Source organism: Notolepis coatsorum (genome assembly GCF_963971535.1).
Source record: "Notolepis coatsorum genome assembly, chromosome: 10".
Taxonomy (NCBI): Eukaryota; Metazoa; Chordata; class Actinopteri; order Aulopiformes; family Paralepididae; genus Notolepis; species Notolepis coatsorum.
The window spans coordinates 93,987,021-94,131,199 of NC_140174.1; the positions used below are offsets into that span (position 1 = coordinate 93,987,021).

The following is a 144,179-nucleotide window of genomic DNA, read 5'->3' on the forward strand; positions in this document are numbered from 1 at the left end:
CATAAAAGCAATGCATGAAGTGCAGACATAAACAAATATTATAAAATAGACAATAATAACATGGACAACATGTATTCCTATGTTATCACAAGTGAGCTGGATGAAATCCTACCTGGAGGGGAGAGAACAGATGGTGGAGGTGAACGGTACACTGTCCCCCCCCCCCCTCCCAGTGAGCTGTGGTGTTCCACAAGGAAGCATACTAGGACCTTTACTGTTCCTAATTTATGCAAATGACATGTCATCAGCTTGTGACTGCAACTTGTTCCTGTTCGCGGATGACTCTGCCCTGCTGGTCTCTGAGAGGGACAAGTTGCAGGTTGAAAAAGCCCTCAGCTCTAGGCGGCTGGGTGGCGTAGCGGAGATTGCGCTCGTCACCAATGCAAGAGACTCCGGTCTCGACTCCCAGAGTCAGCATTGCCTGCGGCTTGGGCCAGTCGTCATACTATCTCAATTGGCAGAGGTAGCGGGTAGAAAGTCGATGGGTGGGGATTGGACGTTGTGGACAGCGACTCCTACAGGTCGGTTGGGTGACGCCTGTACAGCAGAGACAGGAAGTATCGGGGGCAGCATGAGCCTCCCACGTGTTACTCCTCGACACAGAGTCCGCGCTGTCGGGTGAAAAGATGCGACAGGCTGCCTCCTCGTGTACCGGAGGGGACACGTGATGCAAGGCTTCTATCCTCACTACAGCCGACCAGTGGGAGGCATAGTCTAGCAACGTTCAAGACAGGGGAGGGGAAAATTGAAGGGGAGAATTGGCGATACGAAATTGGGATGGGAGAAAAATAGAAAATAAGGAGAAAAAGTGGATAAAAAAAAAAGCCCTCAGCTCTGAACTAGGCAGAATCTGCACCTGGCTCGCTGATAACAAACTATCATTACACCTGGGTAAAACGTAATCCATTCTCTTTGGATCAAATAGCAAACTCAGCAAGGCCAACGGCTTCTCAGTTGAAGTGGGTGACAATATTGTCACAAGGAAAGATGAAATGACCTGGGTTCCATCCTAGAGGCAAATCTTTCCTGTGACAAAATGGCAAACAATGTAATAAAAAAAGTCAACCATCGAACAAGATTTTTGTACAGGATCTCCTCTCTGGTAAATAAGAATACCTTGAAGACTCTAACAGGAGCACTCATTCAAGGGTACTACGACTATGATTGCACCTCATGGTACCAAAGCACCTCAAAGGCCCTAAAAACAAGGCTACAAACATCACAAAACAAACTGGTCAGACTACTGCTTGGCCTTACTCCCAAAACCCACCTTACCCCTGCCCATTTTGACAATCTAGGATGGCGACAGTACAGCAACTTGCAATGGGCCTGGTCTACAAGATACACTACACCACTAAGATACCCATGTACCTGTCGAAATACTTCCCAAAGGTAAGTGAATACCACGATCACAACACCAGAGGGAGCTCCACAAATCATGTAAAACCCAGATTCGGCTCAAACAAGGGACTAAACACGTTTCGCAATTATGCCACATCAATGTGGAACGCCCTACCCACAGCCGTAAAGGAATGTGAATCCCTACCCTCCTTCAAAACCGCTCTCAAAGAGCACCTACGGGTGGCTGCAATTAGAAACTGGCCCCGGTAAATGTCAAAAAAAAAATCAATCAAAACAGTACTGTATATTTGTATATCTTGTATGTCATAAATGTCTTGCTGAATAAAAAATGGAGGACCCTTATGTAATAATAAAATAATAAACTTTATTTGTATAGCACTTTTCATACAGAAGTTGCAGTTCAAAGTGCTTCACAACAGTAAAAAATACAGGCATAAGCGATCGTAAAAAAAGATAGAGAGGTAGCAAGGTAAGGTAAATCAAAGTGTTTCACATTAGGATCTAGCATCCCAATAGGCTTTTCTGTTTACAGTTTCATTCAGTAATACAAATAATAAAAATAGAATAGACAGAGTAAAAACAAAGTGCAGTTGGATTCAGTTTAAAAATAGGCTAAAAATTATAAAATAGAACGGACATACAACAGGGTATTTAACATACAACAGAGCAGTGCATCAGTAAGAAGTGAAAAAAAAAGAAAAAATTTAAACAAGACGAAAGTCTTTGTCTGGTCTTCATCATCTTAGCAGTTGTTAGTATTGAGCTGTACTGTATTGTACCCATTCTGCAATCTGTTAATAAAGTTTTCAATCAATCAATCACAATTGATCAATATCAATTGATCGATAACACGCTACAGAAACCCAAATAATTTTGCACATGAGGGAGAGAGAAAGAGAGAGCGAGAGAGCGATAGGGAGGGAGAGCGAGGGAGAGAGAGAGAGAGAGAGGGAGGGATCTTATGTTATGTTGGCAAACACATTGACACAAACCAGAGAGTGGTTCTTCTTCCAAAATCTACATTTTCATCGCCCCCGTTCAATGCCATTATGAAATACATTTGTTGTGATGGGATAAAGATCACATGGACCGGCAACATTACAAAGAGCGTCAGAAGAATCTTAAAAACATCTGGCAACTTGAAAGTGTCGTCTATCTGATCAAACACATCACAGATATCTAAAGAGCTCATATGGTCTTTGGTTTCACGGCAGCCCATGATGACTGATGACTGCTGACAACTGGGGTTACACATCTGACAATACGCTGTCACATGGACCCCAGCCTGCTAGGCTACGATTTCAGTTCAATGAACACCAAAGAAATAAAGATGATTTGTGATGGCCAGAATGTCAATCATATCCGCAAAACTATAGATTTAATACTTCCTGGAATATATCATAATGGATGATGAACCCGTTCACCTAGTTATATGAATCCAAGGCCAGATTAAGACTTCAGAGGCCCCTGGGCCAGATTCTTGTGGAGGCCCCCCCACACACACATGCATGCACGCACAGTGGCGTTTTTATATGTCACTTTAAAAAATATATAGAATACCGTAATTCCTCTAATAGTAACCCCGGCTTGTATTTGTTTCAACTGTAGTGGATACCAGGCTTGTATTAGGAGGAGGAACCAGCTCATTCGTGTTGGTGTTGGGGCTGGGCTGTGGAGATGCGGCGGGCGTATACGAACAGGTGGCACTGGCGTCAGCCACTGGTGGTGGTGGGCCGGCTGAAGTTGAACTAGAGGCTGCCGCTTCCTCTTCTCTGTCGCTAGCATCAATAATAATAACAACGTTAGCATTCTCGTCCTCTCTGCCCACGGCGCCTGGCTCAGCCTCTTTAACGTTGCTGCTACTAGTGCTAGCCAGGGGGCTATCCTCCTCCTTACCTGACGGGGTGAAAAAAGTAGCGATAGTTGGTATGCTTTGCCGAAGTAACGCGCTCTTTCTGTCCCTTTCCTGTTTAGACTTTAACTTAGCAGCTCCGCTTTCCCACCGTTTTACTTTTTTATCCATGTTTTTTGAGTGTCACAGTCTCAATTGATCATACAGTACTACTCGAGACGAGTCTTAGCCTACTTGATCAACTTGCAAGTGCAATTCTCGCGATCAGTGGTCACCTGACCTGACCTGACAGTGACCCCTGGACCTGGACGTCAGTGTCACGTAGACTCAACGTCTCTCACCCCTCATTATCAAACAATTTGCAATACAAAAATTTTTATAAAAATAGATAGAGAAGAGATGAGATGATACTAGTAGTCACTATAGATGCTGTGAAAGTAAACGCTGGATGAGGATCTGATTATATATATATATTTTTCGTATCTCTTTTATTTTTTTTACTAGTGTGTAGTGTGGAGGCCCCTAGTCGCGTTATTTCTAAACCTAGCCGCATTTCTGGCAAGACGCTCTCTGATTGGCCGACGCCTGTTTCTACATTGGTTAAGCTTGGCACTCTTTCGAAGTTGGTTAAGGTTAGAGTTTGTCTTAGAGCGTGGCGATAGAACGCCAGGTAGTTTGCAGGCTGTTTGACGAGGAAATGGGCAAAGACACAGCTCGTCACGCGATTGGGCAAACATGTCAGTGGCCAATCAGAGAGCGTCAGTCAGTGCCAATCAGAGAGCGTCTGCCAGAAATGCGGCTAGGTTTAGAAATAACGCCCCCTAGGGCCCTAGTCACTAGGGGGAGCTCGATGATATCCGCTATCAGCACCGACGGGTCCATGCTGTCTGTCATGAATAATGATCCCAATCTGCCTTATTCGTGTCGGGGCTGTGTCTATTCTTTTACCAATGGATTTCCATTTCCGTGTTCTGCGATCTGATTGGCCACTGACGTTTCTTAGGCGACTCTTTTGAAGTTGGTTAAGGTTAGAGTATGGAATCAGGGCTGGTGTTCTATCGCCCTGCTCTAAGACAAACTCTAACCTTAACCAACATCGAAAGAGTGCCTAAGCTTAACCAGTGAAAGAAAGAGGCGTCACACGATTGGCGCTACCAGAAACGTCAGTGGCCAATCAGAGCGCAGAACGCGAACGCGGAACTGGAAATCCGTTGGTAAAAGTATTCAGGCGTCAGGGCTGGGATGTGGAGATGCAAGTTTTGACTTTTTATTGCTGTTTTTACCTCAAACGGAAAACCTCAAACTCTTATGAAGAGGAGAAAAAATACTCAAGATTAGCCACTTGCAGACGGCAGGGTGTGACGTACTGTATATTTTAGTTGATGAAATATTTTTGTTGACTAAAATATTTTAGTTGATGAAATATGTTTTCATTCAGTGTCACAGTATGACATCGATCTCCAAAATAAGAAAAAAAATAAAAATAAAATGTGGGGCCTCTAGTGACGAGGGGCCTCCAAAAATGTTTAAAATAAAAGTTAAAAAAAAATAAACAAATATTTGGGGCCTCTAGTGACGAGGGGCCTCCAAAAGGCCTCTAGTGACGAGGGGCCTCCAAAAGGCCTCGAGTGACGAGCGGCCTCAAAAAATGTTTAAAATTAAAGTTAAAAAAAATTAAAAAAAAATGTGGGGCCTCTTGTGACGAGGGGCATCCAAAAGGCCTCTATGGTGACGAGGGGCCTCCAAAAAAATAAAGAATTTTTCTTTTTTTAAATATATATATATTTTTTTTGAGGTCCCTCATCACTAGAGGCCCACGGGCCGCGGCCCGGTCGGCCCGGTCGTTAATCCGGCCCTGCTGGCTGAGCGTCTCGCTCTTTGCCATAATGAGATATCTCTTATCTCCAGCACCTACTGTGCTCATGAACAAAACAAATGCACCCATGCACCTGACCAGGCCCCGCCCCAGCGTCCTCCTATAAGACGCCGGACATGGTCACACTCCCCCTTCATCGGGAAAAAAGTTTCCATCATAGAAAACCCAACCAAGGGACCTCAGGGCGCTAAGAGCGAGATGCTCAGCCAGTATTCATATAACTAGGTTATAGGATAACCTTTCGTTATATAGCATTACTGGCCTCGCCTCTCGCTCTTCGCCATAATGAGATATGGGGCAGAGCAGACGCGTGGCCCGACAAGTGTACCCCCTGAGGACCCGCAAGCCCTACTACCAGGGGGGAGGGGAGTCCCGTCCACCCGCCTGTCCTAGTGAAGGGGGGCGGCAGTCAACTCCACCAAAGTGCGAAAAAAGAGGGAACCAGAGACCCCTAAAAACGCACAGCACAGGCGGGACCACGTGTGACACATCACCCTGTGGCACACACCCACACACCCCTGCTAACCCACCGAAAGGCGGGACGCAGGGGAGGTCCCAGACCTCAGAACCGCCTGGGAGACAGAACCCCCAGTCATGTCCATGAGGTAAAACCTAACGAAGGGACCCGGGGAGGACCAGGAGGCCGCAGCACAGATGTCCTCCACCGAGGCCCCCCCTAACAAGGCGGCAGAGGCCGCCACTCCACGAGTGGAGTGCGCCCTGACACCCCCAGAGGGGGCCTGGCCAGCCAACGTGTAGCAAAGGGCAACGCCCTCGCCCAACCAATGTGACAGGCGCTGCTTGGACAGTGCCTTACCAGCGCGAGGGCCACCGTAACAAACAAAAAGTTGATCGGTAGCCCTGAGATCCCGAGTCCGACTGAGGTAAACCCCCAAGCACGGACAGGACACGACAGATGAAGGCTCGCCTCTAACCCACTAGCGTGAGGAGGCGGATGAAATGCCTGAATCACAATATCCCTGGAGCGAAAAGAGCTCCGGATATTCTTTGGCACGAAGACTGGATTAGGCCTCAGAGTCGCACGCTATTGGCACGAATAGACAAGTACTCAGGCCGCACAGAGAGAGCACACAGCTCACCCACGCGCTTAGCGGAGGTGAAGGCCAATAGGAGCGCAGTCTTGAAGACAGCCGCTCCAACGACGCCTGCTCAAGAGGCTCAAACGGGGCCTCAGACAACCGGCCGAGGACCAGTTGGAGGTCCCACTCGGAGACAGAGAACGTTCCACCGGCTTGAGACGCCGAGCGCCAAGCAGGAACGTCCCACGAGAGGGTGGCTGAACAACGTTCCGCCCCCACACTCGACCATACGCCACTCCCCAGCGTAAGCCGTGGTAGAGGACGGAGCGTGCACGTACCGGATAGCGTCCCCACCAGATTCACACTGTCAGCAGCCAAGCCTAGAGGCTGCCCCAGAACAGGAAGGCAGAACAGAGTTCCGCGTGCCTGAGAGAGGGCCCGCGGTGACCACGGAACAGGCCACGGCGGGGCCACACAGAGCTGAATCAGGGCCGGGGACCACACAGCTGAGCCCCGGCCCGGCACGGCACGACCAGGACCAAGTCCCGCGCTCCCGACGTACCCGCCCCAACAGCTGAACTATCAGGTGTAAGGGGGGGGAAGCGTACAGAATCCCGGACGGCCACGGAATCGGTCCCAGACCTGCCCGACTATGTCTGGACGTAATCCCCACTCGTCAGGGTGAGGCCCGCCCCGCGACATCACACCTGCACCCACATTCACCCTGTCGGGGATGTGGAGAGCCCTCAGGCTGCGCAGATGGAGAAACGCCCATAGCCAGAGCTCGACCGCCGCCCGGTGCAGACGGGGGGAGCGTACTCCTCCCTGTCTGTCGATATACGACGCTGACGTTGTGTTGTCCGTCATGATCAAAACATGCTTGCCCACCACAAGGTGGCCGAGCCTTTTGAGGACCAGAAGGACTGCCTTCAATTCCAACACATTGAATGTAACGCAGACCGGGCAGCGTGAATATTAAAGGCAACCAACTTGTGTTCAGCTTTTCTCTGATTGGCCACGACCCGCGAGCGCGGCAGAGGTCCCTGCAAGCGGCAGAGGTCCCAAATGAAATGAATGAATGAAGCGCGGAGCATAATGTATAATGTTATTTTGCGGAGCATAATGTATAATGTTATTTCGCGTTTGTAACGTCATAAACCAACTACCAGATTCACTCGTCACTGTACATCAGTGGAGGCTGCGTAACTGACTGATTAACTAGAAACTGCACATTGAGGGGGTTTGAATCACGCTACATCAGTGGAGGCTGCTGACCAGATTATTATTATATTATATTATATATTAAATTATATTTTTTAAACATCCCCAACGCTGCAACACGCCCCCATTCCTCCCAGGTGTCAGGCGTCAGGCGCCTCATTCGCTTCCATTCATTTTGGGGACCATGTTCAAATATCATACTTCTGAAGTATAAACAAACTATACTGCTGTGACGATTTTGAATATCTTAACATGGATTTTTCGCCCATACAATTTTTTTGATGAATGATTGTGGATATAATATATAAAACACATCATTATGATATTGTCAGATGGCGTTGTCAGATGTGTAGAATTCACCTACTTACAATTATTTTCATATAAAATACAATGGTGAGTGAGAAATGTATCTCCAGTGATAAAACCCAGTGATATGATACACAGCGTGGATGGGCTTTCAGGTGGAGGGAGAGGCATGCATGTACATAATTTCACCATAATCAATACAGACATAATTGTGGATTATTGTACAATGGTCTTCTTACTGGCAGCAGAAAAGCATGATTTGTTTCTATACATATTTTTACTTTCAACTTTTTAGAAAGGTGTTCCACATGGCCCATGGGTGTAAAAAGAGAGCTTATTATTTAACCAAAATCCCTAAATATTTATATAATTATTTAAATTTTAGAACCCCGAAGTATATTATGAATACTAATATTAGGAGTATTTCTCACACAAGACCTTGAAAATGAAATACACTTTGTTTTATCGGAATGTAAGATAAGCTTTTGTTTTAAGATAGGAGGTGTACTGTATGTCAAATGTCGGTCATGTGGTGGAAGGGTTTAGCACAGTCACACAACAGAACACCAGTGTTTCTAGTAGATACGTTTATTAATAGATAAATAAACACCTCTGTCTGAACTGGTTCGACCACCAAATGATCCCAGCAACGACTGCCCTGAAGACTAATAATAACATCATAATCTCGGCACGGGCGAATTGCTCTGTGCTGGCTTGCACGTTGGCACAAAAGCTTGCACGTTGGCGGCAGGGTCCATCGCGAATTAGTTAGTTAGTTAGTTAGTTAGTTAGTTAGTTAGTTAGTTAGTTAGTTAGTTAGTTAGTTAGTTAGTTAGTTAGTTAGTTAGTTATGGCGTTAAGTGATGCGGCGATATGGCATTAACCAACAACACAACGGGGCATTAACCAACAACGCAACAACAACACAACGAGGCATTAACCAACGAGCACCTCTCAGAGCACCTGGGGGAGCCTCATGCGCATGCGCAGCCGCGGTCACTCTCTGCCGCGTCACTCTCTGCCGCGTAACAACACACAGAGCGACGGCGCAGCGCGGATAAGGGCGTGTGCGCCGTAACCGTCCTAGGATGGAACCTCCCGAACGTGCCGAGAACACCCACTCGCCGCCGCTCTGAGAGGGATGCCCATATAGACCTTGAGCTTAGAATAAGCCCAAGTACTCCACCCGTTGACTGGGAAGAGGAGTACTCTACTTCCAGTCTACAGCAAAACCCAGGTTGGTGAGGAATTCCACACCTGCCTGGTATGAGACCTGGCGATCTACCCTGACCGGCCAAGGACCAGAACGTCGTCCAGGGCAGAATACACTTCGTAACCCCCGACGATGCAGAGGCCCCAGTGCGGTCTCCATGCACTTGGTGAAGATGCGTGGAGCCAGAGAATAGCCGAACGGCAGCCTCTGGTACTCATACGCTAAACCCTGCAAAGGAAGCGTAGGTAAGCCCTAGAATGGAAGATCGGGATGCGAATATGCATCCTACAGGTCTATGGAGGAGAACCAGGCCCCCACCTGACAGCGTTCAACAGGTGGGAGATGGTCAAAATGCTGAACCTTCCATGGGACAGGTCCAGCATGCGTCTGACCCCCCCCCCCCCCCGATTTCTCGGGCACCAGAGAATACCGGGAGGAAACGCCACGCATCGCGTCCACCTTTGGGACCACGGCGATGGCTTGCTTCGCCCACAGAGATTGGATCTCATCGGCCAGAGCTGTCACTGCTGGTGACCCTGACAATAGGGTCTGTACCAAACCTGAAAACGGGTGGGGTTGTGTAAACACAAGTCCCCGCCTCAGCGTTCTCTCCATCCACCTCGACATATGGCACTGCTGTAGCCATATGTGATGATAATCCCAAGCGCACCCGCCGCCATTTGGCACCGGTCCGCCAGAAACCGTAGATAGGCGGCCCAGTCCCACCCGCTGTGCGTTGCCAACCCTGGACTCGCCAACCGCGCGAGCAGGGCGTCTCGTGGAGCTGGGATACCGCACCCCGACACTACCAACGAGGCAATCGCACCCAAGGGGGGACCCCGACAGAAAGGGCCGGTTTGATACGGGGGAAGCTGACATCACACTGGGTGACAAAAGCTCCCCCACTGAACTCCTCGCCAGCATGGATTTCTGAGGAACTGTTCTACAGCTGGACATGCAAGGTGTGAGGCCCCCACACTGCCCGATAGGGTGGGTTCCTACACACCGTAGCCCTGCAGTGATATTACTACCACCCAAATCACGCGCGCCTGCCAGACCACCGCCGGTCTTCCGGCCATGGGAGGCACTAACGTGATACCCGGCCTGGCGAAGGCGAGGTCGGGGGAACCCGCGCTGTTTGCCTCGAGAGGTCTCGAGCCCCCCTGCTGACAACCTTTGTAGTTGACAGACGTAACACCAGGCTCACCAAACACAGACGCAGAACGTGTGCCGTGGGAGCCGCTTGACAGCACAACATTCTCACGGACAGACCCAGGCCTAGCCAGCAACTGGGTGTCAGCCCCTGTCCCCATGAGAAGCGAAACGTGGGGCCGCTTGTGCTTCATTGAAGGCACGCGGCCCGCAGCCAAAGGAAACAAATCAGAGCCCTTATCCCGCTGGTGTTGGGGGGAGGGAGTGACCGGAGAGCGAGCTAGACACAGCTAGACGGGGACGGTTTTTTAGGGCGTGCTCATCTAATGTAGCCGATCCCTCGGCCGCCAAGGCTGTCGGCCTTGCGGTTACCTGTTTTCGTTGTGTCCAGGGTACCTCAGGCAGGGGAAACATGGCCGCTGGTTGAAGGCCTCACCACAGCCGCTGGCGAGGCCGCACCCTCACCTCTGGCTGCGCGGTGTGAGGCGGTGTGGGGCCTAGGTCAAATACCGCCCTTGCTCCTGCGGAAAGACCAAAGTCCCTCTGCGGAGAGGGGAGCCCTGAGGAGGGAAAAAACGTCTCTCCTCCTCAAGGGGAGACTGATCCAACCAAGATGTCTGTAAACAAGCGTTGACAGCATCCTAGCCCTCCCTGCGGTTATAGTTTGCGGCTAGGTCAAAGCTAATAACGTCAAAACCTTGCGCGATGTTTCGACGTCGGCTGGCCCTAAGGCCCCGCCACCCGACACCATTTTTTACAGAAAAAACAGCAATTCGAACAATGTTACTAGTCGCTGCTAATTCTATACCGTGGCGGTATAGGCTTAACAGCCCACCAGCCACCTGCCGGGCCGACTCGCCTCATGGCGTCGGCCGGGCGGGACACCGTTCCAACATGTCAGAGGCAAAGGACTGATGCCACCTGCTTCACAAGCACAGAGGACCAGTGGTGGCTGCAACAAAAGACTACCACTAGTGAAGCACTGCCTCACTAGTAGGAATGCAGCAACCTCCACTGTGGTGTGCACCCATGAAGGGGTAAATGAATAAATGATCGAAAACTCCACCAACACACTGCAGAATGGGCTAGCCCATACACACAATGTTAAGGGGATGCAGACCAGAGAAACACCAGTCCTGCACACAATTCATAGATTCACAAAAAGCACACCAGCCCTAGGCCTCAGCCCATCCACCCATGAAATGGTAAACAAGCCCCTGTCAAAACTCCCAACAGTAGACACCGATTGACCATCAGCATGAATGGTTAAGAGGAGGGAAGACCTTTTAAAAGACAGCCCTCGGCGGGGAACAAGAAACGGAGACCCAGCATTGTAGCATTAGCATTAGCCGCGCGCACTAGGATAGCTGGGAAAACACCCAAAACAGAGTCATGACGACCATGTTTTCCCAAATATCCTGCCCCTCGCGCCAATACACAACTTGGCTGTCTCATGGGACAATGAGCAGTATCACAAATGCTAACATTAATGCCTGGCAGCGCAGGCCATACCTGTGCGCGACCTAGCCCGACAGCTAGCCACCGCGCGACGTCCCTCGGTCCGCTGTCAGGAGACGAGGAAACCCAGGACAGGCCCGATGCGCTGTTAGGATGTGCCGAGAAGATTCCATTGTTCAATTTCTCTCTGCATTTCATAACAACTAGTTCATGGAGTGCACTGCAGCGTCCATGATGGAAACAAAAAAAGAGGAAGGGGGAGTGTGACCATGTCCGGCGTCTTATAGGAGGACGCTGGGGCGGGGCCTGGTCAGGTGCACGGGTGCATTTATTTTGTTCATGAGCACAGTAGGTGCTGGAGATAAGAGATATCTCATTATGGCGAAGAGCGAGACGCGAGGCCAGTAATGCTATATAACCCTTTCACTACCACACTACAGAAGGTTAACCTTTCACTACCACACTATACAGAAGGTTAACCTTTCACTACCACACTACAGACGGTTAACCTTTCACTACCACACTATACAGAAGGTTAACCTTTCACTACCACACTTTATACAACGGCATGCAAATTTCTCGATTCTGATTGGCTGAAACAGTCATTTTACACGTCTTTATTGGCAACAATCCACGCTGCTGGCCCAGGACCCGCCCACAACCGACCCACATCACATCACTCCGCCGGATCACAAGAAGGTGGCCAAAAATCTTTACAAATGGATATGTTAATGGCGACTAAACGACTAAATATGAAGCGATTCTGTCAAGGGGAATGTGTTAGCCCTTTAAACAATGTTGGATGATGTAATTGATGGGTCTTCAGTCAATCTAGAACAAAAGAAAAATCGCGGATTGTTTGATTGATTAATTGATAGATTTAAATTTCTACTTCCTCCCCACTGACTGCACTGCAGCGTTCACTCTCACTGTCCGACGCTGGCGTACCCACAAACACACACACACACATACACACACACACACACACACACACATACACACACACACACACACACACACACACACACACACACACACACACACACTGTGACACACACACACGCACACGCACACACACACACACACACACACACACACACACTCCTGTCTGCAACAGCGGGGGAGTCAGACTGAGAGAGAAGCAGCGCTGTTTTAAGTGAGCATGGTCTATTGAATTGATTGATTGGTTGATTGCTAATTTTATTACTGTACCCCTGGTTTCCAACTGGTTAAGTTTAGGCTAAAAGAAATAAATAAAAAAATAGGGCGAAGAAAACGTTTTTTTCCTATAGGGCAAAGAAAACGTTTTAATTTGTTTTACCTACTTTATATTCTGCATCTGGTAATAAAATTTTCAATCAATCATTCCAATAATACACAGTTGGATGTGTTAGTTGGTTGGATGCACTTCAAGCTGCTTCCACATGAGGCAACTTCTCTCAATCATTCCAATAATACACAGTTGGATGTGTTAGTTTGGTTGGATGCACTTCAAGCTGCTTCCACATGGAGTTGTGGGAACTACTTTTTCTGGCGGATGGTTTTTTCAATAAATCTTCGATTAATGTGTGTTTATTGTATAGAAATAAGGTTGGATGAATCTGGCAGTTGTATAAAAGCTTTACACCACGTGCAGTCGTGATTTGTGACCAATAAACCATGCCTAGGGGGGTCTAACGACCCTCGGCTGCGCCTCGGGCCTAACAACCACCCCTAGGCATGGTTTATTGGTCACAAACCACTCCTGCGTGTGATGTAATGCTTAAATACAGAAGGTTAACCTTTCACTACCACACTACAGACGGTTAACCTTCTGCAGTGTGGTAGTGAAAGGGTTAACCTTCTGTAGTGTGGTAGTGAAAGGGTTAACCTTCTGTAGTGTGGTAGTGAAAGGGTTAACCGTCTGTAGTGTGGTAGTGAAAGGGTTAACCTTCTGTATTGTCTCAGTGAAAGGGTTAACCATTTGGTAGTGTGCCAGTGAAAGGGTTAACTCAGAACTAATGAATGTGTACAAGACGGTGTATAGTTTGGGGATATACATTTACATTTAGCTGACGCTTTCATCCAAAGTGACCTACAAGTTCTGTACAACAAGTCAGCAGGAAGGGTATTAACATAGTAGGTAGTAATATAGACAAGGAAGATTATTTTGTGACAAAGTGCATGATAGTAAAAGACAGTACCAAGGTTAGTGTGTATTTTCTTCTCCAGATATTGATTATAGAAGAGTCAATGGCAGAAAATTGGTCGGGTTTCAGCTGTCCTAACTGTGGTGGGAAGTTCGTTCCACCATTGTGGAGTGAGGACGAGAATAGCGTGCTTCTCTTTGATGACCCCCCCCGGAGCTCAGATAGGAGTGGGTCTGAGGCGTCCAGAAAATGCAGAGCGGAGGGGTCTTGAGGGTGTGTTGTTACTGGAGACCATTGGCCGGAAGTAGGAGGGAGCCGCTGCCCTTGCTGCATGGTATGCCAGGTCAAGGACCTTGAAGCGGATTTGTGCTGTAGCCCTGTTTTCAGAGATTTTGCCTAAAGGTACATGCCCAAGTAAATGGAAGGTTGCTCCACTTCTACAAGGTCAATTTGCATGTTCTTGGTATCTAGGAACATCTATGGACCTGGGGGAATGTATTGTGTCTGAATTATTGTGTCTGTTACTAAGCTTGAGTAAATTGTGATGAAACAAAGGAGAATATAAATTAAGATTTTTTTTGCATCTTTGCCGGTGAATAACACCATGTTACCATTGTGCAACCTCCGAGCTTGCCCACTGAGCTCATTCACCACCTTCTTGAAATCAATTGTACAGAAAATCTAAGCAAATGAATAAAGGGAAGATGATTAACCAGAAGAATTTGTAGATACAATAATAAATTATAATCTATTTGAATTATACATTCAAAATGTTATTATGAATAAATTACCTTATTATGGCCAAATCATGCATCTATGGATAGAGGAAAAGCTCCTCTTTCCAATGGCAGTGTTCAATCTGGATTTTACGATAAAAGAGAGATAGAATTAGCATTTTCTTCAATAAATTCTTATTTTCGGATAATCTTAAAAACATTGGTAAACAAACGTAGTGCTGTAAATATACAATTTGTCTGCTGTTTTGATTAAGGTCTTTACTCTTAGCTACATTTGAAAAAGAAACAGAACATTAATTAATATGGTCTGTATTGATCGATTTGTGATATAAAAAAAAACAGCAATTGGGGGACCTTACAGCTTAAGGCGTTAAATTAACTGAGTTGGAAAAGGGAGGGATTAGTGTAACTTTGACTGTAACTGCAATATAGAATGTTTTTTTTTTTTTAATCTTTTTTCCGATTTTTCTCCCATCCCACTGTTAGTCGTTATGCCAATTCCCAACCCCCTTCCTGGTTGTTGCGCACCCCCCCCTACTGTTGGTCCGGGAGGCCGGAGACTGTCACATGCTTTCCTCCGACACATGTGCAGCCAGCCGGCAGCCAGCCTGGCAGCGCAGATTCTCACCGGGAGAGTGTAACGTGTGGAAGGTCACACTACCTTTCTCCAGATCCTACCCTCGCTGTGCAGGCGCCCCGACCGAACTGTAGGGGTCGCTGTCCACAACGCCCAGGACCCACCCACGGCTTCCCTCCCCCTAACTCAGCCAAACGAGTTAGTATAGCGATCAGCCCAAGTCAAGGCAATGCTGACTCTCCGGGAGTCGAGACCGCAGCCTCTTGCATTGGTGACGAGCAATATAGAATGTTATTGCGTATGGATATTCACCACGATGAGGCGACTTTATTGTCTCGACACAAATGAGAACTAGCACTGAGCATCTTCACATTTGGGGAACAGCCCCTGACCATATCACTGCCCTCAAACAAAGGCATCAACAGGTGCTCTATTATTGTTACAAACATTATATTATATATCAGCTGTTGCATTAGTTCTACCTCTAGACGATTCCCTTTGTTGACAGAATCTGGCTATGGGGCAACAATAATGTGGTCAAGAAGCATGGTTTCTATCTTTAGTCTTTAAACAGCGTGGTTTATTCATTCACATGGTAATGTAGCAGCACATGAGTCCTCCTCTCCATGAGAGGTAGGTGGGGGAGAAGAGGTTGTTATGGTTTGTTACCAACCCCAACAGCACGGCACAGACAGGTAGTTCAGAGTTAGCCAAAAACCAGGGCGTATTTATTTCCAAATAACAGGGAATAGAAAAAACAACAAAAAGGACAAGTGGGGAATGTTCTTGGCAGAGTAGCCTGCGGCTCTGCAGCTCATCTCGGTGCAGAGACGGCACAGTGGCGTTGCGCCTCTGACTCTGCGGCTCTGCAGCTACTCGAAGATCCAACTCGGGGAGGAACGGAGAGAGAGAGAGTTGTCAACAAACAAGCCAACGGAATACAAGGCAGTCTAGTCCTCCTTAGCTGAGTCCAGTATAAACACAAGTGACTAATCTTCAGTGTTTACCAAACACACAAGTTTAGCTGAGTCCAGTACAAACAACAACGGCAAATCTTCAGTGTTACCCAAACACACAAAAAACGGAAAGGTCCCGAGTCAGGAAGATGCGAGGAAAACAGAGTATCCAACAAGTACGTTCCAAAACTCACCAAGGCGCAATTGCGCAAAGCGGGCAATGAGGCACAGATCCAACGGATGACAGAGAAAAGCAACAGCGGCGACTTCCATAGACGTCCTGGAGAAAAACAGACGAGGTACAACACGGGAGGGAACAAGCAGCAGCCAGTGGTAATCCAAAACGACCCGACACAGAACGTTAGGAACACCAGAGTATATAAAGGGCTCCACCGAGCTGATTAGAACTCACTTCAGGTGCGCAAAGGTAATTGGTACCTTGAAGCGTGCGGAATCGGACCAATCCTCACAGAGGTAGAGGGGGAGGAGACATCTCTATTTATACTCGCCACCTGGTGGTATCAGGAGTGGCTCCGCCTAGAGCGCCCTCTATTGGAAAACAGTTATATATGCAGTTAGACAGTTACTAACAATCCTACATAGAACCTCTAACTTCAACACCCTTGACTTCCCTTTAAACACTGGGGAGGATGTCAGCCTATTGTTACAGGTCCACTGACAGAAATCTACCTCGTCTTGGCTTCACAACATCGGCTCCTTCTAAAGTACTACAAGTATATTTTTTTGTATCCACTTTTTCTCCTCTTTTTCTATTTTTCTCCCAACCCAATTCCATTGTGCCAATTCTTCCCTCCCCTGTCTTGAACGTTGCTCGCATATGCCCCCCACTGGCCGGTTGTAGGGAGGATAGAAGCCTTGCATCACGCGTCCCCTCCGATACACGAGGAGGCAGCCTGTCACATCTTTTCACCTGCCAGTGCGGACTCTCATTGGCGAGGTGTTATGTGTGGGAGGATCACACTACTGCATTGCAGTAGTTGAGATGAGACATGACTGTTGATTGGACAAGGAGTTGGGTGGATTCTTTTGTCAGGAAGCGGCGGATCCTTCTGAATATACAGGTTCTGGTCTTTGCAGCGATGAGAGCGGAGAAGTTCAGCCAGTCATCAGGACTACACCAAGGTTCTTGGTGGTCGGGACGAGGCCACGGCTACATTTTCCACTGTGATGAAAAGGTCGGTCAGCGGGGAGGATTTGGCCGGCAGGTGAAGCAATTCTGTTTTGCTTAGGTTCAGTTTGAGGTGGTTGGTCATCATCCAGGCAAAGATGTCGGACAGACAGGCCGAGATCCGCTCAGAGACATGGATATCTGAGGGAGGAAAGGAGAGGAAGAGTTGAGTATCATCAGCATAGCAATAATATGAGAAGGCATGAGACGTGATAATGTTACCCAGAAATTTGGTGTAGAGGGAGAAGAGGAGGGATCCAAGAACCGAGCCCTGGGGGACACCCGTCCAAAGGGGGCGGGGGGCCAACAGGGTCCCTCTCCATGATACTCGGTAGGAGCGGTCGTCGAGGTAAAATGTCAGCTATGCCAGTGCAGAGCCAGCCACTCCAATTCCTGCAAGGGATGCGAGGAGGATCTGATGGTTGACTGTGTCGAAGGCTGCAGACAGGTCCAGGAGAATCAGGACAGAGGAGAGGCTCTTCGCTTTAGCTAAGTGAAGAGCCTCTGTGACAGCTATGAGGGCCGTCTCTGTGGAGTGACCAGTCATGAAGCCTGACTGATTAGGGTCTAGGAGGTCATTCTGTAAGAGATAATCAGTAAGTTGGTTGGATGCTGCACGTTCAAGTGATTTAGAGAGGAAGGAGAGGGGAGAGAAGAGAGACAGGACGATAGTTGTCTATGACGGTCTATGACTACTATGCACTCAACACTGCTCAGTCAAGTTTGACACTGTTTAATGAACAATGTTATTTACCCTTAGCTGTCAGAGTTGTACCCTTCCTGCTGACACAACAGAATTGTATAGAATTGTATCTGTGTTTTGTTCATAATTTGCATTCTTATTAGTTTATTAATTAGATTCTATTGTTTGTTTATTTTTTATCAGCTGCTCTCTTTTCCAGTTTTCTTTAGTGTCCATATTTCTTAAATTTTTTTTAATAGCCTATATTTTAAAGTTAGGAGAGAAATGTTACTAAAGTAGATGAACAGAAATTCTATTTGATAGCTTTACATCAGGGAGGAATTAATATGCACCCGTGCAACTGATTGTGAGCGTCAGACCCACATGTGATAGTCTAACTGTATAAAGCCGGCTCAGCGTGAAATCTACAGTAGAGCACTAGTGCAACTATGTTTTCAAACCAGATATCTTACAGATGCTCTTCTGTGTCATCGGTTTTGGTGTAATTGATGATGGGGTCCCTTGAGCTATGAAGTCACTAATGAAGAAAATAAATGCACAGGGACATGAAAAGACGCTGCAAAATCAAGACCATAAGGAGACAGTCATGTTCGATATTGATTCCTTACTCCAGTCTTCTCATAAGACGTGATTGATGGATCTAATCCAACTGAAAAATTGTGCGCTCGAGAAACACTGGAAACTTCCACTCCAGTGAGGAGATTGCCAGGCTGGTAACCTTTTTGCAAAACACACAGGACAGATAGATTATTGTACGTATTGTATTTGAATAAATGCCGGTCTTTGTCTGGATGCTTATATTTCGCCGTGGTATCGACATCAACTTGTGAGACACTAACTGGACAAGTTAAAGTGACTTGAACAAGCTGGTGGGGAAGGCTAGCTCCGTAGTGGGAGTCGAACGGGCCAATCTGGAGGTGGTTGTGGAGAGGAGAACGAGAAAGAAGCTGTGACCCCTGGAGCTAGCAAGGAGCATGTTCAGCCATAGACTCATCCCTCCCTCCCCCCCAGGTCAGTCCTTTGTGCCAGTAGCCATCATCAAGCTCCACAACCTAGGCAAGGACTGACTTGGTTAACTGCTGGAGAACTGACTTTTAACTACTGCACCCTGCACAGACTCTGGCACACTTTTTGTTTTAATCTATTTTTTCTCCCCCCTTTTTTCCGTATTTTTCTCCCATCCCAATTTATTCGTTATGCCAATTCCCTTCCTGGTCGTTGCTCGCATTTTTTCCCCCACTTGCCGGCCTAGGGAGGGTTGAAGACTATCACATGCCTCCTCCGATACATGTGGAGTCAGCCAGCTGCTCACTGGGGGAGTGTAACGTGTGGGAGGATCACACTATCTCCCCCAGATCCCTTCCTCGCTGAGCAGGCGCCCCGACCGACCAGTAGGAGTCGCTGTTTACAACGACCAGGATACATACCCCACCGGCTTCCCACCCGCTAACACTGCCAATTGTGTTAGTAGGGACGACTGACCAAGCCGGAGGTACCGCTGACAGCTGGATTCAAACCCAGTGTCTCTGCGGTGGTAGGCGAGCGCTTAGTCCGCTGCTCTACCCAGCCGCTCCAGACTCTGGCACACTTTGAACAAGGACATACACATCATGCATACATTTTTTCACACCTTCAATCGTATTTGTATACGCACACACCATGGTTGTGTGCGCCATGTTTGCAACTCTACGCACCATCAGACGTTCTCCTTTCAACAGTTTGTCCACAAGGGGACGAATGCAGTTAGTCATTTACATCGTTTCGAGAATGGCCTGAGCTTCAAAGTCTGTTAGAACGTCCGTTGAGACGCAGTAGACAAATAGTAGTATAGCCTGGAGACACACAAGTCTGTTTTGAGGCCAGGTGGGGCCACTTCAGTGTTAAGGAAATGTGTCCGGACGCTGTTGAAGCCGGGGCTACCTTATGCAAAAAGCAAACCGATGGTAAGCAAACCCTCACCCTCAGCATAGGAACCAACACGCTCAGCTTAAACAATATCTGGCCACAGGGGGGAAGAAGCTTTGCATGGTGATTTCCCTAGTAGCTTCTTCACAGCCAAAAGTGCTGTTTAATTGTCCTTCCTTCCCGTGTTTGCATTCCATTGTTACTGGGCAACTACAAATATCCTCCTACCTTTATACACAAAAAGAAAACCTCCCCAGCAGTCCTCATCCATCCATCCATCAGCGATGCCCCGTCCAGTACAAGCCCCCCCTGGCTCCCCTCCTCCAGCCCCCATCGCACTACCCCCACACCCACCCCGGGCTTTGACATAACACTGTCGTGGGTTTCCGGGCCTTTATGCTGGCTGTTGTCTGAGGCAGATTGAAGACCCTTTTGTGCGTCAGGCCCTGTCCTGAGTGCCCTGGAGGAACCTGCTGAGTTGCGAGTGGAGAGGCAGGAATGCGCATATGAATGAGCCAGTGTGTATGCAGGGCATCTGCTGACAGAGGACCGGTACGCCTCTCTCTCTCTTTCTCTGTGTGTGTGTGTGTGTGTCAGTTCATCAGTGCAATTATCTTGTTCAATTACACGTGTAGCGTGGCAATGCGTTCCCTTGTCATTTACACGGCCCGGGAGAGCGCTGTGTGTCCGCCCTTTGTGCGTTTGCACGGTTGGACGTTTTTGGAAGCGTTCGTCAATGGATTAGTGGACGTAGCGGCGATGACGGCCTGTCGGCTCCACTGTTTTAGTTTTGGATTAAATAACATAACTAGATGTGACTCTTGTTTTTTGTAGCCTATGATTCCAGCCACATTTCCCTTACCTCCTGATTGGCTGAGGAGTAAGAGCTGCAAGACAACTCTCCGAACCTGGGTTGAGGAAGAGGGGAGAGAGAGAGAGAGAGAGAGAGAGAGAGAGAGAGAGAGAGAGAGAGAGAGAGAGAGAGAGAGAGAGAGAGAGAGAGAGAGAGAGAAGAGAGCTAAACAAGTGCCTCCTGTCTACATATGAATGTAATCTATGGTTTCTGCACCGTTTTGCATGAATGGAGGCCAATCTGATATTCAGTTACTTTCCAAGGAGGTTAGAGTTCTCTTATATAGCATATTAAACTCCTCCTGACCACCCAATAGAGGAATTCATTCCCCGGAGACGTACAAAATATTTTGTGTTTTTACTTTACATGTGGCTCTTGAATTCCAATACTGCTTCCTTGTACTGGGGCCTCATATGATTCAACATTTGATTCAATATTTTTATTTTCCAGCATGGTGTCCTCAACATGACTGCATAAGCCATCACGTTCCCTGTGTTTTGGCCACCAGTGTTCAGTAGAGTGCTGGACAGTTCCTTTTATTGATTCATTTTGAGTCGATTCGTCTATATGAACCGAACCTTTTGAGTTTCTTTGTTTGTTTGTTTTTTCCTCAGATTGAGCTCCCTCCCTGAGACTACTCACAGAGACATGTGTGTGGCCTGTGAATGGCTTTTTAATACATGCTGTTCATGTGCGTCTTTAGCCTATAGGCTACTTTGATCATTTTGTGAAGCCTCTGCTTTAGTTTGTCTCACTGGCGTGGCAGTCGGCCATCACTGCTTCACTCTGAGCAGGCAGAGGAAGGGGGGGGGGGGGGGGGGGGTGGGGGATCAGAATGCGTAGCCTGGCTATTTCAGGGAACTCAAACTATTCTGAGGTTCTATTATATTTTACCAATATGTAACAAAGGTGACTCTGTACGTATGGAACTTAAATTGGATTAGTTCAAAACTATTTGTTCGTTCATGGACAAAAAATAACACGGGGGAGGGGAGTCACATGATCTTAGTTGGCCAGCTTTAGCTTTAATAAAATGAGGATTTTGAGACTGAAGGATGACAAGGGGAGTGAATGTCATTACTAGGTAACACACGCAACGGTTGGCTGACTGGTCATGAACCCATGGAAAAATGTCTGCGTGTTCTTCTTCATATATCTGTATCTGTTTAGTTGTTAGTGTGTTTTTGTTTGTGTAATTGTGTTGTATTGCAGCTGACAATGTGACAATTTTCATAATAATATGTATATACAGTATATATATATATTGTGACGAACATGGGGGTGATCAGGCTCGCCACGGTTAAAATACAAACAAATTTGAATGTCCACACAAGAGCAATAATCAATACAAGTATTTATTGAATTCAGGGCAGAACCCAGAGGGGAAAAGCAAAAGAATGGTTGTGATTCAGTCCAAGGGTCAAAAACACAAAACAGGCTCGCCGACAGAATAAGGGATTGTTCACAATTCGGGGTAGTCGTCCAGTCCAGGGTCAGTACACAAAGAACTCGCCTTTACCTCTCCTATTACTAACTCTCACCTTCACAACTCTGAATACACAATCTCTCTCTCTCAATACAACACTCCAACTCCAACTCCGCTCAACTTACTCCTCTCTAACCTAGTGGTTATGTAGTGTGTGGGACTGGATGTGTGCACGTGATATGTGGGTGGACTAATGATGTGCAGGTGTGTTCTATCAGTACTAATCAGCTACCTAATTGACTCTACTCCTCCGTGGCAGAAGTATCTCCTATCCTTCACATATCCATGGGAGGGGGAGATCTGTCACAATATATATACAAACAAACAAACAAGCAAAAAATAAATATGCAACATGCAAATAATAAATATTAGGACTGTGATATGGTATCGTGGATTTATTTTTATATTGACAATTGTGATACACAATTTCGCTGTCTAAATCAATGCTAAAAAGCAAATAGTAGGTCAGATTAGTCACACAATGATTTCTGAAAGGTTTGAGAAGGTCAGGCAAAGATTACAGTTTCAATTGATTATATCACACACCCCATTACCATGCACTTCCAATATGATGAATATCAATAACTAACACACATTTCTTTTCACATCGCCCAACCCTAAACATGTGTATATATGTGTACAAAAACGCAATATTATAGACACCAAATAAAACTATGTTCATGTGTAATACCGTGCAATACTGGTGTAGTCCAGACAGGTGGCATTTACTGTATGTATCTAGAGTACCTCATACATAGACATATATAAAGGCTAGATGACTCAACCACGCTGCTGGCCAATGGAGTGAATTAATGAATGAATGAAAACTTTATTTAACAGATTGCAGAATGGGTACAATACAGTACGGCTCAATACACACAATTGTTAAGGGGATGCAGACCAGAAAAAGACGTGTCTTGTTTACATCAGGGTCCCCCATTTTCAATTCATAGTGACATTTATGACATACACAACATACATGACATTTATGGCATACATGACATATATAGTACTGATACATTTGTGACATATACGATATGCAAATATACAGTACTGTTACCCATAGATCTTAACAGAGAATATATACATATGATGGGGAGGAGACTGTACATTAGGAGGTACATACGGTGGGGAGAAAATATATACATACGGTGGGTGGGGAGGAGACTGTCTATAGGAGTGGGGGGGGGGGGGGGGGGTTGGACATTTACGGTGGCCAGTTTCTAATTGCAGCCTCCCGTAGGTGCTCTTTAAGAGTGGTTTTGAATGTGGGTAGGGATTCACATTCCTTTATAGCTTTGGGTAGGGCGTTCCACATTGATGTGGCCAGGGCCGCCTGGGAGAAATGCGAGGCCCTGTGCGAGATTTAACGCGAGGCCCCCCCCCCCCCCCCCCCCCCAAAGGTAAATTTTTTTTTTTTTTTTTTTTTTTTTATACAGTCAACATATTCTTAAATAATAGCGCTGCCCGAGGCGGGGCATGATACAGTCAACATATAGCAAAAGAGAGAGCGAGAGAGAGCTCCCGTTCTACAGTCAATATACAGTGTACAGAGAGAGAGAGAGAGAGAGAGACACATTGGAAAGAAATTGAAATGCTATTTGGCCCTAAACAGAGAGTACACAGTGGCAGAATACCTGAGCACTGTGACTGAAGATCCTTGAGCACAGCCTAGCCATCGAGAAAGGCCGCCATAGGCAGACTGTGTGTGTTAGAAAGAGAGAGAGAGAGAGAGAGAACATGTGTGTTTGTCATGTGTGTGTGTGTTAGAGAGAGACTATAGCATGTATGAGAGATTCAAAAGGACAAAGATCAACACTTAAATCCAACAAGAAGAGGGTCTATACCAGAGAAACCAAAGCAGCAAGGAGCCAATGGCCGACATCAGCTAAATAGGCTAGCCAGGTACTGTGACACCAGGCCACGTGACACACAGCTTTGGCCAACGGCCCAACGCTACCCAAACGACCATTCACACACAGCACATGTCGTATCTCCAAATGTTGTGAAGTAGCATATGTTTTGCCTGGGAAAAAACATCGTTATTAACAAAACATTCGGGAGGGGAAGGAAGGAAGAGTGGGGTAATGTCATGACATCGTACCTGCACGAGGAACGCAGGGCGAAAGGCCGCAACACAGGTCTCCACGTTGACGAAAGGCCTCTCGCTGTCGGGACAAAGCTATGGCCAGAGCCTTGTCATGGTGCAGGCCCGACTACATCTTCTGTCAAAGATGATGTCGTAGTCAGAGTGCCAGGGCCTGCTATTCTCAAGGCTAACTGATAGCATCAAACGAACGTTCCCAGCTGACGCTAAACAGCTAACTGGCTAACAGTTAGCTCAATCAGGCACCTGGCTGTATGTAGTAGCCGCATAGCTTGCTTCTGCGTTAGCTAACAGCTAACAAGCTATGCGGCTACTGTCTACATACAGCCAGGTGCTCTCACCAGGCACACACAGTTAGCTACTAGTAGTACTATATATTAGCTAGTCGACCAGTTTGGCTCCAGAGAGAGAGAAAGATAGATAGGTCAGGTCCACGGCGGGTATATAATCATAGGTTGACTCACCATAACGCAGTATCAATGAATGCGGCGCGGCGGCGCCAATGGTAAAGTTGGAAGGAGACTTGGCCCACGGTGTAATTTCTTCTTCTTCTTCTTCTTCGAGTACTTTCCGGCAGACTGGACACCTTTCGGCGTATTGCTGCCTAACAGATTTATCTGCTCACAAGTTCTCTTCTCCTTCTTTTGAAAAGACATCCACTCGCCTCGCTCCTCTGAATAGCGCTGAATTAGATAATCCCTGTACCTCGTGTAGCCTTTAGCTAAGCTAGCTACTAGCCGACATCATCATGGCTATATCCCGACTGAACCACACGTTAGCACTCAATATTATAACGTAGCTAAAGCTAACTAGCTGTCCCTGTCTTTAGCTGGGATGGCTAGCCTGACTGAACTGTCTAACATGCAACAACTTTCATCTTCAGTCCATCTGCCGAACAATGTCCTCTTCATCTTGGCTGGCATAACCTCCAATGCTGCACGCGCGAAATAGTCAGACTCTACCTTACCTGTAACCCCTCCCCTCATTGAAACCAATTCTGCTGCAAGCCTCAGAGCTGCCTCCAATAGTGTATCTGCAGAGCCAATAGTGTATCTGCAGAGCCGCAGAGCCAGGAACAAGTCAGACACATTCTACAAACGTGTCTAATGTGAAATATATAAGCATATAAGCAAAACTAGATTTTAGGTCTGTGATGAAAAAGGGCCTCGCGGGAAGGGGGGCCTCGCAAAAAAAAAAAAAAAAAAAAAAATTAAATTTTTTTTTAATTTTAATTTTGCAAGGCCCCCCTTCCCGCGAGGCCCTGTGCGACCGCACTGCTCGCACACCCCCTGAGGCGGCCCTGGATGTGGCATAATTGCGAAATATGTTTAGTCCCTTGTTTGTGCCGAATCTGGGTTGCACATGATTTGTGGAACTCCCTCTGGTGTTGTGGGTCGTGGTATTCACTGACCTTTGGGAAGTATTTTGACATGTACATGGGTACCTGTGTGGTGTAGTGTATCTTGTAGACCAGGCCCATTGCAAGTTGCTGTACTCTGTCGTCTACTCTAAGCAGTAGTCAAAGTGGGCAGGGCTGAGGTGGGTTCTAGGACTAAGGTCAAGTAGTAGTATGACCAGTTTGTTTTGTGATGTTTGCAATCTTGTTTTTAGCGCCTTTGAGGTGCTTTGGTACCATGAGGTGCAAACATAGTCGTAGTACCCTTGAATGAGTGCTCCTGCCAGAGTCTTTAGGGTATTCTTGTTCTTTCTTGCCACATGACATCACGGCCATCTTGCCACAGGCAGCGCGAATGTCTATGGTGCATGTACTATTGAAATAACCATAGCTTGCTCAATTTCCAACCGATTTTCAAATGGTTTGGTTTGTTATAAACGTCAGAGATATAGTTATCATACTGCATACTTATAATGGACTTTCATATGAATTTTTCTTAACATGTCCAAGCATCCTGAATCATAGCCACGTTAATAACGTTTGTAATAAACCAAACCGTTTGTAAATCGGTTGAAAATTTAGCAAGCTATGGTTATTTCAATAGTACATGCACCAGACATTCATGTTATGAGTGGGCGTGCTGCCTGTGACAAGATGGCCACCGGTGAACTATGCTGGAGACTCCGCCTTGCACCATCTAGTTATATATCTATGACCTCATATGTATTGTGGACTTAGGATAAGCTGATTTAGGGGGCGGCTAGGTGGTGTAGTGGGCAAGGCACTCGCCACCAGTGTGGAGACGCTAGGATTCGCGTGTTCGAATCCAGCTCTCCACATTGTTTTCAGTTTAGCTGGTCGTCCGCAGTAATACACATTGGCCGTATTACGGGGAGGGAAACTGAAGGGTGGGGATCGAACGTTGTGAACAAGCGACTCCTACAAGTCGGTTGGTGCGCCTGCGCAGTAGAATCAGGAAGTGTCGGGGGCAGCGTGAGCCTCCCACGCGTTACTCCTCGACACTGAGAGATCGAGCTGCGCAGGTGAAAAGATGCGACTGCTGTTACCTCAAGTACCGGAGGGGACTTGTGCTATGTATGACTTAGTCCACATTGCAGCCGGCTTGTGGGAGGCAAGAAACAGCGTTCGTGACAGGGGAGGGTTGAATTGGATGATACGAAATTGGGATGGGAGAAAATATAGAAAAATGGGAGAAAAAGTGGATAAAAAAAAAAGGATAAGCTGATTTATTGCCACGCTCTTGCATGATGGAAACCATCTGTATGATTCCAACAGATTCATTAATTGTCCTCTGACTGATATAATAGAGGTTATGGGTTGTTTGTCTGGGCAATGCTTTTGAGAAGATTACATCTACATAATCAATACAGACAAACTTACGCATCACCCTCTGGAGTTTGAAAATCCAACTTAACGACCATCTGTGAAAATGAACCTTCAGCACCAGAAATCCACCGTATGTAGTGGATGTTCAGCGCCGGTGGGCTTCGTAAGCACACTGCCTGCTTTAAAAATACCCTGAAGTACGTGAGTGAGCCAGTGCACTCCACCATGTTACAAAATGAGAAGAGAGGGTGATTAAAAACAGCTGGTGATAGAGCTGAATGTTTCGAAAGCTTCAATCGCCACTGTTTTTGGTTGGTTTTATTTTATTATTATATATTTTTTTAACAATCCAAAAATGTACCTTTATCAGCATACAAAATAAATAAATAATAATCCAACATTCATTTAGAAAATCAATTCTTCTCAGACAAGGACATCATACGATCTTTCAGAAGACCTCTACCACCACATTAGTAGAATTTCTTTATTGAAACCTTCAATGAAGAGTGACGCTTCAATTATCCGATAATAATTACGACCGAAGCTTCGAAGCCAAAAGAATAATGTAATACCGGTAATCGGGACACAGCCCTAACGGGTGAACATGTTTCATATTCTCAAAAAGCAATCGCCGTTGTTGGAGACAACTTTTACATTCGTGGGGAAGAAATATGAGGGATAATGATTAACATGCCGGCCTGTATGATCCAGTTAAATCTCAGGGGGAGGTCTGCATGTCGTCCAGATACCAGGTGTTCCCGTTTTGTTCCAGGCGTTTTCGCGCCACAGAAGCATAATATATTCTATGAATCCCAGCAGAATTTTGTTCACCTCATGAGGGACTGAGAGACCAGCAGAATGTTGTCCTCAGTGGGACTGAGAGACCAGCAGGATGTTGTCCTCAGTGGGACTGAGAGACCAGCAGAATGTTGTCCTCAGTGGGACTGAGAGACCAGCAGAATGTTGTCCTCAGTGGGACTGAGAGACCAGTAGGATGTTGTCCTCAGTGGGACTGAGAGACCAGCAGGATGTTGTCCTCAGTGGGACTGAGAGACCAGCAGGATGTTGTCCTCAGTGGGACTGAGAGACCAGCAGGATGTTGTCCTCAGTGGGACTGAGAGACCAGCAGGATGTTGTCCTCAGTGGGACTGAGAGACCAGCAGGATGTTGTTCTCAGTGGGACTGAGAGACCAGCAGGATGTTGTCCTCAGTGGGACTGAGAGACCAGCAGGATGTTGTCCTCAGTGGGACTGAGAGACCAGCAGGATGTTGTCCTCAGTGGGACTGAGAGACCAGCAGAATGTTGTCCTCAGTGGGACTGAGAGACCAGCAGGATGTTGTCCTCAGTGGGACTGATAGACCAGCAGAATGTTGTCTAAATATCGGATTGGGTGCTGGGTGTAGTGCTAATGTATGTACAGAGTTGTAATATTAATATGTATGTATATAATAGGTATAAAGACAGTATGGTGGCAGTAATACTGGCCAGCAGTGTAACCAGTAAGAGTAGGTAAGGGATATGTACAGATATAGATGTAGTGTCTACAGATACGTATGTAAAATGATTATATGCAGGTATGTACAGACAGATGTGGATAGATATATATACGATAAGAATAAATATATATACTGAATATTATTGTAGTTATATGGGTTGTATGCAGGTGTTTAAGTATATAGAATGATTATATACAGGTATATTCAGACAGATGTGTGTGTATATATATATATATATATATATATATATATATATATATATATATGCGGTGAATATAAATATATACGTGTAAAAATGCGGTAAACAGATTGCAGAATGGGTACAATACAGTACGGCTCAATACACACAATTGTTAAAGGGATGCAGACCAGAGAAAGACTTTCGTCTTGTTTACATCAGGGTCCCCCATTTTCAATTCATAATGAAAGCAGTAGGTAGGTATAAATTGAGTATAAACACGGGTGACAGAAATAGTAAATTTTCTACGATGAAAATACGAGGCAGGTAAAAAAACGCCATTCATCTTGTTAATGTATGCCTGCCAAGCGGCTTTAAAGACTATTTATTACAAGGTCTTATTGTGTTTTTGGCCTCGTAGCGAGGTGAGCTTGACACCGCTGACAGCCACGGTGCTCATTGCCTTGGGGGGAGACGAGGTGCAGCTTCCAGAACCCACAGCTCCCGTCACCCGCTGACCTGGACAGTAGGAGCGTAAGATCTCCAACATCACTTCAATCATCAGACAACATGCCGCCTTGAAGTGGGAGTGGGCCTAAATTGGATTACGTAGGATCTCTGAGAAGCAGCTCCTGGAGATTTGATTACGGCAAACCCCCCAACCCCCACCGATGCAGATGAGAAGGAACATGGGGGCAAGGGGGGGGGGGTGGGTGGGGGGGGGGGGGGGGGGGGGGGGGGGCGGTATTTTGGGTATTGCTTTTCAAAAATAGCAAAAAATATTTTTTTTTATAAATGGACCTTCAACGTTACACAATGCATTTGTATTCGGAAACCTTCGAGATACATTTTCCGCCATCGACTAAAAACACACTTCTTTAATCAATATCCAAAATGAAAGACATTTAAAATACAAAATACAAAAATAAAAATCTTTCACTAGTATGCACTCTGCTACTAACTAATTTACCTTGCCTATATTATTACCTACTATGCTAATATGCACTCAACTACTCAAGTCTGTAGCACTCAAGTTCGACACTGATGAACAATCTTACTTACCCTTAGCTGCCAGAGTTGTACCTTCCTGCTGACTTGTTGTACAGAACTTTGGATAAAAGTGTCAGCTAAACGACTAAATATAAATGTAGAGTGGCACACAGCTCATTCTGTTAGTGAGCATAGTGAGTGATTTCTGATTAATTGAAAATGGAGGACCCTTATGTAAACAAAAGTCTTTTTCTGGTCTTCATCCTCTTAGCAGTTGTTGTATTGAGCTGTACTTAAGCATTACATCACGTGACAGAGTGTGTTATAGAAATTAGATCACGCCTATGGGTGGTTGTTAGGCCTGAGGCGCAGCCGAGGGTTGATAGACCCCCATAGGCGTGATCTAATTTCTATAACACACTCTGTCGCGTGATGTAATGCTTTTATACAATGGCCGAATTCATCCAACCTTATTGCTATACAATAAACACACATTAATTGAAGATTTATTGACAAAACCAACCGCAGAAAAAGTATAGTTAAAAAAAACTGTTTCAAGGCAAGAATGAAGTGAGCGTGTGTTATTGGTTTGATTGATTGATTGATTGAACATTTTATTAATGTCCGCCTTGTTTCGAACTGGTTATGCTTAGAGTTTATCTTTAGAGCAGGGCGATAGACCACCAGCCCTGATTCCAAACTCTAAGCATAACCGACTTCGAAAGAGAGCGACTTCGAAAGAGGGCCTAAGCATAACCAGTTCGAAACAAGGCGGACATTAATAAAATGTTCAATCAATCAATCAATCATTCCAATAACACACGCTCACTTCATTCTTAGATGCTTCTATAGAAAGTAGGTTCAAAAAAAAGAAAGAGAAGTTGCCTCCCTATAGGAGGCAAAAAATTATTTGAACCTACTTTCTATAGAAGCAGCTGGGAGGTGCACTGTTTTAAGTGAGCGTGTGTTATTGAATTGATTGATTAATTGATTGAACATTTTATTAATGTCCACCTTGTTTCGAACTGGTTATGCTTAGGCCCTCTTTCGAAGTCGCCCTCTTTCGAAGTCGGTTATGCTTAGAGTTTGGAATCAGGGCTGGTGTGTTATTGGATTGATTGATTGATTGCTTGAACATTTTATTAACAGTGAAATGAGTGTCCTTTTGACGAATGGCATCTAACAACAGACTTCCTGCGATTTATATTTTGTTCCACAATGAGTCATGACCAACCAATTACATAATCCAACATTGTGTAAGAAACTAACACATTCCACATGACAGAATCGTTTTTGAATGAGTCGTTATGACGCTATCAACACATCCATTCGTAAAGATTATTGTCCGCCATCTTGGTTATATTTCTAAAAACTCGAACTGGCGGAGTGATTGTAATTCGGTTGTGGGCGGGTTCTGGGATCACGAGCGTGTGTTATGAGATATAACCATGTCTAACTTGACTGTTTCAGCCAATCAGAATCAAGAAATTTGCATGCCATTGTATAATGTATTGTACTGTATTGTACCCATTCTGCAATCAGTTTTCAATCAATCAATCAATCAAGCATAGACCATGTCATGTAGGTTTGTGTCGGATTCGAGTTCATGTTCTGTACTTGCTTTTTGTAGTCCTGTACATAAGTATGTGATAAATACTTCTCCACACAATAAATGCATACAACCCTGGACCTAGACAGTAAGGACATTATATTGTTGTTTAAACACTGGCTTTTGTGCAGTCTTACTATGTGATAATTGTATTTATTAATTCACAACATGACATGTCAACACCGATTTGTGACTTGTAGACCTGTGTCCTGAACATTTACTAAGGGCTTTTAGACTTATATTGTAAAGACATATTGTTGTCTGTATTTAAGCTAGATATCTGAAAATGTGCTGGGGAATAAGATTTAACAAAATATTGTTTTGCTTATTAAAGGAACACTCCAACATTTTGGGAAATACACTCAATACACATTCACCATCTTCCCCAGAGTCAGACAAGAAGATTCATATCAGTTTCATCTCTGTGCATCCTGTAGCCCCATAGAGAAGTCCAGGTGCATGCTAGCCTAGCTTAGCACAATGACTGGAAGCAGTAGATAGCAGCTAGCCTAGCTCTATCAAAAATAAAGAAATTAAAAGTCAGACGCAGAGAGATTAAATCGATATCAATCTTCTCGTCTAACTCTGGAGAAGATGGCAAAGAAATGTATGCTCCTTTAACAATTTCTGCACTTCATGATTTATATTCACATTCACGCAATGTTTCAAAAATTATTTAAAATCGACACTGAAACCAATACATTATTTTTATGGCTCCATCTTCTCGTGGATAATGTATCATCGTGCTCTACTTGAAAGTGATATTTTCATTTTGGTAAATTGTTTTCATCCTGACCGCCAGAGCCATGTGCTGATGCTTTGGAAGGCCTGTTACCGCAGCGCCATCAGTCATCAGACACCACATTCATTAGGCTATAGAGCCTTTTCATGTTACTTGTGAGCATTCCTCCCTAATTGATGAAACACCCGTTCCAGCATTGGCACGTTGTGTTAAGTGAAAGTGCCATGTTCTGTCCTTCTGAGTATTTTCACCAAGGAAGACAATTAAGAAAAAGGTGCAAAATAGCCATGCTGTTCTAATATGGTCATAAACATAAAGATTCACCTTTATTCCCTCATAGAGAGCGATCCTTCGTCCCCGCCCGTGTTTTGGAGGACTTCACATGCAGGCTCGGTATATATCGCTTGTTCACTGGCCTGAGTAGGTAGCCTACTTGTGGCACCGTGGAGCAATATTTCATATGCCAGTGTTATAGTTTGGAATGGCAGAGTCTCAGCAACGGTCTTAATGAGAGAGAGAGAGAGAGAGAGAGAGAGAGAGAGAGAGAGAGAGAGAGAGAGAGAGAGAGAGAGAGAGAGAGAGAGAGAGAGAGAGAGAGAGAGAAAACAAGAAACTGTACTGGAATTTCATTATTGATATAAAAAATCTCTGCAGCACCCACAAAAAAACCCATACACAATTGTATGATAATTAACAATGTTTGTTAGGATCAGTTTGTGCAGAAAAATATAATGGCTGAGCAACACAGAAGGGAGTTTGAGGATCTGAAAAAGGAGTTTGATGAAGGGATAAAGGAGCTCGAGGAGGAGAGATCCAAGGTCAAGCTATAGACTAGATCTAGGGCCAAGTCAAAGCTGACATAGAAGGACAAAGAGGTCCTGGATGACAACAAAATCAACACAGTCCAGCTCACTGAGCAACGCTGCCGAAACAGCCAAGAATAAGGAAGAGACATCAGAACCTCTGCAGACACAGAGAGAGGAGATGCTAGAGTATTGCACACCAGCTGAGCAATCTGCCATCTCGTCTGATCTTAAGAGCGAGTCCAGCCAAACCACCATCAACACAACCAGCCAGGGAAAACAAGAAATACCCTCCATCCTTCCCAATCAAATGGCTACCAGAGCTCTTCTTTTCTGCCCGCTGTTTCCATGACTAAACGTTTAAGTGCAATAATGAAATCAAACTAATAAAATGTACTCGCGCACTGAAAGCGGCGTGGAGCCGCCATGTGTTCCGTCCGAGACGCTGGGTTCTCAGAGGCAGGTCAGAGGGAATGGGGTTATGGACGTAACAACAGGTCTTTCATTGAACAAGAGACGCCATTCACCGAGTTTAAATAGGGGCTTTAGTGGTATTTATGAAGGGAAAAAAAGAAGGAAGAAGAAGAAGAAGAGGAGGAAAAGTATAAATTTTTGCACCGTTTAGGAACCGGTATAGTTCTAAAATATCGGTTTTGGTGGAGAAAACCTTTAGAATTTCAACTCAAACAACATCCAACCCAATTTATAATCACGCATAGCGTAACCTGTGTTTCCACCTAAATTGCACGGACTACAACGTATGTATCACGCCAGTTAGGGTACCTTATGTATACTGCACCTGTGTATACTGTATACTTTACATACTCATAGTATATATTTAGATTCTAGTGTTATTGACCATTATTGTAATGTATACAATCATCTGCACCTTTGATCACACTGCCTACTTGCTCATATGCAGAGTTAATTATATTGTTTAGAATTGATATTTTAACTTTTCTACTGTACTATACTTTTATTGCCTGTATTTATGTCTTCTACTATTACCTGCCTATACCTGTACCACCCCTCCCCCCTCCCCCATGCTGCTATGATGCCTGAATTTCCCCAAGGCCAGGGGATCAATAAAGGAATATCTTATCTTATCTTAACCTCACTGATGGCTTTAGTACTATGTTCCGCTGCAACCTCTCAGTGGGCTTACAATGCTTTTCTCCCACTTATACAAGTATGGTCCATCTAACCAGCACCAGATGTAGCTCATATTATCCAGAAGCCATAGAACTCTTCGGCATAATTCATTGTCGTGATGAATGCTTGGCATTGTACTTTTTCCTGGACCCTGGAGTGTAACGCCGTTCTGTTCAGTACTGTACATGGGTAGGCTTGTAGGCTTGTTGCCTTTTGAAGTCGATTTTGTAATAATTACAATGTACAATAACTACTGTTCTTCATGATAATACATTGTAAACATTACACCATATTCTATCTATTTATTCTGACATATTCGCACTAACCTCATTTTAGCATTTTTTTCTTTTTTTGCATTTTGTACATTTTAGTTATGTTAGTATATTTTGTATAGTGTTTGGTCTTTACTCTTTTACTTTTTTTTTTACTGCATGAAGCACAATCTCGGGAGAGTCATACAGAACCAAGCATTTCACTATTATGTACCTTATATATGTGACAAATTAAACTAAACTTGAACTTGAAGCTGGAAATGTGTTGTGTAAAGATGAATCCAATGGGAATATATGACTTCCTGGTTGAGTGTAGGAGAGTAAAAAGAGTAGTGAGAGTAGAAGAAATGCATTGTGGGTTTTGGTCTTTTGGTAGACTATGTTGACACAATTTTTTTTTTTACACTGGCCATATCCTTTAGAAACAGTCTAATGGGGCAATAATTTAGGCCTTTAAAAACCACAACGAATCTACTTAAAAAAAAAAAAGAATGATATGTTCTACCAATCAAAATGGTCACAAATCATGCTTCCTATCAGGTTTTATTGACTTCATTTTGCATTTTTCCTGAAAGCAAGTCAAAATGCTCAACCAGAGTCATACGTTGTGTTTAGAATCCAGTCGTAAAAGTTCCTCATCCCGGCTCTATTTCAGGATGTCTCGGCTCAGCTAATGGGCTGACCTTGTTGTTAGGGATGATAAGGAGCATAGCTGCTGCCCTCCATATGCATCAGGACTTTTATGATCTCACTGGATGAATTGGAATAGATCTGGCGCACGAAGTTGGCCTATAATATAATACAGTATAGTACAAGATATATATATAATGACCCACTTTGACCAAAAGCTTCTTGTTTAAAATAAAGAGTTCAAAATCATCCACACCAGACTGATGCTCAGACGCTGCCTTCTATTTCGGAGGGAAATAACATCCAGTCCTGGTTTAGCTTGGGCTCATTACGGAGGAAGTGGGTTGCAGGGCCAGGAAGTTTCATTGCTTTCCAAATAAATCCCACTAAACAGAGCTGTAATCCAAATTCCTCTTCTTGTGGAGTCCTCCCTAAATCCTAGCATTACTTCTGCCGTGGCGTTTGAAACCCTGAGCGGGAGGGATCACGTGTTCCTCTCGAGAGGAGCCCGACATGAAACATCCCCTCTTTCACTCACAACATCAAGTATCAACAGTGAGCGCGATTCAAGTAGCCTGGTTAGTCGGGAAAACAAAGAGGCCTTTTCTTTTTTTTTGTAAGAAAGCAGCTCATTTTCACCTAAAGCGAATGTTTTCCACATAAAGGGGGGTAACAAGTCCTCAAATTCAAACCAGCCCATGAAAACATATCAAAAAAGAATGAAGCCTTTTAACATTCCTCCAGTTTTCCCCAGCGACACACACAGGGTTTTCATTAAGCTTCTCACTCACTGGCAAATTTAAGATATCATTTTTTTTTTTTTTCAACAGTCATTCTGTTTCATATAATCTGGCAGGGGAACCGTCGTCGGTTGCGATGATTGGCTATGATCGCCCATGTGCCAATCAAAAATAATCAGCCAATTAACAAAATAAAAGCAAGACACGCCGTCTTCCATCACCACGGCAACTTCTAAACGGACAGCGATATCTCCTGAGCCCCCCTACCCCTTCCCCAACTAATAAAGAGAAAGAGCGTTCGGTATTATCCCTCATATAAGAGGTGTTCACGTTTGGCTGATTTAACTGTAACTGCCAGTTCTCTAGCGGCGCGGAGGGAGGTATTTGTCACTGGAAGGTAAACAGCTCTCTTGGCCCGATTTTCTAAGCTGACATCCACCCCCCACATTTGCCCCCCCCCCAACATCACCCACCACCCACCCCATCTCTCCTTGTGCAGTGTGGCGTCAGCTGCAATGAGCTCCAGATGTGCCCTGGCACTCCTCCAGTCGCGGCACTGGATGTGGTTAGAAGGTTGCAAATGGAAACACAACCCACCAGCAGACCCAATGAAAGTTCCTCAGACGGCAGTGTGTGGTTTCTGGAGGGAGTCCGTCTGTCCGTCCGTCCGTCCGTCCGTCCGCCGCCGAACTCTGAAGGGCCAGGGCCCACGCGGCTGTCGAAGAAACCACATCCGTGTGTGCCTGAACGGCAGCAGAAAGGAGATAGGTGGTACATCTCTACCTCGTCTTTTGCATTTTGTTGGCATTTTGTCTTTATTCTTTTACTTTTCATTTTGAAAAGTATGAAGCACAATCTCAGGGGGCTCATACAGAACCAAGCATTTCACTGTAATGTACATGTGGGACAAATAAAACAAAACTTGTGTGTGTGTGTGTGTGTGCGTGTGTGTGTGTGTGTGTGTGTGTGTGTGTGTGTGTGTGTGTGTGTGTGTGTGTGGGGGGGGGGGGGGAGAAAACGTGTGAGAATGAGTAAATACATGATACGTGAGACAATAGTTGCAACACCTCCCACTTCTGTTTTTAGCAGAAACTGAAATGCAGTCATGCATACTTCCTGGCTTCTACACACAGATACGTATCCAGATTGTACCTGAGCGAAGCACGAATCAGAATAGTAAGAAGTTCACAACTTCAACAAAACTAGCGATTGTTCTTCCTGGGCGATGTGTTTTGAATGTAAAAGTCGGTCCCTGACTGCACAGACCCGCCACGTGATTCTGTTCAGAACGTTCTGTGGAAAATACTGTGGTATTGGAAAGCTCACCCTGCAGCCCAAATGGCATCCATACAAACAGGCAACTGAGACTGCGGTTGATGCATAATTCTGAGCCAGGAGTCTCCAGATAAATGAGCCAGGTGCATAAATATGTCAGTCAAGATTCCTGGTTCAATCCCAAAGTGCAAATGACTACACGTCGGTGTATTAGCTCTCGCCAGTTTGTGAATGCTGGGTGTGCATGTTGCCATGGTGCTACTTTTCTCACTGACCACAAGTTTAAAGGAACACACCGACATTGTGGAAAATGTATTTACGGTCTTCTCCAGAGTCAGACGAGAAGATGGATAGCAATTTGCTCCCTGTGCGTTCAGCGGAAAGCTATCCGGCTGTGAGGTAGCCTGGCTTGGCACAAAGGAATGGAAGCGGATACGGCCCAGCTAGCCTAGCTGTTGGCCAAAAACATCTCTCGCAGAGTTTTAAGCTAGGCTAGCTGGTCCGTATCCCAGGTGCGCCTCCCTCTGCTTGTACCCCTTATGTCCCTGGTGTTGTTATCTGTTTGTACCCCTTCTGTCCCTGGTGTTGTTATCTCTGCTTGTACCCATTCTGTCCCTGGTGTTGTTATCTCTGCTTGTACCCATTCTGTCCCTGGTGTTGTTATCTCTGCTTGTACCTTCTGTCCCTGATGTTATCTCTGCTTGTACCCCTTCTGTCCCTGGTGTTGTTATCTCTGCTTGTACCCCTTCTGTCCCTGGTGTTGTTATCTCTGCTTGTACCTTCTGTCCCTGATGTTGTTATCTGTTTGTACCCCTTCTGTCCCTGATGTTATCTCTGCTTGTACCCCTTCTGTCCCTGGTGTTGTTATCTCTACTTGTACCCCTTCTGTCCCTGGTGTTGTTATCTCTGATTGTACCCCTTCTGTCCCTGGTGTTGTTATCTCTACTTGTACCCCTTCTGTCCCTGGTGTTGTTATCTCTACTTGTACCCCTTCTGTCCCTGGTGTTGTTATCTCTGATTGTACCCCTTCTGTTCCTGGTGTTGTTATCTCTGCTTGTACCCCTTCTGTTCCTGATGGTGTTATCTCTGTGTAGCACTTGTGTCACTAACAGTAACAGCTGTTCGCCACGGACCAGTTCTAGGTTCGAATGAGGAGAGGAGTAATATACACAGTTAAAGGAGTAGTAGACCAAAGACAAGGTTATAACAGTGACCGGTAGTTTATTCACAACAGCGCTAGCTAGACAATTACAATACATACAAACGTAAAGTGAAGTATCCCTTTTTGGTTATTTTCTTAACCACTCCCTCTTTCAGGAAGGTTAATTCGATATCAAGTCCTAGGTTGATTGGATCAACACATTAGGTTTGGTTCAGACGTCTCTGAGGTTGTCACTATAGCTAAAAGCTAGGTTTAAAGTTGGACATTAGATGTATCCCTTTTTCATGAGTAACTCATTATCTTTCTTCTGCAATTGCAGATCAGTAAACTCTATAATAGTTTATCATTCAGTAAACTCTATATCAGTTTATCATTCCAATAGGTAAGTGTTTAAACATATTAATTTAAACCTTTAAGTGTGCAGGGAATGCAAGTACCTTATTAGGTGAAATGACCCTTTAAACTCTTCCTTTGCAGGTGTAATACGAACAAAGTACCAATAGAAATATTCAAGGTTATAGGAATGCAAATACCTTATCAGGTGGAATTACCCTTTAAACCATCTTTCTTTACAGGAGAACCAGCAGTGATTCAACTATAATCAATATGTTATCAGTGAGATTCAAGTATCTTACTGGGTACATTGACCCTTTAACTCGTCCTCTTTACAGGAGAACATCAGTAGTTCAGGTATCTTATTGGGTGCATTTACCCTTTAACTCTCCCTCTTATAGGAGAAATATCAGTGGTTCAAGTATCTTACTGGGTGCATTGACCCTTTAACTCGTTCTCTTTACAGGAGAACATCAGTAGTTCAGGTATCTTATTGGGTGCATTTACCCTTTAACTCTCCCTCTTATAGGAGAAATATCAGTGGTTCAAGTATCTTACTGGGTGCATTTACCCTTTAACTCTCCCTTCTTATAGGAGAAATATCAGTGGTTCAAGTATCAAAAGGTGCAACGGGGTCAAAGCCCTTGGAAGTCCTTGTGTTCTCGTTCAATCAGTTTGTGTCATAGAAAAGGATTTGATGGTCCTTGGAAGTTCTTGTCACTCAAGTTCAATTAGTTAGTTAATTCCTGATCCACCTCCTCACTGGGAATGAGGAAGGCAATTTCACAATCCTACCAGGCTGTTGAGGCAACAGTTGTTGAGGCAACAGGGGTAATCAGATCAGGCCGGCATAGCCTTGATCTAGATCTGAGGTTCAGTGGGTTGGCTCGCCATCTTGTGTCGGTCCGGCACACTGCCTCGTCCCGCGTGGGCACACGTGGTGAATGGTGGTCGGTCGGGACTCCTGGAAACGTCTTCCCGGGGGTGGAACGGGGTGCTAGAAAAACCTGGCCAAAACCGCTTCCGGAAATGGTATGCTCTTTAACTTCGGTTTTGTAACTGGGGGAATCTTTTATGACTGTTTGATAACTATTTCGTGGTGCTAGTTCATTTCAGTATCCAGCAGCATTCAGCTGTGTCAGTCTCGTTTCAATCTGTAATCTCATCTGCCGTATGGCAAGGCTCACCTGCCGTAAGGCAAGGTGTGGCTGTTGTGACACCTATCTCGCATCATGAGGTAATTTAAAGGGAAGTGAGGCAATTCAAGGTTTTGTCAAATGTTGCTAATCTCATATGAATATACATATGACCCGATAACATTAACTATTTATGTTCTTACACAATAGCATTAACTATTTATGTTCTTATTCAATGGCATTAACTATTTATGTTCCTATAACTAAATAGTTATGAATCTGAAACCTGGGTTACATCCTCCCCTTCTTTCCTAATGCACGTCCCTGTGCATGTTATCCCAGGACTACATTATCTCAGTCCTATGGGGTTCTTGGGAGTTGGGGTCATCTAAAGAGTCTGCGATTACTGAGTTCAGACTCTGGAATAATGACTGGATTATCGTTACTAGTGGGTTTCCTAATCGGGGATAAGTCAGAACTTTTGGAGGTTCTCTATGTCTTGTCGACCTTCTTGGGTGTTCATCTCTGACATCTCTTTCCTTTTCTTTTTCCACATCGTCTTGGACATTCTCCTGTCCATCTCTGACATCTCTTTCCTCTTCTCTTTCCTCATTGTCTTGGACATTCTCCTATCCATCTGGTTCGGTTTCCGGTTCATTCATGTTAGTATTGTTCTCCTCTGAACTCATAACTGGTAAGGTCTCTTCAGGTAGGTTGTTCTCATCTGCGTCTCTTCCTAGTAGAGTTTCCTCTTCCTGATCCATGTCAGGTAAGTCATTTTCCTGATCCGCTGTATCTGGGTCAGATTTGATGGGTTCAGGATTTGATTGTACTCCTGAGGTTTCCACCACTAGACCTCCATGGTCATAGTGATAAGTGAGATCAAGATAGTCATCATCTGGGTCTTCTCCCTCTGATTCATTCGAGCTTTCTTCTCTTGGGCTCTGTCAAGTTCTTGGTCACTTAGGTTTGTCTTTTACAGTAGGTCCATCTTCCACAGGGGTTGTAGGAAGGAATCCGCAAGGTAGCAGTAGGTCTCGGTGGAGCGTTCGTAGTGGACCATCTCTGGTTTCAGGTCTCACTACATAGACTGGGACATTTCCAGTTTGTTTCACTACAACGTAGATATCTGCTTCCCACCGGTCTGCTAGCTTGTGCTTGCCTCTGATGCGGACGTTTCTGACGAGAACCCTGTCACCTTCCTGCAGGGTAGACTCAACAACTCGTTTGTCGAATCTTGCTTTGTTACGGTCCGCCGTCTTCTTTGCATTTTCTGTAGCTACTCTGTAACTTGCTTCAAGGTGGGATCTCAGACTGCGGACGTACTGTGAGTGTGAGCCTGGCTGGTAGTTGACAGGTAAGTTGAAGGCTATGTCCACAGGCAATCTTGGCTGTAGCCCGAACATCAGCTCATACGGGGTGAATCCAGTAGTGCCGTTCTTAGTACAGTTGTAGGCGTGTACTAGAGGTTTGACGTAGTCTCGCCAATGGCTTTTCTTCTGATTCTCCAGGGCGCCCAGCATATTAAGCAGGGTCCTGTTGAAGCGTTCAACTGGGTTTCCCCTTGGATGGTACGGGGTGGTTCGTATCTTTTTGATGCCGGCTAGCTCACACAGCTCTTTAATTGTGCGGGACTGGAAATCCGCACCTTGTTCGCTGTGGAGCTTCTCCGGGATACCATAGTGGACAATGAAGTGGTCCCACAGGCATTTAGCGACCGTCCGCGCTTTTTGATTTGCGGTAGGGATCGCTATTGCGTATTTCATAAAGTGGTCCGTAATGACCAAGATGTCTTTTGTGTTGCTGGAGTCTGGTTCCAGGCTGAGGAAGTCCATGCACAGCAACTCGAGTGGTCGTGTGGCTGTGATGTTCACCAACTGGGCAGCTTTCTCTTGTGGAACTTTACGCCATACACATCGGTTGCAGGGCCTGATCTTTGTTTCTACTTCAGTTGACATTTTGGGCCAATAGAATCGCTTTCGGACGAGGTCTAGGGTTCGGTCCACACCCATGTGGCCCATGTCATCGTGAAGGCTCTTTAAGACCATAGGTCTCAGGTCTTCAGGCAGCACAAGTTGATGGTGGGTCTGTGCGCCTTCTTGTCTCTTCCGGTACAGGACTCCGTCCAATACTTCTAACCGAGTTCGGGGATTTCCTGTCGGTGGAGGTTTCTCCCCTGACTCCACAAGCTGTAGTACTTGACGGATACAGGTGTCGGCTCTTTGCTTTTCTCTCATTTCGGCTGGAGTTATCAGCGGAATGACGGGTAGGCCACCCAGCTGATCTTCTCCTTGGAAGCTGTCTGGGATTGCACTTGGGTGGAGGGCAAGTGATACCACCAATGCAATGCTGGATGGTGTCTCTTTAGAGCCGCTGTCGATCACTTCGCGAAATAAGTGTCTTTCGCAGATGGCTCTAATGATGTCTTCACTCATGTTCGCATGCTCTGGTTCAGAGAGGTGTCTTTTCGCAAACTGTTGTATTCTTTCCATCTCTTTTCTCGATATTGGGTCATCAGCTGGTCTGCTGTGTGGTCGTCTGGACAGCCCATCAGCATCTTGATTCTGTTTTCCAGCTCTGTATTGCAGCTGGAAATCGAAGGTTGATAGATCGGATAACCATCTGTAGCTTGCGGCATCAAGCTTAGCAGTGGTAAGGACATATGTCAGTGGGTTGCTATCAGTGACAGCGAGAAATGGTCTTCCATAGAGGTAATCCTGGAACTTCTCAGTTACCGACCATTTTAAGGCAAGGAACTCCAATTTATGGGCAGGATACCTGGTTTCACATCTTGACAATCCGCGGCTTGCATAAGCGATGACACGCTTCTGTCCTTGCTGCTCCTGGTAGAGGGCGGCGCCGAGACCTAGTGTGCTTGCATCTGTGTGCAATATGTAGGACTGTTTGGGGTCGGCGAAACCGAGAACAGGGGCAGTTGTCAGCCTTTCTATGATAGCGTCGAAAGCTGTCTGGCAAGCAGGGGTCCATCTGTCATCGAAGGGATCTTTAGGGTCGTGATACTTCTCGGTGTTCACTGTAGCTTTTCCGTGCTTCTTCGTTGGAGGGTATCCGGCAGTAAGTGCGTTGAGTGGTTTCACTATCTTTGAATAGTCTTTGACGAATCTACGGTAGTAACCGCAGAATCCTATAAATACTCTCAGTTCTTTCAGTTTGGTTGGCTTTGGCCAGGTTTTGAGTGCGGTTGTCTTTTCTGGGTCCGTTTCGACTCCTTTCTCAGACACTATGTGGCCTAGATACCTTACGGAGGTCTGGAAGAATTTGCACTTTTCGGGTGATAGTTTTAGCCCATACTCTTTCAGATGGCTCAGGACTCGCATGAGCCTCTCCTCGTGTTCCTCTAGTGTTGAAGAGAAAACAATCAGATCATCCAGGAAGACGAGGGCTTGCTTCAAGTTCAGTTCTCCCACGCACCGCTGCATAAGCCTCTGGAACGTGCTTGGGGCATTTGTTACTCCTTGAGGCATCCTATTGAACTCAAAGAATCCCAGCGGGCAGACGAATGCTGTCTTGTGCTTGTCCTTTTCTTCCATTTCGATCTGGTAAAAAACAGATTTGAGATCTAGCTGAGAACCATTTGGATCCAGTCAGTGCTGAAAAGGAATCCTCCAGGTTGGGCAGGGCGTATGAGTCCTTTACTGTTTGGAGGTTCAGTTTCCTATAGTCTATGCATAGTCTGACATCGCCGTTCTTCTTCCTGACGACTACAATTGGCGACGAGAAGGGTGATTCAGATTCTCGGATGACTTCAGCGTCGAAGAGCTGTTGAATGTGATTGTGCACAGCTTCTATATCTTGAGGGTGTATAGGTCTCGCCCGATGTTTGAATGGCGTCTTGTCATTGAGATTTATGTGATGCTTTATCTTGTCAGTGCATCCGAAGTCGAGATTGTGGTGTGTGAAAACTTCTTGCATGGAGTTCAGCCATTCAGTTATCCTCTCTTTCCACTCTTGGGGTACTGGAGAGTCTCCAAAGTCAAACTTGAGCTTTGATTTTTGGTTAGGGTCTGTCGATAGTTCTGCGTCAAGTGTCTTGAGGGGGCGGTCAGGTGGCGTAGCGGAGATTGTGCTCGTCACCAATGCAAGAGGCTGCGGTCTCGACTCCCGGAGAGTCAGCATTGCCTTGGCTCGGGCTGATCGCTATACTAACTCGTTTGGCTGAGTTAGGGGGAGTGGAGTCGTGGGTGGGTCCTGGGCGTTGTGGACAGCGACCCCTACAGTTCGGTCGGGGCGCCTGCTCAGCAAGGGTAGAATCTGGAGAGAGGTAGTGCGACCTTCCACACGTTATACTCTCCCAGTGAGAATCTGAGCTGCCAGGCTGGCTGCCGGCTGGCTGCACATGCGTCGGAGGAAAGCATGTGACAGTCTCCGGCCTCTCGGACCAACAGTAGGGGGAAGTACGCAACAACCAGGAAGGGGGTTGGGAATTGGCATAACGACTAACAGTGGGATGGGAGAAAAATCGGAAAAAAGGAGGGGGGAAAAGATAATAAAAAAAAAAAAAAAAACGTGTCTTGAGGGACTGGACACTCATGACTGCATGTATCTCGGCTATCACAACCTTCGGGGACAGGGTGATATCGTGGTCGGACTCGTTGTTGAGGATGACTGGTATACAATGTGGTAGTTTTTGTGGTAGCTCTGCTAAGCCATCTGATACCAGTATTCCACCTGGCAAGGCCCTCGAGGACTTTGGTCTGACCTGGAGCGATAGTTTCAGGGTCTTTGCTATGTAGTTTCACTTCGCCCATGCTGGAGTCCGCAGACTGTTTATGTCTGGGCTCCAAGGGTTTTCAAGACTACCTTGTAGCCGTATGGCAGGGATTGGTAGTTCTGAGATGTGGTATCTGCGTACTGCTTGTACAGGATATCAACGCTGATGACAGAGGGGAGCGCATATCAGGCACAATCAGCGCTAGGGTGGGCGCTTCAATGTCTACTCTGAACATGCTCTTGGGAAACTTGATTGTAGTTTCGACGTAGCCGAGGTAGGGAATTTCCTGACCGTTGGCCCCTTCCACTTCAAGCAGGTCGTATAAGGAGTGGATGGGTAGATGAGACATGTTCTCTTGATAGAAGGAATTCGGGATCGTTGTCACTTGGGAGCCTGTATCGAGTAAGCAGCTGCACTCCTTACCCTCTATGGTTACTTGTGCAGTGCACTTAGCTCCAACCAGTCCTTTTGGTAGGGCTACTTCTTTGGTATGAGAGGCCGAGCACATATTGGAGGTTCGCCACTTCCGTCTGGGACATCTCTCTCGTAACTCAGTTCCCGCCTGTCCCTCAGCAGAAACTGTCTTTAGTTTAAATCAGGCTTGGAGGCTCTATTTTCAGCGTCCCATGCATGCTGTTTCTCCTCTAGTAAATTCTTTTTTGAGACCACCAGAGAGGGGTTCGGTTCACTCTCGCAGTGAGGTCTTATGTGTCCATCTTCTCCACATCTGAAGCAATACCAGGGTCTTGGTCTATTGCTTGTGTTGCTCTTTGAGTTTGGAGTCTCTGACTTTTGGGACTTGGGGGTACCTCTGTCAGTCGTCGGCTTCGGTTTAACCGATGCCGGGGCTTCTTGCTTGGGAGCTGGCCTCGCTTGTCTTTTCCTGCTGTCGTTCGGTATCATTCTCGTGAGCTGTGTCAGTAAATCTGCAACTAGAGCCTTTAAACTTTGGACTTCGGAGCTGGTGTCCGGGATCGGCTGTGAAGTGCATTCCTCTTCACACTGGTTCCAGATGCCTTGGTAGTTACTCGATACCCTTGGTTTTGAAACATTGAGGTACTGTATCATGCGGCATTCTTTGGAAGAGTGCTTGTCTTCTGCTGTGTGGAGTAACAGGAGGAACTCTGCAAAGGTGGGTGGATTTCTCTTTCTCTGTTCTAGCTGCAGCTCGGTTATCATGGTGTTGTCCCAGCAGCCTCTGATGAATTGCCTTAGAAGTTGCTGATCAAGGTCGGTTGCTGCTACGCCTCCTCTTCTGTATGTGGTATTCAGCATCACCTGTAGTCGTGGAAGGTAAGCTGAAGGTTTCTCTCCATTGTTTTGCATTGTATGGAGGTACTTTGCAAAAAGGTCATCTCCATCTCCGACGGTTCCGAAGGCAGAGTCGAGGATCTCCAGGTACATTCCTGGAGGACATTCAAGTGTCAGGTGCTTTATGATGTCAATGGCGGGTGCCATGAGGCTATCTAGGAGTTTCCGGGACTTGTGTAGATCAGACAATTTTGTGTCTTTGAGAAGAAGCCCCACATTGGAACGCCATGTCTCGTAGTCTACTTCTCTGTCGCGCCGAGGTCTTCGCCCAGAGAAGAGTCTGAGTCTCAGTGATGCTTGGCTGTGCATGGCTGAGATGTGCTCCACAATCATCTTCTGCACCTCAGGTGGGTTGGCATCGGAGAGTTTCAGAGCAGGTTGTGCATTCTCTTGAGAGCGTGCTGGTGAAGGAGGCCGGCTGTGCTCTAGTCGGACTTGCTGCTCTGGGACTGTTCTGGGTGAAAGGCTAGCTTGTGTTGCAGCCTCCGGAAAATGTTGGTCTGCCATTTCGAATAATTCCCCACCTGGTTCTTCGTCACTTTGGGGTTCAGGTTCGCTCAGGGTGAGGACGTCGCCGATGGTGGAGAGTTCTCTCTTGAGGACTTCCGCAAGGTCTTCGCCACTCTGTTTCGCTATCTCCTTTAGGTCTGAGAGGTAAGTCTGTGTAGCCGTGTTGCTGACTACAGGTACGTAAACGCTGGCTAAGTCTCTAATGAGGTAACTAGCGTTGGTCGTGTCCAGTCGGTAATGGGAAAGTGCTTGCGTGGCTTCGCCACTTTCGTATTCTATAATAACACGTGGATCTGGCTCTAAGTCGGAAGGGTCTAAAGGGAGCTTTCTCCGAATTAAGCCGTGTTTCATCAGAAAATCATTCAGTTCATCATCAGTGGTAATATCGGTTATACCGCTGCCTATGACTGAATTAGGGATTTTCACACTGCTAGTTTGAACTACGTCCATCACTACACTCTATTTAAGTCAGAAGCCTTAAAGACTAGTCCAGTTAACTGAGATATACTCCTCCTGGCTGGCTTGCCAAATTTATGTAGCACCTGTGTCACTAACAGTAACAGCTGTTCACGGACCAGTTCTAGGTTCGAATGAGGAGAGGAGTAATATACACAGTTAAAGGAGTAGTAGACCAAAGACAAGGTTATAACAGTGACCGGTAGTTTATTCACAACAGCGCTAGCTAGACAATTACAATACATACAAACGTAAAGTGAAGTATCCCTTTTTGGTTCTTTTCTTAACCACTCCCTCTTTCAGGAAGGTTAATTCGATATCAAGTCCTAGGTTGATTGGATCAACACATTAGGTTTGGTTCAGACGTCTCTGAGGTTGTCACTAGCTAAAAGCTAGGTTTAAAGTTGGACATTAGATGTATCCCTTTTTCGTGAGTAACTCATTATCTTTCTTCTGCAATTGCAGATCAGTAAACTCTATAATAGTTTATCATTCAGTAAACTCTATATCAGTTTATCATTCCAATAGGTAAGTGTTAATTTAAACCTTTAAGTGTGCAGGGAATGCAAGTACCTTATTAGGTGAAATGACCCTTTAAACTCTTCCTTTGCAGGTGTAATACAAACAAAGTACCAATAGAAATATTCAAGGTTATAGGAATGCAAATACCTTATCAGGTGGAATGACCCTTTAAACCATCATTCTTTACAGGAGAACCAGCAGTGATTCAACTATAATCAATATGTTATCAGTGAGATTCAAGTATCTTACTGGGTACATTGACCCTTTAACTCGTCCTCTTTACAGGAGAACATCAGTAGTTCAGGTATCTTATTGGGTGCATTTACCCTTTAACTCTCCCTCTTATAGGAGAAATATCAGTGGTTCAAGTATCTTACTGGGTGCATTTACCCTTTAACTCTCCCTTCTTATAGGAGAAATATCAGTGGTTCAAGTATCTTACTGGGTGCATTTACCCTTTAACTCTCCCTTCTTATAGGAGAAATATCAGTGGTTCAAGTATCTTACTGGGTGCATTTACCCTTTAACTCTCCCTTCTTATAGGTGAAATATCAGTACCCATATATACAATGAATGTGCATCAATCAAATACAAAATACAATATCAAAATACAAAAGGTGCAACGGGGTCAAAGCCCTTGGAAGTCCTTGTGTTCTCGTTCAATCAGTTCGTGTCATAGAAAAGGATATGATGGTCCTTGGAACTTCTTGTGACTCAAGTTCAATTAGTTCGTTAATTCCTGATCCACCTCCTCACTGGGAATGAGGAAGGCAATTTCACAATCCTACCAGGCTGTTGAGGCAACAGTTGTTGAGGCAACAGGGGTAATCAGATCAGGCCGGCATAGCCTTGATCTAGATCTGAGGTTCAGTGGGTTGGCTCGCCATCTTGTGTCGGTCCGGCACACTGCCTCGTCCCGCGTGGGCACACGTGGTGAATGATGGCCGGCCGGGACTCCTGGGAACTTCTTCCCGGGGGTGAAACGGGGTGCTAGAAAAACCTGGCCAAAACCGCTTCCGGAAATGCTATGCTCTTTAACTTCGGTTTTGTAACTGGGGGAATCTTTTATGACTGTTTGATAACTATTTCGTGGTGCTAGTTCATTTCAGTATCCAGCAGCATTCAGCTGTGTCAGTCTCGTTTCAATCTGTAATCTCATCTGCCGTATGGCAAGGCTCACCTGCCGTAAGGCAAGGCGTGGCTGTCGTGACACCTATCTCACGTCATGAGGTCATTTGAAGGGCAGTGAGGCAATTCAAGGATTTGGTCAAACGTTGCTAATCTCATATGAATATACATATGACCCTATAACATTAACTATTTATGTTCTTACACAATAGCATTAACTATTTATGTTCTTATTCAATGGCATTACATCTGCTTGTACCCCTTCTGTTCCTGATGGTGTTAGCTCTGCTTGTACCCCTTCTGTTCCTGATGGTGTTATCTCTGCTTGTACCCCTTGTCCCTGATGTTGTTATCTCTGCTTGTACCCCTTCTGTCCCTGGTGTTATCTCCGCTTGTACCCCTTTGTCATGTACGAAGGTCTAAGGACCACACAGAATAACAACTGGAGATGGCTGCACATGAGCAAAAGCAGCCTCTCTCAGTAAATGCGTTCAAAACAATGTCCCAGGTAGGTAAAAAAGACACAACACAAGACGTTTTCCAAATAGTAAATTATATATTGAATGGAGGTAGGGATTTAAACCTCCTCCATGGTGCACAGGGAAAAAGGTAGGGGAGGACAAACAAGACATACATATAACACAAACAAACACTTAACAACTAACACAACCACGTGCCCATCCTAGGACACCACAGCTATGGGAATTAATCCACACTCATGCGATAAATAGCACCAGGCCACACAGTATTGCCGCATGCAACAGCTAGGCGAGAAGGCAGCCTCCTCACTCCACTCTGAGACGTGGCAGTGACTTCCAAATGAGGGCCCCGTGTGTGTGTCATCTTCCAGGTTATATCCACTCATCCAACTGACTGCCCACAGGTGTAATCAAGCAGGTGCAATCAGCTCAATCAGGAGGATGAGTGGTATCTGGGAAAAGAGAAAAGAAACAGAATTAAAAGATGACACATCACACAACCAAGAATAACATAACCCATACTCATGATACTAATCTGATGTTCACATGGTCTTCCAAATACAGTAATAATGATAATGACCAACCCACGTACGTCACACCCTTTTATCTCTGATGTTGTTGGTGTTATCTCTGATTGTACCCCTTCTGTTCCTGATGGTGTTATCTCTGCTTGTATCCCTTTTATCTCTGATGTTGTTGGTTTTATCTCTGCTTGTACCCCTTCTGTCCCTGATGTTGTTATCTCTGATTGTACCCCTTCTGTCCCTGATGTTGGTGTTATCTCTGCTTGTACCCCTTCTGTCCCTGATGTTGGTGTTATCTCAGCTTGTACCCCTTCTGTCTCTGATGTCCTTGGTGTTATCTCAGCTTGTACCCCTTCTGTCCCTGATGTTGGTGTTATCTCAGCTTGTACCCCTTCTGTCTCTGATGTCCTTGGTGTTATCTCAGCTTGTACCCCTTCTGTCTCTGATGTCCTTGGTGTTATCTCAGCTTGTACCCCTTCTGTTCCTGATGTTGGTGTTATCTCAACTTGTACCCCTTCTGTTCCTGATGTTGGTGTTATCTCAGCTTGTACCCCTTCTGTTCCTGATGTCCTTGGTGTTATCTCAGCTTGTACCCCTTCTGTCCTTGGTGTTATCTCGAGGCCCAGGCCAAGTCTCTCTTCTTAATCCAAAGCCACCGACTTGGCACCCCAGCACCCCCCCCCCCCCCCCGCCTACCCAACCCCCCCCCCCCACTCCACCTATACCCAACCTCCTCCAATGTACAGTTTCTTCCCCCTCAAATGTATATACTCTCTTTTCAGACTCCTTTTGTACACATAAACAGTACAAGTCAAGTCAAGTCAAGAGTTTTATTTGTCACGGCATACAAGTATACAATGAAATGCGGGTGGTCTTGCCCGCAACGATGTGCAATACAGTGGTACAACATATAATAGAATCCAATAAAAACAACATTGTGCAATAAACAGGTAACAGGTAACATGGTGTGACATCTCGGTATCTGTACATAAAAAATATTTACAGAGCATATAGGACATGCTAGGTAGCTTTGGTAGTGCAATACACTGTTACTGTTGTTATACTAATTTAAAGTGGCCTTTCCTGTACTGTATATTTGTAGATCTGGTATATCATAAATGTCTAGATGCAACAGTACTGTCTACCTGTATGTCATCATGTATGTCATATATGTTATGATGAATTGAAAATGGGGGACCCTGATGTAAACAAGACGAAAGTATTTCTCTGGTCTGCATCCCCTTAACAATTGTATGTATTGAGCCGTACTGTATTGTACCCATTCTGCAATCTGTTAATCAAATTTTCAATCAATCAATCAATCAATCAACTGGGAGAGGGCTCTGATGGCTTGACGTCCTGTGTCCTGGGTAGTTGGCTTGCCTTACGAATCCTTTGCAGCCGACTTCACCCGGGCAACATTTTTATTTGTAGTATTTGTGTTGCCTGGATAGTATGCGAGTTGCCTGGATCCGTTTTCTTACAACATGTATTTCTCTGCAGTGCGTTGACTCAACATTTTCAAATAATTTAAACCACCATGCCTTGTGATCAGCTGTTACCCTTTCTTTTTCTTGCAATTGCTCTCTTTAACTTTGTAACAATGGTGTTGGGTGAGGAGACGGAATGGTGTCAAACCACAGGACGTCACCATCTTCATGTCTGTGGTCCTTTAATAAAGAAGTACTCTGTGAACATTGCAGACAGGCCAGATGACAAAGCCAACTGGTGCTGCAATGGCTCCCCCTGCTGGTTAAAGCGACGTGGCTCAGGGTAAGGAAATCCCAGGCTTTCGAAGCATCAATACAAAATCTGAATGAATGTTTATTTAACAGATTGCAGAATGGGTACAATACAGTACGGCTCAATACACACAATTGTTAATGGGATGCAGACCAGAGAAAGACGTTTGTCTTGTTTACATCAGGGTCCCCCATTTTCAATTCATAGTGACATTTATGACATGTACAACATACATGACATCATGACATTTATGGCATAGGGACATACATGACATACAGGTATATAGTACTGTTACATTTGTGAAATATACGATATGCAAACACACAGTACTGTTACCCATAGATCCTAACAGAGAATATATACATATGATGGGGAGGAGACTGTCACTGTACATTAGGAGGGGGGGGGGGGGGGGTGGGTGGGTGGGAGAGAAATATACATACGGTGGGGAGAGAATATATACATACGGTGGGGAGGAGACTGTACATTAGGAGGGGGTGGGTGGTTGGGAGAGAAATATACATACGGTGGGGAGAGAATATATACATACGGTGGGGAGGAGACTGTCTATTAGGAGGGGGTGGGGGGGTTTGGACATTTACGGTGGCCAGTTTCGAATTGCAGCCTCCCGTAGGTGCTCTTTAAGAGCGGTTTTGAATGTGGGTAGGGATTCACATTCCTTTACAGCTTTGGGTAGGGCGTTCCACATTGATGTGGCATAATTGCTAAACGTGTTTAGTCCCTTGTTTGAGCCGAATCTGGGTTTAACATGATTTGTTGAGCTCCCTCTGGTGTTGTGGTCGTGGTATTCACTGACCTTTGGGAAGTATTTTGACATGTACATGGGTACCTTAGTCGTATAGTGTATCTTGGAGACCAGGCCCATTGCAAGTTGCTGTACTCTGCCGTCTACTCTAAGCCATCCTAGGTAGTCAAAGTGGGCAGGGGTGAGGTGGGTTCTAGGAGTAAGGTCAAGCAGTAGTCTGCCCAGTTTGTTTTGTGATGTTTGTAATCTTGTTTTTAGCGCCTTTGAGGTGCTTTGGTACCATGAGGTGCAAGCATAGTCGTAGTACCCTTGACTCCTGCCAGAGTCTTCAGGGTATTCTTGTTTACCAGAGAGGAGATCCGGTACAAGCATCTAGTTCGTTGGTTGACTTTTTTTATTACATTGGATGCCATTTTGTCACAGGAAAGATTAGCCTCTAGGATGGAACCTAGGTATGTAATTTCATCTTTCCTTGTGACAATATTGTCACCCACTGTAACTAAGAAGCCGTCGGTCTTGCTGAGTTTGTTATTTGAACCGAAGAGAATGGACTCTGTTTTGCCCATGTGTAATGATAGTTTGTTATCAGCGAGCCAGGTGCAGATTCTGCCTAGTTCCGAGCTGAGGGTTTTTTCAACCTGTAACTTGTTCTTGTCAGAGACCAGCAGGGCTGAGTCGTCCGCAAACAGGAACAAGTTGCAGTCACAAGCTGACGACATGTCATTTGCATAAATTAGGAACAGTAGCGGTCCTAGTATGCTTCCTTGTGGAACACCACAGCTCACTGTGAGGGGGGGGGATAGAGTACTGTTTACCTCCACCATCTGTTCTCTCGAAAGTCATGGAAAAAATAGTCTACGAACAGGTCGAAAAGTACCTAGCGGAAAAAAATCTAATCTACGAATTCCAATCTGGCTTCAGAACATCCCACTCCACTGACACATGCCTTCTCTATTTGAATGACCACATCAAACAAGAGGTGGACGCAGGCAAATACTGCGGCATGGTCATGCTGGACCTACAAAAGGCCTTTGACACGGTCAATCACTCCATTCTGATTGACAAGCTAAAAGCAATTGGTTTTGATAGCCTATCAGTGAGCTGGATGCAATCCTACCTTGAGGGGAGGGAACAGATGGTGGAGGTAAACGGTACCCTATCCCCCCCCCTCACAGTGAGCTGTGGTGTTCCACAAGGAAGCATACTAGGACCGCTACTGTTCCTAATTTATGCAAATGACATGTCGTCAGCTTGTGACTGCAACTTGTTCCTGTTTGCGGACGACTCAGCCCTGCTGGTCTCTGACAAGAACAAGTTACAGGTTGAAAAAACCCTCAGCTCGGAACTAGGCAGAATCTGCATATGGCTCGCTGATAACAAACTATCATTACACATGGGCAAAACAGAGTCCATTCTCTTCGGTTCAAATAACAAACTCAGCAAGACCGACGGCTTCTCAGTTACAGTGGGTGACAATATTGTCACAAGGAAAGATGAAATTACCTACCTGGGTTCCATCCTAGAGGCTAATCTCTCCTGTGACAAAATGGCATCCAATGTAATAAAAAAAGTCAACCAACGAACTCGATTCTTGTACCGGATCTCCTCTCTGGTAAACAAGAATACCCTGAAGACTCTGGCAGGAGCACTCATTCAGGGGTACTACGACTATGCTTGCACCTCATGGTACCAAAGCACCTCAAAGGCGCTAAAAACAAAATTACAAACATCTCAAAACAAACTGGTCAGACTACTGCTTGACCTTACTCCTAGAACCCACCTCACCCCTGCCCACTTTGACAACCTAGGATGGCTTAGAGTAGATGACAGAGTACAGCAACTTGCAATGGGCCTGGTCTACAAGATACACTACACGACCAAGGTACCCATGTACATGGCAAAATACTTCCCAAAGGTCAGTGAATACCACGATCACAACACCAGAGGGAGCTCCACAAATCATGTTAAACCCAGATTCGGCTCAAATAAGGGACTAAACACGTTTCGCAATTATGCCACATCAATGTGGAACGCCCTACCCAAAGCTGTAAAGGAATGTGGATCACTACCCACTTTCAAAACCTCTCTCAAGAGACACCTACGGGAGACTGCAATTCAACACTGGCCCCTGTAAATATCCTAACCCAACCCCCTCCAATGTACAGTCATTTACCTAGTATGGTCTTGTCAATAGTCCAATGTACAATTTTGTTTGTTTGTACAGAGTCTCCCCCCCCTCAATGTACAGTTTTGCTTGCTTATACAGTGTGCCCCCCCCCCCCCCCCCCCCCAACCACCTCCAATGTAAATTACCCAGTATGGTTGTCAATATCCCAGTGTACCCAACCCCCCCCACCCAACCTCCTCCAATGTACAGTTTCTACGTCAAATGTATATACTCCCTTTTCTTGACTCCTTCTGTATCACAAACAGTACTGTATTTGCAAATCTGGTATGTCATAAATGTATAGATGTAGCAGTACTGACTATCTGTATGTCATGTATGTCATATATGTCCTGATGAATTGAAAATGGGGGACCCTGGTGGAAACAAGACGAAAGTCTTTCTCTGGTCTGCATCCCCTTAACAATTGTGTGTATTGAGCTGTACTGTATTGTACCCATTCTGCAATCTGTTAATAAAGTTTTCAATCAATCAATCAATCCCCTCAAGGTAGGATTGCATCCAGCTCACTGATAAACTATCCATCTGACAACGGACCAGGTAGGTACATTTCGATAGTGGCCTCCTGATTTGAAAAAATACAAAATTAAAATGTCATTCCCCTTCTACAGAGTAAAGAGAACTAATGTTAATATCCACCCATGCCTTGCTCTGACAAAGTGGAAACACAATTACTCATTGATTTGAGAACATATGACGATGACTGAATTAGTTTTACCTTTCTTCTCGACAGAAGTCTGCCTTTCTGTCATCTTCTACAAGTTACCAAAGACATAATAACAAATAACTGGAGAAACGCGCCGTGGCTCCCTCCTCCCTCTCAACATGATGCAGAAACTACTGTTTGGGCTTGGAGGGCAGAGTGCACCGCAGTGAAGGAAGGGTGCGCTGCATTTACAACACAAGACAAAATGAGAGCAACACTGCATGCGGGACAATAATTCTTTATCTCAGCGATCTTGTTCTCAGGATCGTGGGAAGCCAAAATCGTAATTGAGATAGAAACTCGAATAATCGCCCAGCCCTACCAGAAGGACTACATGACATCTATCCAGGCGGCCACCCTCTTTATGCACCTGGCCCAATATGACAAGCAGCTCGTTAGACAACATGAAATCATCAGACGCTAGGGACGGGACGATATGCTCACACTATGATTTGATACACGATATGGGGTTCACATACTGGGAGACAAAGGAGATTATAATTGGTCAACCCCTTACCTCAGCACCCCATTCTCATCAGTAACCAAACTGTTGAAACGGTTCACAGTTAAAATACTTCAGAGTGACACTGAACAATAGACTCGGCTTCGACCAGCACACAAATCAGTCACCAGTCCACCAAGCTCCTGATGTTTGCGGACGACACCACCCTCATTGGACTCATCTCTGGTGGGGATGAGTCCGCCTACAGGTGGGGGATTGACCATCTGCTTACCTGGTGCAGCCAGAACAATCTGGAGCTCAACACTCTCAAGACACTGGAGATAGTTGTGGATTACAGAAGGAACCCAGCCTCACTCAACCCCATCACCCTGTGTGACTCCCCAGTGGACACTGTGGAGTCCTTCCGATTCTTGGGAACAATCATCTCCCATGACCTCAAGTGGGAGCTGAACATCAGCTCCCTCCTCAAGAAAGCACAGCAGAGGATGTACTTCCTGCGGCAGCTGAAGAAATTCAACCTGCCAAAGACGATGATGGTGCACTTTTACACAGCCATCATTGAGTCCATCCTCACCTCCTCCATCACAGTATGGTACGCTGCAGCCACGGCCAAGTACAAAGGCAGGCTGCAGCGTGTCATCCACTCTGCTGAGAAGGTGATCGGCTGCAATCTGCCATCTCTCCAGGACCTGTACGCCTCCAGAACTCGTGCAGAAGCGTGCAGGTAAGATTGTGGCCGACCCCTACCACCCCGGTCACAACCTGTTTGAATCACTCCCCTCTGGCAGGAGGCTGCGGTCCATCAGGGCCAAAACCTCACCCCACAAGAACAGTTTCTTCTCTTCTGCAGTGAGCCTCATCAATAAGGCTCAGGACCCTCACTGACACCCCCCACTGTGTTACATTAACACACCCTACTGGACTATATACTTGCCCACTGTATTGTTACTTCATTCTAATTAGTGTATATAATTGTATAATTGACCACATCTGCCCAGTTGCACAGCCCTGGCCTACTCCTATTTTATTTGTTACTTATAACTGTACTATATCTATCTATTGAGCTATATTTAATTTAGTTTATATCCCACATAATTGTATTCAACCTCTTATACAGTCGTACAGCCCTGACCTATATTTTATTTCATAAATATATTATTCTATTGTGCTTAACTTAGCTCATATTTAATTAAATTTTACTCCACCACTTTATTGTATTATCTGTCTGTTAATGTCTGTCCGCTAATGTCGCACCAGTCCAGTAACGTCCAAAGCAAATTCCTTGTATGTGAAAAGTATACTTGGCAATTTCTGATTTCTGAAATGACACCCAAAGAATTAGCCACCAAAGACTATCAGTCATCCGTAAGATTAAAGGACTCTATGTTGCTCCCCATCTCCTCCTACTGGTGTACCAGAGTATTATTAATCTCCTCCTACTGGTGTACCAGAGTATTATTCATCTCCACCTACTGTTGTACCAGAGTATTATTCATCTGCTCCTACTGTTGTACCAGAGCATTATTCATCTACTACTGTTGTACCCGAGCATTATTCATCTACTACTGTTGTACCCGAGCATTATTCATCTACTACTGGTGTACCCGAGCATTATTCATCTACTACTGTTGTACCAGAGTATTATTTATCTCCTACTGTTGTACCAGAGCATTATTTATCTCCTACTGTTGTACCAGAGCATTATTCATCTACTACTGTTGTACCAGAGCATTATTCATCTACTACTGTTGTACCAGAGCATTATTCATCTACTACTGTTGTACCAGAGCATTATTCATCTACTACTGTTGTACCAGAGCATTATTTATCTCCTACTGTTGTACCAGAGCATTATTCAGTCCATCCTACTGTACTGTTCCACCTGCTTCTTTAAAGGGGCTATGCGTTATAAATGTCATTTTTCAGTCTCTAGCATTGTATTATAGTAATAGGAGTTCGTATCAATGTGTTTTTGGGCCTAAATACTATATTGACGAATTCCTCAGCTACAGCCCATCCCCTATTTGCCTCTAGTAAATCAGGTCATGTTGATTTGACGAGCTGGGCAACGTCACGGGGCGCTGTTTATAGCGCAAGGTGATGTGATTGGCTGTGTGGTTTTACCTAATGCCCGCCTCCATTCTTGGTACCTGGAGCCGATACAACCTGGAAACAGAAATTGCCGTCACTCGCCTCAATTTCACGATGAGCAGCAAACCCCGCAGATGTAATGTTCCTGGTTGCAGAGCTACCGAGAAGTCTTTGCACAGTTTCCCCGTTGATGCCGAACTTCGCCAACAATGGAACAAGTTCCTTTTTGGTGACCCTCCAAGTTCCGTTGCAACGTCTAATACTCGGGTTTGTACTGCACATTTCTCCGCCGACGACGTCACCAATCAAGGTATTTTTGATGCTGGAGTGGTCTCCATGTTGGTGCTAACCAAAAGAGCTGTGCCTTCAATACGCGACCCGACACAAGAAATAGTAAGTAGATATGTCGTGTGAGATATGTTATCATAAATACCATCTAACGTTATAGTAACTGCTGCTCTTTATAAAGTAACGTTATAGAAAACTATTGAAGCAAGCTAGTCATAACTTCTAAATAAAAGAACACAACTAGTGAGAGGTAAACAAGGTAACGTTATATTTAGTGGCTTGTATTATATTGTAATTGATTTACGATTTGGTAACTCTTAGGCCACCACAAGTTCCAGCGGCAATGTACGCCTTTCTCCTGCTTCAAGGGACTTCAGTTGCCAGACAGACAACCCAAAGATTCGTTCTGTTGGTACACAGCTTTCTATGAAAACACTTCGTTCGCATGTCAAGAGTCAAGGTAGGTTTGTAACTCAGTGTGATGTAATGTAATAATGTGTAATAATGTGACCCAGAATTGTTTAGATTGGCCCCCTTCACCCACCGCTTTCACCCAAAGCTGTAAAGGAATGTGGATTGTTTGTATAGTGTCCCCCCCCCCCCCCACCTCCAATGTAAATTACCCAGTATGGTTGTCAATATACAGTATATATACAGTATATACAGTCAAATGTATATACTCCCTTTTCTTGACTCCTTCAGTATCACAAACAGTACTGTATTTGCAAATCAAATTTAGCTCTAGTGTGGTGACCCATGTTGGCGTTACACAGGTCACAATGCTAGCTCTAGTGGTGACCATGTTGTTGTTACACAGGTCACAATGCTAGCTCTAGTGTGGTGACCATGTTGGTGTTACACAGGTCACAATGCTAGCTCTAGTGTGGTGACCATGTTGCTGTTACACCAGGTCACAATGCTAGCTCTAGTGTGGTGACCATGTTGGTGTTACACCAGGTCACAATGCTAGCTCTAGTGTGGTGACCATGTTGGTGTTACACAGGTCACAATGCTAGCTCTAGTGTGGTGACCATGTTGCTGTTACACCAGGTCACAATGCTAGCTCTAGTGTGGTGACCATGTTGGTGTTACACCAGGTCACAATGCTAGCTCTAGTGTGGTGACCATGTTGGTGTTACACAGGTCACAATGCTAGCTCTAGTGTGGTGACCATGTTGCTGTTACACCAGGTCACAATGCTAGCTCTAGTGTGGTGACCATGTTGGTGTTACACCAGGTCACAATGCTAGCTCTAGTGTGGTGACCATGTTGCTGTTACACCAGGTCACAATGCTAGCTCTAGTGTGGTGACCATGTTGCTGTTACACCAGGTCACAATGCTAGCTCTAGTGTGGTGACCATGTTGGTGTTACACCAGGTCACAATGCTAGCTCTAGTGTGGTGACCATGTTGCTGTTACACCAGGTCACAATGCTAGCTCTAGTGTGGTGACCATGTTGCTGTTACACCAGGTCACAATGCTAGCTCTAGTGTGGTGACCATGTTGGTGTTACACCAGGTCACAATGCTAGCTCTAGTGTGGTGACCATGTTGGTGTTACACAGGTCACAATGCTAGCTCTAGTGTGGTGACCATGTTGCTGTTACACCAGGTCACAATGCTAGCTCTAGTGTGGTGACCATGTTGGTGTTACACCAGGTCACAATGCTAGCTCTAGTGTGGTGACCATGTTGGTGTTACACAGGTCACAATGCTAGCTCTAGTGTGGTGACCATGTTGCTGTTACACCAGGTCACAATGCTAGCTCTAGTGTGGTGACCATGTTGGTGTTACACAGGTCACAATGCTAGCTCTATTGTGGTGACCATGTTGCTGTTACACCAGGTCACAATGCTAGCTCTAGTGTGGTGACCATGTTGGTGTTACACCAGGTCACAATGCTAGCTCTAGTGTGGTGACCATGTTGGTGTTACACCAGGTCACAATGCTAGCTCTAGTGTGGTGACCATGTTGGTGTTACACCAGGTCACAATGCTAGCTCTAGTGTGGTGACCATGTTGGTGTTACACAGGTCACAATGCTAGCTCTATTGTGGTGACCATGTTGCTGTTACACCAGGTCACAATGCTAGCTCTAGTGTGGTGACCATGTTGGTGTTACACAGGTCACAATGCTAGCTCTATTGTGGTGACCATGTTGGTGTTACACCAGGTCACAATGCTAGCTCTAGTGTGGTGACCATGTTGGTGTTACACAGGTCACAATGCTAGCTCTAGTGTGGTGACCATGTTGCTGTTACGCCAGAGCAGGTCACAATGTGTGAGTGTGTGAGTGAGTGAGTGAGTGAGTGAGTGAGCAAAGTTATCAATAAATCCCTTGTTTGACTAAACTATGTTTTGTAAATAGGTGTTCAGGCGAAAGTCGTGTCGCTCTCGGTGGGGACACAAAATACTGGATACTGGTCTAATCAACAGGGACCATCCACGTCAACACCTGTGAAGGGGTTTAGACCCAGTAAAAGACCACGACTGGAGTCTGATGACGATGGAGTGACCGACAGCTCGATCGATGTTCCAGAGCCGCAGGATTCCACTTTCAACATTGACTCTTTGATTAGCGAGCCCCTCGATTCTAGCGTAAGTTAGTTGTTACAAACATCTCCATGGCCCGTAAAAATACAAAAGCTATATAGTTGTGCCGTGTTATTTATTTGTGTTTTTCTCAAGCAGGGAACCGTCAAAACCAATCTATGAGGTCCAGAAATACATCGTTTACGAAGACAGTCTACTGGAATTATTTCAACAGTGTCCGGTGTGCGATGCTCAATGTCATATCACCAAAACTACGCAAGGGACCTTCTTGGCTGTCTCCCAAGTTTGCCCCGGTTGTAAATATAGCCGTAAATGGGCGAGTCAGCCTCTCATCGGCAGCACACCAGCTGGAAATATTCAGCTTTCTGCAGCAGTTTTTTTTACTGGCTCATCTTTCACCCAAATGGAGAAGGTATTTGATTTGATTGATTTGATTGACAAGTCAGATATACATTATGTTTTTGTTTGTGATTCACACGTGCATATTAACAAAGCGTTATTCATTTATTCTTTTAGGTCCTAAATGCGTTACACGTCTCCACAATAAAGTACAGAGCGTTTCGGGTACACGCCAAGAAGTTCTTGGAACCTGCTGTTCTAAGTTTGTGGACCAAGGACCAAGACGTTACCCTCGCCAGATTAAGCGAGAAAGAAAGCGTGATAATCGGCGGTGACATGCGAGCCGATAGTCCAGGTTAGAAAAAGCTCCCCAATGACAAATTCCTACTTTATGAATACATTTTTAATATTGCACTACATTGATTGAAATTGTTATTATTATTTTCAACAGGCCACAGTGCTAAGTACGGAAGTTACTCTGTGATGGAACTCGCCACCAATCATGTCATAGACGTCCAACTAATTCAGGTAATTAACAAGTCTGAAGAGACACTGCACCCTTCATTGTGCTCAAACGAACACAAAGCTCTCGGTCTTGAATCTTGAATCGCTGTAGGTGTGAAGTGGTCTGGCTGGCTGTGTGTGTGAGCGGGGTGTGAAGTGGTCTGGCTGGCTGTGTGTGTGAGCGGGGGTTAGGAAATGTTAATTGTGGAATTTTGAAAAGGCTATTCCCTTCCTTGTTCCAGAGCAATGAGGTGGGAGGCAGCTACCATATGGAACTGGAGGGCTTGAGGAGAAGCCTCGCTCTTCTGGACGCCAAATCCGTGACCTTGGACTGTATTGTCACAGACCGTCACCCGCAGATCCAAAAGTACCTGAGAGATCACGACATCAAACACTTCTACGATGTGTGGCACGTGGCCAAAGGTATGTCGAAACGCATCCCACATTCAATTCCACCCCTCCTACCAACCCCCCCCCCCCCCCCACCCACCCAACCAGTACTGTAATTGCAAATCTGGTATGTCAAAAAATGTAGATGTAGCAGTACTGTCTATCTGTATGTCATGTATGTCATACGACTGTTATGTAATGTTATGTTATGTTATGTAATTCAAGGTCTGTCTAAGAAGCTTGACAAAATTGCACAGGCGAAAGACTGCAAGGTCATAAAAAAGTGGCGCCTGCACATTTCAAACCACCTCTACTGGACAGCTGCCACGTCGAAGTCTGCCGATGAGAGGGTTGCTAGGTGGAAGTCATGTCTCAATCACATGATGAATGTACATGAACACGACGAAGAACCACTCTATCCGCGTTGTCTTCATGCTGACCGTGTATCAAGAGATAGTAGCAAGTGGGTTAAACCTGGTATGTCTGTCTGTCTTTCATCATGAATATATACTCAAAATATTTATTTATGTCCTCATTCTAGATTGGTGTGATTTTCAAATGTATACTTGCTTGAATAATTCTAATCTACTGTAATATACTCTAATGAAATATCTGAATGCAATTTCTTTTTTACTTTAGACTCAAAACCGGCCCACCAGCTCGAGAAGGTTTTGCTAAACACAAGGATCATCAAAGATGTCGCCAAATTGAGTCCACACCATCAAACGTCTTCATTGGAGTCCTATCACAGTGTGATTTTACGTTTTGCCCCAAAAAACGTGGTTTTTTCGTACATAGGAATGCTTTGCAGGTATTTTATATTGTGTACAAATGACTAATTATGGACTCCTGATTTGTCAAATAACTCATTATGTTGCATTAGATAACCTCAGATCAACTACAAATATATTGCTTGTGCTTATTGAAATTTTCCTTTCAGACTATACCTAGCTGCCATGCATTTCAATGAAAACTCAAATCGCCAGCAAGCCATAAACGCTTCTGGAGAGCCGGCGTACAAGATGAGTTTTCCAAAGGCCAAAAAAGGTGGACACACAATAAAACCAAGGAAAATCCCAGCGACATTCAGTAAGTAAAAATATCAACATTTATTATTGCACACACATGACCTATATAAATAGAAAAATATTTCCACTTACAGTGGAATACAATAAATTGAATAAATAATAACCTTTTTAACATGACAAAACAAATAACAATTTCTCATTTACAGACTATGTCAACCAGCTGATGGCGCTCCTGTTTGACTCCGTCGTTCGTGACCCCCAACAATATATCCAGGTGGTAGAGGCGATTGCCATCCCAGAACCTTTGTGCGCACAGTTCGACAGGCCTTCCATGGAAGAAGCGGTAGCCGGCTATGTGTCACGATTCAATCCTGTACCGGTCTGAAGCCAGTATAGACACCATCAACATCCGGAAATTCTGTGCGGATTCGAACCACGACACAGGATGGGATTACTACCCTCACTCTGCGGCCTAAGTAGCCGAAGCACCACGCGACAAAGCATCTGTACGCGATATATCTGAAACGGCTGAAGAAAATCAAGTATTATATTTATGCACAAATAAAATAAAAAAAAAAGCTGGGAAATAACCATTTGTCATGTCATGTCATTGGACAGTAGCAAGCATTGATTATATGTGATGTGCAATAAGGATTAGATTGTGTTTGCAAGAAAGATTAGTATAGTCTGAGAGATGCAAGATGGAGAAACACCTGTAAAAAAATATATAAATCTGTAATAAATATTATTTACTTATTGATTCCGCTTTCTGGTATCCGGCCAAAATCTGCCTTGTAGATATTAGTTGCCATTTGGATGGTATAGGGGTTGAAGCACACTGGATCCAATCCCGGATGATCAACCATGCACAGTAGTCCAGTTGGTTCCTGGTTAATTCGACGTCTGACCTATATATATAGAAAATTAAATCGTTAGCCATATGCATGGTTTTCAGTGCTACCAAGATGCAAGTTTGTGTTACTACTTTACCTGTGGAACTTCCATGCAGCATACATTCTCAGTCTCTGTTGGCATCCGTTCACAATTTCCGCACGTGCACCTAGTAGATTTGAGGGTGAATGAAATTATCAATCAATGGAGGCCAGAGAAAGACTTTCGTCTTGTTTACATCAGGGTCCCCCAATTTCAATCGTCAAGTACAGTTAGTGTCAGTCAGTACAATCAGTCACACTGTTCACAGAAGCAACAGTCAATCATCTTTATCTTTCAGTCACACTGTTCACAGAAGCAACAGTCAGTCATCTTTATCTTTCAGTCACACTGTTCACAGAAGCAACAGTCAATCATCTTTATCTTTCAGTCACACTGTTCACAGAAGCAACAGTCAATCATCTTTATCTTTCAGTCACACTGTTCACAGAAGCAACAGTCAGTCATCTTTATCTTTCAGTCACACTGTTCACAGAAGCAACAGTCAATCATCTTTATCTTTCAGTCACACTGTTCACAGAAGCAACAGTCAGTCATCTTTATCTTTCAGTCACACTGTTCACAGAAGCAACAGTCAATCATCTTTATCTTTCAGTCACACTGTTCACAGAAGCAACAGTCTCCGAGCAGAGACTCTCATCGGGACAGAGTGTGTGTTTTCGACGGGCCGCGCGCGACAGAAGTACACAACTATTATATAACAGTAAGTAACTAATAGTGCAATTAATCAACTTACCAATCGGAAACGATGTAACGTAAGCCTCGATCGCTGTTGTTTGGGGGTTAGTGTCAGTACAATCTAACGTTAGTGAGTGTGTGTTTTCGACGGGCCGCGCGCGACAGAAGTACACAACTATTATATAACAGTAAGTAACTAATAGTGCAATTAATCAACTTACCAATCGGAAACGATGTAACGTAAGCCTCGATCGCTGTTGTTTGGGGGTTAGTGTCAGTACAATCTAACGTTAGTGAGTGTGTGTTTTCGACGGGCCGCGTGCGACAGAAGTACACAACTATTATATAACAGTAAGTAACTAATAGTGCAATTAATCAACTTACCAATCGGAAACGATGTAATGTAAGCCTCGCTGTAGCAAATCGCCTTCTTCTTCTTCTTCGGGATCAAACTGTGGGTCGCTCTCTGGATCCCAAACATAATGTACAGCCATGTTGTATTAGTTAGTAAAATCGGTATATGTTTTTGCGTGTCGAAATAAAAACCTGAAACCTAAGACCTCAGACCTCTACCTGGATGGAATGACGGGGAGATGGGCGGAGCTATTTGGTGGGTGGCTGTCACTCAAAGTGTGGGTGGAGCCAAGCCAAATAATAGCCTGATTTCATGAGGCTGAAAAATGCTGGTTTTGAGTACAAGATTAGAAATATAAAACAATGATTATTTTTGGAATAAAAATTACACATGTGTTACATAGACTCACAGGAAGTGTGTAAAGTTGCCCAAATAGTGCTAGGAATAGCACTGCATGACACCTTTAAATTACTATCCGTTACCAACTGGGACTAACTCACACGCATATCCAACACCGCCGCCAGGATAATCGGCCTCCCCCACACCCACAGACCTAAACAATATGGCCATTGCACACATTGTGACATCTATAGAACAGGACGTCACACACCCACTCAACCACTACCTCACCCTACTGCCCTCCAGGCACAGGTACAGAACACTGGGGTACTGAAGGGCGGCAAGGGCCCGCTTTGGTAAAAGCCTGATCCTCGCAGCCATAGCCACCTGGAACAGAAGGCCTCGCTGAACCAGTGGCGGCCGGTGGGTACTTCGCCACTAGGGGCGCTATACCAAACATTTTGCAAAATGCAAACATGTACAGTACCACGCAACACTCATGGCAAGACGTGAGCGATTCGACTCACGCTCACGGCAATGAATCGGCTCTTATGAACGAGTCGCTCAGCTGTTACTACAACAACACACAACCAGTCAAATAAAGTATAGTCTAGACTCTAATTCACAACTTGAAACACAATATATAAATAGAAAAGTTAGAAACAAAACTCGCCCGTCTACAAACACAGGCAGATCTCTCCCTCTCTCCTTCTCTCTCTCACACACAGCGCGACGTGGAATCGATTCGTTACACAATCAGACCTATTATATACCAAGAATAACTTCAGTATGAGTACAGGGCTGTACACATATTTTGCATATTGTTAAACGAGCCAAGGCCAGCTATTAAACTATCGATATGAATCGAAAATCTGGGACCCTGATGTAAACAAGACAAACGTCTTTCTCTGGTCTGCATCCCCTTAACAATTGTGTGTATTGAGCCGTACTGTATTGTACCCATTCTGCAATCTGTTAATAAAGTTCTCATTCATTCAAACATAGACGATATTGAACAAGCCATAATCCACGTATTTTCAATCCGAGAGAGCTGCAGTAGTTAAATCAATGAGCCATCGATAAATAAACAATCAGCAATGTCTCGCTTCATGAATGGCCAGCAGTAGTACTGCTCCTAAAAAAACTATTTACAAACGTTAACGTTAAGCAGAGAGAGAGAGAGAGAGAGAGAGAGAGATTTCTTCAACCTCGAACCTAAATTCCTTAGCAACCCGTGTTACCAAGTAAACAAATCACGGAACGATAGCCTAGTACTACTAACGTTAGCTCCCAGAACGATAGCCAGTTAGCCCGCACCAGTCTAGTACTACTAACGTTAGCTCCCAGAACGATAGCCAGTTAGCCCGCACCAGCCTAGTAGTACTACTAACGTTAGCTCCCAGAACGATAGCCAGTTAGCCCGCACCAGCCTAGTAGTACTACTAACGTTAGCTCCCAGAACGATAGCCAGTTAGCCCGCACCAGCCTAGTAGTACTACTAACGTTAGCTCCCAGAACGATAGCCAGTTAGCCCGCACCAGCCTAGTAGTACTACTAACGTTAGCTCCCAGAACGATAGCCAGTTAGCCCGCACCAGCCTAGTAGTACTACTAACGTTAGCTCCCAGAACGATAGCCAGTTAGCCCGCACCAGTCTAGTACTACTAACGTTAGCTGCCAGAACGATAGCCAGTTAGCCCGCACCAGCCTAGTACTACTAACGTTAGAGAGAGAGAGAGAGAGACTCACTGTTTAGTTGAAACGTCCAGGGCAGGAGAGCTTGATAAACGTGTGTAATCCGCCATATAGCTTGTTAGCCAAGTGTTAGCTCAGCTGAGCTCGTCGACGTTAGCACAACACTCAACAAGTACATTCCTTTGTCCATTTCCGCTCGAACAGACTGCAAACTACCTGGCGTTCTATCGCCATGCTCTAAGATGACAAACTCTAACCTTAACCAACTTTGAAAGAGTGCCTAAGCTTAACAGTCTAAAGAACTTGCAGTCACGGCACGGCACGCTCTAAGACAAACAACAGTCCTAGTACCAGGAACCAAGCTAGAAGCTAGAATTGGAACATTAGAAATTGGATTCGGCCAATCAGAAAACGTGATGTCACTTCCTGCTCTGGAAAACAATGTTTTTTTAATTTAGATAATAACGTTATATTGTGCATTGGAAATACAAACATACTTAAAATGAGTAAATATTATTAATTTTAAACATGTTTATATTATTTATAGGGCTATAAAACACAAAAACGAAAAAGTTTTATTGTCTTCTTCTCTGATTTAACAGCAGCTGGCCAGCAGGTGGGTCGGCGCCCTAGCGCCCCTAGTGGTAGAGCCGCCACTGCGCTGAACAGGACTGAGTGTGTGCTGCTGTCCGTTATTGTATGTTGTTGCCGTGTGCTGTTGTATGTAACAACATGCAGGGTCATGGAACAACATACTTGCTCACAAGCTCTCGTTCGCCTTGATGCTCCTCGAGTGAACACCAAGGCAGGAGAAAGTGCTTTTAGTTTTTATGCCCCGCAAAAGGTGGAATAAACTGAAGGACACTCCTAAATTGGACAAACTTGTGTCCTTAAAATAATTTAGTACTTATTGAAGACATGCTATCTCCTGATGAATTGAAAATGGGGGACCCCGATGTCTTCTGGTCTGCATCCTCTTAGCAGTTGTTTTGTATTGAGCCTTACTGTATTGTACCCATTCTGCAATCTGTTAATAACGTTTTCAATCAACCAATGGACTGTTCATGCTTCTCTTAGCTGTTAACTTAATGTAAATTATTATTATTTTCTTTTCATTTAGATTTTCTTTCTCCCTGCAATTCATTATTTAACGTGATGTGTGCTTGTATGTATGTATGCAATGTGTGTTCTATGTCCAAATGCTGTAATCAGGGTGATGTTTGCTCTCAACTGTCTTCCCGGTATAAATAAAGGTTTCAAATCTAAATGTACCGTTTTCATATGATGTTGTATGTACCGTTGTCTGACGAGTAGTGCTGTGAGAAGGAATTTCCCCCTGGGGACAACTGGAGAGAACAGCTGATTGATTGATTGATTGAAAACTTTATTAACAGATTGCAGAATGGGTACAGTACAGTACAGTACAGCTCAATACATACAATTGTTAAGGGGATGCAGACCAGAGAAAGACTTTCGTCTTGTTTACATCAGGGTCCCCCATTTTCAATTCATCATAACATATATGACACACATGACATCCAGATAGACAGTACTGCTACATCTATACATTTATGACATACCAGATTTGCAAATACAGTACTGTTTGTGATACAAAAAGAGTCCAGAAAAGAGTATATACTGTACATTTGACGTAGAAACTGTACATTGGAGGAGGTTGGGTAGGTGGGGTGGGGGGGAACTGTACATTGGAGGTGGTTCGGTGGGTGGGGTGGGGGGGGGGGGTTGTGTAGGGGGTGGGTGGGGGACACTGTACACTGTACATTGGAATATTGACAAAGCCATACTTGGTAATTTACTGTACATTGGAGGGGGTTGGGTTAGGACATTTGCAGGGGCCAGTTTCGAATTGCAGTCTCCCGTAGGTGTTCTTTGAGAGTGTTTTTGAAAGTGGGTAGTGATTCACATTCCTTTACAGCTTTGGGTAGGGCGTTCCACATTGATGTGGCATAATTGCGAAACGTGTTTAGTCCCTTGTTTGAGCCGAATCTGGGTTTAACATGATTTGTGGAGCTCCCTCTGGTGTTGTGATCGTGGTATTCACTGACCTTTGGGAAGTATCAAAATACTTGGTTGTGTAGTGTATCTTGTAGACCAGGCCCATTGCAAGTTGCTGTACTCTGTCGTCTACTCTAAGCCATCCTAGGTTGTCAAAGTGGGCAGGGGTGAGGTGGGTTCTAGGAGTCAGGTCAAGCAGTAGTCTGACCAGTTTGTTTTGAGATGTTTGTAATTTTGTTTTTAGTGCCTTTGAGGTGCTTTGGTACCATGAGGTGCAAGCATAGTCGTAGTACCCTTGAATGAGTGCTCCTGCCAGAGTCTTCAGGGTATTCCTGTTTACCAGAGAGGAGATCCGGTACAAGAATCGTGTGCGTTGGTTGACTTTTTTTATTACATTGGATGCCATTTTGTCACAGGAAAGATTAGCCTCTAGGATGGAACCCAGGTAGGTAATTTCATCTTTCCTTGTGACAATATTGTCACCCACTGTAACTGAGAAGCCGTCGGTCTTGCTGAGTTTGTTATTTGAACCGAAGAGAATGGACTCTGTTTTGCCCATGTGTAATGATAGTTTGTTATCAGCGAGCCAGGTGCAGATTCTGCCTAGTTCCGAGCTGAGGGTTTTTTCAACCTGTAACTTGTTCTTGTCAGAGACCAGCAGGGCTGAGTCGTCCGCAAACAGGAACAAGTTGCAGTCACAAGCTGACGACATGTCATTTGCATAAATTAGGAACAGTAGCGGTCCTAGTATGCTTCCTTGTGGAACACCACAGCTCACTGTGAGGGGGGGGGATAGAGTACTGTTTACCTCCACCATCTGTTCTCTCCCCTCAAGGTAGGATTGCATCCAGCTCACTGATAAACTATCCATCTGACAACGGACCAGGTAGGTACATTTCGATAGTGGCCTCCTGATTTGAAAAAATACAAAATTAAAATGTCATTCCCCTTCTACAGAGTAAAGAGAACTAATGTTAATATCCACCCATGCCTTGCTCTGACAGTCACAAGCTGACGACATGTCATTTGCATAAATTAGGAACAGTAGCGGTCCTAGTATGCTTCCTTGTGGAACACCACAGCTCACTGGGGGGGGGGGGGGGATAGGGTACCGTTTACCTCCACCATCTGTTCTCTCCCCTCCAGGTAGGATTGTATCAGACAGAGATGCCTGGAGATCGCTTGTTGACCGCCTATGCCCCAGAAGGGGTAGTAGGTGTAAGTAAGTAACAATAAAGTCTACACGATTCGATACAAACACGATACAAAGGAGTTTTCGAAGGAGGAGACGTAATGTTACATCAAGCTAATTTATTGTATACAGAATGGTGATTGCGCCCTCTACTGTACAAACTGTGTAATGGGCGACAACAAGCTCATAGTGATAGGCAAGTCATCTAATTTGTGATTACTATAACCGCAGAATAAAACTTAGCTGATGTTGCAATAGATCTTTCTGCTCCACGATATATACTGTCATGTATTTTGTATCACAGTGTATTGAATTGTCATGTGTTTCCCATCCCTATCAAAGGATATTGCCATCTGGCTCCATTTGTTGGCACTAATAACACTCACAGAGTCCGATTGCTGCCACATTAAAAGGGAAAGAACGAGAGGATACAAGCTAAACCTTGGCCAAACTTCAAACACTTGTTTGACGTGTGTTTTAATTCTTTCCCTTACTCTCCTCTGTGATGTTTGTATCGTCTGTCTCTTTTCTATTTACATTTAATTTTTGTCCGTTACCCTTCGAGAGGCCCTTTTGTCCTCTCGCTAGGCCGTCATCGTAAATAAGAATTTATTCTTAATTTACCTGCCTGGTTAAATAAAAGGTAAAACTAAATAAATAACATAAAGCACAACCTTTGACCGAAGGCTGGGAAACCAAGTATATTTTTTCACATTCTTCATATACAATAATTTAACTGGAAGGCTTCTGAAGCTTGTGTTTAGGGCACTAAAACACATCCAAATTGTAATAGCTACAACGCAATGTAACTCCCAGGAGTTTGGAATTAGGCAGCGCAAGGCTTTCCACATGCTTTCTCTGGTTTAGGAGTTATTGTGTTTATTACAGGCATAATAAACTGATCTGAAATCAGAAATAGTTTTTAGAAAGTACCGTTATTGTTCCCCTTTACAGCACACCGGCGACACGGAGCCGCGATCACTGACATCACTGAAAAAAAGAAGAAAAAAAACGAACTAACCTTACTCTCATGCACTTGTCCTAATAAACTAACCTACACTGTAGCACTCAACACTTTGATGAACATTGTTGCTCAGCTGATAGAGTTGTGCCCTTCCTGATGGCTTGTCGTACAGAACATGTAAGTCGCTTTGGATAAAAGCGTCAGCTAAATGACTAAATGTAAAATGTAAATGTAAATGACATTGCATCACAATGCGGGCGTGACTACGTGCTGGAGGAGGAATAGTCCTCTCATTGATAGCAGTGTTTCTATGCCAGCTTGGAGCTTACGTCTTGTGCATCGTTTGCTCTGTCAATGCCTGCTCAGTGTAAACCCAGCGTCACTGTGCCGGCCTCAGGAGGTCCTGCAGATGGCCCTCTGGAGCCAGCTGGAAAGGAAGCTGGAGTCTTTTGTTCATCTGGCTTTGGAGGGAGGGGCTGTGGTGGAGAAGCAGCTGACACACCTCCTTGTGACCTCGTTCTGCAGCCTGCTCGCACCAAAGAAGCGAAGTCAGAGAAACATCATCGGATTGACAGTAAAAACACTCACTGCGCTCATATTTGCTCATATGCATCGTTATTGGAATGGAATTTTGGAACCTATGGAACCCGTTCTAGTGACTGGCTGGTCCTTAAGGTCCCCTGAGTTTTCTCTGAACATGGTGAATCTGAATTTTGCTATGATGCCCCTCTAGCTCATGGAATGAACTCCAATCTCAAGCTTGAGATTCTCCCCTCTGTTGCAGAGTTTAAAACTTTGATCTCCAACCTTTGTCAATCAAGTTGTACGTGTTATAATTGATTTGTTATCCTTACTCTTTGCCTCGTCTTGTTGTCTTATTGCTATATGATTTTATACTGTGTGATTTTAAATGCTTTTTATTTATTCTTTCGTATTTCTTTATATACACTCAATGTGTCGTGACTATGAATGAGGGAAACCTCAGTTGCCTTTCGGGTTTAAATAAAGTTTTTTTTTTATCTACTTTTTCTCCCCTTTTTTCCGTATTTTTCTCCCATCCCAATTTAGTCGTTATGCCAATTCCCTTCCTGGTTGTTGCACGCTTTTGCCCCCTACTGTCGGCCTGGGGAGGGAGAAGACTACCACATGTCTTCCTCCGATACATGTGGAGTCAGCCAGCCGCTTCTTTTCACCTGACAGCGAGGACTCTCACCGGGGGAGTGTAACGCGTGGGAGGATCACACTAGCTCCCCCAGATGCGTCTATTCTTAACCCAAACGGTTCATGCGTTTTGCGAATCTGATTGGCCACTGACGTTTCTGGTCATGTGACATGTGCACCCAATCGCGTGATGCGCTTATTTCCGCCTCGACCAGCAGCAAACCCTAACCCTAACCCCTAACCCTAACATCGCCATGCTCTAAGACAAACTCTAACCCTAACCAACTTCGAAAGAGCGCCCAAGCTTAACCAGTGTAGAAACTTGCGGTCCCACGATTGGGCGTACATGTCACATGACCTGGCCAATCAGGGACGCGGAAACACGAACGCGTTGGAGAAAGGCTACAGGCGACCAGGATACATACCCCACTGGCTTCCCACCCGCTAACACTGCCAATTGTGTTAGTATGGACGACTGACCAAGCCGGAGGTACCGCTGACAGCTGGATTCGATCCCAGAGTCTCTGCAGTGGTAGGCGAGTGCTTAGTCCGCTGCGCTACCCAGCCGCCCGAGTTTAAATAAAGGTTTGAAATGAAATTGAACACGTGGGTTTCTTTTAAAACAGCTTTTGAAGCCAGTATACCTTATGTAAAGGAGACGCGCCGTCGTCATCGCATAGCGAAGGATCTGCCTTGTGATCCAGCAGCAGTCTGACCACCTCCAGGTGACCACAGTAGGCTGAGCGATGGAGCGGAGTGGCTCCGCCAGGGGTCTGAGGGTTGGCACAAGCTCCGTTCTCCAGAAGGAACCTGCTAACGGCAAGATGACCTCCTCGACTGGCATAGTGCTGAAGTGAAACACAGAATATTAAGATTGTGTAGTCACTTATACAGTCATAAGGGTCAAATATCTTCCCAGCATCCTCACCAATGCAGTGTAATTGGCAGAGTCTCTCCGGTTAGGGTCTGTTCCTTTCTGAACACATTTCTTCACCCTCTCCAATTCTCCATCCATTGCAGCAGACCAGATACCTGTGCGACACGTGTTAACAGTTTACAACATCATTGTCCAAACTTTAAGACATTAAAGTACTGTATTATACTCTGATAAAGACAAAGTCAGAGTAAAACTACTTTGCGGCTGTTTGAGGTGCCTATATTTGTCCCCATCATCTGTCCCCATCATCTGTCACTGTCACAAGTTGTACATCTGGCTGACAGGGGGGGTTATTGGTGAGTGACAGCACTGTCTGCTGCTAACCTCTTTCAAATTCCATTTCATTCAGCGACTGGCAGACGCCTAACGAAGCATTTGGATTGGAACAGCATGAACAATGACCTCCATCGGACGCCATTCAGTAACTGACTGCCTAAATAAACTTTAATTTGCCTAGACTAGATCGCATAAACAGTTATTCTCCTTCTTCTTCTTATTCGTCTTCTTCTTCCCCTTCTTCTTCGTCTCTAAAAAAAAACAACAACAACGAACACCGCCACCAACTGGACCGGAGTGGCTTTTAAAAAATCTAAAAATAAATCATGACGATCTTCCAAAAAATACGTTACAATAAACTCAATAACGTCACCCTTTTCTATGAACCATGTGATATATATATATGTATTTTTCTTTTTATATATATATATATATATATATATATATATATATATATATATATATATATATATATATATATATATATATATATATATATATATATATATATTTTTTTTTTTTTTTTTTATACTTATAACATGTAGGCCTAAGTGACATTGTTATGTGTATGTTTTTTTCTTTCTTTCCCGCTGGACACCCAACTTTCTCTGCTAATAATATCATAGAACTAAAACCTGGAAGTTATATAAAACCTTACTCACACCCCGCACGACACGATTATGTATATACTCTCTTTTTTAGACTATTTTTGTATCACAAACAGTACTGTATTTGTAAATCTGGTATGTCATAAATGTATAGATGTAGCAGTATTGTCTATCTGTATGTCGTGTGTGTCATATATGTTATGATGAATTGAAAATGGGGGACCCTGATGTAAACAAGACGAAAGTCTTTCTCTGGTCTGCATGAGCCGTACTGTACTGTACCCATTCTGCAATCTGTTAATAAAGTTTTCAATCAATCAATCAATCAATCAATCAAATTAACCGCCCCGCCCCGGTGATTGAAACGAGCGCTCCTCTGTGTGTTGTCGCTGCTGACGTCACGTTTCTGCTCCAGCTAGCTAACAATAACGTTTTTGTTCAAATTATTAACAAACTACTCAACAGCTGAAGTTGAAGTATGAGAAGAGTTACATTGTTTGTTAACGGGACGTCTAAAGATGGCAAGGTGTGTATCGTCATAGGCCGCATGAGTGGTCTGGACTAACGTTATGATGAAGCAGAAGAATAACGTGAACTGCATGCTAGCCAACGCTATGTCGTTCACAAATATAGCAGTACAAGGACTAGCTTCCACACGTTCCCCTAACTTAATAAATCAATAACGCATACAGTCGCTAGCGTATGGATGGTAGTCAGTCGGCCACTTTCCAGGAAATACTCTTAACGTCGTTTGCCCGATCATATAGCAATAATGTCAGATTCATACAGCCGGTGTGACCTTACTGCCATTTCCTCTTTAGGTTGTAGCAGTCTATGGAACCTTGTCTGACCTGTTGTCTGTGGCAAGCAATAAGTTAGGAATCAGAGCCGTGAATCTATACAATGGAAAAGGAGGTCTCATTGATGACATTGCCCTCATCAGGTAACGTTGACGTCAACTTCGTTGTGCATTGTTTGTGTTTGGTTTCATCATGGGGGGATTGGTGTGTCTTCCACCAGGAGATTCTGAGTCAAACACTTAATTTCCTACATTCTGGTGTACTTAATTCACCAATTTGTGCCTTTTCTGCATCAATTTATTGTTGTTTTTATGTTTTGGCCTCTTTTGGGGAGGGGGTTGTTATTCATATTAGCTTGCCTATATTTTTTCAATGGGACAATATTGAGGGGGGCATGATGTTCCCTGCAACCCCCCCCCCCCACAAAAACCTACGCCTATGATCATAACTCTGGGTATGGGTATATGGGTACACCTATGATTGATTGATTGAAAACTTTATTAACAGATTGCAGAATGGGTACAGTGCAACTGCAACCCAGATTCGGCACAAACAAGGGACTAAACACATTTCGCAATTATGACACAACAATGTGGAACGCCCTACTCACAGCCGTAAAAAGATGTGAATCCCTACCCACCTTCAAAACCGCTCTTAACACTATGATCGCCTAGGACGAGTTTTCACGTCATTCCGAGCCATGCTCATTCTGCCGAAGACGCCGTAACTCGTCTTTGATGTCAATATTTCAAAAATCTGTCATCGAAATCATATTTCCTTTCCGGAGCCCTGAGACTAGGCCTGCCACGATAACACATTTTGCTGGGCGATTAATTGCCCCCGAAAATATTGCGATAAGCGATATTATTGCGACCGGTTAGAGATTTTTTTTTTTTGAAATTTATTTCCCAAAACTTTTATTTTGAAGCCCACCGCTCCGTCTTTTCCGGTGTTTTAGACTTTTATTTTGAAGCCCACCGACCGGACCGGAAGTATTGTTGTTATTATCCTAGCGGCACCTATGAGCGGCCAACTTGTCTCGTCCGGTTCTGTGTTTTTGAGCTAATGATAAAACAAATATTGAGATTGTTGGTGAACAACTAACTTTAGGTTAGTTTTAACGTTAGCTACTAACGTTAGATGCAGCTACTACAGGCAATCAACGATGAGGAGGAAGCATCAAAGCAGTATATAATAGAATAGCTGTGGCCTGTGGTGCGTAGGCACTGCAGCACGACTCGAAACTACCTACTACGTTATAATAAATTAATTCATGTTTAACTTGTCCCCATGTCCAGTCCTTTGATTAGCCCCACCCGTTCATTGTAAACAATGATGCATGTAATTGTATTAACGTTATTCTGTGTTGTAGCTATGCTATACGTTGTATTTCGTTTGTTAGCTATTTAGCTAATGTTGTTAGCATTGAATGAGAATCAACACTCGATCTTTCATCTTTATTTAGCAGTCCAGTTTCTCCGGGCAGTAGCGAGTAACTACTTGGGTCTAAAAATATCTAACGTTACACTATAAATAACGCTACTTGGTTAAAAGGAGCAACACCATTGAGAAATGTAGTTAAGCTATATGTGGCGTTGCTACTGCCCCACGGAGCTCCCGTGCTGTGCTCTGTAGTAAGGCCAGCGGCCCCCCACACGGACAGTGACTGACAAGGGGCACTGGTTCCGCCTCATTAAAACAAACGCGCAAATAGCAATTAATCGCACCCGTCAAAATCATTGCATTAATTTTAATTATCGCGGAAATTAATCGATTTATTGCTTATCGCGGCAGGCCTACCTGAGACACACTGCTGATCTCCTCTCAACTCTCTAGCGGTTCAAGAGCGCCATCTGGTGGCAGATCGCCAACCGGATATTAACCTTTGAACCGGTAGTGCTCATCCATATGTGGTCCGGCCACTCGCTATAGCTCCCGCGACTCCATCTTGAAACACTGGATAATAGATCGCTCGCCCTAACTCAATAAACAACGTTATTTGGACGTATATACTATTATACAACCTGGAAATGGATCGGGCATTTCTACATCCCATAATAGAAACAAATCTGTTCCACGCTCATCTGCCAGCGGCGCGAGGAAGCCACGGTAAGATTCGGCGTTATTTTCTAACGTATTCTATACTAACTGATCTGATGAACATATGACCCACTCTGGATGAATCATCTAACGCTGCCCACGGAATTATAAACGATCCCCCGCCCATCCGGTCATCATCAGATGATGCGTAGAAACTTCTAGAACCACCTCCAGTTGAAACTTTTTATCTCGCACAGATTCCTACCAAACTGTATTTGATCATCAATATAATGCATTTAGGGCTATAAATCACGTTCTGAAGAAAGCTGCAGAAAACGATAAAAACATACTTATACTTTAGACCATATTTTAGTATGAATATGTGAATGAAAAAGTTTAACGTTGCTACACCCTGAACAATACATATAGGACATTGAATGGGCCATAATAATGGCAATTTAGCAATAGAATTTAAAAAGTTATAGCCCTGCAAAGAAGGGGAACTTCTCCATAGACAAATAGAGCTGGCGAGGGATGGTAAATTATGAATTTAACCCATGGCGATTAAAGTGTTAAAGAGCACCTATGGGAGGCTGCAATTCGAAACTGGCCACTGTAAAGGTCCACCCCCCCCCCCCCCCCCCCCCAAATATATATTTTCTCCCCACCGTATGTATATTCTCTGTTAGGATGCATATCGTATATGTCACAAATGTAACAGTACTATATATCTGTATGTCATGTATGTCCCTATGCCATAAATGTCATGATGTCATGTATGTTGTGTATCTGTCATAAATGTCACTACGAATTGAAAATGGGGGACCCTGATGTAAACAAGACAAACGTCTTTCTCTGGTCTGCATCCCCTTAACAATTGTGTGTATTGAGCCGTACTGTATTGTACCCATTCTGCAATCTGTTAAATAAAGTTTTCATTCATTCATTCATTCATTCATTCATTCATTCATTCATTCATACAATACAGTACAGCTCAGATAATCATTGGGTAGTTTTAGTGCAATGTACAAAATTGAGGTTGAAAAGATGATTGTGGGAGGATCCAGGTTTTCTCCTGGTTCAGAAATTATACTATAAATAAACCGGTGGTCCACAAAATCTCACATCATTAATAGGCTATGGATGGAGATAAACGATGTTCTACATTTTGATTACATTACAGGTTCTAGTAGAGCTGCCGCGATTACCGCATTACCGCGGTATCGCTGTTACATCACGCCCACCGCAAGAGTAGGCTGAATACCGCGTCACCGCTGTTTTTTTTTATAATAATAAAGTACCCGGCCTTCTCTCGTTTGGCTTGCGGCTCTGCAGATATACCCTACTCCTCTATCGAGGTTCCAAGCGACCCTATTGGGTACCAGAAAAGTCATGTGAAACATTGCAGACCACTGATTGGTCAGAAGAGAGACGCGTCACACCTTGGATCGTCTTGCAGTGCTTTTACTTCCTGAATCTCAGCCATTGATCAGAGCTCAGTCACAACACGGCTAATATACGTTAGCTCCCACCGGAGACCGGAGTGGATTACCGACGTACCGTCGCTCCTCAGGGAACGAGGCATAATGATTTTACTGCAACGAAATGTTATAATAAAAGCCCTTTGTTCTATACACTTGTCTGATTGAAAACTTTATTAACAGACCGCAGAATGGGTACAACTCTGCACGCTCTGAGCAAAGAAAGGAACTGAGATATGAATTGAGTAACGCTTGCCTTGCTATGGTCCGGTAAATACGAACGTGTAACTATATAACGTAATGCCACAAAACGAATGCCTTTGTAATCATAAGTAGTAACGTTATAATAATAATAAGAAGAACGGGTCGGGGGGTAACCGGCGCGCGCGCCGCTACCACCCCTGTCCGCGACACAGAGGGGAGACTTCGAATCCGTGTTTCACTTTTAACGAATGCGTGCTTGCCGAATCCCAAACAATATTCATGCTGCAAAGTCATCCTCTAAAAATAGACATTTAGACTAGAGGCAGGCTATATGCTATAAAGAGTAGACTACTACTAAAAAAAAAATGCATTAAAACTTTTATTTTTTATTTTTTGTGTGCATGCGGTAATAACCGCGGCGGTAGGAAATATTTAGCAAATTTGTGCGGTAAGGAAATAATCAATACCGCGGCAGCTCTAGGTTCTAGTCTTTAGGCAAATTTGCTCCTTTGGGAGCGAGCTGTTCAGGTATTGCTGTGTGTATGGAATGGAGTGTCCAAGAGTGTTGGAATAATGTTAAGGTTTAGCATACTGTATTATTCACTGATGTTCCCTGTTGTCTGTGTGAACTGTGTTCATTTTTAAAGGGACGACGACGTGCTGTACGTCTCGGAGGGAGATCCATTTATCGGTGAGTCAGAGTGGCCTCGAGACCTTACTTACCGAATTACTCTGGTGACAGATTGTGCATCTTGGACGGCATTCTTCTTCCTCATCATTGTCACCATCTTCTTTGTGTTTTATGATGCATCACACAGACTCTCAGAATGATGTCAAGGTCACTTCGGAGCAACCGGGAGCGCACACCGACTGGTTGACCCTTAATATCGGTGGACGTCTGTTTACCACCACAAGGTAAGTACGCGCCTAATCCCTGTGCTGGGCTCATTCGTGGTCATAAAACGCTTGCAGTCCATAAAACGGAAGGCGTGTGTGCTAGAATATAGTTATCTATTGTTATTTAACACAAGGATCTCACACAAGGAGGTCATGTAATCACTCACCTCCATCTGGAACAATGACCCACTTTTCTTTATCCGATTTGGCTCAAACTTGGTGCTTGGGTCAACACACAGACAGCCAAAAAAACCTGCCCTGTTTTTGATCAAAACAGTCCCCAAGAGGCGGCTGGGTGGTGTAGCGGAGATTGCGCTCGTCACCAGTGCAAGAGACTCTGGTCTCGACTCCCCGAGTCAGCATTGCCTGCGGCTTGGGCCAGTCGTCATACTATCTCAATTGGCAGTTGTGGACAGTGTAACTGAGGGGTTACAAAACCCTGACTGTATTAAAGATTGTGATAGATTAAACCACTGCTAGTTATGTACTTTAATTACTGGCCAGACAGTACATCAAATATAGATGGTGAACACCCACAAGAACACGGCATTGACACAGAAGTACTATTGGAGGGTAATTTATTATTATTAGGCAACGTTAGGTTACAGAATGAGAATTAGGGTTGCGCTTGTATGGCGAAGAATATACGTAAAGTCAGTCAAGAGCATAAGTCACTAAGAATAGCAGGAATACTATGATGGGTCTAAGCTGACGCCACCTGTTGTATAGGAGCAATTATATAGGGCAACACCGGTACCAACTGGAGACAATGGGTTCCCTCCTGGGTGTAAGGCCTGGAGGGTAGAGGAATGTTCGGGTACTCAGTCTGATGCAATGGGGAATAAAGAGACTCCAGGTACAGGAGTCAGTGCTTGTAAACTCCCTTGATCAGCAGCCAAAAGCAATAGTTGTAATCCAAAATGCTCGACAGCATTGATGACAGCTAATCCTCACGAGGTTAAATCCCAAACGATAGTGGAAATCAACGATGCTCTTCTCCGGTAGTCACGTCCCAAATCAATATAATCCAACCAGGAATGGTTCTGCAATCGCCGGCGCCGATTCTCCTGTGTACATGTCCAACGGTTCCCCGCCTAGGACTCCTCGGGTGTGGGCGACGTATTTAGGCCACACAGCCTGGATAAGTGCACTAGCTAAAGACACGACGAACCGATGGGTAATGCTACACACGGAGGAACTGTGGCCGCACGATATACAATAAATGATAGACTATTTACTTCACATTAGATTAAGTCGAACTCAACGTTACTTCATTAAACTCTGACACTTTAACACTCTATTCGCACACGGTTCTCAATGCTCTATTTAGACGCAAGGTTGCTCACTTCACTGCACGTTGACTCGTGGTGAAGGTGGGTAAGGTACTGAATGAACTACTGCTGTTTATACCTGCGCCAATATATATACTTAAGTGAATATCTAGTCCCAACCTCAGTACTTGTCTCGTATTACTACGCTGACTCTGGGCATGTTCTGACATGCCTGCAGTTGTCTTTTAACTTGCCGTTGGGGGCTTGCGCGTTGGCGCCTGGGGGCGCTGTCCAATAGGAGAGCGAATATTACTCTGGTCTGAACGCAGGTAAAGGGATATTCCGTGTATATATATAAACAATATACAAAGTATATCAAACGATACATATATTCAGTTTAATCTGGCCCTTCACAACAGACAGCGACTCCTACAGGTCGGTTGGGTGACGCCTGTACAGCAGAGACAGGAAGTATCGGGGGCAGCGTGAGCCTCCCTCCCACACATTACTCCTCGCCACTGAGAGTCCGCGCTGTCTGGTGAAAAGATGCGACAGGCTGCCTCCTCGTGTACCGGAGGGGACACGTGATGCAAGGCTTCTATCCTCACTACAGCTGACCAGTGGGAGGCATAGTCTAGCAACGTTCAAGACAGGGGAGGGGAGAATTGGCGATACGAAATTGGGATGGGAGAAAAATAAGGAGAACAAGTGGATACAAAAAAAAACAGTCCCCAAGACTGACGGTGCTGATTGAGGTCAAAGTTATGCTTTGTGGTCATTGAATTGGGTTAGGGTTAGGACACTGGGTGGGGTTAAGGTTAGGACACTGGGTGGGGTTAGGGCAATGGGTGGGTTTAGGACACTGGGTGAGTTATGGTTATGCAATGGGTGGGTTTAGGACACTGGGTGGGGTTAGCTTTAGGACACTGGGTGGGGTTATGGTTATGCAATGGGTGGGTTTAGGACACTGGGTGGGGTTAGGGTTAGGACACTGGGTGGGGATGTGAGCGAGGTTGATGCGATCAGTGATGCAGTTGTGGTCCCACTCGGTACCACGCCGTCCTAGCAGTTTTTTCTGAGCAGAAGTACGCGCACGGATGTGCACGCGCGCGCACACACTGGACGCGTTTTCACTGGACTCGTCGCGCCGTGCACCAAGTACCCGGTACTTATCTATCACCTAGACTTTGCATAATAATAGGATACCGATAGCATAACAAAAAACGAGAAGAGCCAAACCAAAATACAAGCCCTGTGGGGGTTGATCTGTGGAGCTCTCACTATGTGACAAATGGGCCCGACTGGAAGGATGAGGCATTAAGTTGTGCTTCAGAAGGAAACTGTAAACTAAGTTACATTGTTAATTTAGTTTGTATTTACTTTTCTAGTTTAAGTTAATTCAATTAAAGAAATTGTAACTATTACATTTAAAACATTGTTTGTTTTTCAACGATATCTGTTGACAATATAATTTCTTTATATATTGAAGGCTACATCCTGCTACCTTTTTCAGCTTCTCTATTTCAAGGCAATATTTACAAAAACTAAACTAAAACTAGTAATTTCCTATACAAACATGTTTCCTACTATTTATGCATAATAATCATCTGTGATCTCAGTGCAGCCTTTGACACAGTGTGTCACTCCAATCTCCTCCAAAGGCTGCACCAACTGGGTGTTGAGGGCACAGCACTAAGTTGGCTGGTTCTCCTCCTACCTCACAGACAGACACCAATTCATCTCCCTCTCCGGCCACACCTCTTCCCCCTCCCCAGTCACACAGGGGGTCCCCCAAGGCTCAGTCCTTGGCCCCCTGCTCTTCATCTGCTACATTCTCCCCCTTGGTCACATCATCCGTAAATACCACCTCAACTTCCACTGCTACGCTGATGACACCCAAATCTACATCAGTACACAATCCCCCCACAGCCCACCCCTCAGTCACATCGAATCCTGCATTACCGAACTCAAAACTTGGATGACTCACAACTTCCTCAAATTGAACAGTGACAAGATGGAACTTCTCATTATTGGCACCAAAACCACCCTCACCAGATCCGGACCCATCACACTCACCATCAATGACTCCACCATCACCCCCTCCCCCCTAGTCCGAAACCTTGGTGTCCTCCTTGACCCCACCCTCTCATTTGACCCCCACGTCCGCTCCATCGTAAAAATATCTTACTTTCACCTCTGCAACATTGCAAAAATCTGTCACTGCCTCTCCCCCCCTGCTGCTGAATCCCTCATTCATGCCTTCATCTCCTCCCGCCTGGACTATTGCAACTCCCTCCTCACTGGCATCACCTCCCGCTCCCTCCATAAACTGCAAATGGTCCAAAACTCAGCCGCCCGCCTCCTCACTAACACCCGGTCCCGTGAACACATCACTCCTGTCCTCTACTCTCTCCACTGGCTCCCGATCAAACGCAGCATAAACTTTAAAACACTACTCCTCACCTTCAAAGCCCTCCACAGCCTGGCCCCCCCCCTACCTGACTGATCTCCTTCTTCCCTACCGCCCCACCCGTTCCCTCCGGTCCTCCTCCACTGCCTCCCTCACTGTCCCGACATCCAAACTAAAAAACTTTGGAGATCGGGCCTTCTCCCGCACTGCACCCCGACTCTGGAACTCCCTCCCTCAGTCCATTAGAGACTCCCCTACACTCTCCACCTTCAAAGCTCGCCTCAAAACCCACCTGTTCTCCCTTGCCTTTAACCCCCCCCCCCCTCCAACCTGACTGATGTCTGTCTCCTGTCTTTTTGTGCTATCATGCTGTCTTCCCTGTTCCCCCCATGGTCTCATGTTCCTTTTGTTTTAGTTTCTTTGCTGTTTCTTTGTTTTTGTCTCTTTGCTTTTGTTTCTTTGTTTTTACTTTGCTCCCGACTATTGTCAGCGACTTCGGGTTATTGAGAAGCGCTATATAAATTAAATTAATTATTATTATTATTATTATTATTATTATTATTATCTGTTCTGTGCGCAAGAGAGGGAACATGTGTGCGCGGGAGCGCGCGTGCACGTGGCGTCCAGGCAGTTCTGATATTACGACTGCACCCCTGGATGCGATGTCTACTCGGCAGTACACCATATCACGAGTCTCCTCGGTCCACTTTGTATTCACGACTAGAGGTCGGGGGTCACAGGTTAGCGGGGGTGTTGGATCTCTCTGAGCTAGTTTAGGTCTCATTACATTTCATTGCGCCTCCTTCTTTGGTCCTCTTGGTCTTCATGATGACCTCTCTGTCTCTCTGGTCCTCTTGGTCTTCATGATGACCTCTCTGTCTCTCTGGTCCTCTTGGTCTTCATGATGACCTCTCTCTGTCTCATGCAGGAGCACTCTGGTCAGCAAGGAGCCGGAGAGCATGCTTGCTTACATGTTTCGAGAGAAAGGTAAGTCGTCACTCAGCTGTCTGTTTTTTTTTATCATTTTATTTGTTATTTATTAATGTCTTATTTTACTGTTATCAAATGTTTTATTGTTTCCGGTCTAATTGAGCTATTTTATTATTTTAACAATTACATTTTTCAGTCTTTATTATTATTTAGTTTGTCTTTTTTATCGTCTTATGTTATTGCCTTTTTTTTTTTTGGTATTTTTCCCCCTCCTTTTTCATCCGTTTTTCTCCCATCCCAATGTTAGTCGTTATGCCAATTCCCAATCCCCTTCCTGGTCGCTGCGCACCTACCCCCTACAGTCGGTCTGGGAGAGTGGAGGCTATCACATGTTTCCTCCGATACACGTGTAGCCAATCAACCGCTTCTTTTCACCTGGCAGCGCGGACTCTCACTGAGAGGGTGTAACGTGTGGAAGGATCACACTATCCCCCTTAGATCCTTTCCTCGCTGAGCAGGCGCCCCGACCGAACTGTAGGAGTCGCTGTTTACAACGACCAGGACCCACCCACCAGCTTTCCCACCCCTAACACTGCCAATTGTGTTAGTATGAACGACCAGCCAAGCTGGTAGCAACGCCGAGACCTGGGCTCGAACCCAGCGTCTCCTGCGTTGGTGGCGAGTGCCTTGCCCACTACACCACCTAGCCGCCCATACGTTATTGTCTTTTAGTATTTTTACTATCTTATAATTGTTTTATTACCATTTTTATAATTTTAATGTCATCATTTCCATCCTTACTTTAGTGTTTATAATAATTGTCTTTATTCGTCTTTAGATTTTTGTGTAAAGCACTTTGAGCTTCAATCTGTATGAATGGTGCTATATAAATAAAGTTATTATTATTATTATTATTATTATTATTAGACGTGTGGGGCAACAAGCAGGACAGGAGCGGGGCGTACCTGATTGACCGGAGTCCGGAATACTTTGAACCCATTCTTAACTACCTGAGACACGGCCAGCTCATTATCAATGATGGCATCAATATACGCGGTGAGTGTTGTCTTTTAAAGCCTGTGTTCATTCCTAAATACTCCCCACACTCAAAGCACCCCCCACAATGTAGGGTGGAAAATTGCCTCCTTCACCACCACTGGTAGCACTCAACCTTGGGCTATGCAGGCTCAATGGCTTCCGTACACTGGCACCAGGCACACATCACACTAGACTACACAATGGCTGAACGGCTCAGGAAACAGGGATTGATATCAGCCAATTAAGGGGAAGGGATGATTAGGTGGCCTTCATGTCAGAGACCTGATTGGGAATTTGGCCAGGAACGTCGGGGAACCCCCTACTCTTTGCAATAGGCGTCCTGGGTTCTTTAAGATTCAGTCAGGACCTCGGTTTAGCGTCTCATCCAAAGGATGGCACTATCAGACGGCTATACAGTGTCCCTATCACCGTAACAGGGGTATTGTTACTGACTAGTCCAGAGGACAGAGTGCCCCCTGCTGGACAACAACACCACTTTCCGACAACGGCCTTGACCGGGGCTCGAACCGGTGATCTTCCGATCATGAGTCTGGAGCTCTACTCATGTAGCCACTATGAACACTTTTGCCTAAACGGATGTTGACATTTTTATCCCGTCTAATTACCTGGGGTTCCCTCCTTTGCATCAGATTCAGTTGGCTCAACAGTTGGCTCAATCCAACAGTCTGATGTCTGTGATCTGATCTGGGTCATTGGGTTAATGGATAATCCAGCTGCCGTCTCCATGTAACCAAGTCATCTGATCAGACACACTGGATGAAGTGACTTCAATTGTTTAAAGGAACACTCCAATTTGAGAAATGTACTTATTTGTCATCTCTGCCTATTGTCAGACAAGAAGATTCCTTTAAAAGAAAAGGCCAGTGTCATTGAATTATTTTCTTATAGCCTATGAAAATACCAAAGCCTACAATGCATTTCTCCTGCTTATAAGTAGGTCCAGAGCCGTACTGTTGCTCTGGTCAGCATAATTCATCGCTGTGGTATTGTACTTTTTCCTGGACTCTAGTTTAATATGCAATGCAGACGCTGTTCTGTTGACTACTGTAGGTCGATAGATCAATAGAGCTTGATGCAAAGTAAACAATCATTTGAAGTACGATTTGTAATAACGACAATGCTCCTGTTTTTCACGACAATACATTGCAACATTTCAAGCTGGAAATATGTAATTGCAAGCTTTATTTAAAGGTGCACTGCACAGTTTGGCGAGAGACATGTCTTTACATTTGCAGAGCCTTTTAGTTTACAAAACACCACTGTAACTCTAGAACTATTCTTTACATGTTGATTAGAACAAAATAACTTGGGGCGTCGACTGTGAACCAAATATAAACATATAAAATACTTTAAGTTTACATACAAAGTTTGCTGTTGCCTGCTGTTGTCAACAACAACACTGCAACAGTAACCTTACAGGCAGCTTTCTGGTCTCTAACAGTGTTCCAATGAGCCCATTGTCCTCAAAGGACAGTTTGTTTATTCAGTTGTGAAAATATAACATATGACATTCTTTCTACATAGTGCACCTTTTAATGATTTTAACATACAACAGGAATGGACTTCCTGGTAGGAGAGAGTAAGAAGAGTATTGAGTAGAGGAAATGCATTGTAGGTTTTGGTCTTTTCGTAGGCATGTTGACAAAGAGAAAATTATTTAATTTTAATTTGATTAATAATTTAATGATGTAATTATCTCATTATGCTGTCTTCCAGGTGTGCTGGAGGAGGCTTGCTTCTTTAATTTAATTAGATTAATAATGTAATGATGTAATTATTCTGTCTGCCAGGTGTGCTGGAGGAGGCTCGCTTCTTTGGAATCGAGCAGCTCGCTGAGCAGTTAGAAGTAGCAATAAAGGTAATATGGATAATAAACCAAATAAACAATAAAAAAAAAATATATATATATATATATATATAAAATAAAAAAAGCTGACTCACTGTTTATGTTTTTTCCTTTAGAACTCGCAGCCCCCCGAAGACCACTCTCCGATCTCTCGCAAGGAGTTTGTGCGTTTCCTGCTGGCCACGCCCACCAAGTCAGAGCTTCGCTGTCAGGTACAAAGCTATGGAACCTATGGACATTAGGGAGGCTAGTTCACTAAATCTTTTAAAAAGTAAGCAAAAAATGTACCTCTAAAATGTAGCCTTTTTTTAATACACTCTGCCACTTGGAATCATTACATCCACACTATTATTATTGTACTGTAAATCAACTGTACATTGTGTATTATTACTATTGCACTTTTCTGTTACATTTGCACTCTGGTTGGATGCCAAACTTCTTTTCATTGTACTGTATCATGACAATAAATTTGAATTGAATCTAATCAAATCTAATCTAAATGAGAGCTATTTTATTGCACTGCACTATTGCACTATTTTATTCTGTATTTTATGCTCATTTTATGTCTATTTCTATGATTATTGCACTGGAACTGAGAGCTATTTTATTGCACTATTTTATTCTGTATTTTATGCTCATTTTATGTCTATTTCTATGATTATTGCACTGGAACTGAGAGCTATTTTATTGCACTGCTTTTATTCTGTCTGCACTTTATGCATTGCTTTTATTCTCTTAATCTTATGCTCATAAATTATGTCTCCATTTCTGCTGTGAAGCACATTGGGCTGCAATTCTTGTATGAAAGCTGCTATACAAATACAGTTTATTATTATTACAACTGTTAACAAACGTAATTTGCACAGGAAGTCATTCATCGTTACTTCTCGGAGTTACTATTGATAGCTCCTTATCTTGGTCTAAACATATACCGGTAAATAATATTGTCATTAAAATGGGAAGAGGAATTTTTATGACTAGGAAGTGTTCTGCTTTTATCACTCCCTCCATAATGAAATCTGTTATTCATCCTTTGGTTTTATCTCATTTAGAATACTGCCCTGTTATCTGGTCGTCAGCTACAAAATCGAATTTAAAAAAGTTGCAGGTTGCTCAGAATAAAGCGGCTCGTCTGGCACTAGGCTGTTGGTTTTATGCATGAACATCTGGCATGGCTGATGGTTGAAAATAAAGTATCGATGAGTCTTCTAATGCTACTGCGGAACATTATTAGCACTGGTAAGCCATCTAGCTTGGCTCAGCAATTAGAAATTACTTCTGAACATGGTTATAACACTAGAGGGGCCGCTTCTGGTAACATCGGAACAAAATCAGCACCAAAATCTAATTTTCTCAAACTCACTGGCATATATATATAGGTCAATAGCACTCTGGAATGCTCTGCCGAAAAACATCTCATCCACAATACATAATAAAATTACTTTCAAAACGAATATTAAGAGATATCTTGCAAATATGTCATGTATGTAACTGTTATCTGTGTATTTTATCTTTTATTTTTGTTTGACTGGAATGTTAGATTTTATAATGTGAATTTGTATATTTGTATTAATTTTTAATTTGTTTTGTTTTAATTTTTATTCGTATTTTTTGTTGTACATTTGTATTGTATTGTATTTGTTTTGTCCAGGACCCCAGGAAGACTAGAGGCTCTTTCATGTGTCTCTAATGGGGATCCTTTAATAAACATAAACATAAACATTGTGGTGATGAATTGTGCAAAGATAATATTTTGTCATTTTTGTTGACCCTTCAGGGTCTTAATTTCAGCGGGGCCGATCTCTCCCGGCTCGACCTGCGTTATATCAATTTCAAGATGGCCAACCTCAGCCGCTGCAACCTAACCCATGCCAACCTGTGCTGTGCCAACCTGGAGCGGGCTGATCTCTCTGGAGCCAACCTGGATGTAAGCCCAAAAAGCCTTGTCTTCGCCATCATTAAATAATTAATTCCACATACATGTATGCCGACGGGGGGGGGTTATTATACGGCAGATTGTATGACTTAATATTGATCATAATTTGTTTGTCTGTTTACAGGGTGCAAACCTGCAAGGGGTGAAGATGCTCTGTTGCAGCGCTGAAGGGGCTTCTCTCAAAGGATGCAACTTTGAGGATCCATCGGGACTGAAGGCGAACTTGGAGGGTAATGCCGCATAACCTTCTTTTTCCCCAAGTTGTAGGAAGCTGAGTCATTTACAGCAACGGCGGGTTCGCAATTATGAAAAGACAAATGATCAATCAATGTCACACAATAGAAATGTAAATCAACAACAAAATGTTAAAACGGTGTTGACACAGTGATTTGAAATCATTCTCTTAAACTCTGTAAATGTCTGAAGAACCTCCAACTTTCAGAGTGAGTTGGAGGTCACTCTCAAGCATTGGCCTCATTAATTGAAGAGGCTCGAGGGACCCCGAGAGAGAGGACAAGGCAAGCAGAGCGAGAGTCCCAGAGTGGCGACATTGTTTTGAACAAAGATGTTCTCAATCCAATCAGGTGCCAATCTGAAGGGGGTGGACATGGAAGGCAGCCAGATGACGGGCATCAACCTGCGCGTGGCCACCCTGAAGAACGCCAAGCTGAAGAACTGCAACCTGCGCGGAGCCACTCTGGCAGGAACAGACCTGGAGGTGAGCTGAGGACACCAGGAGGGATTATATTGCAGACTAAGTAGATCTGAGCAAAATGGGGGTGACAGCGGCTCAGGAGGTAGAGCGTCGTCTGGGATAATCAGAAGGTTCCCGGTTCGATTCCCGCTCCTCCTCCTGGGCAGTGTGTCGAAGTGTCCTTAACCCCTAATTGCTCCCGATGAGCAGGTTGGCGCATGGTCGCCTCCGACGTCGGTGTGTGAATGGGTGAATGTGAGGAACAAAGTTGCTATATAAATGCACTATTTGTGATTATTTTTTGTATCTACTTTTTTCTGTATTTTTCTCCCATCCCAATTTAGTCGTTATGCCAATTCCCCCCTCCCCTTCCTGGTCGTTGCGTGCATTTGCCCCCCACTTGCCGGTCTAGGGAGGGTTGATGGATACTATCACATGTCCCCTCCGATACATGTGGAGTCAGCCAGACGCTTCTTTTCACCTGACAGCGAGGAATCTCACCGGGGGAGCGTAACGCGTGGGAGGCTCACACTACTTCCCCCAGTTCCCTCCCTCGCTGAGCAGGCGCCCCGACCAACCTGTAGGAGTCGCTGTTTACAACGACCAGGATACACACCCCGCCGGCTTCCCACCCGCTACCACTGCCAATGGGTCCTACTAATCACCCCAAAGTACCAGAAAATACCCTAAAGTACCCCAAAATACCCCAAAGTACCCCAAAATACCCCAAAGTACCCCAAAATACCCCAAAGTACCAGAAAATACCCTAAAATACCCCAAGATACCCTAAAATACCCCAAAATACCTCAAAGTATACCAGAAAATAGCCTAAAATACCCCAAAGTATACCCCAAAATACCCCAAAGTACCAGAAAATACCCCAAAGTACCCCAAAATACCCCAAAGTATACCCCAAAATACCCCAAAGTACCCCAAAATACCCCAAAGTATACCACAAAGTACACACTATTACACTATTACACTACACTATTACACACTAGCACACTATTACACACTATTACACGCTATTACACACTATTACACAAAATGTGCACATTTTAGTTTTTCATTTTAGGTATTTTGTGGTACTTTGTGGTATATTTCCAGGCACTTTGGGGTATTTTGGGATATGTTGGGGTACTGTGGGGTATTTTGGGGTATACTTTGGGGTATTTTGGGGTGTACTTTGGGGTATTTTCTGGTATTTTGGGGTATACTTTGGGATACTTTGGGGTATTTTGGGGTATTTTCTGGTATTTTGGGGTATACTTTGGGGTATTTTATGGTACTTTGGGGTATTTTAGGGTATTTTCTGGTATTTTAGGGTACTTTGGGGTATTTCCTGGTACTTTGGGGTATTTTCTGGTACTTTGGGGTATACTTTGGTGTATTTTAGGGTATTTTCTGGTATTTTCTGGTACTTTGGGGTATTTTAGGGTATTTTGGGGTATTTTGGGGTACTTTGGTGTATTTTCTGGTACTTTGGGGTATACTTTGGGGTATTTTAGGGTATTTTCTGGTACTTTGGCCTTTGGGGTATACTTTGGGGTATTTTAGGGTACTTTGGGGTATTTTGGGGTATTTTCTGGTACTTTGGGGTATTTTCTGGTATTTCCTGGTACTTTGGGGTATACTTTGGGGTATTTTAGGGTATGTTGGGGTACTTTGGGGTATTTTGGGGTACTTTGGGGGTATTTTGGGGTACTTTGGGGTATACTTTGGGGTATTTTGGGGTACTTTAGGGTATTTTCTGGTACTTTGGGGTGATTAGTAGGACCCCTGCCAATTGATTAGTATGGACGACCGACCAAGCCGGAGGTACCGCTGACAGCTGGATTCGATACTAGTGTCTCTGCGGTGGTAGGCAGGCGTTTAGTCCGCTGCGCTACCCAGCCGCCCTAACTATTTGTGGTTTTGAGATGCATTTTTACATCTCAAGGTATATGTTGGCAGCGGTTTGTGTGTGTAATAAGTGCGCTTGTGTGGGTAAGTCACTAAGGTGCTTTCAATTCCACTGGGCCAGTGAACATATAGAGAGATGAACTTGAGATCCCTGGGCTGACGGTATGTCACGTTATTTGTTTTTAATAATAATAATAATCACTTTATTTGTATAGCACCTTTCATACAGGGGATTGCAGTTCAAAGTGCTTTACATCAGTAAGAAATAAGACATAAAATCTGTGTAAAACAAGCAGCAAGAGCAAAGCATAAAGTGGGATAAAATAATGCAGATATATTAATCAAATCATATCAGAACCTCACTTTTCCAATAGAATTCTTGAATTTTTGTAATCTGTTACAAAACATGATAAAGGTCAGAGTATGCACCCAGCGGATAGTGGGGCGTAGAGATAAAAGTAAAAATAAGTCAAATAATAGCAAGGGTAAAATGAGGGGCGGCTAGGTGGTGTAGTGGGCAAGGCACTCGCCACCAATGTGGAGACGCTGGGTTCGCGTGTTCGAATCCAGCTCTCCACATTGTTTTTAGTTTAGCTGGTCGTCCGCAGTAATACACATTGGCCGTATTACGGGGAGGGAAAATGAAGGGTGGGGATCGGGCGTTGTGGACAGCGACTCCTACAGGTCGGTTGGTGCGCCTGCGCAGTAGAATCAGGAAGTGTCGGGGGCAGCGTGAGCCTCCCACGCGTTACTCCTCGCCACTGAGAGATCGAGCTGCGCAGGTGAAAAGATGTGACTACTGTTACCTCAAGTACCGGAGGGGACTTGTGCTATGTATGACTTAGTCCACATTGCAGCCGGCTTGTGGGAGGCAAGAAACAGCGTTCGTGACAGGGGAGGGTTGAATTGGATGATACGAAATTGGGATGGGAGAAAATATAGAAAATGGGAGAAAAAAGTGGATAAAAAAAAGAAAGCAAGGGTAAAATGAGCAGACATAATGTCATGTACAAAGGTCTGATGACTACACAAAATAGTAACTGGAGCCGGCTGCACATGAACAAAAAACAGCCTCTCTCAGTAAATGCTTTCAAAACAGTCCCGGGCAGGTAGGTAATAAACAAAGACGTTTTCAAATGGTAAATAATATTTATTGTAGCTGGACTTGAAACCCACTGCTTTCCCCAAAGGGAGAATGATGTTTATTTTAGAGGGGATTTAAACCCAGAACACACACAAAGGGAAAAAGGTAAGGGGAGAACACACAAGGTGAGATATAGATAAACAACTAGATTAGCGTCCGCCGACACTAACCAACCAGCCAGAATGTACCAAAGGTACAAGTCCACACAAAGTGGCAATGGCATACAGTTTACAAATACATATATATATACAGTTCCACTTGAAGGGAACAATAGCAAAAGGGCAGTAAAGTATCACTCCACACTCAGTGGAAATAGGCACAAAGGCCAACAAGAGGATACTCACTCAGGTAGAGAAGTGGCACATAGGCCAACAATATATATCTATTAAGACACAGTACTTGGTCCACCAAAAGGGGTAAATAAGCACAATAATAATCCCACACAACAGTGGAAAACAATGGCAACCCCACTCCACTCTGGTCACTGGCAATTGACAGAATGAGGCGCCCCGATGTGTGTCACCTCCCACTCTATTAACCACCCATCTCCACTGCCTGTCCGAAGGTGCACCATCAGGCGCAACCAATCCAATCAGGGAGATGAGTGGCATCTGTGGAACAGAAACAGTGATTAGGAGATGACACAACATCACACATACAAAACACAACACACACATACTAACCTGATGTTCAGATGGTGTCATAAATACAGTAATAATGGTAATGACCAACCCACGTACCCATGTATGTCACACATAAAATCACAGTTTTTCACATTAGGATCTAACATCCCAACAGGCCACCTTGTTTATGGGTTGATTCAGTTTTAGTAGAATAGAAAATACATGAATGATTAAATAAGCGCATAAAGTGCAGACGGTGCAATAAAATAGTTCTGGATTACTGCATGACCCTAAACATAAAACGGGGCCACTTATTTGTCGAACGCTCACCCTGAAGTTGTCAAAACAGTCTTGTCAAACTTCAACAGAGTTGAGTTTTCAGACGCTGTGAAACGTGACTGAGTGAATAGAACTAATTTAACGCTCTAACCCATACGGCACTCTGTCCAAAAAGCACACAGACTCGGTTGAAGTGAGACAAGCTTAAGTTCATCTCGCTATATCTTCCATTTGCCAGGCAGCGATAATGCAGCTAAGCGTAGCGTTGCCTATACAGCCGGGGACCGGCGAGGTCTAGCCTGGATGCTGCGGCAAACACTCACAGCTTCCCGGGGATCATTCTCTACAGTCAATCCGCTGGGCATTGAAACGTATTAAAAAGTATTTAATTAAGGGCAGCTGGGTGGCGCAGCGGACATTGCGCTCGTCACCAACGCTAGAGACACCGGGTTCGAATCCGGCTGTCGCCGTTGCCTCCGGCTTGGGCTGGCCGTCATACTAACTCAATTGGCAGAGTTAGCGGTGGGAAGTCGAAGGGTGGTAGTCTGGTCGTTGTGAACAGCGACTCCTACAGGTCGGTTGGGGCGCCTGCACAGCAAAGTCAGGAAAATTGCGGGGGCAGTGTGAGCCTCCTACACGTTACTCCTCGCAAAAATGAGAGTCCGCGCTGGCAGGTGAAAAGATGTGCCACATGTATCGGAGGGGACATGTGATGCAAGGCTTCTATCCTCCCTACAACTGGCCAGTGGGGGGCATATGCGAGCAATGATCAGGACAGGGGAGGGAGAATTGGCACGAGAGGTAAATTTGGATGGGGAGAAAAATCACAGAAAAAAGGAGAAAAAAAAAAGTATTTAATTAATAGTTCTCAATTTAAGGCCTTAAAAGGTATTTAAAAAGTCTTACATTTAATTTGCACAGGTATAAAAGAAAATGTGTATTAGGTAGCCCGGCTATCGGGAGATGAAATACTACATATGAAATGTTTTTGTATTCAAGTAGTTTTTTGCATGGGCTACCGGGAGCTTGGTGCGTCTGGCAAAAGCTTGTATGGAAGGTAGGGCTGGGCGATATGGCAAAAAATCATATCGCGATAACGATATGATAATGTTATCATATTTCTCGATATCGATAATTATCGAAATTGTTATAAGTATAAAACATTTTTTTTTTACTTTTTTTTTATAAACAACAGATGTATGTTTATTTTGCAGCAATTCTTTGTCATTGCCGCCATCTTTAGTGTTACAGCCCCTCACACTCCAGTTCTCAGGCTGCAGCTGGTTTAAAAGCTAAAGTAAACCGGCTTCTCTGCTGGCTGTGGCTCCAGGGGAGTTGAACAGTTCTGGCTCTGCTAGTTTATTTTCGATCTTTTGGTGCTTTTTTGGTGGACAAACCACTGCACATGTGCACCGTGACTCATGACTGGAGTCTAGCTCTGCTAGCACACATAGCCTACTGTGTACAGACGGTTTCAAACTGTATTTTAAATTAGAAAGCAAACAAAATAAATGGACAAGAGAAAAATAAATCTCAATTTGGTCAGTATTGTCATTTGGACAGGCAAAGCCATTACTTTAAGTTGCAGGCAAGAAAGACAAGTCTGTCCACTGTCTCTGGTTTTAAAACTGCCCTGTTGCAGGTCACAAAAAAAAGAAAAAAGAAAAAAAACGATTTTTCGATTTCTTTTAAAATTTCGATATTCGATATTTACATTCGATTATTAACACTTTGATTGCCTAAGGCTAAATTCATGATATACCATCCGTTGCCAGCTCTATTTAACATGGAGAAGTTCCCCTTCTTTGCAGGGCTATAACTTTTTAAATTCTATTGCTAGATTGCCATTATTAGGGCCCATTCAAGGTCCTATATGTATTGTTCATGGTGTAGCAACGTTAAACTTTTTCATTCACATATTCATACTAAAATGTGGTCTAAGGTATAAGTATGTTTTCATCTCTTTCTGCAGCTTTCTCCAGAACGTGATTTATAGCCCCAAATGCATTATATTGATGATGAAATACAGTTTGCTAGCAATCGGCGCGATATAAAAAATTCCAACTGAACGTACTTCTGGAAGTTACTACACGTCATCTGATGTTGACCGGATGGGCGAGGGGGCGTTTATAATTCCGTGGGCAGCGTTATACCATTCATCTAATGTGGGTCATATGTTCATCAGATCAGTTAGTATCGAACACGGTAATACTACACGCTAAAACTCACCCCAGTCTCCTCGGGCCGTTGGGCGATCAGCGTGGGGTAGACAGTTTTTTTCCATTATGGGATGTCGAAATACCCGGTCCATTTCCAGGTTGTATAATAGTATATACGTCCAAATAACGTTGTTTATTGAGTTAGGGCGAGCAATCTATTATCCAGTGTTTCAAGATGGAGTCGCGGGAGCTATAGAGAGTGGCCGGAAGTAATATGGGTGATCACCACTTCATCCACATGACTTCCTGTTTGGCGCTTCTGCCGATCGGCCACCAGATGGCGCTCTTGAACCGCTAGAGGATTGAGAGGAGCTCAGAACTGTGTGTGAAGGCTGCAGAGGGGAAATATGATTTCGATCACAGATTTTTGAAATATTGATATTAAAGACGAGTTAGGGCGTCCTCTGCAACTTGAGCATGGCTAGGAAAGACTCCTAAACACCTTTTCGGCACTTAAAGTGTTAAAATATATCGCGATATTTATCGTTATATCGCCCAGCCCTAATGGAAGGTGTGAGAAATTAAATTGGTGCTGCAAGTGCAGCCGTCGGTTCAGTGTCGCTATGTGTGTTATTCTTTTCATTTGCTAGTATGGTTGTGAAATTGGTATTACCGGTACATTTAGCTCTTAAGTGGTATTGCCTACTACAGTCTACATTGTGATTTTTAAAACAATGATGACCTATTATTTGTAGATTATACTTAATAAAATCAAAGGCACGCTTACGTGTCATTGCCCCGCTATTCTGGCTCATAGTTTTGTCCCGGCTCTCCTCTCAGAACTGTGACCTGTCCGGCTGTGATCTACAAGAGGCCAACCTGAGAGGCTCCAACGTGAAGGGAGCCATTTTCGAGGAGATGCTGACCCCCCTGCACATGTCCCAGAGTGTCCGATAACTCTCTGTGGATCCTGGACCCTGGCTTCAACCCCTGGTCCCTCTACTCTCCGGTCAGCCTCTGCCACCCAATCCCTCTACCATCAAGCTTCCTGCAACCTGTTTGCATTGCAGGTCGTTTTATGCACATCCCTGGCATTCCACCTATATTATGTTAGCTTTAAACCTCTTGCACTAAGAGCATATCCAGGGTTATCTGTTTTCTGTTTTGTTTCTGCAGTGTCTCGTGTTTGTCGCCAAAGCAAAGTTAATGTTCCTTCCTTGTGTATGTTTTTAAGATAAGTCTGGATTCAATCCAATGTAATTTCTTTGTCCACTTTGATGATTTTCATCATTTATATAAATTTCATGTTACTTGACATTATTTCTGGGAGTCGATGATTATCAAACGTTTAAGAGCCTCAATCAATACTGCCGCGGCAGAAATCAAAGGGGCTCACTTATGATGACTGTGTAACTATTGGAAATGTACATAATTTATTTAGCTGGATACATTCTAAACAGGAAGTGATGCGAGTCAAAGCCATAGGAGAGCACACAGTCAGAATGGCTGAAATGTGCCGTTTATTGCACGACAGAGCTATGCCACGGCCTAGTTTTTGACACAATCAGTATGCAATATATAATTTACAGCTGTGAGTTTCCTCCTGTTCTATACTCTTGAATATCGTTCGTAAGGCTGTCTTTTGTTTTGCGCTCTGTGAATCTACCTCCTTTCTTCCCTCCGTGATGACTGATCTTAAGTTGCATGCATTTCACTGTGGCTTTGCTTATTGTCAGCTATTAGTATGTTGCCCATTATTTCTTATACCGGAACGTAGTAAGAAAATATTCAATGCGTGCGCTTTAATGGAAGGCAAAGTTAATGTATAAGGTGTCCTAATTTATGTGTTATACTGTTATGTACCTGCCCAGTGAGGTGGAATGTGGTTGTCACGGAAACGTGCCACTGCCCCCCCCCCCCCCGGCCTATAAAGTCGCTCGGCAGCTACAGTACATATCATTTAATCATACTTTAGATTTCTGCTTTGCACAAATATGTTTAAATTGTAGCTCTTGTGTTTTATACCTTTTCACCCAAAAAGAAATGTACAGTGCTTGTAATTTAATGTATATCGAATCCAGTGCTTCCAAAAACATCAAAAAGTCAAATATAAAATATCACTATTGCTGGACTGTTTGTCACGGAAACAATTTTGTTTTTCAACTCTTCACTGTGTCTGCCTGCATGTTTGAAGAGCTGTACTTGTCTTTGAACTTTCTGGTGAAGTTTCTCTCTCGCTGTAGCTTAAAGCTTTTCGGATGCAATATCCCCTCCCGTCAATACTAGGTACCCAGCCTGTGAGGATGATTGATGAAGGCAATCATGCAGTAGTATTGCAGCTCTGTGTTAAAGATCATCACTTTCAGAGCTCTGGTTTATTTATTTTGATACGTCATGCTGTATTCAGAGTTCAAAGTTCAGTTCTTAACGACCGGGTGTGGCGTAGTCCTCCCCATCTGTAATTATTGCACTCTACTAAGGAAATGTATTTCCATAAATGACTGTTATAAATAAACTTATGAAGATTATGGACTTTGTCATCTTTGCCTATATTATACAGCTCAACAACAAGAGGTAATTGTAATGTACCTGTATAGGTACACAGTATGAGTTGTTATTGTATCGTACCTGTATAGGTACACAGTATGAGTTATTAGTTATTGTATTGTGCCTGTATAGGTACACAGTATGAGTTGTTATTGTATCGTACCTGTATAGGTACACAGTATGAGTTATTAGTTATTGTATTGTGCCTGTATAGGTACACAGTATGAGTTGTTATTGTATTGTACCTGTATAGGTACGCAGTATGAGTTATTGTATTGTACCTGTATAGGTACACAGTATGAGTTGTTATTGTATTGTACCTGTATCAAGTTCTTTAATAGTTGTCATACAGAAGTACAGAATACTTTCATACAAAATGCTTCTTACTGTTACGCTCCAGAGACTGTGCTAGACAAGATAGTATCAAATAACATAATAACATAATATAGCATGAATTTAGAAGAAGAAAATGAGGTCACAGTGTTCGGTATAGACATATGTACAATGTTCTGAGTTACCATATAATATACAATACACAATACTATGCAGTGTACTAATGTACAGTACTATCTAGTGCAAAGCAGAAATGGGATGAGGTACAATTTTAGGTACAATTTACAGTAAGGTGTACGAGTTGTAGTGCAATCCTTCATCCATAAATATAAAGTGTGGGGAGTGGGTGCTACAGTGTGTTTGTTTAAAGTGGGTGTGTGCTATAAAGTGTGTGGAGTGGGTGCTACAGTGTGTTTGTTTAAAGTGAGTGTGTGCGTGTGGATGTGTGTGCTATGTGCGTTTGGTGGTTGTTGTTGTGTAGTGTTCATTCATTGTTCGTTTAGCAGCCTGATGGCCTGGGGATAGAAGCTACTTCTGAGTCTTTCTGTGCTCGCCTTGAGACTCCGGTATCGCTTGCCTGACCGCAGCAGTTCAAAGAGGCAGTTGTTCGGGTGACTGGAGTCTTTAATGATTCTCTTAGCCTTGCCCTTGCAACGCTTGTAGTAAATGTTCTGGAGGGTGGGGAGCCCCCCTCCAATTGTGCGTTCGGCTGAACGTGTCACTCTTTGTAGTCTGCTTCGGTCTTGTGCAGTGCTATTCCCAAACCAGGAGGTGATGTTGCCGGTCAAGATGCTCTCTATTGTACATGAGTAGAAGTTCTTAAGGATCTTCTGGCTGACTTGGAACTTCCTTAGGCGCCTGAGGAAGTAGAGGCGTTGTCGTGCCTTCTTCACCACACTGTTAATGTGTGTGGTCCATGTCAAGTCCTCGGATATGTAGGCTCCGAGGTACTTGAAGCTGTTGACTCTCTCAACCGGTGCCCCGTCGATGCTGAGGGGGCTGTAGTCCTTGACCCCCGACCTCCTGAAGTCCACAATCATATATAGGTACACACTGAGTTGTTGTTATTGTATTGTACCTGTATAGGTACACAGTATGAGTTATTAGTTATTGTATTGTGCCTGTATAGGTACACAGTATGAGTTATTGTATTGCACCTGTATAGGTACAGTATGAGTTGTTATTGTATTGTACCTGTATAGGTACACAGTATGCGTTGTTATTGTATTGTACCTGTATAGGTACGCAGTATGAGTTATTGTATTGTACCTGTATAGGTACACAGTATGAGTTGTTATTGTATTGTACCTGTATAGGTACACACTGAGTTGTTATTGTATTGTACCTGTATAGGTACACAGTATGAGTTGTTGTTATTGTATTGTACCTGTATGGGGTAAACGAGCGTAGAGCGGCTGGTATTCACGAAGGAGAGCGCTGGCCAACACTGGCCAATCAGAGAAATGTGGAAGTACATGTTGGTTGCCGAAAGTGTTCACGCTGCCTGTATAGGTACACAGTATGAGTTATTGTATTGTACCTGTATAGGTACAGTATGAGTTGTTATTGTATTGTACCTGTATAGGTACACAGAATGAGTTGTTATTAGTTACTGTACCTGTATAGGTACACACAGTATGAGTTGTTGTTATTGTATTGTACCTGTATAGGTACACAGTATGAGTTGTTGTTATTGTACCTGATGGGAATAACGGCGTTATAAATAATGGCGTTACTAACAACGTTAGTTTTTTCAGTAACGAGTAATCTAACTGATTACTCTTCCAATCTTAATAACGCCGTTACCGTTACTGCCAAAAAATGCAGCGCGTTACTATGATTGAAGCAGTTTTTTTCATCAGACAGATCTCTGCGCCAACACACACGCCGCGCATCGCCAACACACACACACACACACATGCCGCGCATCGCAGAAACACACGCACACGCATGTCGCCAACAAACGACAACAACATTCTCCCCGCTGGACTCACGCTGATCAAATAAAAAAAATAAACATACTTTTTCGGACTGATCATCTGAGCTCCTCTCCAGTTAAATCCAAATAATCCTCTGCCATTGTTGTAATATGTCATCTGTTCTCTAGTATTTAGTCTCGTGCAGTTAAATCCTCTCTAGAAGGGAAAGTGAAACTTACCAAGCCTATAAGTTGTTAAAGGGGCAGTAGGCAATTCATTTACTCTGGATGCCTGAACACAGAATGACACCAGTATCCCACGGCAAGCCTATAGAACATTTTTCTATTTAATAATAATAATTATAATAATGATCATAAATATAATATATTAAAAAAAAGTTATTAATTTTTTTTTATTATATTAATAATTATAATTATAATTTTTTTTCTTCTGTTGTACCGAACTCGTGTCGAACCGTGACCCCAATACCGAGGTACGTACCGAACCGTGGCTTCTGTGTACCGTTACACCCCTAATCTATTGTGTTTGTATTTGTATGATCCACTATAACATAGTAATTATAATATCTACATATACATGGCATTTGATTGGAGGCTAGTCTCACTTTGTCCCACAGCAACATTAAAATAGTTTAGATTTGTGTATGTTGTTTATGTAAAAAATTTACTTGAAAGTAACGCAATAGTTACTTTCTGAAGTAACTAGTTACTTTTATAATTTGTAACTGAGTAAGTAATTTAGTAACTTTTTGGAAGAAGTAACTAGTAACTGTAACTCAGGGGTCTCAAACTCAATTTACCTGGGGGCCGCTGGAGGTAGAGTCTGGGTGAGGCTGGGCCGCATCAAATATTCCACAAAAAAAGGGTTTCAAGTATTCAAAAAAAAAGTACAACTGATCCAATCTTCTCAATCTTTAGCAATAACATTTCAGAACATGAACAGTTCTTCAGAACATGAACGGTTCTTCAGGCTTCTCAGTGGACTCATCCACAGCTATGGAAATGCACTGTGCATTTTTTAAATTCTATCACAAAGCTGTTTATAAAAAAAATAGGTAAAAACCATATTATGCGTTTTCATCAATAAATAAATGCCCCAAATTTTTTTTATAGATTGGGGGCCCCACATTTTTTAATAGATTGGGGGCCCACAAATTGATTCTTTCATGGGGCCCAGAATCTCCAGCTACGCCCCTGGCTGGGACTCAGGATGAACGCATATTTTTCCGTCCATTCACCTTTGAATTGCAGTCGACTTTTCTTTTACTGACCATCTTTGAAAATGCCATATTTTTCTGCTGGCTGCCTGCTGGCGAAAATAGGCTAATAGCTACATTTATCTCACAGAGATAAAACTGGGAGCGAGTTTACTGTAGATGCGCTGTCAACTCTGCTCCGACTTGAACTGAAAGAGAGAGACGACATGCAGTCCGTGAAGACCCGCCCTACTCCTCTACTCTGCCTCTGATTCGCAGACTGTGGGTGAGGGGGGAAAACGCTGACGGGACGCGTATGTGATTGGACCAGACTCGTACACAGACAGACAGTGGCAGTGCAGGCGGACAGAGATGCTTCCAGCTGCAGAACCCCAGAACCACCACAGTAGCGGCGCTTAGAGGCCCCGCGCTTAGAGGCCCCGCGCTTAGAGACCCCTCGCTTCCATTGGCTGATTTGGGTCACGTGATTTGGGTCCCACCCAATGGCTGAGGTCCCCCGCGCTTAGAGACCCCTCGCTTCCATTGGCTGATTTGGGTCACGTGATTTGGGTCCCACCCAATGGCTGAGGTCCTCCGGCCGCTCGCTTCCATTGGCTGATTTGGGTCACGTGATTTGGGCTAACCAAAACACGGAAGTGAACACTAACAGATGTAAAGTTTGTAAACAAAATGGGGGCATCTTTGGACACCCCTGCGGCGGCGTGTCCTTTGTGTAGCCATACATATCGGGACCCGATCACGTTGAAGTGCAAGCATCGTTTCTGCAAGCGCTGTATTGGAGACTTGTGGAGTGACTCCACGACCGGGCCGTATTATTGTCCCCTCGCCCTCGCTGCACCGCGGCGCAGGTATGTCAGAGCTTCAATTGGTCATTCAAAACTAAATTAAAAGATAAACATGTTTACCACATGCCCCCCCCCCCCCAACCTCCTCCAATGTACAGTTTCCCCATCCCACCTACCCAACCTCCTCCAATGTACCGTTTCTTCCCCCTCAAATGTATACTCTCTTTTTTAGACCCTTTTTGTATCACAAACAGTACTGTATTTGTAGATCTGGTATGTCATAAATGTATAGATGTAGCAGTACTGTCTATCTGTATGTCATGTATGTCATATGATTAATTGAAAATGGGGGACCCTGATGTAAACAAGACGAAAGTCTTTCTCTGGTCTGCATCCCCTTAACAATTGTGTATTGAGCTGTACTGTACTGTACCCATTGATTGATTGATTGAAAAGTTTATTAACAGATTGCAGAATGGGTACAGTACAGCTCAACAATACATACAATTGTTAAGGGGATGCAGACCAGAGAAAGACTTTCGACTTGTTTACATCAGGGTCCCCCATTTTCAATTCATCATAACATATATGACATACAGATAGATAGTACTGCTACATCTATACATTTATGACATACCAGATTTGCAAATACAGTACCGTTTGTGCTACAAAAAGGGTCCAGAAAAAGAGTGTATATACATACATACTTCCTTAACTGTCTCAGGTGGTAGAGGCGCTGCTTCGCCTTCTTTACGACTGAGTCTAATAATAATAATAATAATTTAGGACCTGCTCAAAGGTCATCAATCGGCACACATGCGATGCATGCATGCAATTCGTATCTGCGATTAACCCATCCCGTTGTCCTTCCCCCCCAAGGGCAGCCGGGAGCAGACAGGCGTCAACGTGAGCCGCGCCAGGGGACCAATCCAAGTGCTCCTGTCCGTCTTCGTCAAGGACGCCACAGCGTTAGCGATCTATTGTTGTGCATGTTTTTCCATTGGGTTTATCTTATCGGGGGGAAACCCTTTCGAGCATGGGGAGAACATGCAAACTCCACACAGAAAGGCCTGGGAGATACCCCACCTGGGTACCTGGCATCATGGAAACCTGGTCCCCAAGCGGGAATCGAACCCTGGACCTTCTTGCTGTGAGGCGACAATGTTAATCACTACACCACCGTGCCGCTATCATCTATGTGTGTTGTCCATGTCAGGTCCTCTGAGATGTGGACCCCCAGGTACTTGAAGCTGCTCACCCTGTCCACGGTAGCCCCGTTTATAACATTTCATCTCTATATATTATATAACATTACATCTCTAACATACTGTAGTATTATAACATTACATGTCTAATATATTAATAACATTACATCTCTACCTACTGTAGTAGTTTAAGTAACAGGACATGTCTAACTCATCTCTGATTGCCTGTCTTCCTCTTGTATAGCTGGGCATATCTCCACTGTATCTGTATATCTCTACCTGCCAAAGAAGGACGATGGGGTGAAGACCGTGTCCCGCCGCCTGGACGACCAGAAGGGACACCGAGGCAGAGAGGACGGGGTAAAGACCGTGTCCCACCGCCTGGACGACCAGAACGGACACGGAGGCAGAGAGCACGTCTCCCTCCCCTGTCCCCCACTCTGTGTCCTGGACCGAGAGGAGACCGGGTTCGGGTTCCACCTGGGCTGTGTTCAGGATGAGCCCGGGACATTCATTAGCCAGGTACTCCATACTATAGGGATGCACCGATCCGACTCTTTCAGTCCCGATACTGATACCGATATACCTGGGCTTTGGGTATCAGCCGATACCGAGTACCGATCCGATACCCATTGTTCAATTAATAAACTGTATGCCTCACTGTGTGGAAGAGACTGGGATCATTCTTTTGTGCAAGGCAACATCAGGCTTGACATAGATATAAATGTACTGAATTGTTATTTATTATTAAATTAAATATAAACATATAAAAAACAATAAAAATATATATATTTAAAGTGTCTCCGATACCCGATCTAGCTATTTTCGGGGCCGATATCCGATATCAATATCGGATCGGTGCATCCCTACTCTATACTGGATCTATAATGGATGCCTTTTATACCAAGAATGATCTAACGTCATAATGAATATACATTAAATGGTAAATGGTGCATTTATATAGCAGCTTTTATCCAAAGCGCTTTACAATTTTTGTTCCTCACATTTCATTCACACATTCACACACCGACGGCAGAGGCGACCACGCAAGGTGCCAACCTGCTCATCGGGAGCAGTTAGGGGTTAAGCGTCTTGCTCTTGTTTTTTTTATTTTAAACAATATTTGTATTTGGTTTTACAGTACACAAGTCAGGTTTTCATTGCCATCAATTATTTTTAGTTCCTTTTCTCCACAAGTGTACACAAGTATACCCCCCTCCCCTTATCTCTCTCTTAGCATCTTTAAGTCCACTTTTACTGTTATCATATAGAAATAATACATACATTCAATGGTACCTCCAGTAAGATAACTCGTACATAGATCAAAATAAGTAAAAAATCTACATAAAACATCTTTACAACACCTTCAATGACATGCCTCTGCTCTCCCCAGGGGTTCACTGACCACGGGAGAATAAAGATTATTATTATGATTATTATTATTATTATTATTATTATTATTATTATTATTATTATTATCATCATCATCATGAACAGCATAGTCTGGCGTCTCTGCACCTGGCGAGATACTCTGAGCAAAGCCAGTGAGAAGAAGCCTGAACTGTCGCCGTCGACACACTTCTTCAATCAATATGAGAATGAAATTAATTCAATGAAATGAGAAAAAAATTATAAATAAACACTAACCTTCTTACTGTCTTATACTATCATGCTCTCTTCCTACTATACTAATATGTCTTTACTACTATGCAAGGTTGTGGAAAAAAAGTCAGCACACCGTCTGCCGTGTTCCCAAGTTTAATTTACTATAACACAGCGTTTTGGTCTGTTGCCTTTGTCAAGTGTCCTTGACTTGACAAAGGCCACAGGCCAAAACGTTGTGTTATAGTGCAGACGAGGACTGAGACTTGTTAATTGATAAATACAGTTATTTAAAAAAGTATTGTAATAGGCCCTAATCATTTGCCATAAGATATTGATGGCTAGTGCATTTTGTTTGGCTATTGTGTCACAAAGTAAATAAACTCCCTTTGAAACGGTGACCGCTGTGTCATTTATGTTTAATGTAGACCTTTTTTTATTTGCATGTCAGCTCTTTGACTGCCAGAGTGGAGTGGACTCAACCTGGATGACTTGGACTCGGACTAGGGTAATGGGGACTCGACTCGAACTCGACTCGGGCTCTTCTTTGGTGACTCGGGACTTGGACTCGTGCTCGAACACTGGGGACTCTCGACTCTGACTCAAGATTTTGTGACTCGACTACAACACTGACATGTACATTACAGTGAAATGCTTGGTTCTGTATGAGTGGGTTGGAGTTGACTGGTGGGGGGGGTTCCCATTGCTGGCCTCACCTCAGGCTCTGCCAAGAGAGGTCTGGAGAAATTCACCTTGCAATAAGATACAGTAGAGGCAAGCGCTACCGGAGTCTCATGGCCAGTACAGAGAGACTCAGAAGGAGCTTCTATCCCCAGGCCATCAGGATGCTCAACGACAATGACACTATTTAACAACCCATCATGACTACACTCACAGCTCACACACATCCACATGCACACACTTTAAATAAACACTCACCTTGGGCACCCAAGTGGCGACCCATCTAACGCACTGTGTCGCGAAGCGGCCGACCCGGTTTCGATTCCCGGACCCGGCGTCCTTTGCCGAATGTCTTCCCCCCGCTCTGTCTCCCGTTCTTCCTCTCTCTCTCTCCCTCTGCCGGACTGCCCGGTGGAACAAACAAATAAAAACCTACCAAAAACATAATTAAAAAAAATTAAATAAACACTCACCTTAACACCCACTTTAGACACACAATTTAATTTATATTTATTAGCAAAGAGATTTGCACTACAATTCATACCTCATTGCACCTTACCCTAAGTTTTACCTCATCCCATTTCTGCATTGTACCTCACTGTTACTCTTTTTACTCTGTATTGTATATTGTATATATGTGTATATTGACTGAACACTTTATTTCATGTACTTTTGACTTTTTCTATTTTATACTTTTTATCTATTTTTATCTAGCACACTCCCAGGGGCTCATACAGAAAAAAGCATTTCATGATAAAGTATTCTGTATTTTACTATGACAACTAATAAACAAACTTGAACTTGAAGAGGTCACTGTTTCGCGACGTTACAGATTCTACCTTCAAACTAAATGTTTTTTTTGTTTTCCTCTTTAAGGTTTCAGAGAGAACAGCTGATGTGTGATGGAATATCGGGGGATGATTACCAAGAAGGCCATCGCTGGACAGAGGAACACCAGGAATATGGCCTATACTACTAAACTGAATCAGTAGCACTGCAGGCCCTGTCCTCTACTCTACACGCACTCCGCTGCTTCTCCTGACGCAGGACTGAACCCCCTCCGTCCACATCGCACACCTTCCCTTCCTCTCTGGACCACGGCGACGGAGAACCGATCCGTCTCTCTTGACCCCTGCTGCCCTCTTCGAGGGGAAAGTGCGATGTGAACGGAAGAGGATTACACGCCGCTTGGATTCAATTATTTATCTTAATTTCTGTGTAATAATAATAGATGAAACTTTGTTTTGTTTTCAAAGAATAAACGTCATCGTGATTCATCGTATGCTGCAGCGATACTGGGGGGGGGGGAGGGGGGTGTACGCATTAAACCCATGTCGATTCGCCATATGATTGGTTTATTAAACTGTTCTTAGGCTTTTATGTAGCCTATTAGTAAGATTAAGAATACATCATGTGTTGTGTTTATTTTGACCTTTCCGTTTATAAAATAAAAGTTTTGCCATACAATTAGCCCCGTTTTTGTATTCATCAATGTATGTATCAATATCTGGAATTACTCCTATTTCCTATTAGTTGGCTATTTATATATTATATGGTTATTGTAAGGAAGTTATTGTATCTTATTTCTCAGGCTACACACATTGATATGAGCTATAACCAAACCCTTATGCAAGCCTAGCTTAATACAGGAAGTATCAGTAGGCCTACCGACCATAAAGCAATAGTCTCAATGGGTTTCAGAATAACCAGGGAGTGATACTGGAGTCCCTAAACAGTTGGTTGTTGATATATAGTCTATCCACCGACACGTTTGTTTAGGCTTCGATGTTCTTTCATGATAGGATATAATAGCTTACGTCTTCCATTGATCTCGGGAGGAGATTGGTCGTTCATGCCAAAGGTGGTGTTCTTTAACTCCCTGCCCCTACCCTTGACAAGCTCCTTCTGCTGGTGATGCTCAAAACGATCCACTATTGCCCGTGGTCTGTCCCCTGAGGGTTTTCCCATTCGGTGTACTCTAGAGAAGGTGATGTTCTGAACAGTGTCCCTAGTAGGGGTGGGACGATACATCGATCCAGATCGATACATCGATGTAATTATCAACGATCGAATCGGATCGATGCGATGTAATAAGATCGATTCATATCGATACTCTTATTTTGAAAATCCTGTGGCGAGTCTCATAACTGATTGTGTTAAATGGGCATATGATATCATCTCATATCGATCGCAGGCACCTGAATCTAATCGTATCGTATTGTATCGTGAGAGACTTTGTGATATCGGCAAATATCGTATCGTTGTCCAAATAATCGATATCGTATCGTATCATGATGAAACTGGTGATTCCCACCCCTAGTCCCTAGGCAGTCTTAGCTGGTCTGACAAACTCCCTTATGACTGTTTCACAGTCCTTGCTTTCCTTATCTGCTATCCCTGTAAAAACCAGATTGTCTTGCATAGACCTACACTGTACATCCAGAAGAGATTCCTTCAACTTCCTGTTGTCTATCTCAATTATGTCTACTTTGTTTCCCATGTATTCCACCTTTCCTTTCAGCTCAGCATTATCCTTGACCAGCTCATCAATTTGTCTCTGACTGAACTCCAAGCTTTCTTTGAGGCTCTTAATTTCCTGCATCATCAAGTCCAACATATCCAGTTTATCAAGTCTCTTATTGATGGCCTGTAATGTTAGATTCATGTCAACCTCTCTTATTGTCAGCGCTTCCTCCAATGAAGCTTCCTCTGCATCTTCAATGTCAGAACGTGATCTTTTACTCAGTTTGGGCTTAATACAGTCTGTAATCTTCTGTGACTTTGTCTGAATGTTAAGTTTCACAGGCGAAATTTCAGGGGAGCTCCCACAGACCGTAGTACAATATATACATACATGAACAACACATATAACACTGTACATAACAGAATATTTTAAATAAAGTGCATGATGAGTGGTAACAGTGATTATCAAGTCCAGGTAAGTGCATGGTGCACGTGAGGGGACAGTCAATGAGCGTTTAACAGTCTGACTGCTTGGGGTAAAAAGCTGTTCTTAAATCTTGAACTCTTGGCATGTATGGACCGGTATCTCCTCCCTGGGGGAAGGAGCTGAAAGAGGTGATGTGCTGGGTGAGACTGGTCCTTGATGATACACTTGGAGCGGTGGAGGCAGCGGGAGGTGAAGACGGAGGTGATGTTTGATAGAGGAGTCCCGACAATCCTGCCTGCCGCCTTCACCACCCTCTGTAGAGCCTCTTGCTCTGCCTTTGTGCAGCTGGAGAACCACACAGACTTCACACAGACTGTCTGTACAATACTGCTGTAGGCCTATAATACTTATGTAAATAAGTAAGGCAATTGAAATATATCTGCAGTACAGCTCAATACACACAATTGTTAAGGGGATGCAGACCAGAGAAAGACTTCCGTCTTGTTTACATCAGGGTCCCCCATTTTCAATTCATCATAAATGTACAGTTCCCTCCCCCTTGTATATATTTACTGTATGTCACAAATGTAACAGTACTACATGGTCTGCATCCCCTTAACAATTGTGTGTATTGAGCTGTACTGCATTCTGCAATCTGTTAATAAAGTTATCAATCAATCAATCGGTCACTGTACCCATTCTACAATCTGTTAATAAAGTTTTCAATCAATCAATCAATCAATAAATCAAGTACCCATTCTACAATCTGTTAATAAAGTTTTCAATCAATTAATCAATCGGTCAGTCTGTACCCATTCTACAATCGGTTAATAAAGTTTTCAATCAATCAATCAATAAATCAAGTACCCATTCTACAATCTGTTAATAAAGTTTTCAATCAATCAATTAATCAATCAATCAATCGGTCACTGTACCCATTCTACAATCGGTTAATAAAGTTTTCAATCAATCGGTCACTGTACCCATTCTGCAATCTGTTAATAAAGTTTTCAATCAATCTGTCAGGTCACTGTACCCATTCTACAATCTGTTAATAAAGTTTTCAATCAATCAATCAGGGCCTGTGGCGGTCACGTGTACCCATTCTACAATCTGTTAATAAAGTTTTCAATCAATCAATCAGGGCCTGTGGTGGTCACGTGTACCCATTCGGCAATCTGTTAATAAAGTTTTCAATCAATCAATCAATCCCGCAGTGCAACGTGACCCAAATCAGCCAATGCCCACAGTGCAACACTCCAATTCAGCCATTGGGTGGGACGGTCACGTGACCCAAATCAGCCAATGGAAGCGAGGGGTCTCTAAGCGCGGGGCCTCTAAGCGCGGGGCCTCTAAGCGCCGCTACTGTGGTGGTTCTGGGGTTCTGCAGCTGCATACTATTGGGCGGACAGCGCGCAGCACTGCTCGCAGAGGAGAGAGATAGCGAGGATGCATTTGCTTCCACTTTACTTGATATCACTCCGGAATCACGTTTCAACCAAGTCACTAACATAACGTTGCTGTCATGAGCCTGCACTATGGTAGCCTACAAGTGATCAAATAAATAAAACTTCCAACTCTCGCGCAACGACTCGGCAAACAGTAGTGCGCGGGCCGCATTAACACTACACTTTGATGTCCAGTAGGGGGCCGCAAAATATCATCCCGCGGGCCGCAATTGGCCGCAAAGTTTGAGACCCCTGGTCTAGGTAGATTGTGGGCGGGCATTAGCTACAACCACAGAGCCAATCACATCACTGTTTGCTACCCAGAGCCTGAGTAACGTCATTCAGACCTTCAAATCAGGATGGCCTAATTTACTGGAGCAGTAAATGATCTGAGCTGAATCAGAGCAATCCGCCAATATGGTATTTAGACACTAAAACACATTGATACTAACTCCTATTACTATAATACAATGCTAGAGACTGAAAAATGACATTTATAATGCATGTCACCTTTAAGACATAGATTATGCGTTCACAACGCTATCATTGAAGTGGGTGCTGGCATTCAACCATGTTTTACCATGATAACCAGTGGCAACCAAAGTGTTAATGGTAAGAGTGTGAGTTTTTTTTTTCAATCTGACATTACAAAAAAAATTATAATCCATACAAATCAGTGTTACTGCTAATCATTGGCATATGCTAGCCTGTAATAATCCCCCCCAGAAAAATAAAATTTGCATTTGATATATATATATTTTTTTTCACAATTTTTCTTTATTTTCCCTTTTCAACATGAAACAAGACAACACAATACAGTAACAATACTAATAAACAAGACATCACAGGACAATAACAGTAATAATAATAATAATAATAACGACAATGACAAGACCATCAGTTAAATCAGAATAATGAAAAATAAAATAGCCATGTATAAATTAAATATATAAATGAATAAGAACATATATATATATATATACACACCCATCTACATGTACCATAAGGCGAATTACAAATTACCTGAGCACCCATCATCTCCAGTATCGACAACCAAGGTCCACACCCCGTGAGGACCCCAAATCCGGCGCCCCAGCGAACCAGAGCATCATGCCTCTTTAACACTCCGACTCACCAAGACCTCGAATCAGGGGCCCCGACCAGTCCGAGACCGTGTCTTGTTTTCTTTTCTCATATTTTTATATTCAAGAGTTAATGATATTGTTTACACTGTTTATTTTTTCTCATACGTATTTCTATATATTTGGTATTATTATCATTACTATTTTCCTTCTCAACTTCTTTTTATTTGAATAACAGGTGTACAGCAGATACATGTCCCACAGCACACGGCAATTATCTCACTCTCTGGTCCTTTCCCCCACCTGCGGCCAACAAAACTAAATAAAGACAGGACAATAATAAAATTTAAAATAAACAATACTAAATAATAACAACAATGACAACAACAACATCATTGTTATACAACAGACAGGCCTTTTACGCGTCTGTTGTACAACTTCTTCCACTAGGGAAACCCACCTCCAAAAAATACACAACCGGGGATAGACACCCCAAGACCCTCGGTCCCCACCCCTCCCCGACCAAACAGCAAAACCACCAATCGACATGGCCAGCGGCAGCATGCGGATATATTCACATACCGCCATTAGCCGTATCAATCAACAGCCCCCCTGCTCAATCGAGAAAACAGCGGAGACCAAAGGTCCCGGAACATCCACCCCCGACCACGCTCCTCCAAGGTCAATCTCTCCAATGGAAGAAGCTGGGATATCTGATCTTGAAACATCTCAAAAGTGGGCGAAGAGTCATTTTTCCAAAACAGGAGAATGTATTTCTTGGCAAAATATGTTATAACAATCAGCAATCTATATTTTTTTGGATCCATCTGGATCTCAGGTAATTCATTTAGTAAGTAGGCACATGGAGACAAGTCAAATTCCGTTTCTAATACAGATTTTGTAAATGAATGAATACAATTCCAGAATCGTTTTAGTTTATCACAGTGCCAAAACGTGTAGAAATGTTCCTTCGTTAGTTTTACATCTAGGACAGTTTATTGAATTATCTCTATTTAAAATTAGCTTCTTTGATTTTGTTACTTGTAAATGGAAAGTGTATTCTATCACAAATATTTAGCCATGTATTTTCTTCAAATTTCATGGTTAGGTCTGTCTCCCAGATCCTCAACAAAGGCAAAAAAGATGAGTGACATTATTTGGAGAAGATGTCATACAATTCACTAATTTTACCTTTAATTGTGGTAGATGACATTAGTATTTCTTCTATTTCATGTAATTCTAGTCTTAGTTTATTTTCTCTTCTCAGTATTATAATGTTTCGCATTTGTAAATATTTAAAGAAATCAGTATTTGGGATGGCATATTCTGTTCTTAAATCCATAAATGATTTGAACTGCATATTTGTGTGAAACAGGTCTTTGAATTGACTTATCCCCAACTGAGCCTATTTGAGTATATTAATTGATCTTAGATGTTTATCTAGATCAGGATTGTGATAGATAGGAGAGAATATGGAGGTACAATTGGTGATACCAAGTTTTTTTTAGCAGTCCTTCCAAGCACATAGTGTGTTAAAAACAGTGAAACAATTACCTATGTTTCTTATCTTTTTAAATTGTTTTATAAATATGAGAGAATCCAATGGTAACGGGTCAACAAATTTAGCTTCTAGCTGAAACCACTGTGAGTCCCGTCTTCCCAACGACCATGACAGTACATTTCTTAATTGGGCTGACCAAAAATAATGTTGGAGATTGAGATGGGTCTATTCATAGATTTGAAAAATTCTGTAGATAAGTAACATGGTAACATTTGAAAAAGGAAATTTAGTCTTGGAAGGATGTTCATTCTTATTACATGTATTCTCCCAGCAGAGATAATGGGAGCGTGGACCATTTACACAAATCAGTTTTTATCTTTTCTATAAGAGGACAATAGTTTTCCCTGTACAGGTTCTCTAGTTGTGGTGTAATGTTTATTCCCAAATATTTAAACCCTTCTGGAGACCAATTAAAAGGATATGTTTTATACATTGTTTCTGTTGGGGTCGTATGCAGGAGACAAGCATTTGATTTATTAAAGTTTAACTTATATCCAGAGTATTTTCCAAATTGTTCCATTTCGTTATATAAGTGTGATAAGGACTGTTCTGGGTCTTTTATGTATAAAATAATGTCATCTGCGTATAAGGATATTTTATGTTCCTCATTATTCATTTTCAGTCCTTTAATGTTAATATTGTCTCGTACACATGACGCCAACAATTCAATCACCATCGCGAAGAGTGAACTCGACAGTGGGCATCCTTGTCTTGTCCTTCTCGTTAGTGCAAAAAATCAGAGGGAGCTCCATTGGTAATGACAGCTGCTTTAGGATTTTTATAGATTGCTTTAATCCAAGCGATAAAGTTCGGTCCCATATTAAGCTTGTCAAGTATAGAAAAAATAAAGTTCCATTCAACCCTATTGAAGGCCTTCTCTGCGTCCAGTGATAGGAGCAGAGAAGGGCTCCGACTGGTGTCTAAATGATTTATTACATTCAAAAGTCTCCTTATATTGTCGGCAGAATATCTCCCTTTTATGAAACCTGATTGGTCTGGATTAATCAATTTAGGCAAAATATCTTCTAGTCTTTTTGCTAATAATTTGGTTATAATCTTGTAATCGTGATCTAAAAGACTAATAGGTCTATATGATGATCTTTGCCACTTTTGTGCAATACTGTGATATGTGCTAGGTTCATTGATTGAGGGAGTATTCTGTTGTGACAGAAATTATACATCATTGCCATAAAATGGGATGAAGTTCAGTCCAAAATTCTTTATAAAATTCAGCAGAGAAACCATCTGGTCCTGGGCTTTTATTTATGGGCATTAACTTAATTGTGGCCAGAACCTCTTCTTTTGTAAATGATGAGTTAAGGTATTGCTGGTCTAATTCAGACAATTTTGACAATTTTTTATTTTGTAAGTACTGGTCCAGTTGTTCTTGTGAATGAGAACTTTGAGATTTGTAAAGTGTATTGTAGAATTCAAAGAAAGGGAGGCTGCTGGGAAACAAGATGGCTGCCTGACCTAAGAGCAGTGATTAATTTTACAATTCTTACCTCCACTCAAGGACAATTTCAATAATTTTGTTTCGACTTAAATTAAGTAAAGGCTTTTGATAAAACATGGTGATTTGCAAGATGGCAACAACAAGGAAAGGCCAGCGAAACAAACCAGATGTCGATGGCCAAACAATTGAAACAGACGACAACGACCCCACTCTGGTCGAAATTATGTCAGAGTTAAAATCTCAACGCATTGCAATATTGGGCCGATTAGACGGTATCGATACTCGTCTGGAAAAGGTGACAAACCAAGTATCGGCGACTAAAGAAGGACTGACTAAAACAAACAAAGCTGTCGACAAACACAAGCAGTGCCTGGATGAAGCAGAAGAGAGGATTTCTACACTAGAAGACACCCTGCAAACAACCCAGCGAGAGTTACACCGAGCCGAAAAGACATTAAAAACAATGGAGATGAAAACGGATGAATTAGAAAACAGAGGGAGGAGGAAAAATCTGGTTTTGCTGGGGCTTCCAGAGAAATCGGAGGGTGACCAAACTCTACCTGAGTACATTCAGCACAAACTACCCAACTGGCTCAAGCTGCTGAGGAAAAAACACTCGAACTGGAACAAGTGTTTTGCCCAGCGCGACCACAATCACAACCACACGCTGGGAAATATCCCAGACCAGTCCTAATCCGCTTTTTACGAATCGGGGACAAAGAGCTGATCCTACAAGCAGCAAAGAAGTCTACAATCGCAGAGGGAGAAGCCAAACTCACCATTCGCCAGGACCTGCCCGCAGAGGTGCGTCGAAGACGCAGAGAATTCGACCGGATGAATGAATGAATGAATGAATGAAAACTTTATTTAACAGATTGCAGAATGGGTACAATACAGTACGGCTCAATACATACAATTGTTAAGGGGATGCAGACCTGAGAAAGACGTTTGTCTTGTTTCCATCAGGGTCCCCCATTTTCAATTCATATAGACATTTATGACATACACAACATACATGACATTTATGGCATAGGGACATATAGGTATTTAGTACTGATACATTTGTGACATAAACGGTATTCAAATATACAGTACTGTTACCCCTAGATCCTGACAGAGTATATACATATGATGGGGAGGGGACTGTACATTAGGAGGGGGTGGGTGGGTGGGAGAGAAATATACATACGGCGGGGAGGGAATATATACATGCGTGGGGAGGAGACTGTCTATTAGGAGGTGGTGGGGGTTTTGGGCATTTACTGTGAGGTTCGCCTCTTCCCTGGACCTTTAATTCCTGTTCCCTGGACCTTTTATTCCCTGTCTCCTCACCTCACCAGCCCCCACCCTCGCGTTGTCGTTACTGTGAGGTTCGCCTCTTCCCTGGACCTTTAATTCCTGTTCCCTGGACCTTTAATTCCCTGTCTCCTCACCTCTCTAGCCCCCACCCTCGCGTTCGTTTACTCTCGTCTGCTCTTCAGCAGCCCACACCCTTGGACTATCTTTCATTATGTGTTTGATTGGTCCGTGCCGAACACACACTTCTAGTCAAGTATCAATTACCTTCACGCACCTGATGTGTGTTCTAATTAGCGCCCCAGTGGGCTTTAAATACCTGGATCTCCCCCCCAGTCCTTGTCGGGTCGTTCTCTATCTGCAAACTCCTACGGGAGACTCTCTATCTGTAAGCTCCTACGGGAGATTCCCTATCTGTATCTGTTTCTGTATTCTGGATGCTGTTTCATCTCCGGCGTGAGACGAGGTGCCAGCCTTCGCCACCTGTCGCCATTTTTGCCTGGAGTGGGACACAGTACTGCGCTCTCTAATTCTCTACGGGAGGTATTCCAGTGTTCCACTCCAGACCCCGGGCCAGACGCGCACCACTCCAGACTCCGCGCTGATGCGCTCCTACAGCAGACGCGCACCACTCCAGACTCCGCGCTGATGCGCTCCTACAGCAGACGCGCACCACTCCAGACTCCGCGCTGATGCGCTCCTACAGCAGACGCGCTCCTTCAGCAGACGCGCTCCACTCCAGACGCGCATCGCTCTCTAATTCTCTACGGGAGGATGTGTCTCTCCGAGCCGGCGCGCTCTCCGAACCGGCGCGTTCTCCAAGCAGACGCGCACCACTCCAGACTCCGCGCTGATGCGCTCCTACAGCAGACGCGCTCCTTCAGCAGACGCGCTCCACTCCAGACGCGCATCGCTCTCTAATTCTCTACGGGAGGATGCGTCTCTCCGAGCCGGCGCGCTCTCCTCCAGACGTCTAGCCTGCGCGCTCCTACTCCATCCCTGTAAGCAGCTCTGCCCCTCGCCCTGTCCAAGGCCTTAACCCTGTTCTCTCTGTCCCTGTCTCCAGCCCGCCTCCGCGGGCCTCTGTCCCTGTTCCCCTCTCCAGTGCCCCAGTCCCTCGCCCTGTCCAAGGCCTTAACCCTGTTCTCTCTGTCCCTGTCTCCAGCCCGCCTCCACGGGCCTCTGTCCCTGTTCCCCTCTCCAGTGCCCCAGTCCCTCGCCCTGTCCAAGGCCTTAACCCTGTTTTCTCTGTCCCTGTCTCCAGCCCGCCTCCGCGGGCCTCTGTCCCTGTTCCCCTCTCCGTTGCCCCTGTTCCTGCCCTGTCCTTGCCCTGGCCCTGTCCTTTAGCCTTAGCCCCTTAGCCTGCTCGCCTCTTAAAGGCACAGTGCCTATTTTCCCTAGTTCTTGTTTTCCAGTATTTTGTGTTCCCCCTTAAAGGCACAGTGCCTATTTTCCCTAGTTCTTGTTTTCCAGTATTTTGTGTTCTCCCTTAGCCTTCCCCTTAGCCTGCTCGCCTCTTAAAGGCACATTGCCCTTTTTCCTTGTTCCAGTATTTATATGTTCTCCCTTAAAGGGACAGTGCCGCTTTTTTGTTTGTATTTCAATAAATGCCCAGTTCTTGACTTACTCTCATACCTGTCTTGTGTTGTGCGATTGGGGTCGGTTACAAACCTTAACATTTACGGTGGCCAGTTTCGAATTGCAGCCTCCCGTAGGTGCTCTTTAAGAGCGGTTTTGAATGTGGGCAGGGATTCACATTCCTTTACAGCTTTGGGTAGGGCATTCCACATTGTTGTGGCATAATTGCGAAACGTGTTTAGTCCCTTGTTTGAGCTGAATCTGGGTTTAACATGATTTGTTGAGCTTCCTCTGGTGTAGTGGTTGTGGTATTCACTGACCTTTGGGAAGTATTTTGACATGTACATGGGCACCCCGGTCGTATAGTGTATCTTGTAGACCAGGCCCATTGCAAGTTGCTGTACTCTGTCGTCTACTCTAAGCCATCCTAGGTTGTCAAAGTGGGCAGGGGTGAGGTGGGTTCTGGGGTTCAGGTCAAGTAGTAGTCTGACCAGTTTGTTTTGTGATGTTTGTAATTTTGTTTTAAGCGCCTTTGAGGTGCTTTGGTACCATGAGGTGCACGCATAGTCATAGTACCCTTGAATGAGTGCTCCTGCCAGCAGGGGCGTAGCTGTAGATTCTGGGCCCCATGAAAGAATGTATTTGTAGGCCCCCAATTAATGCGAGCGCGCGTTAGCGCGCAAGCAGAATTTTTTTTGGCCATTTATTTATTGATGAAAACGCATAATATGGTTTTTACCTATACATTCGGATCAGCAGTTCAGCACCTGCACTGTTGGTGGGTGAGCCTAGTAAAGGATGTCGCATTGCGTTCATCTTCAATGAATGGACCAATGCAATAGTCTACCAAAGAACCTTGAGTCGCACTAGGCTGGGAACAACCCTGGGTCAAGTGATAGTAAACTGGACTGGACGAACAACATCGAGGCCCTACAGGAAGGGACAGAGCAGACTGTTCTTCCTGGGAGGGCTCAGGTCTTTTAATGTCTGCAGCAAACTGCTGCAGATGTACTACCAGTCTGTGGTTGCTGGTGCCCTCTTCTTCGCTGTGGTATGCTGGGGGGGGGGGGGGGGGGGGGGGGGCAACACCAACACAGACAAAATAAACAAACTGGTCAAAAAGCAAGCTCTGTGGTGGGAGCGGACCTGGACAGTCTGGAGGTGGTGGGGGAGGACAAGGAGGAAGCTGTATGCTATCCTTGAGAACCCCTGCCACCCCCTCCATGATGAGCTGACCGCAATGCGGTCCACGTTTAGCCTTATCCCCCCCCGACATACCACAAAGCGCAGTCCTTTGTGCCAGTGGCAATCAGGCTCCACAACCAGGCAGGGCCAGGACGGGCCAACTGCCGTGGACTGGAGGAGCTGGGTTGTGGACTGTAACCAATTAATTTGATTATTTAACATCATGATTGGACTTGTTTCTTTTTCTTTTCACCACTTTTAGCTCTATTTTAGCCCTATTTTAGCTCTTTTTATCCCTATGTATTTGTCCATCTTGTTTTTAACACATACTAATAAGTGTATGTTATGTATTAACTGTTTCCACTAACTGTTTTTAAATTTCTGTTATGCTGTAATGGACATCTGAATCTCCCCTTGGGGATAAATAAAGGTTTTCAATTCAATTCAATAGCAGATCTTCTACCTCAGACACCACTACAGGTGGCTCAGTATCTGTGGAATCCTGTGTCGGAGCCTCACGTAACGTTGTCCCTGACATTGACTGTCCATAGCTGCTTCCTCCTCATCTGTGCTGCTTTCATGGTCCTCAACTTCTTCTTGTACTGGTACTTCTGGCTCTTCACCTCTGCTCTACTCGTTGGCTGCCTTGCTTGAGTATCCATAGTGTACATGATTTATAAAATGTCCTATAATAGTAATAACACAGTACAGCTCGAGCTATCTCTTAATTGTTATAATAATAATTTGTATAGATATTTTCCAATTGCTCAAATCTAGCTATAGCTACTGTAACAACCTCAATTTAATGTGCCAGTGGTCAATGGTATTGCAATTACTGGAAGAACTAGAGTAACTAAATGTGAATATTACCTAAAGTTGTATTCAATGCATGGTAAGCATATTTTAAAATCTGTGTGTTAACCCCAAGCCCTGTTGTTTACCTCCCTCTCCTTCAACTGGGAGCTGGCCTGAGGGAAGGGGACAAGGGGTACTGATCCTGAAGCCGCATCTGTGCATTAGAGCAGTGCAATGTTACCATGTAACAATATACAGGTTAGGTTAGCTAGCCATAGCAAAAGGGCATAGCTGCTGGATACAAATTCACTGGGCTCATCTACACTCATCTAATTTTTTATAGCAACAGGTAGCTGATTAATTGAAAATGGGGGACCCTGATGTAAACAAGATGAAAGTCTTTCTCTGGTCTGCATCCCCTTAACAATTGTGTGTATTGAGCTGTACTGTATTGTACCCATTCTGCAATCTGTTAATAAAGTTTTCAATCAATCAATCAGCTAACATCAGCCACAAAATGTTGGCCAAGCTGTTATGGGCTTCAAAACAAGTTCTGTGAATAAATACCTTTCTTGTGAAAATACTTGGTGACTCTTGCAATGCTGATGTTTTTTCTTTCGTTTTCTGAGCTCCTGAAACATGAGCTGTAGACATTTTCCTGTCACTCTGACTCTGTTCAAGCTGCGCGCTGTGCTGTATCTCTGCAGATATCCCCTACTCCTGTGCGCTGCTGTGTATGTGGACTGAACCATGCAATGAAATAAGGGAGGGGTGCTCATATTGTCAAACAAAGTAACAAGCACCTGTTTGTTTCTTTTGTGACGTTTTTCTTTAATACAGGCAATTATACTTTTGACTCAACTACATTAACTTACTTTAGGATAATAATAAAACCATATTAATAAAAAGATAATAATAGTGTTCTCTGGGCCCCCCCCCCCTCAGTGCTGGGCCCTTGGAATCATCCTAATCTACCCCCCCCCCCCAGCTACGCCCCTGCCTGCCAGAGTCTTCAGGGTATTCTTGTTTACCAGAGAGGAGATCCGGTACAAGAATCTAGTTCGTTGGTTGACTTTTTTTATTACATTGGATGCCATTTTGTCACAGGAAAGATTTGCCTCTAGGATGGAACCCAGGTAGGTAATTTCGTCTTTCCTTGTGACAATATTGTCACCCACTGTAACTGAGAAGCCGTCGGTCTTGCTGAGTTTGTTATTTGAACCAAAGAGAATGGACTCTGTTTTGCCCATGTGTAATGATAGTTTGTTATCAGCGAGCCATATGCAGATTTTGCCTATGTAGCAGTCTGGAAAATATGGTATATTATTCAGAACTGCTGACTGTGTTTATATCCCTTTTTGTACACAAAGACATTCTAACTAGTGTCATTGATTCACACGAACATGACACAAACGTCCCCGTCCAAAGAGCATTGGAATACGGATTATAAATGACAGTATTGATTCATATTTTACAGTGCGCCTCCCCTTGTGACTGGCGGGCGGGACCAGCAGGGGGCAGTAGCAGGCAGAGAGTGGCGGAGAGAGCTGAGAGATGATAAAGGGAGGAGGCCAGCGGAAGTCGCTCTCTTCGGCAGTGAACTTGACAACGAGAAGTCACGTCTAACGGGGGGGCTCTGGATAGCCCCGTTGCTGACTTTATGCCGGAGTGCCCCGTGGAACAGTGACGGGTGATAGGAAGTACTGGCTAGTGGATACGATATCCTAGCAGTACCAGTGGTATGATATGAACAATAAGTGCAGAGCCAGGCACTAACAGTCGAGTTATACCTAGTTACAGTGAGCGGTATAGGTGGCGTGCGGCTAAGGATCACAGTAGTATTGCTCGTGTTATACTTAGTTACAGTGCCGGTATAGACTGCGTGCAGCTACGGGTGTGGACATGCGAACACTCTGCTCTGGCCGTCAGCAGCCGTCTTCACCGGCGGTTCTACCACCACTCTGCGCCGGCTGGAGAGCAGCCAACACGGGAGCCGTCCCGTCCAGCAGAGGTCGCCCAGCACCAGCTCAGCCAGCACTGCCTCTCTGCTATAGCTCCGCCTGCTAGCACCTGCGACACGAGTGTTCGACGCCATCTTGCCACCAGGACGGTGGTGGAGCGGCGCGGCCGCCATTTTGGTAGAGTAAACATTAGGGCTTCGGCGCCCAGGATCTATTGCACCTTACACAGTGTGGAGCGGCCTGCGGGTGAAGTTAACGTTGCTAACTGCAGACCCCAAACATTACATTACATGCCGGCATTAGCATAGGGCTTTTGTTTTGGTAATTGTGGGCCCACACTTTTGGTTTTATTTCCTTTTCTTTGAGCGTGATACAATGTGTGTGTATTAATATTTTCCCATTCAATTAACCCTTCCCTGGGGGGGAAGTTACAGACCTGGTGCATTATAATTAAAGCCTTTTGAGGTATTATTCTGGCCGTATAATTAAAGCCTGTTGAGGTATTATACAGGGTGAAGACCCAGACGTGGGTGATGAGTCAAACACAGTGAAGTATATTATCCCTGATAGTAACCCAGAGGTGGGTGCATAATATACGTGTTTATGAGGTATTGAGTTGAACAGCAGGGGCTATAATAGGACTTCAGCCCAATTGGCCACTAGTATTAAATAATTGTAACTGAACAGTACAATTAACATAAAGACTTGAATGGGGTTCTGTGTGCGTGTCCATTCCTGTGCCCTGCATTAACTCTTTTGGTGTGGGTAACGTATATATATGGTTAACCCCTTCCTACCCAACTCTCCCCTTTTCATTGTAAGGTTTCTAGGGTCATTGAGGGAGGGTACTGCTTGCGGGGGGAACTCAGAGTATTTGATTACAATTCAGTCACGAGGTGTGGGAGGGTCTAAGGAGCGACTGGGAGGAGTGGGAGCGTGTTGGGGAGTACTGCTGACTGCCCTGCGACAGGGAAGGAAGACCAGAGTACCAGACCAGGTTGGTAAATCCCGGGCCCCATCCACTCACACTACCAGCCTCCAGTCGACGCCCCAGGCCCAAAGACGAGGGTGCAGCCAGACAGAGTTCTGCTGTGTCCAGCTACCTCCTGACTGCCAGCAACCGTTCCCACGAAGCAGGGATAATCCACCCTGCTACATTTGGCGTCACGAACAGGATCAACATCCTAACTTACTCCCTTGACCGAGACCCGTAGAGAGACCCACGATGTCAAAGAAGGAGACCGCCGCCGCGCAAGAGATGGCGGCGAAGTTTGAGCAACTGCAGGAGCAGTGTCAGACTCAGGCGGCACTGCTAAAGCAGCAAGCCGCAGCGATGAAGGAGTTGACTGACCAGGCCCTCCACACTCAGGTGGCCCTACAGGAGCTACGAGAGGGCCAGGCCGCCGCCACCTTGATACAGAAAGGGGAGACCCACGTCGCACAGGAGAGGGAGGCGGAGTTAGAGCAGCTGCAGGAGCAGTGTGAGACTCAGGCGACACAACTGACGCAGCAAGCCGAAGCGATCAAGGAGTTGATCAACAAGGCACTCCTAGAGAAGCGCTACACTGAGGCGGCCCTAAAGGTGCAACGAGACGGCGAGGACGCCGCCGCCGAGGTAAAGAAAGAGGAGGCCGAACGCATGGAGGGACTGACCGCACAGGTGGAGCTGTTGGCGAACAGAACCCACATACACGCGGGCCTCCTGGACCGACAGGCGCTGGTGCTGGAACAGACCCAGCACGAACAGCGGGAGCAGGCCGGACGCCGAGCTCCGCTTGCCTTGGCACCGGCCGGGATCCAACAGCTCCCTCCAGCGCCCCTCCCGGTGGTGTACGTCCAACGAGAGCGGAAGTGCAGCGAATTTGGAGGTGAACAAGAGATGGGGGAACTGCCTGTGGAGGACTGGATCCAGGCGATGAGGACCCACCTCCGGGCCAGTCGAGTGCCCGCGGAGGAACAAGCGGAGGTCGTACAGCTACACCTCAAAGGCGAGGCGAAGCAGACGGTACGCTTCCTGACGGAGGAAACCGCCCCCGACACGGAAGCCTTGTTCAAGATACTCAAAGAAACCTATGGGGACAAGGTCCTGGTCAGCATTCGGCTGGGGGAGTTCTTCGATCGAAGACAGGCCGCCGGCGAGACCATACGCCAGTTCGCCTATGACCTGCAGGAGAGGGTCCGTCGCCTACGACGTCGGGCGCCTACGCTGGTCGGCGATGCCACCGCCCTGCTGCCGGAGCGGTTTGTGGTGGGCCTCAGAGACGAGGCCCTGAGGAGAGAAATGCGGAAGTACATGAGGGAGGACGGTACGCGGCCGTTTCCTCAGGTACTGCAGGCGGCGATAGACTGGTCTGAAGAGGAGATGGTCCTGCCCCCCACAAGGGGTGCTGACAGGGGCATGATACGCGGCGTCGTCGTGAAAAGACACGAGCCACCTCTGGACATAGCCGTGCTACAGGAGTCCATCCGACAGCTCTTCGCCGGCCAAGAGCGGTTGGGCGCGCGCATGGAACAGCTCTTCCAGGCGTTTCAACAGGAGCGAGACACACCCCAGAGAGGCTTCGCCGGAAGCCGACGGAGGAGAGACGTGCCCTCTACCCCGCGCAGACTACCCCGCCGGAGTGAGGATGGGAGACTGATCTGCTACAACTGTCAACAGCCCGGCCATATCGGCCGCGAGTGCCCCCGCGCGATGGAAGAATCACGCCTGGCGGAAGTACCGGGCGGTGAGGCCCCTCTCCCACCAGTACAGGACGTCACCCACACAGCAGCAGGCGGGTCGCCCGACCTGGCGACCGCCAGACCATGGTCTGGAGGGGGAGGTGTGGTGGTGTGCCGTAGAATTCGATACCACTGCGGCCGGCCAGACGAAAGCGCTGGCGCCCGGCTGCGCATCCCGATGCGGTCAGAACCGGAGTCTGTACCCAAGAGACAGAACAGGTCGGAAGGAGGTCAAGGGGGCGAGGACGGCCCGGACCAGGGGCCTCGTCGGCGCCGCTACCGCCGCAACTTCAACTACCGCCGCAGACGCTCGCCGGCCGGCGACCAGCCGGGCCCAGAGAGCGGCGATGGAAACGTCAAGAGGGCGTCAGTGTTCACGGTTCGTCCCGAAAGAGGGGGCCCCGAAAGGACCGTGCAGAGAGATCGGAGCAAGATCTGCCCCTTCCCGGCCTCCGACCCGGAAGAGCGGACGAGAGCTTCCCGAAGGAGCCCGATGAGAGCGCGGAGCTCATCCGACGCAGACGTGGGGGGTGCCTTCGTTTACCCTCGTGAACCGCACCCTAGGGCGTGTAGCAGCAGCGCCGCTACAGCAGCAGCTGAAGCAGCGCCGAACGAGGGAGGAGAGGTAGAGTTGGTCCCCTCAGGCGAGGGCGGCGAAGACGACGGAGACGGGGGCGAGGAGGGCGCTGTGAGCGGCCCCTCAGAGGCCTCGGAGGGCGAAGCCGTGGCCGAGGACCCGCCAACAGAGACGGAGGAATCTGACACGGAGTTAGACTGGTGGGGGGTTGAGCAAACCCGGGCCCAGCTGAATGACAGAGGTGAGCCACTCGCTCGGTGTTTCCAAGACCATGTGCGAAGGTGTGTGGGAACGAGACGAGTGGTGCACCTGTATGTCTAAGGGAATATGGCACAGAATCAGACGCAGGGGGGGTTGAACGAACCCGGCCCCAGAGGAGCACCAGAGGTCGGCTACCCGCTCGGTATCGCCAGGACTACGTGCTCAAGAGCGTGTTCGCGGAACAGTGTGTCCAACTCCTGAGGGAGTGTGTAAAACTGTTGGCATAATGTGTAATTGTCAACCGATGTGTAAAACTGTTGGCATAATGTGTAATTGTCGACCGATGTGTGAAACTGTTGGTCTCAGGACCGTTGTCATACATGCGTGGTTTTGTTGTTAACTTGCAAAGGACTTAGCAAGTTCAAAGTGGGGGGAAATGTAGCAGTCTGGAAAATATGGTATATTATTCAGAACTGCTGACTGTGTTTATATCCCTTTTTGTACACAAAGACATTCTAACTAGTGTCATTGATTCACACGAACATGACACAAACGTCCCCGTCCAAAGAGCGTTGGAATACGGATTATAAATGACAGTATTGATTCATATTTTACAGTGCGCCTCCCCTTGTGACTGGCGGGCGGGACCAGCAGGGGGCAGTAGCAGGCAGAGAGTGGCGGAGAGAGCTGAGAGATGATAAAGGGAGGAGGCCAGCGGAAGTCGCTCTCTTCGGCAGTGAACTTGACAACGAGAAGTCACGTCTAACGGGGGGGCTCTGGATAGCCCCGTTGCTGACTTTATGCCGGAGTGCCCCGTGGAACAGTGACGGGTGATAGGAAGTACTGGCTAGTGGATACGATATCCTAGCAGTACCAGTGGTATGATATGAACAATAAGTGCAGAGCCAGGCACTAACAGTCGAGTTATACCTAGTTACAGTGAGCGGTATAGGTGGCGTGCGGCTAAGGATCACAGTAGTATTGCTCGTGTTATACTTAGTTACAGTGCCGGTATAGACTGCGTGCAGCTACGGGTGTGGACCTGCGAACACTCTGCTCTGGCCGTCAGCAGCCGTCTTCACCGGCGGTTCTACCACCACTCTGCGCCGGCTGGAGAGCAGCCAACACGGGAGCCGTCCCGTCCAGCAGAGGTCGCCCAGCACCAGCTCAGCCAGCACTGCCTCTCTGCTATAGCTCCGCCTGCTAGCACCTGCGACGCGAGTGTTCGACGCCATCTTGCCACCAGGACGGTGGTGGAGCGGCGCGGCCGCCATTTTGGTAGAGTAAACATTAGGGCTTCGGCGCCCAGGATCTATTGCACCTTACACAGTGTGGAGCGGCCTGCGGGTGAAGTTAACGTTGCTAACTGCAGACCCCAAACATTACATTACATGCCGGCATTAGCATAGGGCTTTTGTTTTGGTAATTGTGGGCCCACACTTTTGGTTTTATTTCCTTTTCTTTGAGCGTGATACAATGTGTGTGTATTAATATTTTCCCATTCAATTAACCCTTCCCTGGGGGGGGGAGTTACAGACCTGGTGCATTATAATTAAAGCCTTTTGAGGTATTATTCTGGCCGTATAATTAAAGCCTGTTGAGGTATTATACAGGGTGAAGACCCAGACGTGGGTGATGAGTCAAACACAGTGAAGTATATTATCCCTGATAGTAACCCAGAGGTGGGTGCATAATATACGTGTTTATGAGGTATTGAGTTGAACAGCAGGGGCTATAGTAGGACTTCAGCCCAATTGGCCACTAGTATTAAATAATTGTAACTGAACAGTACAATTAACATAAAGACTTGAATGGGGTTCTGTGTGCGTGTCCATTCCTGTGCCCTGCATTAACTCTTTTGGTGTGGGTAACGTATATATATGGTTAACCCCTTCCTACCCAACTCTCCCCTTTTCATTGTAAGGTTTCTAGGGTCATTGAGGGAGGGTACTGCTTGCGGGGGGAACTCAGAGTATTTGATTACAATTCAGTCACGAGGTGTGGGAGGGTCTAAGGAGCGACTGGGAGGAGTGGGAGCGTGTTGGGGAGTACTGCTGACCGCCCTGCGACAGGGAAGGAAGACCAGAGTACCAGACCAGGTTGGTAAATCCCGGGCCCCATCCACTCACACTACCAGCCTCCAGTCGACGCCCCAGGCCCAAAGACGAGGGTGCAGCCAGACAGAGTTCTGCTGTGTCCAGCTACCTCCTGACTGCCAGCAACCGTTCCCACGAAGCAGGGATAATCCACCCTGCTACACCTAGTTCCGAGCTGAGTTTTTTTTTAACCTGCAACTTGTTCTTGTCAGAGACCAGCAGGGCTGAGTCGTCCGCAAACAGGAACAAGTTGCAGTCACAGGCTGACGACATGTCATTTGCATAAATTAGGAAGAGTAGCGGTCCTAGTATGCTTCCTTGTGGAACACCACAGCTCACTGTGAGGGGGGGGGATAGAGTACCGTTTACCTCTACCATCTGTTCTCTCCCCTCCAGGTAGGATTGCATCCAGCTCACTGATAAGCTATCAAAACCAATTGCTTTTAGCTTGTCCATCAGAATGGAGTGATTGACAGTGTCGAAGGCCTTTTGTAGGTCCAGCATGACCATGCCGCAGTATTTGCCTGCGTCCACCTCTTGTTTGATGTGGTCGTTCAAATAGAGGAGGCATGTGTCAGTGGAGTGGGACGTTCTGAAGCCAGATTGGAATTCGTAGATTCGATTTTTTTCCGCCAGGTACTTTTCGACCTGTTCGTAGACTATTTTCTCCATGACTTTCGAGATGGAGGTAAGAATAGAAACAGGGCGGTAGTTGCCTGGGTCTAATTTGCTGCCCTTTTTGTGCAGAGGGGTCACTCTCGCAATTTTGAAGTCCTTGGGGACCTGACCAAGATATTCATCGAAAAGGGCATGTTTCGAGGATTTGCATACCCTCACCGGCTTCGAATCCTCCATAAAAACAAAATTGTCCTGTTTGACGATTCAAAAGAGACAGAATCATTCGCCGACGAGCTGGACTGAGGTTTGCCTTGTAAACCGTTACCCATGGTGGAGGTAAGAAGATGACATTTACGTTTTATTTTCTTTTTATTTTTTTTTGCACCCCCTCATTATGACTGTCATAATACGGACAAATCATTTGGCTTTGAAACCCCAGAAGAAGGTCGCCCAGCACCAGCTCAGCCAGCACTGCCTCTCTGCTATAGCTCCGCCTGCTAGCACCTGCGACGCGAGTGTTCGACGCCATCTTGCCACCAGGACGGTGGTGGAGCGGCGCGGCCGCCATTTTGGTAGAGTAAACATTAGGGCTTCGGCGCCCAGGATCTATTGCACCTTACACAGTGTGGAGCGGCCTGCGGGTGAAGTTAACGTTGCTAACTGCAGACCCCAAACATTACATTACATGCCGGCATTAGCATAGGGCTTTTGTTTTGGTAATTGTGGGCCCACACTTTTGGTTTTATTTCCTTTTCTTTGAGCGTGATACAATGTGTGTGTATTAATATTTTCCCATTCAATTAACCCTTCCCTGGGGGCGTCACAAACAGGATCAACATCCTAACTTACTCCCTTGACCGAGACCCGTAGAGAGACCCACGATGTCAAACAAGGAGACCGCCGCCGCGCAAGAGATGGCGGCGAAGTTTGAGCAACTGCAGGAGCAGTGTCAGACTCAGGCGGCACTGCTAAAGCAGCAAGCCGCAGCGATGAAGGAGTTGACTGACCAGGCCCTCCACACTCAGGTGGCCCTACAGGAGCTACGAGAGGGCCAGGCCGCCGCCATCTTGATACAGAAAGGGGAGACCCACGTCGCACAGGAGAGGGAGGCGGAGTTAGAGCAGCTGCAGGAGCAGTGTGAGACTCAGGCGACACAACTGACGCAGCAAGCCGAAGCGATCAAGGAGTTGATCAACAAGGCACTCCTAGAGAAGCGCTACACTGAGGCGGCCCTAAAGGTGCAACGAGACGGCGAGGACGCCGCCGCCGAGGTAAAGAAAGAGGAGGCCGAACGCATGGAGGGACTGACCGCACAGGTGGAGCTGTTGGCGAACAGAACCCACATACACGCGGGCCTCCTGGACCGACAGGCGCTGGTGCTGGAACAGACCCAGCACGAACAGCGGGAGCAGGCCGGACGCCGAGCTCCGCTTGCCTTGGCACCGGCCGGGATCCAACAGCTCCCTCCAGCGCCCCTCCCGGTGGTGTACGTCCAACGAGAGCGGAAGTGCAGCGAATTTGGAGGTGAACAAGAGATGGGGGAACTGCCTGTGGAGGACTGGATCCAGGCGCCGAGGGAGGGTACTGCTTGCGGGGGGAACTCAGAGTATTTGATTACAATTCAGTCACGAGGTGTGGGAGGGTCTAAGGAGCGACTGGGAGGAGTGGGAGCGTGTTGGGGAGTACTGCTGACCGCCCTGCGACAGGGAAGGAAGACCAGAGTACCAGACCAGGTTGGTAAATCCCGGGCCCCATCCACTCACACTACCAGCCTCCAGTCGACGCCCCAGGCCCAAAGACGAGGGTGCAGCCAGACAGAGTTCTGCTGTGTCCAGCTACCTCCTGACTGCCAGCAACCGTTCCCACGAAGCAGGGATAATCCACCCTGCTACACCTAGTTCCGAGCTGAGTTTTTTTTTAACCTGCAACTTGTTCTTGTCAGAGACCAGCAGGGCTGAGTCGTCCGCAAACAGGAACAAGTTGCAGTCACAGGCTGACGACATGTCATTTGCATAAATTAGGAAGAGTAGCGGTCCTAGTATGCTTCCTTGTGGAACACCACAGCTCACTGTGAGGGGGGGGGATAGAGTACCGTTTACCTCTACCATCTGTTCTCTCCCCTCCAGGTAGGATTGCATCCAGCTCACTGATAAGCTATCAAAACCAATTGCTTTTAGCTTGTCCATCAGAATGGAGTGATTGACAGTGTCGAAGGCCTTTTGTAGGTCCAGCATGACCATGCCGCAGTATTTGCCTGCGTCCACCTCTTGTTTGATGTGGTCGTTCAAATAGAGGAGGCATGTGTCAGTGGAGTGGGACGTTCTGAAGCCAGATTGGAATTCGTAGATTAGATTTTTTTCCGCCAGGTACTTTTCGACCTGTTCGTAGACTATTTTCTCCATGACTTTCGAGATGGAGGTAAGAATAGAAACAGGGCGGTAGTTGCCTGGGTCTAATTTGCTGCCCTTTTTGTGCAGAGGGGTCACTCTCGCAATTTTGAAGTCCTTGGGGACCTGACCAAGATATTCATCGAAAAGGGCATGTTTCGAGGATTTGCATACCCTCACCGGCTTCGAATCCTCCATAAAAACAAAATTGTCCTGTTTGACGATTCAAAAGAGACAGAATCATTCGCCGACGAGCTGGACTGAGGTTTGCCTTGTAAACCGTTACCCATGGTGGAGGTAAGAAGATGACATTTACGTTTTATTTTCTTTTTATTTTTTTTTGCACCCCCTCATTATGACTGTCATAATACGGACAAATCATTTGGCTTTGAAACCCCAGAAGAAGGTCGCCCAGCACCAGCTCAGCCAGCACTGCCTCTCTGCTATAGCTCCGCCTGCTAGCACCTGCGACGCGAGTGTTCGACGCCATCTTGCCACCAGGACGGTGGTGGAGCGGCGCGGCCGCCATTTTGGTAGAGTAAACATTAGGGCTTCGGCGCCCAGGATCTATTGCACCTTACACAGTGTGGAGCGGCCTGCGGGTGAAGTTAACGTTGCTAACTGCAGACCCCAAACATTACATTACATGCCGGCATTAGCATAGGGCTTTTGTTTTGGTAATTGTGGGCCCACACTTTTGGTTTTATTTCCTTTTCTTTGAGCGTGATACAATGTGTGTGTATTAATATTTTCCCATTCAATTAACCCTTCCCTGGGGGCGTCACAAACAGGATCAACATCCTAACTTACTCCCTTGACCGAGACCCGTAGAGAGACCCACGATGTCAAACAAGGAGACCGCCGCCGCGCAAGAGATGGCGGCGAAGTTTGAGCAACTGCAGGAGCAGTGTCAGACTCAGGCGGCACTGCTAAAGCAGCAAGCCGCAGCGATGAAGGAGTTGACTGACCAGGCCCTCCACACTCAGGTGGCCCTACAGGAGCTACGAGAGGGCCAGGCCGCCGCCATCTTGATACAGAAAGGGGAGACCCACGTCGCACAGGAGAGGGAGGCGGAGTTAGAGCAGCTGCAGGAGCAGTGTGAGACTCAGGCGACACAACTGACGCAGCAAGCCGAAGCGATCAAGGAGTTGATCAACAAGGCACTCCTAGAGAAGCGCTACACTGAGGCGGCCCTAAAGGTGCAACGAGACGGCGAGGACGCCGCCGCCGAGGTAAAGAAAGAGGAGGCCGAACGCATGGAGGGACTGACCGCACAGGTGGAGCTGTTGGCGAACAGAACCCACATACACGCGGGCCTCCTGGACCGACAGGCGCTGGTGCTGGAACAGACCCAGCACGAACAGCGGGAGCAGGCCGGACGCCGAGCTCCGCTTGCCTTGGCACCGGCCGGGATCCAACAGCTCCCTCCAGCGCCCCTCCCGGTGGTGTACGTCCAACGAGAGCGGAAGTGCAGCGAATTTGGAGGTGAACAAGAGATGGGGGAACTGCCTGTGGAGGACTGGATCCAGGCGATGAGGACCCACCTCCGGGCCAGTCGAGTGCCCGCGGAGGAACAAGCGGAGGTCGTACAGCTACACCTCAAAGGCGAGGCGAAGCAGACGGTACGCTTCCTGACGGAGGAAACCGCCCCCGACACGGAAGCCTTGTTCAAGATACTCAAAGAAACCTATGGGGACAAGGTCCTGGTCAGCATTCGGCTGGGGGAGTTCTTCGATCGAAGACAGGCCGCCGGCGAGACCATACGCCAGTTCGCCTATGACCTGCAGGAGAGGGTCCGTCGCCTACGACGTCGGGCGCCTACGCTGGTCGGCGATGCCACCGCCCTGCTGCCGGAGCGGTTTGTGGTGGGCCTCAGAGACGAGGCCCTGAGGAGAGAAATGCGGAAGTACATGAGGGAGGACGGTACGCGGCCGTTTCCTCAGGTACTGCAGGCGGCGATAGACTGGTCTGAAGAGGAGATGGTCCTGCCCCCCACAAGGGGTGCTGACAGGGGCATGATACGCGGCGTCGTCGTGAAAAGACACGAGCCACCTCTGGACATAGCCGTGCTACAGGAGTCCATCCGACAGCTCTTCGCCGGCCAAGAGCGGTTGGGCGCGCGCATGGAACAGCTCTTCCAGGCGTTTCAACAGGAGCGAGACACACCCCAGAGAGGCTTCGCCGGAAGCCGACGGAGGAGAGACGTGCCCTCTACCCCGCGCAGACTACCCCGCCGGAGTGAGGATGGGAGACTGATCTGCTACAACTGTCAACAGCCCGGCCATATCGGCCGCGAGTGCCCCCGCGCGATGGAAGAATCACGCCTGGCGGAAGTACCGGGCGGTGAGGCCCCTCTCCCACCAGTACAGGACGCCACCCACACAGCAGCAGGCGGGTCGCCCGACCTGGCGACCGCCAGACCATGGTCTGGAGGGGGAGGTGTGGTGGTGTGCCGTAGAATTCGATACCACTGCGGCCGGCCAGACGAAAGCGCTGGCGCCCGGCTGCGCATCCCGATGCGGTCAGAACCGGAGTCTGTACCCAAGAGACAGAACAGGTCGGAAGGAGGTCAAGGGGGCGAGGACGGCCCGGACCAGGGGCCTCGTCGGCGCCGCTACCGCCGCAACTTCAACTACCGCCGCAGACGCTCGCCGGCCGGCGACCAGCCGGGCCCAGAGAGCGGCGATGGAAACGTCAAGAGGGCGTCAGTGTTCACGGTTCGTCCCGAAAGAGGGGGCCCCGAAAGGACCGTGCAGAGAGATCGGAGCAAGATCTGCCCCTTCCCGGCCTCCGACCCGGAAGAGCGGACGAGAGCTTCCCGAAGGAGCCCGATGAGAGCGCGGAGCTCATCCGACGCAGACGTGGGGGGTGCCTTCGTTTACCCTCGTGAACCGCACCCTAGGGCGTGTAGCAGCAGCGCCGCTACAGCAGCAGCTGAAGCAGCGCCGAACGAGGGAGGAGAGGTAGAGTTGGTCCCCTCAGGCGAGGGCGGCGAAGACGACGGAGACGGGGGCGAGGAGGGCGCTGTGAGCGGCCCCTCAGAGGCCTCGGAGGGCGAAGCCGTGGCCGAGGACCCGCCAACAGAGACGGAGGAATCTGACACGGAGTTAGACTGGTGGGGGGTTGAGCAAACCCGGGCCCAGCTGAATGACAGAGGTGAGCCACTCGCTCGGTGTTTCCAAGACCATGTGCGAAGGTGTGTGGGAACGAGACGAGTGGTGCACCTGTATGTCTAAGGGAATATGGCACAGAATCAGACGCAGGGGGGGTTGAACGAACCCGGCCCCAGAGGAGCACCAGAGGTCGGCTACCCGCTCGGTATCGCCAGGACTACGTGCTCAAGAGCGTGTTCGCGGAACAGTGTGTCCAACTCCTGAGGGAGTGTGTAAAACTGTTGGCATAATGTGTAATTGTCAACCGATGTGTAAAACTGTTGGCATAATGTGTAATTGTCGACCGATGTGTGAAACTGTTGGTCTCAGGACCGTTGTCATACATGCGTGGTTTTGTTGTTAACTTGCAAAGGACTTAGCAAGTTCAAAGTGGGGGGAAATGTAGCAGTCTGGAAAATATGGTATATTATTCAGAACTGCTGACTGTGTTTATATCCCTTTTTGTACACAAAGACATTCTAACTAGTGTCATTGATTCACACGAACATGACACAAACGTCCCCGTCCAAAGAGCGTTGGAATACGGATTATAAATGACAGTATTGATTCATATTTTACAGTGCGCCTCCCCTTGTGACTGGCGGGCGGGACCAGCAGGGGGCAGTAGCAGGCAGAGAGTGGCGGAGAGAGCTGAGAGATGATAAAGGGAGGAGGCCAGCGGAAGTCGCTCTCTTCGGCAGTGAACTTGACAACGAGAAGTCACGTCTAACGGGGGGGCTCTGGATAGCCCCGTTGCTGACTTTATGCCGGAGTGCCCCGTGGAACAGTGACGGGTGATAGGAAGTACTGGCTAGTGGATACGATATCCTAGCAGTACCAGTGGTATGATATGAACAATAAGTGCAGAGCCAGGCACTAACAGTCGAGTTATACCTAGTTACAGTGAGCGGTATAGGTGGCGTGCGGCTAAGGATCACAGTAGTATTGCTCGTGTTATACTTAGTTACAGTGCCGGTATAGACTGCGTGCAGCTACGGGTGTGGACCTGCGAACACTCTGCTCTGGCCGTCAGCAGCCGTCTTCACCGGCGGTTCTACCACCACTCTGCGCCGGCTGGAGAGCAGCCAACACGGGAGCCGTCCCGTCCAGCAGAGGTCGCCCAGCACCAGCTCAGCCAGCACTGCCTCTCTGCTATAGCTCCGCCTGCTAGCACCTGCGACGCGAGTGTTCGACGCCATCTTGCCACCAGGACGGTGGTGGAGCGGCGCGGCCGCCATTTTGGTAGAGTAAACATTAGGGCTTCGGCGCCCAGGATCTATTGCACCTTACACAGTGTGGAGCGGCCTGCGGGTGAAGTTAACGTTGCTAACTGCAGACCCCAAACATTACATTACATGCCGGCATTAGCATAGGGCTTTTGTTTTGGTAATTGTGGGCCCACACTTTTGGTTTTATTTCCTTTTCTTTGAGCGTGATACAATGTGTGTGTATTAATATTTTCCCATTCAATTAACCCTTCCCTGGGGGGGGGAGTTACAGACCTGGTGCATTATAATTAAAGCCTTTTGAGGTATTATTCTGGCCGTATAATTAAAGCCTGTTGAGGTATTATACAGGGTGAAGACCCAGACGTGGGTGATGAGTCAAACACAGTGAAGTATATTATCCCTGATAGTAACCCAGAGGTGGGTGCATAATATACGTGTTTATGAGGTATTGAGTTGAACAGCAGGGGCTATAGTAGGACTTCAGCCCAATTGGCCACTAGTATTAAATAATTGTAACTGAACAGTACAATTAACATAAAGACTTGAATGGGGTTCTGTGTGCGTGTCCATTCCTGTGCCCTGCATTAACTCTTTTGGTGTGGGTAACGTATATATATGGTTAACCCCTTCCTACCCAACTCTCCCCTTTTCATTGTAAGGTTTCTAGGGTCATTGAGGGAGGGTACTGCTTGCGGGGGGAACTCAGAGTATTTGATTACAATTCAGTCACGAGGTGTGGGAGGGTCTAAGGAGCGACTGGGAGGAGTGGGAGCGTGTTGGGGAGTACTGCTGACCGCCCTGCGACAGGGAAGGAAGACCAGAGTACCAGACCAGGTTGGTAAATCCCGGGCCCCATCCACTCACACTACCAGCCTCCAGTCGACGCCCCAGGCCCAAAGACGAGGGTGCAGCCAGACAGAGTTCTGCTGTGTCCAGCTACCTCCTGACTGCCAGCAACCGTTCCCACGAAGCAGGGATAATCCACCCTGCTACACCTAGTTCCGAGCTGAGTTTTTTTTTAACCTGCAACTTGTTCTTGTCAGAGACCAGCAGGGCTGAGTCGTCCGCAAACAGGAACAAGTTGCAGTCACAGGCTGACGACATGTCATTTGCATAAATTAGGAAGAGTAGCGGTCCTAGTATGCTTCCTTGTGGAACACCACAGCTCACTGTGAGGGGGGGGGATAGAGTACCGTTTACCTCTACCATCTGTTCTCTCCCCTCCAGGTAGGATTGCATCCAGCTCACTGATAAGCTATCAAAACCAATTGCTTTTAGCTTGTCCATCAGAATGGAGTGATTGACAGTGTCGAAGGCCTTTTGTAGGTCCAGCATGACCATGCCGCAGTATTTGCCTGCGTCCACCTCTTGTTTGATGTGGTCGTTCAAATAGAGGAGGCATGTGTCAGTGGAGTGGGACGTTCTGAAGCCAGATTGGAATTCGTAGATTCGATTTTTTTCCGCCAGGTACTTTTCGACCTGTTCGTAGACTATTTTCTCCATGACTTTCGAGATGGAGGTAAGAATAGAAACAGGGCGGTAGTTGCCTGGGTCTAATTTGCTGCCCTTTTTGTGCAGAGGGGTCACTCTCGCAATTTTGAAGTCCTTGGGGACCTGACCAAGATATTCATCGAAAAGGGCATGTTTCGAGGATTTGCATACCCTCACCGGCTTCGAATCCTCCATAAAAACAAAATTGTCCTGTTTGACGATTCAAAAGAGACAGAATCATTCGCCGACGAGCTGGACTGAGGTTTGCCTTGTAAACCGTTACCCATGGTGGAGGTAAGAAGATGACATTTACGTTTTATTTTCTTTTTATTTTTTTTTGCACCCCCTCATTATGACTGTCATAATACGGACAAATCATTTGGCTTTGAAACCCCAGAAGAAGGGGTATTGATTTGCCAATACAGTCGCGATCGGTTGTTTTCTTTTTTTTCTTCTCAACGTGTATTTACTGGCAGCGGTACTTCCCCTGCAACAACGTGTGACGTCATACGGACGATACCATGACTAAAGGAAGGGCACGAATTTAATATGTATTTGTTTTGCACTGATATTTCTCTCTCAAACATTTGAAGGTCACAATGACTGAATGTTAAAAAGTATGTGGAGAGGAGAACTCTCAGCAGTATAATAAAAATTTAAAAAACACCCCTCCCCATTCAGTAATATCAGGTGACCAACTAATATTTAACAACATGGGGGGAAGTGAAGAGGGGAGGGGGTGTAAAGAGAAATACAAATAAATAAAAGGGAAATGATTACACTGAAGACAAGAGCTCCAGGGGCCAATATAAGAAAGATTTAATTCTTTTTCAGTTATTTTGTTTTTTCCATTATTGTCTCTCTATGGCCTACTAGGAGTAAGGGGATAAATGTCGTGGTTCAGAAAACCATGGCTGGGGTGGGTTGATGTATTTCATGTATGTTTTTTATTCTATGTATGTGTATTCTATGTATGTTTTGTGCTCTATGTTTTAGTTTTTTGGTTATGTTTATTAATAAAAGCAACAGCAATATTTTTGAGGCAAATGTATACAGTCACAGATAATCCTCAAAGATTGCACCAACTACCATGTCAGATATAATAATAAATTCGTGGAACATTAAAGGCTTGGGAAATCCTATTAAAAGGAAAAAAAATGTATCCCTTCTAAAAAAAACAAAGTAGATGTGGCTTTTTTACAAGAAACATATTTGTCAGACACTGAACACGCAAAGTTAAAAAGAGAATGGGTAGGTCAGGTCTATTTCTCATCCTATAAAAGTCATAGCAGAGGAACGGCTATTTTGATTAACAAAACAACACCATTTACAGTAGAAAAAACAATTACAGACCCAAACGGACGGTTTGTCTTGGTTTCAGGCTGCATTTGGGGAACATCCATTACTTTTTTGAACATTTATGCCCCCAATGCAGACGAACCCACATTTATGAGATGTTAGCTGTAGGACTCAGACCATATTATTTGCCAAGAGAAATCCCTCACGTTATCATGATGGCCGTTTACACCCCCCCCTCGGCAAACCCGACGGCCCCGTGTGACGTTATTCACGACGCAATTGCACGTCTTCAGACGAAACACCCGAAGGCTTTAATCCTCATCTCAGGGGATTTCAATCATGTAAAACTGGACAAATCACTACCAAACTTTAAACAATATGTCAGCTGCCACACCAGGGAGAACAGGACCCTGGACTTGTTTTATGCCAACATCAAGGAGGCATACAGCTCCTCACCACTACCACAGCTGGGCCGGTCGGACCACAACCTGGTTCACCTCAACCCCTGTTATGTGCCTCTGGTCAGAAGACAGCCTGTGACCAAAATAACAGTGAGAAGGTGGTCAGAGGAGGCACAAGAGGCACTACAGGGCTGCTTTGAGGTCACAGACTGGCAGGCACTCTGTGAGCCCCACGGAGAGGACATCGATGGGCTTACAGAGTGCATCACAGACTACATCAACTTTTGTGTGGGCGTCCCCACCCCCACACCTCTCAGCCCTTCAACACACACTTTGTCACATGGTGCGACAAAAACCACCTGCAGTTAATGTGGCGAAGACCAAGGAACTGGTGGTGGAGCTGGGGAGGAGGAGGAGTGCACCCGTGACCCCCGTTTCCATCAGGGGAGTTGATGTGGACATGGTTGAGGTGTACAAATACCTCGGTGTGCACATCGACAACAAACTGAACGGGTCAAAACATGCAGAAGCACTATACAAGAAGGGCCAGAGCCGACTCTACTTCCTCAGAAGGCTGAGATCCTTCAATGTCTGTACAAGGATGTTGAGGATGTTTTATGAGTCGGTGGTGGCGGGCGCCTTCTTGTACGCTGTGACCTGCTGGGGCAGCGGACTGAGAGCAGTGGACACAACCAGGCTGGATAAGCTGGTCAGGAAGGCCAGCAGCGTGGTTGGGGTTGAGCTGGACTCTCTAGCGAGGGTGGCGGAGAGGAGGAGCCTCGCTAAGCTCCAGGCCATCAGGGAAAACCCCACCCATCCACTATACACAGACTTGGCTGACAGGAGGAGCATGTTCAGTGCTAGGCTCACACTACCCAAATGCAGCACTGAACGGCACAGGAAGTCCTTCATTCCAACAGCCATCAGACTATATAATGCATCACTGTGCCTCACTGCATCACTGAGCACAGAGCGGCAGCTCAATAGTGGCAGTTAGATTTAGATTTAAATTATAATTATAACCAAATTGTTTACCCCATGCTCAGTATATTCTTACTGTATTTATTTCTGTATATATCATTTCATTTCATTTTATCCTATTTTATTTTACTCTACTCTTATCCTAGGCAACTTGATGTGATTTGTGTTATTATTCTAATTTGTGACCTGTCCTGTCTAAATGTTTAAATGTTGAGCGATTTGCAGTGTCTAATTTCCCACGGGATAATAAAAGTATTTCTATTCTATTCTATTCTATTCTATGTCTGACATGGTGTTGCTGTTCAATGAAAACTGTAAAGGTTTTGGAGTGATGGCGGGAGATTTTAACCTGACAATGACAGCATTGGATAAATCTAGTCAAACTAACCATAGCTCCAAATCCTCAAAAGTTCTTCAAGGGTTATGTGCAGAAAGTGGCCTAATTGATGTCTGGCGTGAATTACATCCAGGCATTAAAGACTACAGCTTCTTCTCAAATGTACATAACTCATATAGTAGAATAGACTATGCCTTTATTTACTCGAAATATATATACATGATAAAGGAATGTGAAATTTTATCAGATCATGCCAGAATATGCCTGACTATTCAGTTTAATAGGAACAACTCGTTCACCAAACAATGGAAATTTGATAATTCATTACTCCAAGATGAAGAATTTAAATAAAAAATGCGAACATGGATCACAAACTACATAAAGGAAAATAATGACCCCCTCATTGACCCTAACATTATCTGGGAGGCTGCAAAAGCCACTTTAAGAGGACTAATAATTTCATATGGTTCATTTAAAAAGCGAGTAAAAAGAGCACAAGCACAAGAACTTGAGAGAGAAGTACTAAGATGTGAAGCACTTCATAAGACAGCGTCTACAGAGGACAATTGGAGACAATTAATTGTGGCCAGGGCCAAATTAAACCTTAATATCTCAAATGAAATTACAACAAAAATGTATTACGTTAGACAAAAGCATTACGAATTTGGCAATAAACCAAGTAAATTACTGGCCCATCAATTAAAGAAAGAACAAACTGAAAGAACTATTAAAGCAATTAATCTCAATGATAATATAACATATCAACCTAAAGAGATTAAGCATTTGATATATTGAAAATATTAATATTAATTTGCGAAATTATTTCAACATATAATATTTTTATTGCGTTTTTCAAGAGGACAATTTTGTCCCTTAATGGTAAGAGTGTAACACTTTTTTTCCAGACACAAGGGTTAAGGACAACATGTCCTGTGTTATTTGAACACACCCTTTTTAGTGTAGGACCGCAGACGAGAACCAATCAGAGAAGCTGACCTTGCACCTGGTCCCGAGCCCGAGGGCATCTGAGTGTCAGTGCTCATGTCAACATGGTCTGGACCCAGGGGGCACGAGTGAGATGGACATCTTTTTAGATGGTGGTGGACAATGTAAGCAGTCGGTACTGTTCTGGTAGGAGTGGAAAGTACCCCGTTACATTTACTTTAGTTAAGTGTAATTCTTTACTTCTATTGCTTTTTGTTTTTGAGTATCCATTTACTTACACTTTTTCTTGATTACATTTGATTTTGGTCCAAAGAGTAACAAGTTGTTTTCAACCTCATATGGCTGATTTGGTTTGATATGATTAAAATGGGACCAACCTAGGACTTACAAATACCCATCAAAATATTGTTTTGCTAAACATTTAAATTGTTAATTTTCTGCACTTGTATTTGTGGATGTCTTCTTGTGATTCCTAATCAGATTGTAGACATTTTGTCAAGAACCAAACATTATAGTTTCTTTTTTTTTAGACCAGTACCTCCAGCAGGCAAAATGGACATAAAAAATATCTAGCAAATTTTGTTGCTAGATACCACATGCAAGATACCACAATAAAGTTGCACAATTGCTTATCGTTATTGTGTTGGTCCATTCCCTGAGATGAGTCATATTCCAATCATGAGCACAAGTTACAACCCACAAGGCCCTTTCTTGTCAATTTTAACTTCTGTTGACACAACCATAAGAAGAATTAGTTGTTTTTTCAGTGGCAAGTATATTATCTAACACAGGGATTAGTGCTACATTCATTGCAAACAGCTCAACTCATGAGTCATGAGCTTACTGCAAAGCCACCAGAGGGCACTGGAGAACAATGTGAAACTTGGCTATTAAGAAGAGGAAATGTAGTCTAATATTCCCATCTCTATGCCTGACAGCCAGGTTCATTATAAAACAATGTCTTACCACAACATTCACATTTAGTGAAAAAAAAAATTAAAAGAAGATAATAATAATAATCTATTCACACAACCTGCACAATTATTAGTTTGATTTATATCCATTACAGGGTTTGGATCTGACCTTACTGTAAATTCCTGTGATGTACTGTACGGTGTCTGTTATGGGGACACAGGTCTAAACGAGTCACCCTGTCCTCCAGTCGTAGGGCAGCATCAGTCACACTGCACCAGGCACACACTGGTGCTGACGGCCCTCTGTTTGCCTGGCTTGTTTCAACTATATTGTACCACAATCACTCCTTCAATAACAGAATGAGCTGGTTCCGCGCACGGTCGGATAAGCAGCATAGAAATGATTAAACAAAGTGTCGTGTGTGCGTTTGCCAGTAGTGTATGGAATTCAAACAAAACGAATAATACACTGAATAGCATCCATCATGGGGATCAGACGATGAAACAATACAGAGTAATTTCCTGCCGACTACCGAATAGGTTGGACATGTTCTTATCTCCAATTGAAAGTGTGTTTTTCAATCTGTCAGTCATTCTGCTGCGGCTACTCGGCAAACACACGAGATAGTTAATCACGGCCTACCTGTACAATCTTGTTGACGGAATTGCATGTTCAATGAGCACAACCGTATGGATGAAAAAATAGACCTTTATTGAAATTGGTTTGATAAGGTCTGACTATATGATAGGCAATTCCACCGCTGGACATAAAACATTTACACAAGATAGACTCTGCCGCCCACCTATTACCGACAAACCCTCTTACTGCAGGAACACTCCGACATTATGGGAAATTAGCTTACCGTATCCTCCAGAGTCAGACGAGAAGATAGATACTGATGCCAAAAGCTATCCGGCTGCAAGCTAGGCTAGCTTAGCACAAATTAATGGAAGTGGATACGGACCGCTAGCCTAGCTTAAAACTCCAGGAGAGGTGTTTTTGGCCAACGGCTAGGCTAGCTGGTCCGTATCTGCTTCCATTCATTTGTGCTCAGCTAAACTAGCTTTCCACCGGATAGCTCTCTACCAAAACGCAGAGAGGAAATCGGTATCTATAGTCTGACTCTGGAGAAGACGGTGAGCACATTTCCTATAACGTTGGCGTGTTCCTTTAAAGAACACATTATAACACACCAAGAAAGTAGAGCACCCTGTATTCAGACTATGCTGTTCTGTGAGGTTTCTGGGCAGCAGACGATATCAACGCTGTACCCACTGTACCAGAAAGTACCTGTCGGAGGCAGAGACCTCACACTGAGCCTGCTCTCCTGAAAGCTTTGAGGTTCACCAGGTTACTTGGTAAATTGGTCCCACTGGGATTGATCTTTAAAGTAGACGGACTAGACTGGAAGTGAGCATGAGGGGAAAGGCCCATGCTTTCTGTTGAAGTGAACAACCACAGCAACGCCACACACAGAGAAGAGTGAGTCCCTCTCTACAATAGGGGCGACAGTAGCTCAGGAGGTAGAGTGGTCGTCTGGTAATTGGAAGGTTCCCGGTTCGATTCCCGCTTCTCCCGGGCACCGTGTCGTTAGTGTCCTTGAGCCTGACACTTAACCCCTAACTGCTCCAGATGAGAACCAAGTTTCAAGTTTCTTTAATAGTTGTCATACAGAAGTACAGAATACTTTTATACAAAATGCTTCTTACTGTTACGCTCCAGAGACTATGCTAGACCAGATAAGTATGAAATAAAATAGTATAGCATGTAAAATAGAAGTAAAAATAGAGGTCACAGTGTTCAGTATAGACATATGTACAATGTTCGATAGAATAGAAGTAACTGAGTTACCATACAATATACCAGGGGTGGCCAACCAGTCAGAGACTAAGAGCCACAAAAAAATTACTGTGGTACCACAAAGAGCCACACCATATACCAGCGTTTCTCAACCTTTTTTTTCAGTCACGGCACCCTTCATGTGTTTATACAGTAGGTCTCACCCTCTGGCCTCTGAAGTTGCTAATGTCTTTTTTATTTGGGCCTCACAGGGTTAAAAGTACCCTGTGAGACCCACGGTTGCAAAATTACAAAATCACTTTTAGCCATTTAAAAAAATAATGTTTATTTAAAAAATGTTAAAGGGGAACTATTTTACTATTTCTTTCACTATTTGGGCACTTTTACACAATTCCTGTGAGTCTATGGAACACCTAGGTTTTTTTCCAAAAAAATGCATTGTTTTGTATTTCTAATCAAGTACTAAAAACCGCATTTTTCTACCTCAAGATCTTAAGCCGTTTTGAGGCTGGGCTCCAACCACTGTGTGGCCTGGTGCCAACTGCCACATCAACTGCCACATTATTATGCAGCTGAGAAATCTCTGACATCACAGATATGCACATTTTCAGATGACTCAGTTCAGTGAGGGTGAATATTGTGAGAGGAGAATTGGAAGAATTCGCCAATATGAGAATTAGAGACATATATCCTATTAATATAAGTCCACATAGCTAAGAAACAATGGTAAACACTGAAAAAGCCATTTATAAGATAGTTCCCCTTTAAGCACATGTATAGTCAATTGGTCCTGTTGTTCAGCCTCACAATGCTATTTGATAGTAAATGTGTTTATATGTCCCACCCTCTGGCCTCTGAAGTTGCTAATTTCTTTTTAATTTGGGGCTCACAGGGTTAACCTCTTAAGCCCGAGATATACAGTAAAAGTGTATATTTTCAGCATTATGTTTGTTTACCAATTATTTTAACTGTTATTAGTGAAATATAAGATAATAGAAATCTCAGGGCATTGAGTCGGAAACCGGCGCATATTGACAGGAGGAAGTGGCACAGCCAAAAGTGAGTGCAGTCTTTTGAAGGAAGAGACTCAGGGCTTTCAAATTTCGAAAAACTACCCTACCCAGCTCACACCAGCCCCTGTCAATCATCTGACTTCTGGATTTACTTTTTAATTTCTCTTATTTTTTGGGATTATCTCCCACAAACCTGAACGTTATTGCCATAAAACAGAACACAGTTAGTTTCTCTACCTTTCTGTGAACGTCTTGCAAAAAACGGTGTTGCAATATGATGAAGAATGGTGGAGAAATTTACATTATAAAAAAGATGGCAGAATTCAGTACTGTATCTACAAAACCTTCTGTTTAATCATCTTCCCTTTATTCATTTGCTTAGATTTTTCAGGTCTGGTCAATTTTAGCATGGTGTTATTTACAGTCAAAGATAATTTTTTTTTTAAATAGAATTGATATTCTCCTTTGGTTCATTACAATTTACTCAAGCCTAGTAACAGACACACTATTTCTGACACTGATCCATATATGTCCCTAGATTCAGATACCAAGAACATGCAAATGGACCATTTAAAAAAAATTGTAAATGTTTATTCTACGTCCTTATGGAATGAGTGACATAAAAAAAAAAAAGCAAAAAAAAAAAAAAAAAAGGTAAAAAAAAATAATAATTTTTTTTTTTTATTTATTTTTTTTTTTTTTTTTTTTATGGATGGAAGAGCCGCACATTGACGGGCAAAGAGCCGCATGCGGCTCGCGAGCCGCGGGTTGGCCACCCCTGCAATATACAATATACTATGCAATGTACTGATATACACTTTTAAAGATTTTTCACATACAGTTACTTACATTACAAAACACACATTGGGACAGAAGGGGGGGGGGGTTCCTCCAGTTCATCTATGCCGTCATGCCAGCAAAAACAGATCAAAAAGAAAAACAAGCAAAAAAAGGAAATCTAACCCAGACAGGCACTGCATAGTACTGCACTTGCCTCGAACCCATTCACATGTAGGCATACATATATATACATATATTATTTTTTTCTATCCAAAGTCTGTCCATACAATGGGGCATTGGGCCTTTAGAAGGATCTGAGAAATTGTAGCAGGAAAGTAGTCCAATAGTGGGGCCCACACATCCTGAAAGGAAGCGTCGTTGCCTCTATGCATTGCACAGAGTCTTTCATGGGGTAGCACACCGAAGATCTCTCTGTACCACATCTGTATGGATGGAGGCCTATCCTTAATCTAGTTTATCAGAATGCATTTCCGGGCTGAAAGCAGAAGTTTATCAAATAGTTTGAATTGTAAGGGTGTCAAATTATTTTCCTTTGATGGGAGTCCCAGTAAAAAAGCTCCTGGATCATTCTTTATTTTCACCTTGAAAATGTCGCTCAGCTCATGTGCCACTTGGCCCCAGAACCTGGATATACACTTACATTCCCAAAAGTAGTGATAGTAGGTGCCCCGATCTGTTTGACATTTCGAACATAATGGAGATATTGA

At 45.0% G+C, this 144,179-nt stretch overlaps 3 protein-coding genes and 2 long non-coding RNA genes across 7 annotated transcripts; 4 read left to right on the top strand and 1 right to left on the bottom strand.

The window, feature by feature from the left end:
• Window positions 1-48,802: 48,802 nt before the first annotated feature.
• On the bottom strand, window positions 48,803-72,858 carry ankrd39 (ankyrin repeat domain 39). 3 transcript variants are annotated; one of them, XM_084323459.1, is made up of 9 exons: window positions 72,713-72,858; window positions 72,380-72,483; window positions 72,096-72,299; window positions 70,620-70,816; window positions 70,260-70,316; window positions 64,115-64,196; window positions 63,092-63,161; window positions 62,855-63,009; window positions 62,159-62,629 (listed from the first exon to the last, which is right to left on the bottom strand). In XM_084323459.1, exons 1-4 carry the CDS (start codon window positions 72,804-72,806, stop codon window positions 70,670-70,672), a joined length of 549 nt encoding a protein of 182 aa, XP_084179585.1. In that variant the 5' UTR covers window positions 72,807-72,858; the 3' UTR covers window positions 62,159-62,629; window positions 62,855-63,009; window positions 63,092-63,161; window positions 64,115-64,196; window positions 70,260-70,316; window positions 70,620-70,669. The 3 variants fall into 3 exon arrangements, with proteins under 3 accessions (XP_084179587.1, XP_084179586.1, XP_084179585.1); XM_084323461.1 differs by lacking the exons at window positions 62,159-62,629; window positions 62,855-63,009; window positions 63,092-63,161; window positions 64,115-64,196; window positions 70,260-70,316 and adding an exon at window positions 48,803-48,974; XM_084323460.1 differs by lacking the exons at window positions 62,159-62,629; window positions 62,855-63,009; window positions 63,092-63,161; window positions 64,115-64,196 and adding an exon at window positions 48,803-48,974 and having other exon boundaries at window positions 70,260-70,816.
• On the top strand, window positions 60,458-61,005 carry LOC311235177. Its single transcript, XR_014620138.1, has 3 exons — window positions 60,458-60,534; window positions 60,631-60,707; window positions 60,926-61,005. It is a non-coding gene; the product is annotated as an uncharacterized lncRNA (long non-coding RNA).
• LOC311235932 lies at window positions 61,765-62,446 on the top strand. The gene is made up of 3 exons (XR_014620181.1): window positions 61,765-61,884; window positions 62,014-62,162; window positions 62,308-62,446. It is a non-coding gene; the product is annotated as an uncharacterized lncRNA (long non-coding RNA).
• Window positions 72,859-73,660: 802 nt separating the features above from the next.
• Window positions 73,661-97,450, top strand: kctd9a (potassium channel tetramerization domain containing 9a). The gene is made up of 12 exons (XM_084323425.1): window positions 73,661-73,798; window positions 74,094-74,215; window positions 78,445-78,488; window positions 78,616-78,712; window positions 83,304-83,362; window positions 84,233-84,361; window positions 86,155-86,222; window positions 86,327-86,422; window positions 87,988-88,137; window positions 88,271-88,376; window positions 88,731-88,864; window positions 95,788-97,450. Exons 1-12 carry the CDS (start codon window positions 73,751-73,753, stop codon window positions 95,902-95,904), a joined length of 1,170 nt encoding a protein of 389 aa, XP_084179551.1. The 5' UTR covers window positions 73,661-73,750; the 3' UTR covers window positions 95,905-97,450.
• Window positions 97,451-101,596: 4,146 nt separating this feature from the next.
• Window positions 101,597-106,547, top strand: LOC311235902 (uncharacterized protein). The gene is made up of 4 exons (XM_084323426.1): window positions 101,597-101,831; window positions 102,653-103,008; window positions 103,218-103,495; window positions 106,133-106,547. The coding sequence occupies exons 1-4, from the start codon at window positions 101,653-101,655 to the stop codon at window positions 106,157-106,159; spliced, it is 840 nt and encodes a 279-aa protein (XP_084179552.1). The 5' UTR covers window positions 101,597-101,652; the 3' UTR covers window positions 106,160-106,547.
• The last annotated feature ends 37,632 nt before the right edge of the window (window positions 106,548-144,179 follow it).

What these genes read in the sequence shown, in the direction of transcription:
- ankrd39 (XM_084323461.1), bottom strand. Translation starts at nt 72,806, where the DNA reads ATGGCGTCCGATGGAGGTCATTGTTCATGCTGTTCCAATCCAAATGCT. An exon ending in CTGCCAATTACACTGCATTG is followed by an intron (nt 72,300 to 72,379) that starts GTGAGGATGCTG and finishes GTTTCACTTCAG; the next exon opens with CACTATGCCAGTCGAGGAGG. An exon ending in GCGCGTCTCCTTTACATAAG is followed by an intron (nt 70,817 to 72,095) that starts GTATACTGGCTT and finishes TGGTGCGAGCAG; the next exon opens with GCTGCAGAACGAGGTCACAA.
- kctd9a (XM_084323425.1), top strand. Translation starts at nt 73,751, where the DNA reads ATGAGAAGAGTTACATTGTTTGTTAACGGGACGTCTAAAGATGGCAAG. An exon ending in TGATGGCATCAATATACGCG is followed by an intron (nt 84,362 to 86,154) that starts GTGAGTGTTGTC and finishes TCTGTCTGCCAG; the next exon opens with GTGTGCTGGAGGAGGCTCGC. An exon ending in TGGCAGGAACAGACCTGGAG is followed by an intron (nt 88,865 to 95,787) that starts GTGAGCTGAGGA and finishes CTCTCCTCTCAG; the next exon opens with AACTGTGACCTGTCCGGCTG.
- LOC311235902 (XM_084323426.1), top strand. Translation starts at nt 101,653, where the DNA reads ATGGGGGCATCTTTGGACACCCCTGCGGCGGCGTGTCCTTTGTGTAGC. An exon ending in CTCGCTGCACCGCGGCGCAG is followed by an intron (nt 101,832 to 102,652) that starts GTATGTCAGAGC and finishes CCCCAAGGGCAG; the next exon opens with CCGGGAGCAGACAGGCGTCA. An exon ending in TCTGAGATGTGGACCCCCAG is followed by an intron (nt 103,009 to 103,217) that starts GTACTTGAAGCT and finishes CCTCTTGTATAG; the next exon opens with CTGGGCATATCTCCACTGTA.